Here is a 107,993-nt window from a genome sequence, read left to right as displayed (position 1 = left end):
GCTCACGGTCTTAGTTGCTACACAGCATGTGGGATCTTCCCGGACTAGGGCTCAAACCCGTGTCCCCTGCATTGGCAAGCAGATTCCCAACCACTGTACCATCAGGGAAGCCCGGCAATTACATTCTTATCGTAAATAAATCAATTAGCAAGTCGTCTGTTTCTTGTAGCACGAGGAGTCTGTGCCTCTGAATCTGCTCACCTCTGGGTACTCTTGAAAAGTCAGTGCTAGACTAATGTGGTGACACGGAGATTAAAAACTCTGTAAAGGGCTTCCCTGGTGGCGCAGTGGTTGAGAATCTGCCTGCCAATGCAGGGGACACAGGTTCGAGCCCTGGTCTGGGAGGATCCCACATGCCGCGGAGCAGCTAGGCCCGTGAGCCACAATTACTGAGCCTGCGCGTCTGGAGCCTGTGCTCTGCAACCAGAGAGGCCGCGATAGTGAGAGGCCCGCGCTCTGCGATGAAGAGTGGCCCCCGCTTGCCACAACTAGAGAAAGCCCTCGCACGGAAACAAAGACCCAACACAGCCATAAATAAAACAGATAAATAAATAAATAAATAAATAAATAAATAAATAAATAAACAAACAAAAAACAGAAAACTCTGTAAAGCCCTGTCTGATGGCCTGCTGGCTTCTGTCATCACCACATCTAGATCAATCTTCCTCTCTGTTATTGACCAGAGCATTTATTCTTCAGAAACTTATGCTCTAAAGTTAAAAAAAATAAAAAAATTTTGAGCCTGGGGGCGCAGTTTTACAGCTTTTCTTCAGTTTTCTTCGTGTTATTTTTGTGGGTAGTGTGGATATATTACACATTTCCTGCCTCCCATCAGTTAGTAGGTCAAGGAAATAAAGTTGAATGAGACTAAGATTGGTAGCTTGTCTTTATGGAAGTTTTCCTTTTAATTTTTGTTTTTTGAATTTCACTTAGTAAAGCTTTCTGGAGTGGGAGCCAATTCTGTTCAATTAGCTTTAGAGAGCACACAGAACATACCATGTTCAAGAACAATTAATAAATCCTGTTATTTACTGACTCAATGTGTGTCCAAACTCTCCTGTTCCCTTGAACCATTTGCCTATCTTTCCCCCTGCTTTCACTGTCAAAACTCCATAAAAGGGTTTCCCTGGTGGCACAGTGATTAAGAATCACCTGCCAATGCAGGGGACACGGGTTCGAGCCCTGGTCTGGGAAGATCCCACATGTCACGGAGCAAATAAGCCCGTGCGCCACAACTACTGAGCCTGCGCTCTAGAGCCCGCAAGCCACAACTACTGAGCCCGCGTGCTGCAACTACTGAAGCCCGGGTGCCTAGAGCCCATGCTCCTCAACAAGAGAAGCCACCGCAATAAGAAGCCCGTGCACCGCAACGAAGAGAAGTCCCCACTCGCCGCAACTAGAGAAAGCCCGCACGCAGCAACGAAGACTACACAGCCCAAAATAAATAAATTTTTTAAAAAAACAAACAAAAAACCCAAAAACTCCATAAAAGCCAACATCCTAATTCAAGTCTCCATCATATCATAACTAGACTAACGCTATTTAGTTTTGCCTATTTACTCCCCTCTAGTTATCTCATGCATATTCATTTCACTGAACAAATATTTATTGAGAATTTACAGTATGCCAACCCCTGCCTTGCCTTAAGACAAACCCAAGTCCCACCTCTCTATCATTTATCTTCCTAAAACATTGTTTTGCAAATGTCACTGCACATGCAAAAATCTTTAATGTCTATTCATTAAAGTCAAAGCTTCTTAACCTGAACTCCATGGCCCTTACTTTTCTCTTAACTTCATCTCCCAATATATTATTCAGTCCTTCCTCTCCAGTCAAAGTGGTCTGCTCCTCCTTCCTTACACAATCCATTTATATTCCTGTCTGCAAGTCCTTATACCCTTTCCTTAGTTTAATCCTACCTGGGGTGCCTTTACTTACTCCTTTTTGTTTAGTTAATGCCTTGATTCATTCCACAGGTATTTGTTGAGAATCTACTGAGTGCCTTGCTACTTCAGGATAAAGATAATCTCCCATTTTCTCCAGAAAAGCCTTCATTTTCTAAACTTCTCTAATTTCCAGTGTCATTTACTTAGCACCAAACAATGTGGTAGAAAGAGCTTTAGTCTGGCCCAGGAAAACTGGAATCTAGCCTCTAGCACAGATTCATTGTGTAACCTTGAGACAATCAGTGTTCTGTTTTTGTTTTCTGGGGAGGCAACTCTACCAACCTCAGCCAGGGGTCAGCAAACTATGGCCAGAGGGGAGAAGGGGGGAGGGATAAATTGGGAGATTGGGATTGACATATACACACTACGATATATAAAACAGATAACTAGTAAGGACCTACTGTATAGCACAGGGAACTCTACTCAATACACTGTAATGGCCTATATGGAAAAGAATCTAAAAAAGAGTGGATATAGGTATATGTATAACTGATTCACTTTGCTGTACACCTGAAACTAACACAACATTTTAAATCAACTATACTCCAGTAAAAATTTTAAAAAAACAGAAAACAAAAAACTATGACCAGGGCCACATCTGACCCACCACCTGTTTTTGTATGGCCCCTGAACGAAGAATGGTTTTTACCTTTTTAAGTAGTTGAAAAAAGATGCAAAGAATATTTTGTGACATGTGACAATTATGTGACATTCAAATTTGTGTCCATAAGTTTTATTATCTCATGGTCACGCCCATTTACTCACTATATTGCAACAGAGGCCTTATGGCCCGCCGAGCTCCACATTTTCAATTACCTGGCCCACACAGGAAAGTTTGATAACATCCGTCTTGCAATTCTTCCAGGACTGAGGTACCTACCGCCGGCCCACGCTTAGGCCTGTTTTGGCTCCCTCATTAGACTACGAGCTTCTGGGTGATGGGGCCTTTGTCTGATCCCTGTGAGCGTGGTGCCTGATTCACAGTAACCTCCTAAAACACTGGCCACTGCAGGGATGCTCGTTTACTAGGGAGGTAGGACAATGATGATTCAAGACCCATCCGGGTTGAAATCCCAACGGCTTGAAATCCCAACGGCTTGAGAAAGTTAATTCTCCTCTCTGTCCCCCAGTTTTCTCCTCTGTGGGATAGAGGTGCAAGGAGGCCTGGTAGTGAGGCCAGAATAAGGTAAGATGCGGGAAGCACTTCGCGAGGTGTAATCATTAATCTTTCCCTGGCTCCATGCGTGCCCCGAGGAAGCATCACTGGCAGGTGCCGCGCGGGAGCTGAGCTGAGACCAGCTGGGCCTGCAGCGCGGGAGGAGCTGGGCCCCGGACGCTAGTCGAGCGCTGCTGTCAATCAAGGCCGCCGTGGGGCGGGGCGGGGCGGGGCTTCCGCCTGCGCGTGGCCGCTCGGGGCCGCTCGGCGGCGCCCGGGACAGTCGGGAACCGCGCCCGCAGCCGCCGGCCGCGCGGCCGGACGAGGGGACGATGGAGCTGGAGCCCGAGCTGCTGCTGCAGGAGGCCCGCGAGAGCGTGGAGGCGGCGCAGAGCTACCGGCGGGAGCTAGGCCAGAGGCTGCAGGGGCTGCGGGAGGCGCGGAGGCAGGTCGGAGGGCCGCGCCCGCAGGGGCGCTGTGGGCCCGGGGGAGGGCGCGGGGTGCCCGGAGATGGGCGAGGGCACGGAGGGCTGCGAGGGGCGGGAGTGTCCGGAAACTCTGAAGGGAGGAGGGAAGCGTCTCTGAAGGTTCGGGAGACCTGGCAGGGTCTGGGAAGGGGGAGGTGGGTTCTGCGGGGGGGGGGGGGGGGGGAGGGACGGGGGTCTTAAGAGGAAGGGGCAAATTTGGGGGATCGAGGGAGAGTGTGAGGAGCGTTCCCTAAGCTGTGTGGGGCGGTGTCGGGGATGCGATGGGGTCCGAGGTTGGGGGGAGTGAGGGACCGGAGCAAAAACCGAGGGCGTCACAGAGGGTAGTAAAGATTGAGAGTTGGGGGAGGTGGAGATTCTTTGGAAAACCTACCTTGTGGATGGAGAGCGGTTTTAGAGAGCGTGAGGAAAATGTGTAGCAGTGACTTGGGGAGAGCTCAAAGTGGAGGCGGAATGGACAGTGGAAGGGATGGACTAAGGAGAGACAGAGGAGTGGAGAAGTAGTAACGTTAACACTAAATGAATGGAATTGGTGTCAGAGTAGTACTTAGTATCTCATATGATCCTGAACGCATTAAAAAGTCATGTAGGGCTTCCCTGGTGGCTCAGTGGTTGGGAGTCCGCCTGCCAATGCAGGGGACACGGGTTCGAGCCCTGGTCCGGGAAGATCCCACATGCTGCGGGAGCAACTGGGCCCATGCGCCACAATTACTGAGCCTGCGCTCTAGAGCCCGCGAGCCACAGCTACTGAGCCCGCACGCCTAGAGCCCGTGCTCCTCAACCAGAGAAGCCACCGCAATGAAGACACAATGCAGCCAAAAATAAATAAATAAATATTAAAAAAAAAAAAAAAAAAGTCATGTAGCGGGATCCCATTCTAGAGAGTTTGGATTTTAAGGTGAAGCTATGTTGGAAGGGCAAAAGAAGGAAAATGAAGCCCCTGGGGGATGGGATACAAAAGTGTAGGGAAATGGAAAAACAGATTTAAAGAGAGAAGTGTTGAAAGGAGAAGCTAAATATACTTTCAAGTGAGGGCAGTTATCTGCTCCATGGGGACCTGGTTATCAAAGATAAAGGAATGCCACATGGTTTCTCTGCGCCCTGGAATATATACAGAAAAAGATATAACCCACTGCCAATGTGCAGGAGGACAGATAATCCTCAAGCTACTATTAATTCAGGTGCTTAATAAGTGCTTTTTGAGTCAGTGGGATTCCGTCTGAGTGGAATCATTTGAGTGAGTGGGATTTTTCAACATCACATTTGTTATTAATATATATTGTCATCCCATGCTGCATAGAATCTGAAAATTACAACTGGTAGAATAGTGCTGTGATAACAGTGCCTTTGGATATTCTCATCATTAAGGATACTCAACATGCTTTAGGTTTTATACATTTAAAAATTCTTGTAGATTTTAAATGTAGGCCAGGCATCTTTTGTAGTTTAGTAGCAAATCTGGGAGCAAGATCTAGATATGGTGATCCTGATTTGACGAATGCTTTTTAAGGCCTTCCAATATATTCATTTTGATTTCCACTTGAAAACATCTGCATTATTCCTTCTGCTGTTTTGAAATAGAGGTTCTAAATCTAGGGCATATTTAAAAAGAGATTAAAGTATCTCTTATTATGTGATTAACGTTGCAGCCAATTAAGACGTCTTATATATGAATGAGACTATTGTTTAACTGCATCAAGGATTAAGAAACAGAGTTGATACTAAATGAATGAGCTTAGCACCTGGGAGAAGTACTGATTACTTTCTCGTGTGATATTGAACACATTAAAACAATTTAGTATGATCTCATCCTGAATGGTTTAGTATTGTTTCCAAACCTACATTCTTTTAAATTCTATGTCCAAAAATTTAAAGACAGAACATACTTTCCTATAACTTAGTGGAGTTTGGTATGGGGTTTTGTTTTGTTTTTGAGGACCATTGTCTTGTGGTTGAAACAGAAAACACTAAGAGAACATCCATTAGCTTAGGTTCCTAATGACATTGCCTTCGGACTAGACTGAGTAATGTCATACTGTTGTGAACTGAAATGTGTTTTGTGCCGGTGCCAGTTACAACAGCTTCTAGTTCTAAAAGCTTTAATTCTTCCTCAAAGCTAATTCTAGTGGGTTGTACACGTTTGGGTTTGTAGAATAAGTCCTCTGTCAACTTGCATTTTAAGGAAGGTCAATGTTACAAAAATGTTATCAAAATAAGCAGCTGCTTTTGTTTAGTGGTTAAGATATTTTTAGGGTTCCAGTCATTTTCAGAATAACTACATAAAATATATGGCTTTTCAGTCAAAGATTTTGTATCAGGGAAGGATGAGAGAGCAGAGAGGAAAGATGCTCCCTTTGTGTATATTTTTTACTTGCCGATTTTGTTTCCTTTTGGCACAGGATTTTTTAAAAATTGATATGTAATTTACATACCATAAAATTCATACCTTAAAATGTACAATTCAGCAGTTTTTAGTGTATTTGCAAAGTTGTGCAGCCATCACCACTAATTCCAGAACATTTTCATCACCCCAAAAAGAAATCCCATACCTGTTAGCTGTCACTCTTCTAGCCCCTGATAACCACTAAACTACCTTCTGTCTCTATTTGGATTTGCCTATTTTGGACACGTCATATAAATGGAACCATACTGTCTGTGGCCCCTTGTGGCTGGCTTCTTTGACTTAGGCATAATGTTTTCAAGGTTCATCCATGAGGTAGCATGTAGCTGTACTTTAGTCCTTTTTGTGGCTGCATAATATTTGTTGTGTGGATATACCACATTTTATTTCTCCATTCATCAACTGATAGATATTTGGGTTATTTTCACTTTTTGGCTCTTATGAATAATGTTGGTGTGAGCATTCATGTACAAGTTTTCGTGTAGACATGTTTTCAGTTTTTTTAGTATATACTTAGGAATTGCTGGGTCGTGTGGTAACTCTTTGTTTAACCTTTTCAAGAACTCTTGGCATACTTTTTAATCTTTGCTTTTGTTTCTCACCCTTTAAAAATCTCTCATGAAATTTGCCTCCTGTTAGGAAATCATGGCTACGAAAATTTAGAAGGAACAAGAATAACAGTCTTTTACTGTCAGTCTTTTAGTGTGAAAAACAACTGCCAGCATGTAGCAGTTTCTCTTCTTGTGGTTAAGTTTAAGCCCTACCCTCTGTCTTCAGAGAAAAGGAAGTTCTGTGTAGGAATGAAAGGTAGTCTGTAACTCTTACTGTTTGAATAAGTTAAAGGCTGGAGAGATGTTCGTTGTCTTCAGGAAATCAGATAATATTTACAGTCAGCCTGACATAACTGATGTTGAAATCATTAAGAATAGTTCTATATAGCTCCCTGGAATCCTTGGTATTAAGATGTAAATACCAAAGAAATTAACTTCGACCCTCCTTAAATACTCATTTGTTCATTTACTCAATAAATATGCACTGGGTGCATTCTGTGGGTCAGAGGTAATTCTAGGTCCTAGAAATGCGGTGGGTAGGGCAACAGAGCACTGCTGTCACAGATTTACTCTTTCCTTTGGTGGCTGGTCATTAACCTCTTCCGCCTAAAAACAAAACAAATAGGAAAAATCTAAATTCTTGTGTATTCATTTTTAGATTTCAGTTCCATTGTGTTGTTCATCCCTTGTTGATTTCTACAGGTTGACTTTCCTGCTTGTTGTGAGTAGAGATAGCTGATCAGGATGTCACATAGTGATGTCAGCTGGCCAGTCAGATATGCCTCAAAGAGTGACGCTAGTTTGACGACATTGCCACTGTCCAGGACCTAGTCTTTAAGCTTTGCAGGTCCAGAAACTCCATGTTTGTACAGTATCAAAGGGGGATTAGTTTCAGGTACTGGAGGTGCCAGCAGTGAGAAATACCAATATTCTAGTCTGTGTACAGTTATAATTTACTCTAAAATGAACTGTTGGCCTTCATGTGCCTTTAATTAGTGTGATTCAGTGTCTCTAGGGGCATTGACAAGAGCAAGTCTCTGCTCTTTCAGAGTAAAGGGCCAGATCCTGGTGCCTAATTAAGACACTGGTGAGGACCCTGCCCAGCTCTGGGCAGTGGTGTCCCTTTTATCGTTGCTACTACAAGTGTGGTCCACGACTGCAGCAGGGTCATCCTGACCTGAGAGCTTGTGAAGAATGCAGGAATCAGGCCCGCCCTAGACCTGGTGAATCGTCATCAGGTGTGATGTGTATGCACATTAAAAATAGAGGCACAGTGCCTTAGAGGATACCATTAACTCTTCATCAGCTCTCTACCAATTTCTGTAGTTTATCCTGAACCATAGGTGTGTTGTTGTAAACTGCTGTGGTTTTTCCTCAAGATTAAAACGCTGTTTGAAATAGCATGGGTTTAGATAATTATACAGTGACAGACAAGTGAATAATTGACAATCTCAAGCCAACTCTTGTCCTAGCATGTCTTAACATCTGTAATGTGACCATTTGTCTCTCATAGTATTTTTTTTAAATTTATGTATTTTATTTATTTTTATTTTTGGCTGCATTGGGTCTTCGTTGCTGCGCGGGCTTTCTCTAGTTGTGGCGAGCGGAGGCTACTCTTTGTTGCGGTGCGCGGGCTTCTCATTGCGGTGGCTTCTCTTATTGCGGAGCACGGGCTCTAGGTACACGGGCTTTGGTAGTTGCAGCACGCAGGCTCAGTAGTTGTGGCTCGCAGGCTCTACAGTGCAGGCTCAGTAGTTGTGGTGCACGGGCTTAGTTGCTCCGCGGCATGTGGGATATTCCCGGATCAAGGCTTGAACCCTTGTATTGAACCCTGTATTGGCAGGCAGATTCTTAACCACTGCGCCACCGGGGAAGCCCTCTCATAGTATTTTGTTTTCAGTTTTTTAATAATTGATTTCAGATAATTTTTTGAAGATCTTATTAGGAACTTTGATATTCCTAATGTACAATACCAGGTTCTCCGTAGATCATTATTCTCACAAGATTTGAAAACACGTAGCATACTAGTTAAAGACTGGAACAGATAGAGAACTCACTTGGGGGAAAAAAGTTATTTCAGAAAACCAGGGCAGGAAGTCTTAGTAGCTCAGCAAAGAAAAGAAAGCTGTTATTGCTTCTTTTATCTCCCACTTCCCCTTCTGTTACCCGTTTCAAAACAGTCCAAAAAATCTGTTTGAAAATGATCTGTTACTGCAGTAGTACTTAAAATGTCCCTATTATAGTGTCCTAAGAAACGGTTAAATCTAGAGCTGGGGAAAACCAAGAACAGATGAAATAATCTGAAAATCACCCGTAATTCTATTCCTTACAGACAACCACTGTTAACATTTTGGTGTATCCTTCTAGACATATTATTTTGCCAAATTGAAAGACTACTGTATATGCAACTTTATATTTGTTTTCTTTTGGTTAGCATTATATCATAAGCATTATGAAAAATTTCCCACGTACAGTCTAATTTTTAATGCAGAGGTGAACAGTCTATTACATAGATACTTATGGAGCATTTGTTGGTGGTAGGCTGAAAATGAATTGACTCAAATATGCCAAAATACCGGAAGCAAAGCTCTAGAAGCAACACTAAATAATCAACTACCAAGGGAAAAAAAAAGCTGCACATATATTTGTGTGCAAAAACCACATATTTATATTGGCTTTTCAGTCATCCTTTTTTAAGTCTTTTCACAAATTGTCTTTAAACACGACACTCTGAAAGCTGCTTGTTGAGTCCAAACCTCACTTGAAATGTAGGATATAAATGAGAATTTAAACAAGCATTCAGAATCTATAATGTTAACCTCAAATTAAAAAGTGTATGAGTGTCACAGAGGAGCCCAGTTTCTCTCTGTGTAGAATTTTTTTTTTCAATATAGAGTGTAATGTAAATTTAAATTTGATAGAGAAGAACTGTTCTTATTACTAGAAACCTGGTAAATAATATGGCTAATTTGTGATCTAAAGCCAAACAAATGTAGGACAGACTTTTTATAATTTTAATTTTAATTTTTTTATTTTTATTTTTTTAAGAATTTCCCTTTTTAATCTATTTATTTATTTATTTATTTTTGGCTGTGTTGGGTCTTCGTTTCTGCACGCGGGCTTTCTCCAGTTGCGGCAAGCGGGGGCCGCTTTTCATCGCGGTGCGCGGGCCTCTCACTATCGCGGCCTCTCTTGTTGCGGAGCACAGGCTCCAGACGCACAGGCTCAGTAGTTGTGGCACACGGGCCTAGCTGCTCCGCGGCATGTGGGATCTTCCCATAACAGGGCTCGAACCCGTGTCCCCTGCATTGGCAGGCAGATTCTCAACCGCTGCACCACCAGGGAAGCCCCTTTAATTTTTATTTTTAATTTTTTTTGGCCACACTGCATGACTTGTGGGATCTTAGTTCCCCAACCAGGGATCGAACCCGGGCCCCTGGGCCCTGGCAGTGAAAGCACCGAGTCCTAACCACTGGACCACCAGGGAATTCCTGGGACAGGCTTTTATTTTTGAGGGGTATCCATGAATCATTTATATTTGCAGTTATTTTACTTTTTTTTCATTTGCCCCTATTAGGTGTGAGACCTTGAGAAACAACTTTCCTGACGCCTCACTTCGCTATCTGTACAATGCGGATAAGGATAGTACCTACTTTACTTGGCCAGTGTGGGAATTAAAATGAGAAATGTATTTAAAATGTTTAGCACGATGCCTGGGACATATGAACGGCTTAATAAATATTAGCCATAGAAATAATACCACCAAATATTATTATTATTCAAGGTGACCTCCCCTCCTTCTCCAACTGGTAACTTATTCTTTAAATGTCTCCTACTCTCTTTCCCAGCAGAATGACCTTTTTGAGCTCTGATGGCAGTTTGTGGCTGTCTCACTTACTTAAGGACTTAATACTTTTTACTATAGTTACGTGTACATGCAACTGTCTCCTTTACTAGAATGACAGTTTTTTGAGGTCAGGATCATGCCTTATTCATCTTTGTAACCCCAGCTCCTGGCACTAGACCTCAACAAATATAGAATGAATGCCTTTATGAATGTTGTGGGTGTGATTTTGCAGACATTCTTTTTAGATTGTTCGTAGTCTTGATTATAGGCACCCTGTTCACTAATGCAGATAATCAAGAATTAAACATTTGTTTTATCATGATTTGGTTGTTTGTCACTACATAATAAACTATGCCAAAGCATAATGGCTTAAAAGGCAACCATTTGCTTAGTATTCGGGGGATTAACCGGGGCTCAGTTGGGCAGTTCTGATTTTGCTGGCAGCTCTCATGTAATTGCAGTCAGATGGCAGCTGAGGCTGGAATGTTCAAGATAGAACATTTACTTACCTGTTTGGAGCCTTAAGTAGTAGCAGGACTCAGTTGGAATGCTGGCATGGCTGAGCCTGGATGCCAAGCTCTCTCTCTCCCTCCCACACTCTTCCTCCCACCCCTCTCACTCTCCTCCCCCTTCCACTTGTTCTCTCAAGAAAGACAGCCGTGCTTCTTTTTTTTTTTTTTTTTTTAATTAATTTATTTATTTTTGGCTGCGTTGGGTCTTCGTTGCTGCACACGGGCTTTCTCTAGTTGGGTTGAGTGGGAGCTACTCTTCATTGCGGTGCACAGGCTTCTCATTGCGGTGGCTTCTCTCATTGCGGAGCATGGGCTCTAGGCGCGTGGGCTTCAGTAGTTGTGGCACACGGGCTTCAGTATTTGTGGCTCGCGGGCTCTAGAGCACAGGCTCAGTACTTGTGGTGCACGGGCTTTGTTGCTCCATGGCATATGGGATCTTCCTGGACCAGGGCTTGAACCCATGTCCCCTGCATTGGCAGGCGGATTCTTAACCACTGCACCACCAGGGAAGCCCCGATAGCCATGCTTCTTACGCAGTGGCTCAGGAACCCCCGCAGTGCAGAAGCCAGGTAGTCTTAAGGCTGAGGCCTGGAGCTGGCACAGCTCAGTTCCACTATATAACGATGCACATGTGACTGCATTGCTAGTCACCAGCCCAGCCTCGTCTCCAAGGGAGAGGTCTGCATGAGGATATGAGTACCACAAGGCACGGTTCGTGGTTCATTGGGGCCACTAATGTAACAGACTACCAAGTGATAGAGTCAAGATTTTCTTTTTGAAAGTTTTAATAAGCATGTTTTAAAAAAACGTCACTGTAGGGACTTCCCTGGTGGTCCAGTGGTTAAGACTGCACGCTGCCAATGCAGGGGCCCGGGTTTGATCCCTGGTCAGGGAACTAGATCCTGCATACCGCAACTAACACCCAGCGCAGCCAAATAAATAAATGAATATTTTTTAAAAAAACAAAAAGCCTAACTGTAAGAGACAAGAAGGAAATGTAGCAGCACGTATGAGTCCATACACAAAGCAGACAGTTCAGATTTCCTGCCACTTGACTAGCTTTTCATCAGGTTGTGGTAGAATTTAAATGAGACCATGGGTATAAGTACCTGGTACACAGTAGGTGTTCAGTAGGTGGGAGCTGCTGTTGTATTGTTATTATTGCCATTATTATTTTTAATGACTAATATCTTGGTGTCAGTGTGAAGACACATAGCTAATGCAGTACATTTCATATGAACTGAGAAGAAACATTTTGGTTAGCTTCTTCAATTTCAGTTGACTATTTTTTATCTTTGTCTTTTATTTTTGATCCCTATGTTCTTGTTAGCTAATAGTGTTTAAAGCCAATCTCTAATTTAAAAATAGTTTTAGTTTCCTGTAAGCAAAACAATTGGGAAAATAAATTCTTAGATTACACTTGGAGGATAAAAATTCTTTTCTTCTATAAAGTCATGAAAATGCATGTTTCAGAGGAGGTAGAGGAGATTCCAGTTAATTTCCTGAAACACATGTTATGTTGCGTTATATTATAGATAGAGCAACTGTATATTGCCACTTAAGACCAGAGGTGTCTTAAATCAGATTCTCGGTAGGTTTTATGACATTTTAGTAGTTAAACTCTAGAGGAAAATGTATCAGTCACCGTTGTCTTGGAGGGCTGTGAAGTATATATTTACTAGGCTTTTGCATGGCTTAGTATTGATGTATAAGCTTGATGACTTCTTGGCATTTCGAGAACTTATCCTTATGTTAAAACTTTAAAAATACAGTTGCTTTGGAATTAAGAGTCAACTGCAGTGGAAACTTTGTAAATAAGATTTAATGATCTGTTACAGGAGAGGTTTTAGTAGAAAATTGGTTCTGAATATTGTTAATCAACATAAACAATGTATATTACAGTTTCCTTTTTGAGACTTTGAGTTGTGTATCATTTGTATTTTTCTTAAATTTACTTTGTTAGAAACCATCACAGTTGTTTTGCCCTGAGTGGTTGTCTACCACATTTTTTTTTTAAACATCTTTATTGGAGTATAATTGCTTTACAATGTTGTGTTAGTTTCTGCTATATAACAAAGTGAATCAGCTATATGTATACATATATCCCCATATTCCCTCCCTCTTGCGTCTCCCTCCCTTGTTAGTGGGAATGTAAATTGATACAGCCACTATGGAGAACAGTATGGAGGTTCCTTAAAAAACTAAAAATAGAACTACCATATGACCCAGCAGTCCCACTACTGGGCATATACCCTGAGAAAATTCATAATTCAGAAAGACACATGCACCCCAATGTTCACTGCAGCACTATTTACAATAGCCAGGACATGGAAGCAACCTAAGTGTCCATCAACAGATGAATGGATAAAGAAGATGTGGCACATATATACAATGGAATATTACTCAGCCATAAAAAGAAATGAAATTGAGTTATTTGTAGTGAGGTGGATGGTCCTAGAGTCTGTCACACAGAGTGAAGTAAGTCAGAAAGAGAAAGACAAATATGCTGACACATATATATGGAATCTACCACATGATTCTTTATGCAAGGACAAGAAATACACGTTGCAGCAGGAAATGTCTTCAGCCAATACATAATTTACCGGTTTACGGGAATGCTTTAGAATGGGGTCTGTAAGCACTCACCAGCTTGGTGTAGTGGACAGACCATGGTCCTTGGAGTCGCACTGTTTCTGGCACTGGGAAGCCGTGGGGAAGTTATTTGACTTCCTTGAGCTTTACTTTCTTCAACGTAGACAATACAGACCTACCTCTCGGAGTTGCTGGGAAGATTGAATGAGCTAACGGTGAGCACACTGGACCAAACGGTGAGCACGCTGGACCAAACGGTGAGCACGCTGGACCAAACGGTGAGCACGCTGGACCATGGCACCACATCAGATATGAAGGAATTCACTCAGCAGCGAAGTTCGCATCTTCAAATTCGTTTTATTGAAAGCCGAGCGCACGAACTTGATTAGTTAACATGATTCAATTAAAGGTGGCTGTGGCTTTGAATTATGAACTCTTTCAGGGAGAAGAAAATGATGCCAAGGTAGCGTCAAGTTTGAAACAGCAGTGGTCGGGAATCTATGAACAAAAAGGAGTCAAATTTACAATGAAATTGCGGGAGGTGGATTTGGAAATGGATTCTCCCTTTGCTGGCCCTCTCACTGCTTTGTGCTCACACACTTCCTTTTTTTTCTGAGGTTCTGAAACAAAAACAAAACGTAGTGGAGCTCTGCAGCAGCTGAAGGAGCTTTTGAATTCTTCCTAAAGAGGAAATTGACTTTACCTAACCAATGCACTTCCTGTGTGTGCGGTGTCCGTTGAAGAGGGAGCTAGGACCTCACTGGTATAGCGCTCGACTGCAGAATTTCCTCCCCGTGGTGAGGGTGCTCCAACACGTTGTCTTCATTTATTCTGGTGTCTGTAAGGCCTGTATGAATCACCTGGGGATCTCGTTACCAATGCAGCTTCTGATCCAGTAATTCTGGGTGGGGCCTGAGATTTTGCATTTCTAACAGTATTCCAGGTGGGATGTATCAAAATCATACGGCATTCTTTTCCTGGTTCTTTTTAAAAGGTCTTAAAAACATACACGATTAACTTAATTTCACTGAACATTTATTTGCTAGATGCTATGTATGTTAGGGCCTGATTCTCAAGGATCCCACAGTTGGTGATGCACCAAATCAAGGACATTTTGAATATACCCGCCCCCTGATTTCTTTTAAACTTCGACTTGGGTTTAGAAGTTCTCTAGTAATTTTACAGATATGAGTTAACAATTAAACTTAAATTAGGATTTCTCTTTTTCTTTATGATTTAAGAAATTCTTTCATTACCACACAAATACCATCATAACTTACATTAATGTCAAAAGGGGAAAAAATTGTTTCTGTGATCTCCCCACCCCAGCCAATCAAACCATTTTTTTTTTCCTGTGTTTCTTTGTAGTCCTTAGACGTGGGCATCTTTTGTTTTTACATGGTTGTGAACATTTCTGGACAACAGTTTTGTATTCTTTTTAATTTTAGTGTTAGAGAATAAATAGAAAGTTTTCTAAATTTCTCTATTAACTGTTGAAATATTGTGCTTTATCCATATTTTGATATGTTCTTTTCTTGGTGTATTTTTCTTGGACATCAAATGCTCTTGCTAAGATCAAGTTAGCAAAGGGTTAGGGTAGTAAACATAACATGTCTTAGGAAACTAATATGATATCTGCAAAGTAAAGTATGAGTTTGCTTAATTCAACTGAGTGTTTGGCTTATAGTTAGAATTTTCCTGTGAAGTGAGAAAAAGTGAATTGTGTGTTATCTGTATTCTTAAAAAAAAAAAATCCAGTGTCTGTATAGACAACTGACTTGTTTTCAAAATATCTCTGAGATGTAAAGATTTTCCTGTCATATCTCCTAGAACAGCAGTTCTTAATCTGGGGTCTGTGGACCTAGGGTAGTGTCTCTCAAAGTGTGGGCTGCAGAGTCACAGGTGTGCTTGTGAAAAAGAACTCTGCCCATACGCTCCCCCAGCCCCTTCTCCAAGCTGGTTCTGGGATGGAGCCCTGCCATCTAAACTATAATAGGATGCAATTGTGTGATACGTGATTCTTCTGCAAAGCAAGTTTCAGAATTACTGCTCTGAGCAAGCCATGGTTGGGATCTGAGGGAATTTGTAATCTCTGAAATTGAATAACTTTATTTTGGGTAGGGTTTATTCATTTTTCTGGGAAGAAGGTTTATAAACCTCTCATTGAGATTCACAAAGAGGACCATGACTGAAAAAGGATGAAGTCATTGTCCCAGAAGTGTGTTTTTCCTGAACATCTGTCTTCTGCCTCCTCTGAACCTTTTGGATGGTGAATAAATTCTTAGTTTTCTTTTACCATAATGAGGGCATTTTGTCCATGAAGTGATTTTTTTTTTGTATTGTGTTTGTTTTTTTTTTTAATAGCTATTCTTTTTTTTTTTTTAATAAATTTATTTATTTATTTGGCTGTGTTCGGTCTTCGTTGCAGTGTGCGGGCTTCTCATTGTGGTGGCTTCTCTAGTTGCAGAGCTCGGGCTCTAGGCGTGCGGGCTTCAGTAGCTGTGGTATGTGGGCTCAGTAGTTGTGGCTTGTGGGCTCTAGAGCGCAGGCTCACTAGTTGTGGCGCACGGGCTTAGTTGCTCCGCAGCATGTGGGATCTTCCCGGACCAGGGCTCGAACCTGTGTCCCTTGCTTTGGCAGGCGGATTCCTAACCCCTGCACCACCAGGGAAGTCCCTGTATTGTGGTTTTTTAATCTACCGTTTCTTTATTGCTTTTCAGTAAAATGAATTTTAATCTCCTCTTAATTTAATTTTTTTTTTTGGTACTGAAACATTATTTCCAAGAACTACTTTGTGCAGATAATATTTATTTCTAACATTTATTTATTGAGAACAACAGTGTGCCCGTTATTTTACCAAGTGCGGTACATAGACTATTTTTATTTAGTCCTTGCAGCAACTCCATGAAGCGAGCATTGTTATACTCATTTGACAAATAAGGGAATTGAGGCATGGTGTGTTTAATTAACTTAGCCAGATTGACATAGTTGTGAATGATGGGACCATTCTGTCTCACCTGAAGGCCAACTTTATGGAATTCTGCAAGTTTGCACAAATGAATCACATTTGGTTTATCATTGAATGGAAGGTAATGGTTGTGTAGTGCCTTGAGATTATTAGGGGTGATGCCTGTGGATTAGCCTCTTCTAGAGATTCTGATTCTGAGTTTTTATGTTATTTTTTTTCAGATCAAAGAGAGTGCATCCCAGACAAGAGATGTCCTCAAACAGCATTTTAATGATTTAAAAGGAACCCTTGGGAAGCTCCTGGATGAGCGATTGGTGACCCTTTTGCAAGAGGTGGACACCATTGAACAGGAGACCATTAAACCACTAGATGACTGCCAGAAGCTGATAGAGCACGGAGTTAACACTGCAGCGGACTTAGTCCAAGAAGGTGGGGAGTCCAGGAAGCCCGTTAAACGCAGCACATTCAGATTGACACTGCTGGTATCTCAGGGTTCCAGAAGGCTTCCTGCCATCTGTGGGGTGCTTAGGCTATTCGTACCTTGGGACAGTTTGTGATATAGGATGACAGGTGTACAGTGAGGTATCCTAGAGTAAGTGCAATTAATGTACTAATTATAATCATTTACAAAATAAGGAGTAAATGATTTTTCTCATGGTTCTGTTAACACAGTGATTTTACAGTCATTTTGAGTCTGTTCACATATTTTTCAGAGTGTCAATGGTATAGGATTTAATGCCATCGTTCTTTTTAGAGATTAAGGAGTAGGATTGGTGTTTACTCCTGAAATTGCAGTGGTTATATCCCTAACTTTAGTCAATTATTTTGGTTAAAGCATGCCCGGTTCTTGCCTTGCTGCCTTCCTGTCTCCACATCAACCTACCTCCCCTCCTTCCCTCCTGTAGGTCTTTGTCAGGTACATTAAATAAAAAGGTAATAAGTTCTGCCCTTTGGGGTTCACAGCCCAGTGAGAGAAGCACACACGATGAGAGAGATCTAAGACCTCATGGGAGCACAGAAGGGGAAATGCTTACCTCTGGAAGAGTGTAGGATGGCTTTCTATAGGAGGAGTTCCACCGAGGCTTGAAGAAATTCATCAAGCAGACCAAGGAAGAAAAGGAGGTCACAGCACGACTGGAAGCAGAAGTAACGTCAGGAGTAAAGTGAATGGCATATCTGGGAGGTATTGAATGCAGTATTTCAGGCAGCAGAGTTACACAGTCAGATTTGCATTTTTAAAAAACGACACTGCCCACAGTTTGGAGACTGTGTTAGAGGTTGTAAGGAAGTAAAAGTGACCGATGAGGAAGTTGTGGCGGCAGTCAGATAGGAAGCGATGGAGACGATGACAGGTGAAGATGAAGCAGAGCTGGTTTTAAGATTTTTCGGAGGGACTTCCTGGTGGCGCAGTGGTTAAGAATCTGCCTGCCACTGCGGGGGACATGGGTTCCATCCCTGGTCTGGGAAGATCCCACATGCCGCAGAACAACGAAGCCCGTGCGCCACAACTACTGAGCCTGCGCTCTAGAGCCCGTGAGCCACAACTACAGAGCCCATGTGCCACAGCTACTGAAGCCCGTGCACCTAGAACCCATGCTCCGCAACAAGAGAAACCACCGCAATGAGAAGCCTGTGCACTGCAATGAAGAGTAGCCCCTCACTCACTGCAACTAGAGAAAGCCTACGCGCAGCAACAAAGACCCAACGCAGCCAAAAATGAATGAATGAATGACTGAATGAATAAATAAATATAAAATAAAATAAAAAGATTTTTTGGAGATAGAATTAATGGTGATCTTACTGAGCCGTAAGTGTTGATGATTGGTGATTGCCTGGTTATAGGATGGAGGAGAAAGAGAAGAATTTAGGATGACCCAACCCAGTGTGATTTTAGACGACTGGTTAATTGTGCCGTTGACTGACACAGAACATGAAGGGGGAGGGTGGGTAGTTAGACAGTTGGTTTGGGGTATGTTAGTTCGAGGTGCCGGAGATGCCAGGAGTTGGGAATGTGGGTGTGATGCTTAGGAGAGAGATCATACCTGGAGATGTCAATATGGCAGTGAATGGTGTGTATGTCACCTCTGAATCCATGGGAATAAGTAAAATCATCAAGAGATAGTGTACAATATGAGAAGAGAAGGCTGCAGAAGGTGGGACTCTGAGGGACGCCAGTATTTAAAGGGCAGTTGAGGAAAAAGGATCCAGGGAAGGAGACTAAATACCATTGGTTCTTCGATGAGTGCTATGAGTGGCATAGGATAAAAAGTGTGCGTGGCTGGCTCCCAGCTCTGTCACTCCAGCTGGAAGTTAGTCCCCTTTTTGGTCCCACTTAGAATATAGTACTAATGTTATCTTTACACGCTAATTACATTTTTGTCTTATCTTCAAGGAGAAGTGTTTATTTGCCACTGACCATAACAGTGCCTTTGAGAAAATTCTTTTTAGCAGGACTTCAGAATGTCTTTTCCTGGGCGCTTAGCATTTGGAAACAAACTCAGCAGCAGTTCAGCACAGGTCAAGAGTGTATACCAGTCACCACGAGGCTTGACCAATGTTTTTATTTAGAAAATAAATCCTTTGAGGCACATACATGCTTGTTGCAGCATCTGATTTTTTTTTTTTTTTATACTTCAGAAATGTTTTAACTTTCAAACTTTTTTCTCCCCTCCCTTCCCGAGGGATTAAAAACTTATTTATGAAATTTTTAGGATTTTGAGGCAGTGTTCAGTGTGTCTGTTTTCCTTTTGGTAAGGGGGAAGGTCATGTCATGTGGTCTCAAAACACTTGAGTAACTCCAGGGTATACTGAGATGGAAAACAGTTCTGGTAGTGTTCTTCAGGGCTGTGGAAGGACAGAGATGTTGATCATTTTCTTATGACTTTATATAATATTTCCTTTATATGACCCTTCACCCTATTGCTTGTGTCAGGATAATATTTGCACTGACTCCTATTGGAGTTGATAAAGATTCTGTAGGGGAGATGGGAAGAGGTCCCTGGGACGTACGCCTTGCATAAAATTAGTTGACAAACCAAGTTTCCATTTGTAGAGCAGAATCTTTCATCTGGCAGAATGTTGTCATTGTGTACCCCTTTCCTCTTGGGTTTAACCTTAAAGCCGTTTCTAAAATAGTTTCTTATTTATTTATTTGTTTGTTTATTTTTGGCTGCATTGGGTCTTCGTTGCTGCACGCGGGCTTTCTCTAGTTACGACGAGCGAGGGCTACTCTTTGTTGCGGTGTGCGGGCCTCTCATTGCGGTGGCTTCTCTTTGTTGCGGAGCATGGGCTCTAGGCGTGCAGGCACAGTAGTTGTGGCATGCAGGCTCAGCAGTTGTGGCGCATGGGCTTAGTTGCTCCACGGCATGTGGGATCTTCCCAGGCAGGGGCTTGAACCCGTGTCCCCTGCATTGGCAGGCGGATTCTTAACCACTGCGCCACCAGGGAAGTCCCTAAAATAGTTTCTACATTTACTTTTGGGGAATTTGTGACATCACTTAAGAATTGTTTTCAAGAGAACCAGAGACCCGCTTAGACACGGGTTGTGTTGATTAGTTTATGATGTAACCATTTTTCCCTGTACTAGTTCTCTTATTCCTGATTGTAGGTGAGATCGCCATTCTGGGTGGTGTAGGAGAACAGAATGAAAAACTGTGGAGCTTTACCAAAAAGGCCTCACACATCCAGTTGGACAGGTAAAAGAGTTAGTGTCTCTTGGGCTTAAGCTGTCCGCTTTTCTTTTTTTCTTTTTGCCTGTTAAAAATTCTGATTCAGGGATATAGAGAATGTATTTTTCAAGTTTTCACTGCCCATTACCAGTATTACTAGTATGAAATAGTTGTGATTGTAATCTCTGGTATAGAATTACTACCGATTTTCTACAATCCTAATGTGTAAGAGAATTGTTAATTTAAAAAAATCTGAACAAAGTCATAGCTCAAACAACAAAGTCCTACTGTATAGCACAGGGAACTATATTCAATATCCTGTGATAAACCATAATGGAAAAGGATATAAAAAAGAATGTATATATATATAACTGAATTACTTTGCTGTATAGCAGAAATTAACACAACATTGTAAATCAAGTACACTTGAATTAAAACAAACAAAACTGAGTCATAGCTCAGTAAACCAGATCTTTTGCTATAAACTTGACAATTGTGATCCTACCCATTTTCTCTTGTTCCTTTTATTTATTTGGGAAGAGAATTTTTATGTAATATCTTGCAAAACCCCCACTGCCATTAGCATTGTTTACTGGGGGCTTCTGCACTGTTAACAGTATGTGACTGATCTACAGTATTTCTTGTTGGGGAATTCCGTGGCAGTCCAGTGGTTAGGACTCCACGCCTTCACTGCTGAGGGCCTGGGTTTGATCGCTGGTCTGAGAACTAAGATCCCACAAGCTGTGCAGCGCGGCCAAAAATAAATGAATGAAATATTCCTTGTTATTTTTTTAAAAATTGAGATATAGTTGATTTACAGTGTTGTATACGTTTCAGGTGTACAGCATAGTGATTTGCAGTTTTTCAAGGCTATACTCCCTTGTATTTTTAACTTTCAGTTAAAAGCCTTATAAACACATGAGCCTTGTTTCCTCAGCTTACCAGAGGTGCCTTTACTGGTTGATGTGCCTTGCTTATCTGCTCAGTTGGACGACTCAATTCTTAACATAGTGAAAGACCATATTTTCAAGCACGGAACGGTAGCATCTCGCCCACCAGTACAGATAGAAGAGTTGATAGAGAAACCCGGAGGCATCATCGTGCGATGGTGTAAGGTACGCAATTCAGGATTGTAGAAGTGGCTTCAGCATTATGGATTTGAGATTTGGGGGCCTTTACGATTTTTTTTTTTATTAGTTGCCTTTGAATATTTTCTTCTCTTTGTGAACAGAAGTGCCCTTTGCTTTGCAACTAAGGTCACAGGGAACTTGAACTGAGGTAGCTCTTCCAGTTGGGATAAACAATTTTGAAGGTACTTTATAAAATCTCTGTATCGAAATGTTGTTTCCCATCACATGTTTCCCAAACTTAACTCTTGGTGAGTTGAGGATCGCTCAGAATTAGAAAAGTCAGAAGGTGATAGTGAATATTGGGTGTTGGATATTTTTCTGTTCAACACTGAACTAATACCTCTGAAATCAAGTTTTAAAGTATAGTTTTTTCACACTCTCAGCATTGCCAAGCATTTTGTGTATTAAATCATATTATGCGTGTGAGTTACCATATTTTAGATAAAAACCATGTCCAGATGAGTCATGATGTCTTGGCTGTTGACAGATAACATCATTCAGAGGTGGGTGGTGGGCTTCTGGAAACTATTTTCTTAAATGGGATTTTTATTTTTTTATTTGTATTTTTTCCAATTTTTTGGTTTGTTTTTTAATTAATTAATTTTTTGTTTTTGCCTATCTGTGGACCTACAATTTCCAGTTTTTTTGCTGTAACCATTATTATTCATGTTTCCTTGTGTACACATTTAAGATTTTTTTTCTAAAGCATATACCTAGCCATAACATTATGAGGTCTTAGAGTATTGGATCTATACTCTACTAGGAAATACCAAACTCTTTCCAAAGTGACTGTCCCAGAGTATACTTCTACCAGTAGTGTATGTGTTCCTCTTACTCTGCATCCTGACCAATACTTGGCATTGTCAGACTTTATATTTTTGCCAATATGGTGTCTCATTGTGGGTTTTGATTGCATTTTCCATACTACAAATTAGGTTAAATATTTTTATATATTTTTGGCTGCTTACATTTCTTATTCTCTAGAATGCTTATTCATGTCTTTTGCCCATTTCCCTTATTGGGTGGTTTGTCTTCTATTAATTAATTAATTTATTTATTTATTTTACTGTTTTATTTACTTATTTATTTTTGGCTGCGTTGGGTCTTCATTGCTGTGTGCAGGCTTTCTCTAGCTGCGGCGAGCGGGGGCTACTCTTCGTTGCGGTGCGCAGACTTCTCATTGCGGTGGCTTCTCTTGTTGCAGAGCACGGGCTCTAGGCTCATGGGCTTCAGTAGTTGTGGCATGTGTGCTCAGTAGTTGTGGTTTGTGGCTCTAGAGCACGGGCTCGGTAGTTGTGTCTCACGGGCTTCGTTGCTCCGCGGCATGTGGGATCTTCCCAGACCAGGGATTGAACCCATGTCCCCTGCATTGGCAGGCGGATTCTTAACCACTGTGCCACCAGGGAAGCCCTGTCTTCTATTAATTTTAAGGAGTCCTTTATATATTTCAGATATTAGCTCTCTCTTGGTTATATGAATAATGTAGTTTTGGGATACTTGTCTTTGAATTTTGAATGTCTTATCTTTGGCATTAATTGTTTAGAAGACATGCCATTACTTCAGAGGAAGCAGATATTTTTCATATCAGACTGGGGTTATAAAACACATGGTTCAATAAGGAAAAGAAGGGAAATAATAATGGCACGTTTCCTCTGACCTTCCTGAGAAGAGCCCGTATTCAGCATGTGGGCCTGTATGCTTGGCCCCAAATGCCCCCATTCAAAGTTCCTAAGTAGTGATGCTGAGAGAAGTTATTCTCTGACTTTTATCTAACATAAAGCCTTTCTCCTCAGGTGGATGACGACTTTACTGCCCAAGATTACAGGCTCCAGTTCCGTAAATGTACTTCCAGTCATTTTGAGGACGCGTATGTAGGCTCTGAAACTGAATTCATAGTATTGCACATAGACCCCAATGTTGATTATCAGTTCAGAGTCTGCGCCCGAGGAGATGGCCGACAGGAGTGGAGTCCTTGGAGTGTCCCCCAGATAGGTCATTCCACGCTGGTGCCTCATGGTATGCTGTTGCCTTCTCACTCCTGAAGCTTAACTGTGTATGAGTACACGTATCCTGTGCTAAAGGCAGCACACTGACAACCCTTTTTCCTAAGGATAAACCCTGAATTGATGGAGAATAACATGGAATATGTCTTTTACTTCCTGCTCAAATTACTTCATGTGAATTTTGAGAAATTTTCATTCGTTCTTATCTCCAGAGTCCCCGAACAGTGCCAGGCAGGATTATAAGCATCCCTAAAACCAAAGATTTTAAATATTGCATTAGAAGACTGCAATATTTGACCCAGACCTTCAACGTATATCTTGATAGAGGCTTTTTCTTAGAAGTCTTATGATCCAAAATTGACCTCTCCTATATTACTTTTTAAAAAGATTTAGACTCGGTTAATTACTTCTTAATCAGGTTGGAATAAGCTCAAACGTGATTTTATTAGGTAAGAGATAACACTTATTTGATCTTCCTTGCCAAAAATGTGTAGGAAGAAACTAAAATCTTTTTTGTGATTTGTAGGATTGACCATGACACCCTGTCACTGAATTTTTCCTTTCATTGAACTTGCCCATGAACCCTAAGTAGCGTCTTCCACTTCCAAGTTTTATTTAATGTGTCTGTGTTGAAGATATTCCCCAAAAGATTCTAACAATTTACAATATCTTTGCTTTTTAAAAAGAGTGGACAGCTGGCTTTGAGGGGTACAGTCTGAGCAGTCGAAGAAACATAGCGCTTCGGAATGATGCTGAATCGTCCGGTGTTCTCTACTCCAGCGCTCCCACTTACTTCTGTGGGCAGACATTAACATTCAGGCAAGTGGATATTAAAAGATCTGTCTGTCATGCCTTAGGCAGTAAGTGAAGTGCACAGAGCATCCATGAGCTTCGGATCAAAACAGTCCTGAGTTTATTCCGTCATTTCTAGGTAGTGTTACTTCGGAGCAATTTCCTTATTTCTCTTTGCTTCGCTTTTCTCGTATGTATTCACAGGGTTATTATGAGCATGAACTGAGATAATGGGTATAAAATGCCTTGCTTCTGCCTGATACATAGTGTGTATTCACTGTGTTTACATCTTCTTTCTTCTTGGTAAATAGAATACCTCTCAAAAATCAATCTTAAGCATTCAGAGGTCCCCAATTTTTTTTTTCTTTGTGAATCAATAAGAGCAAGTATCTGCGAGAGACAACCTATCAGAGTAAACATACTATATATGTAGTCTCTGTAAAATAAAATTGAAAGCATGCCTCTCCTGCCACCAATTAATTTTCTATTTCTTCATCCGTTTCTTCCTGTATTAGAAAAATTTCCTTTTTCTCGTTTTCATGTTGTCTGAGATGTATTCTCTGTGGTCCTATTTCTAAATAGCTTTTCCTAAAAACCAAAGCCCGGTTTTCATTTAGAAAAGTGAAGCTTGTCTGATGTTCACCATACACACCTCAGTGTAGCAAACTCTCCTCTGAGTTTTAAGTTGTGAGATCATAGGATTTTATTGTGAATGTTTGTTCCAGGTTCCTCTTGGTCTCAGTCCCTTGTTGTATAAGGCATGGAGTGTATCTGAGAGTTTTATCTAAGCTAGTGTTGCCGTGTTCTCCACCAGCCAAGTCATTTGAACTGTCAGCATGATCAGAATGCACTAGTTTATGCTTTGTCTCATTTTTTTTTCAATAAATTTATTTATTTATTTTATTTTTGGCTGCGTTGGGTCTTCATTGCTGTGCGTGGGCTTTCTCTAGTTGTGGCGTGCAGGGGCTACTCTTCGTTGTGGTGCGTGGGCTTCTCATTGCCGTGGCTTCTCTTGTTGAGGAGCATGGGCTCTAGGCACGAGGGCTTCAGTAGTTGCAGCACGTGGGCTTGGTGGTTGTGGCTCGTGGGCTTTAGAGTGCAGGCTCAGTAGTTGTGGCACACGGGCTTAGTTGCTCCGCCGCATGTGGGATCTTCCCGGACCAGGGATCAAACCTGTGTCCTCTGCGTTGGCAGGTGGATTCTTAACCACTGTGCCACCAGGGAAATGCCATTTGTCTCTTTTTTTTTGGATGTATCCAAAATCTGTTTATTGGGATGGTTTCCCATTCATCTTGATTCCAGGGGCTTTTAGTGCTGCTTCCGCCTGAAGGAGCACCCTTTGGTAAGCCTTGCTTTTCCTCCTGTAGGCTGGCAGAGGACAGTAGAGCAGCCAACACACAAAACTACTGTCTGTGCATGGCTAAAGACGGTGGTGATTTTATAGCATCCTGGGCTTTTCACATCCATGAAATAGGAATTGGGGCTCTGCACCAGGTGCTGCTTCTTGTGTTTCCTCTTCTCCTCTTCTGGAGAGGGATGAAGGAGATTCTTTGCGAGAGGCATGTCCTTGTGGGGAGGTCGTCACCGTCAGAAACCTTGTCTCATTTTTGACACCTCCTCTCACCCCTTATGTTATGAAAAAAGAATGACTTAATAACCAGAAAAAACTAACAAAGAGAAATGAGGAGTCTGGTACCTAACATCTATTTAATTATTCCCCAGGTAATCAGGAGTTTTCTGTACTAACAAACCTCTTCTCTGCTGATGTCCTTTGTTTATAGAAATACTCCCATTAGTGAGTCTGCTGAGAACAGGGTACTTCTGTATAATGATAGGACTTCCTGAGTTAACAGATTCAGGCCAGATACCTCAGATCATAATAAGAATAATAATCATAGTATTATTAATTGCAGTTAATATTTAAATTGCATTTACTATGTGCCAGGTACTGTTCTAAGCACTTTACTTATATTAACTCATTTGATTCTCACAAAAACCCAATGAAATAGGTGTAGTTACCCATTTTAGGGATGAAGATACTGAGGCACAGAGAAGTGAAGTCATTTACGCAGTGTCACATAACTAGTAAGTGGCAAAGCTAGGATTTAAACCCAGTCTGGCTCCAGTAATTTTAACCACTGGTCTGTATTGCTTCTCGTTTGTCTTTTTTCATGGGAGAGTAAACATGATTTGAGTTAGTGTGGAAATGTATAGTTTCTCCGCTACTGTATCCTCAGCTCTTTTCCTTTTCTCTCTTCTATGATTTTTATCCCTGGGTGATGGTGATCTGATGCTCTTTCTACTTTTAACTTCTCCCTCTGTGAACACAGGGGAAGGGCCGATAGATGACCTACTTAGGTTTGTTTCTAAAGTCATTCAGTAAATGTTTATAGATTACAACATTGGAAATTACACACATTGATTTAAACCCACGTACTGTCTGTGGACTGTGGCCTGACACTTAGTCGGCCTCAATAAACCATTAGTTCCTCCCTCCTCCTCCAAAGGGGCCCCCCTTGGTAGGGTGATTAAGTGAAACTTATTTAAGCTCAGTATTATCTTAGCCAGACCGTTGCATTTTTGTCATTTTTCCTTTGAATGTGGATTGAAAATGTTTTCTCTCCTTGTTTAAAGGAATTTCAGGCATTGGCAGTTAAGGCAGAGGATGTGAATGGTGTGTTTGTATGGGGCACCTTCATGCATGGGGTTGGGGGCAGATAGGCCTGCTTGAATCAAGGTAAACTTTATTCAGCTTTTTGAGGGCCTCATAGTCAGAAGGGAGATTATACTCCTGCAGGCCCTGCCCTGTTGCTCAGCCCAGTCGATCCCTGCTGAAGTTTCTGGAATGCTTAGAACTGCTGACACCAAAGGAACCTGTTACTGGCCGGCTTTTAACAGTCTCTAGAGCCCAGTCTCATGTGGTGCCCGGGTCTGCTAGCAACCCCCTCCTTCCAGGCCTCTCCCTGATTTCCTGTCTTGAACATTCCTGCTTTCCCTTGCTTCTAAGATTTCCCAATCTTACTATTTTTTAAACCATATTTTTCTCTCTGTCTGTGAGTCTGTTTCTGTTTTGTAGATAGGCTCATTTGTACCGTATTTTAGATTCCACATATAAGTGATATCATATTAAACCCTAGCTTTTAGTTTGTTTGTAGAGGGAGGATTACATGAAGTCAGGGAGACATATCTGCTTCGGGATGTTCACATATAATAGCTATTCCTCCCAGGTAACCTAAGGAATATTCCTTAGACTTTTTTTCCTGTCCATATCCTTCTGTCTTAAACTGCTTTTCTAAAATGTAAGGACAGTTGTAAGGACAGTTCTGCTCGCCTGTGGTCTTTGTGAATGATGCTGATTGTTTCATACAACCCCATTCCATTCAGGTGGTACTTACAGTACTTGGTATCGTTGGGAATGCAAAGTTTAAGAAAAAGAAAAAACTAGAATCTTATCTAAACATAGAATAGGCAGTTTATAAATTATAAAGTATAAGAAAGATCCTGACTGCTGTGGAATATAGAAGAAGGAAGAGTTACTTCTAGATGAGGGGTTGGTGAAGGCTTTATCTCAGGTAGGGCTGAAAAGAAAAGTTCAGGTAGAGAAACAAAGCAAGAACCAAAGATATGGAGGAGAAAAAAATATAAAGAACAGGAAGTAATGAGTGTGAATGGGTTTTATAGAGATGGGAGTATAGTCAGAACCCCAGAAAAGTACGACATTCTTGTGGACAGGCTGTGTATATTTATTTCTTTTTCAATTTCTCAAAGACTTGCCCCTTTGGAGCTCACTTGTGCCCATTTATAAGGAGGACATTTGATACCACATACAGAGGTCTTTTTCTTTTTTCCTTTTCCCAACAAAAGTCTTCACCAAGTAAAACCAAGTCAGGTTTACATTTCATAGTCTTGGGAGTCATGCTCTGCATTTGACTTTTCATGAATTCACGAGTTGAGCTAGGCTACAAAATAATAACAGCCAGCTCACTTTTGTCGAACCCTACTGTGTGTTACTTCTTAAGTATTGAGTTAATGTCTATAAAACCTCATTACATGCTCAGGAGGTAGACACATTTTATAGATGAGGAAACTGAGATGTAAAAAGATTAAACCACCTGCCTGAGGTTGTACAGATTCTTAATAGTAATGCTGAGATTCAAATCCTAGCAGTCTAGCCCTGTAGGACTCTGCTTGGACTTAGAGTGAGTTGGAAGGCCATTGGAGGACATTGAGCAAATGAATGATGTGATCTGACATATGTTTTACAAGTCATTTTGGCTGCTGGGTGGAAAATAGTCTGTACAGCGGTACAGGCTGGAAGGAGACCATTTAGGAGGCTGGAGAGGAGGAGCAAAAATATTACCAGAAATGAAGGGAAAGCTGTATTCAGCATTCCAGTATTAATCTTGGTGACGGCTAATGATGGCTTGGACCAGGATGGAGCAGTTGAGGTAATGATAAGTGGTCAGAATCTGGATTTATTTTGAAGGAAGAACTGACGGGATTTATTGACAGGTTGGTTGTGAGGTATGAGAAAGGAGTCAAGTGTAACCTTAGGGTTTTTGGACTAAGTAACTTAGGGTAGAATTGTCATTTACTGAGGTAGGTAAGGCCTTATGAGGAGCCTATTTATGGGTGAATATCAGTTTGTTCTTTCACAAATTAATTTTAGTTCCTTATTAGACATATAAGTGAAAATGTGGGGTAGACAGTCAGATATACAAATCGGGAGTTCAGTGGAAAAGACCAGACTGGAGATATTAATTTGAGAGTTTTTAACGTATAGATGTGTGTTTAGAGCCATGAGACTGCATGAGATTAGCCAGGGAATGAGTATAGGGAGAGGACACTGGAGAACTCTTAACATTTAGCTTTTGGGGAGGAAAGAACCAGCAAAGGATGCTGAGGAGGAGAAGCAAGTGAGGTAGACGGGAAAAGTGGGAGAATGTGGTGTCCTTGAAGCCAAGCAAAGGAAGTGTTTCCAAGAGGAAGTAGCGATCAATTATGTCAAATGTTGCTGACCCAACAGATAAGAAAAGGACTGAGAATTGACCTTTGGGTTTGCAGCGTGGACATGGATTGGTGACCCTGACGTGAACAGTTTCAGGGGAGCTGTGGTGGAGGGAAGCTTGACTAGAATGGGTTCAAAAGAGAGATGGGATCTTTGGGGACCAATAGATGCATAGTAGCACCATAGTTCTGAATTTTTCGACTACTGGAAACTTTTTGGAGAAATAAAGAGGTGGGGGGTAGGGACCCATAAGTACTTTTTCAACAGAACTAAGAAATACAGAAAACTCAAATTCCAAATTAGCTGTAAAGGCCCGCTAAGACACAGCTAGGCTGGAAATCATGAGTTTGCTGGCCAGTCTCAGAAATCTCCAAATATTCAGTCCCAGAAGGAGAAGACTCCACCCTAAGACTATAAACAGGGCCAGGACTGAACAGTGCTTGAGTGTTCTTGAGGAAGCAGAGAGAAAAGATGGGAAAAATGTCCAGGGGAGTCACAGTGCATCATCTGAGGAAGCAAGGACTGTGTCCCTTGGTGACAGTGGACAGTAGTTTATAAGCAGCCTTTGAAGAGAACTGAGGTCTGGCAATAGAAGCTCTTTTGAACCAGATTAGGTTTTGAGTGTCAAAGGAGATGTGGCTTCACAGAAGAGCCATATTATAAGGTAGTACCTTCCTATAGCAATGGGGGACAGGCTGGAGAGCTGTAAATCTGAAAGTCACCCTTCATTTTGTTTTTTTTTTTCCGGCCGCACTGAGTGGCATGTGGGATCTTGGTTCCGCAACCAGGGATCAAACCCAGGCCCACAGCAGTGAAAGCACCGAGTCCTAACCACTGGACTTCCAGGGAATTGCCATCTTCATTTAGTTTTTTTTAAAAATGGCTTCCATCAGTGTTTTGCAATTTTTTTCTTGTCTTATTACACTGGCTAGGAAGTATAATTTTGAATAGCAGTGTTGAAAGCAGACATCCTTGTCTTATTCCAGATCTTAGCAGGAATATATTCAGTCTTTCACATTAAGTATGATGCTAGCTGTAGGGTTTTTTTGTAGACAGCCTCTATCTGGTTAAGGAAGTTCCCTTCTATTCTTAGTTTGCTGAGAGTTTTATCTATAAATAGATGTTTAATTTTGTCAAATTATTTTTATATATCTTTTTAATTTTATTTATTTATTTATTTTTGGCTGTGTTGGGTCTTCGTTTCTGTGCGAGGGCTTTCTCTAGTTGCGGCAAGTGGGGGCCACTCTTCATCGCGGTGCGCGGGCCTCTCACTATCGCGGCCTCTCTTGTTGCAGAGCACAGGCTCCAGACGCGCAGGCTCAGTAGTTGTGGCTCACGGGCCTAGTTGCTCCGCGGCATGTGGGATCTTCCCAGACCAGGGCTCGAACCCGTGTCCCCTGCATTAGCAGGCAGACTCTCAACCACTGCGCCACCAGGGAAACCCTATATATCTTTTAAGATAATCATATGGGTTTTCTTCTGTTGATATGGTTACAATGATAGATTTTTTAACATTGGATCAGCTTTGCATTCCCATGAAAAACCCCACTTGACCGTGTATTATTCTTTATATATGTTGCTAAATTTAAGTTTTATATTTTTTTTTGAGGATTTTTATGTCTCTTCAGAAGAGAGATATCTGTCTGTTTTTTCTTATGATGTCTTTGGTATCAGGGTAATTGCTAGCCTCATAAAGTGAGGTGGGAAGTATTTCTTTCTCTTTTATTTCTCAGAACTGTTTGTGAGAATTGGTATTATTTCTTAAATGTTTGGTAGAATTCACCAATGAATTTGCTATCCTAGAATTTTTTTTGTTGGAAGATTTTCAATTTCTATAATAGATATAAGGCTATCAGTTTCATTTTAAAAGAGGATAAAAGCTATTTTAGGATTTGTATAGTAAGGAGTATATTTCTATATCAAAAATCCTTGTTTACTATGACTTGATAAGACATCCCTTCTTTCTCTTTCTTTTTCCTGACAAGTCAAGCTGTGCTATGACCCTCTTTTTTGACATATGGCTTATTCTTTATTCCTTGGGCTAGTTTCCTGTTAGTGACACAGGCCAACTAGCTGTGTTCCTGGAAGCACTTGCAGTCTTCCCAGCAGTGTGTGAGCGTCCTGACTGATGTCACTGCATCCTTGTCAGTATTAAGTATTACTGTTTTTACCTAATTTGTAGCTGTAGGACATAATAATATTTTCATTTTCTTTCTTATATTTATCATAAAGTTGGATATTTTTCATAATATATTATGATATATTAGCCAAACAACTGAATTTTTGGATCTTTGCTCCAGGTGTTCACTGTGACAAGAAGGAAGTTTGAGATTATATGAGAATTTGCCACTTAAATCCAGTCAGTTAGCCAAAGCGCCAGAGTAGTAGGAATAGATTAGCTTTCTTTCTGCCATCGAAATTTTTCCTTTTTGTTCTGAACCATGTTCTTTCTCAGAATACTTTACCTTTGAGAAAAATTATCACCTAGAACTTTCTACATGACTCTATGCAATGGATGCATTCCTACCAACTTGTGCATAAATTGATTTTTTTTATTAATTGTATCTCCAAGGTCACTGTACCCTACTATGAATTATCTTGTATACCATTTTTCTTTTTTTATATACTTTTTATATTTGGATGATTTATGGCAGAGTTTCTTATAGGACTTGTTTATGTGAGAGAACCACTTGGGTAGTTGTTTTTTTTTTTTTTTTTCCTAATAAACAAAGAACTTTTTTTTTTTTAAATTTATTTTTATATATTTATTTATTTATTTTTGGCTGTGTTGGGTCTTCGTTTCTGTGTGAGGGCTTTCTCTAGTTGTGGCAAGTGGGGGCCACTCCTCATCGCGGTGCACGGACCTCTCACTATTGTGGCCTCTCTTGTTGCGGGGCACAGGCTCCAGACGCGCAGGCTCAGTAGTTGTGGCTCACGGGCCCAGTTGCTCTGCGGCATGTGGGATCTTCCCAGACCAGGGCTCGAACCCATGTCCCCTGCATTGGCAGGCAGACTCTCAACCACTGCGCCACCAGGGAAGCCCCACTTGGGTAGTTTTTTAGGAAATAATGTCATGACTACTTGTCTTGCAATTTAAAAATTCAAAGATTTTAGGTATTTCCCTGGAGGGAAGTCCAGTGGTTAGGACTTGAAGCTTTCGCTGCCGGGTCCCCAGGTTCAATCCCTGGTTGGGGAACTAAGATCCCACAAGCCGTGCGGTGTGGCCAAAAGGGGGAAAAAATTCAAAGATTTTAAACTTCCATTCTATTTCTTAGTGAGCTGTGAAAATAATTCTGTGTTAAGGCAAATTAGCTCTTTACTTTCGTGGTTCATTTTATATTCAGAGAAACTTTTATAAGCTTTTAATGCCAGGCTTGTCTTATTTATCAAATGCTGTTTTCAAGTAAGATGCTTTTAGGAACAATTTTGTGATTTATTCGAATAAGGAGGTTTTTTTCCTTCTTCCCAGGATTTTAGTTAATTTCAAGAAATTTTACTTGCGTTAATTATTTATTTAAAAAGTTTAATCACAGAAAAAAACATACACTTGCAATGAGCTAGCCAAACTCAAGGTTGAGAGCACAGTCCTCCAAAAGATTGCCCTCACTTCAGATACCAGCTGCAAGTTCAGGGGTCCCCAGGGCCAACGCTCAGGTTTTATAATTTGCTAGGATGACTCACAGAACTTAAGAAAGCACTTCACTGGACTTCCCTGGTGGTCGGGTGGTTAAGTCTCCGCTCTCCGATGCAGGAGGCTCGGATTTGATCCCTGGTCAGGGAACTAAGAGCCCACATGCTGCAACTAAAAGAGCCCGCCTACTGCAACTAAGACCTGGCTCAGCTAAATAAATAAATATTAAAAAGAAAGAAAGAAAGCACTTCACTTATGATTACAGTTTTATTATAGCAGAAGGATATAAATCAGAACCTGCCAAAGGGAGGAACTCATAGTGTGAGATCTGGGAGGATTCCACAGACGAAGCATACATCTCAGGGATGCAAGGCCTTTTGGCATGACAGTACTCAAAGAGTATTACGAACCAGGAAAGCTCACTCAAGCTTTGGTGTCCAGAGTTTTTATTGGGATTTTATTGTGGAGGCATAGTTGATTAAATCATTCCCCACCTAACTCAATATCTACCTCCCCTGCCCTCCTAGGAGAATGGGCTGACATCATGTAGCTCAAAGCCTCAACCCTGTAATCATATGATTGGTCTTTCTGGGGTGACCTGTTCCCATCCTGAGTCATCTTGTTAGCATAAACTATCTAGGGGCCCACCTTGAGCACCTCATTAGCATAAACTATCAAGTGTGGTCTGAGGGACCCACCATGAATAACAAAGACACTCCTATCACTTGGGAAATTGCAGTGGTTTAAAGGTTACCTCCCAGGATCAAGCCATATTTTTCATTACACAATACTAAACAAGTAACTGCTGTCCTCCATCTATGATTAATAATATTAGCAGGTTTTTATTTTTTAGGAAACAACATTAGGGATGTTAGGGATAAAATTCAGGTATCTTGTGTTTCCCACATCTCTCTCTCTATGTATATATTTATCCATATAGTATTTTGTGTATTTTAAAAATCTTTATAAACATGATTTCAGACTTACAGAAGAATTGCAAGAATAGTACAGAGAATTCCCAAATACCTTTCACCCAGATGCCTCAATATTTGCTTCATCATTTTTCTCTCTACTTTTTTTTTTTTTTTGACTGTACCACATGGCATGCGGGATCTTCCCCGACCCGGGATTGAACCCATGCCCCCTGCAGTGGAAGCATGGATTCTTAGCCACTGGACGGCTAGGGAAGTCCTCTACTTTTTCTTCCCAAATCATTTTCAGTGAGTATTTTGTAAAAAGAGATTATCAAAATCAGAAAATTAACATTGATATACTATTATCTAACCTACAGACCTTACTAGATTTAGTTGTCCCAATTAATGTCCTTTACAGAAAAAAAAGATCTTGGATCATGTGTTATATTCATTTGTTATGTCTCTTTTAATCTGGAACAGTTTCTCTGTCTCTTTTAAATTTTATGATATTGGCATTTTTTAAGAGTACAGGTCTGGTATTTTATAGAATATCCCTCAATTTGGGTTTTTCTGTTTCCTGGTGGTTAGATTCAGGTTATGCATCTTCAGCAGAAATATTATAGAAGTAATATTGTGTTCTTCTCAGTGCCTTGAATTCTTTTGGCTATATACCCAGAAGTGGGATAGCTGGATCATGTGGTGGTTCTATTTTTAATTTTGTGAGGAACCTCCATACTGTTTTACATAGTGGCTGAACAAATTTACATTCTCACCAACAGTGCTGGTACTTAGTTTAGGATTTTTACATCTATTGTCAGCAGAGTTGTTGGCCTGTAGTTTTGTTTTCTTGTAGTGTCTTTCTCTGACTTCGGTTTCAGGATAATATTAGCCTCATAAAATAAGTTTGGAAGTATTCCCTCCTCTTTAGTTTTTTTTGAAGAGTTTGAGAAGGTTTGTTATTTATTCTTCTTTAATCATTTGGTAGAATTCACCAGTGAGGCCACTTGGTCCTGGGCTGTTGTTTACTGATGGTCCTGGGATGTTGTTGATTACTGATCCAATCTACTTTCTAGTTGCAAGTCTGTTCAGATTTGCTGTTTCTTTATGATTCAGTCTTGGTAGGTTGTATATTCGTAGAAATTTATCCATTTCTTCTAGATTATCCAATTTCTTAGTATATATTATTCATAAGAGTCTCTTATAATCCTTTTTATTTCTCTGGCATTGGTTGTAATGTCTCCTCTTTCATTTCTGACTTTATTTGTATGTTATCTTTCTTTTTCTTAGTTAATCTAGCTAAGTCTGTCAGTTTTGTTGCTCATTTCAAAAAACCAACGTAGTTTGGTTGATTTTTTCTTTTTTCTTTTTTTAAAATACATTTATTTATTAATTATTTATTTTTGGCTGTGTTGGGCCTTCGTTGCTGTGCGTGGGCTTTCTCTAGTTGTGGCGAGTGGGGGCTACTCTTCGTTGCGGTGCCCAGGCTTCTCATTGCAGTGGCTTCTCTTGTTGCGGAGTACGGGCTCTAGGCATGTGGGCTTCAGTAGTTGTGGTGCGTGGGCTCAGTAGTTGTGGCTCGCGGGCTCTAGAACGCAGGCTCAGTAGTTGTGGTGCACGGGCTTAGTTGCTTCGTGGCATGTAGGATCTTCCCGGACCAGGGCTCGAACCCGTGTCCCCTGCATTGGCAGGCAGATTTTTAACCACTGCACCACCAGGGAAGCCCATGTTTCACTGATTTTTTTGTAATGATGTGCTTTGATTCCTTTCTCGTTTTCTTTAGTGTATCTTCTATGAGTATTTTCTTTGTAGTTATCCTAGGGCTTACATAAAACATCTTGTAGTTATAACAATCTATTTTAAGCTGACAGCAACTTAGCATCAATTGAATACATATACTCTACACTTTTACTTCTTCCTCCTCCACACTTATTATTGATGTCACAAATTACATAGTTTTTATATTGTGCATTCATTGACATATTTTTATAGTTATATTTTTTACACTTTTGTCTTTTAATTTCTACACCAAAATTAAAAGTGATTTATGCACCACTGTTAAAGTATTACAGTATTTATTTGCCTATATATTTACTTTTACCAGTGAGCTTTATATTTTCACATAGTTTCATGTTGTGTTTATGTGTCTTGTTTTAATTTGAAGAACTCCTTCTAGCGTTTCTTATAAGGCAGGTTTAGTGGTGATGAACTCCCTCAGCTGTTGTTTATGTAGGAATGTCTTTATTTTTTTCTCATTTTTAAAGGACAATTTTGCTGAATATTGTATTTTTGGTTGGTAGGTTTTTTTCTTTAAGCACTTTGAATATATCATTTCACTCCTTTCTGGCCTGTAAGATTTCTCCTTAGAAATACACTGTTAGTCTTATGTGAGTTCCATTGTACATGACAAGTCACTTTTCTCTTGCTGTTTTTGAAATTCTCAGTCTTTGACTTTTGACAATTTGATTGTAATGAGTGTCAGTGTGATTCCTTGGGTTCATCTCTTTGGAGTTCCTTAGGCTCCTTGAATCTGAAAGTCCATCTCCCTCCCCAAATTTGGGGAATTTTTAGCCATTATTTCTTTAAACATTCTGCCCCTTTTCCTCTCTCTTCTCTCATAAGTCTCTTAGAATTTCTTCACTCTCATTCTTTTTTCCTTTTGTTCTTCTGATTGGGTTATTTCAAACGACCTGTCTTTAAGTTTGATGTTTCTTTCCAGTGCTTAAGTGTGATATTGAATTCCTCTCATGAACTTTTCAGTTATTATATTCTTCAGTTCCAAAATGTGTTTAGTTATTTTTAAAATTTTCTGTCTCTGTAGGTTTTCTAATTTTGTTCATGCCTCATTTTCTTGAGCCTGTAGAGCATCTTTATGATGGATATTTTGAATTGTTTGTCAGATAATTCATATACCTCTATTTCATTAGGATAATTTTCTGAAGATCTGTTTCTTTTATTTTTTGTCTGAGCCAGGTTTCCCTGTTTCTTCATGTTTCATAATTTTGTGCTGGGATCTGCACATATGGAAAAACAGCCACCTTTCCAAATCTTTATGGCCTTGCTTCGTACAGGAGAAGACCCTCACACATGAGCCCAGCTAAAGATCCGGGGGGCCTCTGAAACCTTTTCTGGCGGGATGTGACTTCTCTGGGCTTGCGTGTGCAATTTCTCAATTAGAGAGGCTTGATGGTTTTTTAGGCGTGCATAATCTTTTGCTCCCTCTGGTGCCTGTGTGTGGCACTGCAAGTTCTCTGGTGCTCCAGCAGCAGGCTGCCTTCGCTCTCTCTTGGAATCAGGGGCCACCAGGCATCCAGAGTATGCTGGCTCCCCATGAGGCGAGACAGATACCATTCCCTTGAGCAGCCCTGTGAAAAGCTGGCACACCAGAAGCAAGTTTTCCTCTTCTCCTTCCCTCCCGTGCCAAATTGCACTGCCTGCAGGATGCCACCCCTCCCTTTTCTCTGGTCTTTGCAGCATTCAGGCATCCGTGCTATGCCGGTTCTGTCAGTGCCCCAAATGAGGCCTGTCAGAAACCCGTCCTTCAGGCAACCTTCCAAAGAGCTAGAACGCTGGAGGCATGCTCCACTCCTGTGATTCCTTTCTGAAGGAAAAGTCAGGAGTCGGGCTGTTCTTGCCTGGCACCAAACTGTGCTAGCTTGGAAGAGGGGTTGACGTGGGGCAAGTGAAATTGCTCTTCTTATCCATTTCAGCGCAGCTGTTTTCAGCTTTGTGCTCCTTTGGGACTTTTTAACTGGATTCTGGAAATCTCATAAAGGTATTTTGGTCCGTATATCATTTTGAAAGTGGTGTTTCTGTGGTAGAATGAGTCCTAGGATGTACAGTTCTGCTGTGTTTGCTGACGTCGTTCTCCTCCTCCCCGTACTTTATGCTGCTGGTTTAAAAGTGAAATGACCGAAGAAACCCACCCACATGTTTATTATGAACCTGTATGTTTGCCACTTTACAAAGAAAAACATTTTGAGGCCACGTTGGGTATAAATAATCTCATCTTCCCTTGATAAAGCTACATTCTGCTCCTTGCTAATTTTTCTTTTCCTGTCCTTGCAAAGTCTGGCTTTCTGGAATGCAGGGAAAGATGACCCTGGTAATAGGGATGTAGATTGACCTTTACATCTAAGTTTCCCATTTCTAGAGTACATGATGATGTATTATTTGAGACTAAAACACAAAAGGAAATGCTTAAACTTTCTATGTATGAAGTTCTGCAACCAAAATATATCCATAACTATATTATCCTCTTTTTAAAAAGATGATAATGTCTGTTTTTAAATTCTTGGTAAATAGTAGTCTAATCATTGCATAGACTCTCATATTGAAGGTTTAGGTGATGGCAGTAATGGTCACATTCATTATAATGGCAAATATGACACATTTTCTACACGTCTAGAGCCAGAATATAGAATAGAAATGTGCTGTCATAGTTATAAATAGTTAACATAGACTCTGCGGTCAGAATGCCTGAGTTCATGTCCTAGTTCCACCACTCAGCTAGGGGATCAGCATCAGTTTATTTAACCTTATTTTTTCTTTTGTGCCTCAGTTTCCTCATGTATAAACTGGGTATGATACTGATAGCACCCACATCATGGGTTGTTATGTGAATTGAATGAGATGATTTATAGATAGATAAATAGACACAAAGTTTTTAGAACAGTGCCTGGAATTTAGGAGGTCCTGCCTGAATCATTGTTAGCTATTCTTAAGAGTAATTGTGGTGAGATGGCTCTTTTTAAGCATTAGATATCACGTTAAGAAAAAAAGATTAAATGACCTTTCTACCTCATTGACAGAGTTGAAACTGTGGGACAGCCAGACAGAAGAGACAGTATAGGAGTGTGTGCAGAAAAACAGAACGGATATGACTCCCTGCAGCGGGATCAAGCAGTTTGTATTAGTACAAATGGTAAGAGGGAAATCACTGCCGTTCTCTTTGAAATCTATGATTCACTGTAGTAAGATTTGAATCAGTTTCAAGATCACACATTTATAGCAGAAGATGAAAAAGTTTAGGTCTTAATGGCATATCTATGTGGCTGCTATGTACCAGGCATTATTCTGTACCCTTTAAAAATAATACATTATTTAATCCTTTTAACAGCTTTTTGAAGTGAGGAGTAGTAGTATATCCATTTTGTAGTTGATAAAAACAGCCACAGAGAGGTGAAGTAGCTGGCTTAAACTCACATAGTCTGGAGGTGATTGAGCTGGGATTTTCACCAGGTGGTTTACCCCTGGATTCGGTGTGCCTGGGTTATCTGAATTCAACATAGATTAGACAACATAAATTCGGCATAGATTAGGGAAACGGGGAGAGAGTTTACATCTGTAGTGTTCTTTGGTCCCTTACTTTGCAGTAATCACACTTTTAAAAATCACTACCAAGATGTATTAATATTTTACTGTGTGGGTCAAACAGTAGGTAGCACAAGATTCTTGTTTATTCCATGTGAAACAATCTTGTTGTTCCACAGGATGTAATTTTGTAAAGGAGTCAAGTTTCTTTTGATGCCATCCATATGGGAAACTCATGGTCTGTATTTCAAAAGAGTGGAACCCTGGACCAGAACTCTAAAATGTTATTAAAGCTTTAACTTCTTCTTCTGCCTTGGGGATGGGGGTTAATTAACATATTTAACTGCATTATCTTTGACCAGTTGGCATTCCAAAATGTTTTCTTTATCTGAATTAGGAAATTAGCTGTATTACCAATAATCTAGAATCTTGTTTCCGTTCTTAGTTATTGCTCACATATGAATGACTCTTTACCTTAACGTTTTAGGTGCAGTTTTTGTAAATGGAAAAGAAATGACTAATCAGTTGCCCGCAGTTACTTCTGGGTCCACTGTCACATTTGACATTGAAGCTGTGACTCTAGGATCCAGCAATAATAACGAAGGCGGAAACATCAAGCTTCGAGTAACTATTAGCTCAAATAACAGAGAAGTGGTGTTTGATTGGTTGCTCGATCAGTCTTGTGGTTCTCTTTACTTTGGATGCTCGTTTTTCTATCCTGGGTGGAAAGTGCTGGTATTCTAGATTTTCAGATGATTGGCTTTGGGTTTGCAGGGGTTTCACATAGCTTTCCTCAGCCCAGTTCAGTTGTCATTGGTTTAAAAAATCGTTAGATTCATCTCTCAGTTAAGTCATTGGAAACAGAAATTATTTACTGGATTTATTTTCCAGTATCTTAGCAATAAGAGGCGTGAATATTGTGGACAAAACAGTAATGCAGTCCATTTTATTTTTAGCATAGTGTTAATTGGAATATCACATCACGATAAAAATCAAATTGGCTTTTAAAAGTATGAGGAGATATAGACAGCCCTATGTACCTTTCCACTGTACTTCTTTTTAAAGTTGGCTGTAAGAGCACAAAAATGTAACGTAGCATTTTTTTTTTTTTAATTAAATCTCTATCTTTTAAAGATCCAGGGCCATCCAAGACTTCAGAATGAAAAGGCAAGAATAGACCAGGTAGAATGTGCCACCATGTACGCTGTAATGCACACTCTCTCGTGTGTTCTCCACAGGGGTGTTGGATCTGCTCTTCATCTTCAGGGATTTGTAAGCAGTATTGAATTTTATCTCATGTTCAGTAATCTTTAAGTCCCCAAAGCATGATAATTTTTGCATTTTTAAAAATTACTGAGCAAATGTCTACAACAGGCAAAGTATTTTCTTTTGTTCTTTCCTTGCAGTTCAGTTCATGATAAAGGCTAGAGGGTTTTTACAGGGTAAAACTACTTATGGAAGTAGTCTGCACAGCCGTGTTAGCCATGTCCCATGTTTGAAATACGCACAGGTGCATATCCAGCCTCAGTGACGCGCATGTCGTTCTTCCTGGGGTCTGAGCTGCGGCCCAGTTTCACGTCAGTTTCATAAATGGTCTTTTAGTGGACCAAACAAATGTAGGGTAAATACTTGACCTATTTTTTGGAAAACTTAAATTTGTTTAAAATATTTATTTGAAGGACTTAGGATGTAAAAATGATTATCTTGCTATATAACAGCTTAAGATCTTTTTTCTTTAATGTGAATTTTTTTTTTTCATTTTTAACAGTAGAAAAGTGGAAAAGCAAGTTTGATATTTTTGTGAGATAATTTATTTGGGGATTCCAGTTCCCTGTTAGACAATCATGACCTTTTCCCCTTGCCTTTTTATATTATAAGTAAGCTGTTTTTCACTTGCTTAGTGACTGTTAAGAAGATGTGCTAGAATGTAAATGCCTCGTCCAACTGTCTGAAACAAAATAAAAAACTAAAAGGTATATGTGTGTATTTTTTTCTTTCATGAGATTTAATTAATTCAGATTTAATTTTTTAAGGAGAGCGAGAAAAGTCATCTTCACCTTTAAGTGGGAGGATCCATATATATATAAAATGAATAAGTTATATATACATATATAACATATATATTGGCAAGACTGTACTCCCTCCGAAGGGTCTAGGGGAGAATCCTTGTCTCTGGAAGCTTCTGGTGGCCGCAGGCATTCCTTGACTTGTTGCTGCATAACTCCAGTCTCTGTCTTCCCATGGCCTTTGGGCTTTGTTTTTAGCTGGGCCGCACAGCTTGTGGGATCTTAGTTCCCCGACCAGGGATTGAACCTTTGGCCGCGGCAGTCCTAACTAACCCCTGGACCACCGGGGAATTCCCTCCTTTGGTCTCTTAAAAGGAAAAGGACACTTCTCTTGGATTTAGGACCCAGTCAGATAATCCAGGATCATCTCATCTCAAGGTCCTCAATTTATATCTTCAAAGACCCTTTTTCCAAATAAAATCACTATCACAGGTTCTGGTGTGGACATGTCTTTTTGTGGGCCACCACCATTCAACCCTGACGATGGTGTTTGGCTGGAGTGGAGTGGTGGTTGGCTGTAAGTTTCTGTCTTGCTAGGCTGCCCCTTTCCTGGTCCTTTGGCTACAGAGAGCAGGCTTTTGTTGGGGCTTTTTTGTCTGTGTCTGTTGGTATTTCCGTGTTGCTGGCTTCTTCAGCCCCAAGTCTGAGAAACATAAGACAAGAGAACCCTAGGAACGCACAGTACTGAGTTCCTTGAGTTTTGAGGTCCCTCGGCCATCTGTCAGAATCTTCTTATGTTTGTTTTATATTTTTTTCCAGGGTTTTTAGTTGTACTTAGCAGGAGGAATAGGGAAGTTATGCTATTCCACCTTCTCAGAAGCATAAATTCTGAAGCTGTATAATAGATTTTAATATCAAAACAAAAATAGAAGTAGAGATGAAAGGTAAATACATCTCTTATGAGGGGTTTTCCTGCAGGGGGAGCAGAGTAAGCATCTAGCTCCTGTGTTAAATATGAAGGATTTAGTTCAAGAAGTGAGATTTATTCAATTGAGAACAAACTATTGTGACAACTGTGATTGACGGTCACACACCCATTTAGGTATCTCCTAAACTGGTTCAGAACTTTCTATACGTATGTAAATCAACCAGTGCCAGAATGGATAGTTTGCTCAGCTCATATCCACTGCTGCATTACTTGTTTCCTGTGTCCCATGTCTTCTTCCTTCTTGGATTATTCCTTTATTTTAGTGGAGCACTTCCTCCATTTCCTGAGAAAGGGTGCCCAAGAGGTAAATATTTTGAGAGGTAGAGGTCTGAAAATCTGTTTATTCTATCCTACATTTGACTGTGACTCATTAAGAATTCTAGGTTGGAGATCATTTCCCCTCAGAATTTGAATGCATTGCTCTGTTGTCACCTAGGATACAACCAAAAGTTGATGCTGTTCTGGTGCCCATTCGTTTGTAGGTTGTATGATTTTCCCCTTTGGAAGACTGTGGTATCTTCTCTTTATTCTGTCTTCCTAGGTTGGCATAACACTCAGCTATATATAGCTCATTTAACTGCTGACCCTATGGGTACATGAATTTCTGACACCTGCTTTAAACCCACTAGATTATAAATTCCTTGAGCTTTTGTATCTTCTGTAGCAATTATTCTCAATCCTGCTTGCACGTTAGAATTTCCTGGAGAGCTGTTAAAAATAGCAAAAATTCTGATTTAATTGGTACTAGTGGCACTCACTTTTTTTTTTTAAAGAAATGAAATTATTGTATTATGAAGGCAGATTTGGGAATAACTGCTCCAAAGTAACCAAAAGTCCAGTCTCCATAGTAATTTTTTTTTGTAAATCCAAATTTTCTTTGAAAGACTATCCTTTATTCTGAAATTATCCTTCTTGCTCTTTTTGCACTGTGTCCTTCTATAACATGAAAGTGACAGATGTCAGGTTTGCTTGTTTTGTTCATAAATCTTATCTGGCAAAAAGTCAAAAAAATTCTGAATGTGTATTACTGGTCTATGAAATCCAAAAGTCTGGGATCTACTTACTACCCTACATTTCCTGATATATGGGCATCTGATAAATACTTTTGAACTAAGACCAGTACTTTTCTTTTTAAAAAACAAAAACCATATTCAGCAAAATAAAACTAATCTCTCACAAAAGCCTATCTCTCATGGAATTTCACGTTGATTAAATGAAAAGTGACCTTTCTATGTCACTTCTATTCATTAGTCTTACATAAGGCAATGTTAGAAAACTTGCAGTTTTGTAGAGAATTAGACTTTGTTAATGTAATCTCAGGAGACTTTTCCATGTTCTTAAAACAGCTTGTGGAAGAGGGAGCAAGCATATGGTTTTTCTTTAGAGGTGAGAGCTGAGGATTGAAGTTGGCAAAACCGTGTGGCCGTAGGGAAGGAAACAGTGATGGTAACCAAGAGCAGGTTACTGTGCTAGATCCCTTGTTGAAGGGGGCATTTTAATCCCATTTTACAGTTGAAGAAACAGACTCAGTGTCATTAAGTAACTATGAGTTTTGAAGCTGCAAAGGCACCAAAGTTGGCATTCAAATCCAAGGCTATCGACTATCAGTTCTTCTACCACGATACCCTCTGTCCACACTACCCGATGTCTCAGGGCACCAATTGGAGATTAGACACTTGGAAATATGGCTTACTAAAACATGAGTGAATGTCTCCCTCTCTGGAATTTAAGATTCATGAGGACAGGAACAATGTCTGGCTTATTCATCTTTGTATCCTCATGCTTAGCTTAAGGCAAAGGCCATAGCAAGCGCCCAGGAAGTATTTAATGAATAAGTAAGGCTCCTTAAGGCTAATTACCCACATGGCACCCTTGGTCCTTTCCCTACAGGGCTGCACAGAAGAACCAGCCCCCCAAATGAGAAATAGGGATGGATAGAATCCATTCAGAAGAAAATCTTAGTTGAATTAGTGAAGAAGCTAAGATTTGTTGGACCCCTGTTACGTTCTAGGTACTTGTATTAGGTGATTCATAAATTTGTCTCAAAATATAAAAAGGTTTTATTCTGATCTCTGTATAACTTCACCCCTTCTCTGGAGTAATGAGCAATAAATCTAGCAAAGAGGTAAATGATCGTTTAGGGACAGGAGGAGAAAGAAGTGACTGTGGTTTTGGTCCATGGGGACTGGGAGAATCCTCGAAACAGGATCTGAGTCTTATTCAACTTCTCATTCCCAGTGCTTGGGACAAGTGCTGGCACACGTTCACAGATGATTGACAGAACGGCTGCTAGTGGTAGCATGCTACAAGAGCAGGTGGAAGCTATTTGGGTTCTGAAAAAGAATGGGGTAGCATGGACAGAAATATGATTCCAGGAGATGGTGCACCCGCAGGTAGCCCCTGGTTGAAGCTTTGCCATGTGGATAGGATGGTAGTCAGAAATGGGAAAAGAGAACAGATGAAATACAGTCGTCCAGGAGATATCCACCCTGTTCTCTAGAACCAACTTTATAACGTGATTCATCCATGTGACACTTAAGTAGCAATCTTGTTTGCCTAAGAATGTACTTGAGTGAATTTTTACCTCTGTATAAAAATCAACCTTACACTTGTACACATAGTACATAGGAATAGAATATGCTCCAGAAACTGGATCGTAGACTATGTACGGAGAACACCAGAATGCATGGTGTGTACCATGCTGTACTCTGGTATCTCACCTGGTTGGAGGGGAGACTGCATACATGAGAGATAAGACTGAAAACTTAGTGAATTCAGATCAGGGAGGAAGAGCATGATTTTTACGCTGTCAGCAACTGGGAACCATCAATGATCCGTTTTAATATGGTACTTGGTATAGTTAATAAAACCTCATGTATTTCTCCTTTTCTAAGATCAGCATACTATTTAGATTAACAAACAAAATATAAATTGAATGTTTAGAAACGATTTTTTGACAGTGAACTTCCCGTTTTACTTAATACAAATTTACTACATTCCAATTCTGTGCTAACCACTTATCCATTATACCTGGTGAGAAATCATCCCTCTTCTTGAACTCCCTTATCTATTTCTTTAGATTTTTAAAATATAAGAACTACAGAAAATAGGCAGTACATCGTTTCAGAAATGGCACAGTGAAAAGCTGCCTTCCTATCTGTCCTTTCATCCAGCCATCGTCTCTGAAAGCAGTTGCTTTTGTGTATCCTTTTAGTCATATTCTATAACCCAAGCAAAAATGGGCATATTTTTCAAATTTTTAAAAAATGGAACTTACATCTTGGTATTTGTTCCATATTGGTTCAAAACAAACCTTCCCGATCCCCTTTTTATGGCTGTATATTCCACTTATATGGATTATAACTTACTTAACCAGTCTCCTACTGATGACTTGTGTCTAATCTGCTCTTTTCAACAGTGGTCACAATTTGTCAGTTTACATGTGTTCCAGTTTATCTGTAGGATTAAATTCCTGAAGATGAAATTGTTGGGGCAAAGGTTAAATGCATTGTGATTTTAACGGGAAGTACCAAATTGCTCTCTCCAGAGGTTGTACAAATTTATTTTCCCACCGGAAATGTCCTGAGTACCCACTTCCCCATTTTTTACCAACAGTATTATTAGCAAGCTAAATCCATCTGTGTTCTTGATCTCATTCCTTCCTTTTTCTGGTAACTTGCATCTTTGGTCTTCTCTGTGTCTTCCTCAGTATACATGCTCAACCTTCCCATCCACTCTCCCCGGTCTCTTCCTTTGCCTGTTTCCCTCTTCCTATGGCCCCGTTTCTCACATCTTCATGATGAACTTCTCCAACTCATTTTCCATTTACTAAGCTCATTAAACCTGTTTTCTATCACTAAAGTCCCTTGAAGGTGATATCGTACTCATTTTGTTACAGCACTACTGTTTCCTTTTTGAAACTCTCCTCCCTTGGCTTTGTCACTGCGTATTAGTTCATTTTCATTCCTTCACACCGAAACAAACACTCAGTGATTACATCTTGGGCATTTACCTTCACGACGGGCAGTGTTCTAGTAGTTGGATATTTCACCTGGAGGACTACAACAGCATCCTAGCGATTCTCCCTCCGTAGAGCTTCTCCCCTCCCAAATTCTTGTAACCATGGCTCACCTGTAACACATGGGTTTGTGTCATGTCTGTGCAGTAAATCTCCAAATACTTCCTACTGCCTGAAATCCAGTCGCTTAGCATGGCATGTAAAGCCTTCCGTTCATGTGGCAAATGTCTGAACACCAACTAAGACCATGAGGCAGTACTAAGGCCAGTGAGACTGACTTAGCAGTCTAATGAAAGGGAAACAGGTGCTTAAAAGAAACACACACAGTGAGCTTTGGAGGCAGAGGGGTGCTCAGCTCAAAGAATACAAAGCAACATGTATACAGGCAAGCTATTACTTGTAAATAAAGCAAGCACGGTGGAATTGTCAACACTTCTGTAAAGTTTCCCTCAACTCTTCTAATTTCAACAAACTATTGACCTCACAGAATGTAGTATACAATTTTATTATATATTGTTTTACTTTATCATTTGTATCCCACTCTTAATCTATGGGCTTTTTGAAGGCCAAGATAAATTCTTTTTCATTCAAAAGAAAATGAAAAAACCAAAGATGGATTAACATTAGGTTAACTAATATTGACATTACTCTGGACTATAAATTTTAAAATATTTTTTATGTAATACCATAAATAACATACTAGTTGCAACTGATGTTACTAGAACTGAAAGCAGGATTTCACATTAATTTTTCTCTTAATTTCTTATTAGCTCTGACTGATGGGTGTAATTTTTTTGGATCCTTACTATCCTAGCCAAGCCCAAATTTTTGTGCATGTATTGACAATGCATAATAATAAAAGACAAAAACAAAACAGAATACAGCTTTTATATTATTGAACTTTATGTACAAAATCATTTGATTTCAAATAAACATTTAATGTAAAAACAAACGTTCTTTTAAACTGATTTTTTTTTTTTTTACATCTACTGTACCATTCAAATGCTTTATCATCTTACATGATTTCTTCAAAATCTCTTAACAAGGGTACATATAGAAAAGAATTTTTTTTTTTTATAAATAGAAACAAAGGGATTTTTTCAGCTTTTATTATAAGATGACATAAAAAGTTTACTCAACAGAAGTAATTTCATTACTATTTGGGGGAGGGAATCACCAACTTTTTGTGCAAACAATGCTAGCCTTCTTTTAAGCATTTAAGAGCATAACTGCTTAAGAAATGACATAAGCAATAATTCTACACCTACATCTCCCCTAAAATAATCTATTTTTTTTTTCTTTTTACATATGTGCACAGCTTTAGCAAATTAAAGCCCGAGAAAAATGCTCGAAATCCACTATCCAGAGGCATAATCAGAGTTTACTGTAACTCAGCATTTGGAGAGCTTACCAATCAAGGAGTCTGTAATGAAAGCTGCAGTTTCCCTCTTTCCTATTTTTTTTAACACAAAAATCAATGACTAAGAACTTAATACTGGATGACAAATCACATCCACACTATTAGTTAAATAGCCTCACAGTTAAACACATCTCAAAGACCAATCAAATCAGTATTTACATTTTATAAATTTCTGAAGACACCATTAGAAAGCTTATATATCCCTTCATTAAACAAAATAGGGAACTGCATCTGATGGTGGTGGAATGAAATAAAAAAATTAAAAATACCTGTATTTACAGCAGCATTGATCCTTTATAAATAAAGAATATGAAAATGCATTTATCTTTAAGGATAATAAAAAATTGAGGTGATGTTACTCAACCACAGTGCTTGGAGTTGGACCAAAAACTCTATTGGTGCTTGTTAATGTGCCAGTAGTGAAACCACTTTCTGTTGGAGAAAATCCAACTGCAAATATGTGCATAAGACACATATAACACAGGGCAAAATTGCTCAAAACGATTCAAGTCAGCTTATCTGTATTGGATATTCTAATCGTGAAATACATTACGAAGACATCCTTGTGAAGAAAAAAAAAAGTTATTATCATTTTCTGGTTCATTTTTATAGAACATTTCCTCCCTCAAAAGTGGCATCTTAAAAATCTCAAACTCATTCTTCCCTTGGTTTACAATCCTAATGAAGAGATATGGACAGCTGAATTTTCCATGTGATTACCTAATTGGGAAAGAAAAACAAGAAACAAAAAAAACCAGCAAAATGTTCAAGTTTAAAAAAATATACTGGGTGAGCAATGCACCAAAATTATCCACATAAAAACAAATGGATGGTCAGTAACCTTATAAGCCAACATGACATTTCACCATCGACAATGTGAAAAATTAACATGCTCTCAAACAGGCATAAGATGAAGAAGTGCTATTTTTAAATTGTAAAATGAACTTACATCATGTAAAATATCTTATGTCGTAATTTTTCATTCCAAATTGACAAATGATTTCAAAATCAAGGATCAAGGTTTGACTGCAAATAGTAATGCAACATAATTTCACAAAAATCTTCAATTTCTAAAAAAGGGAATCACATTCCAATTTTCCCTCCCCAAGAAAATGTCTCACAATTACAAAGTAGAAAAACAGCCAGTCACAACTGCAAAAAAACATTATAATTTAAATATATGAAATAATTTCTAGATTATCAAGTCAATATATTTCATAAGACAATTGTTAAAGTTAAAAATACTTTCTTTGAAGTATTGCTTTTCATGCTCAAACTTGAGAATGTTTTAATGACATCAATAAAACTGATATACATGTAATGCTGCATAATGAAGTGAAATAGAACCCTGATAAAAATATCCTTGTTGAAACCATTTACTTCATCTGACAGTGCCTGTTTGGAACTTATGATTAAAAACAAAAACAAGACTCTTCCTAGAGGCTGAATTCCCTAGAATGAAATTTCAGTGTTTGTCCATAACATGGGGTTAGGCCTTTTCTTTTCAGAGTTTTTGTTTTTTGCTCTGTTTTGAAACCCCTGAGACACCATCTGTTTCCAAAGCTTTCTCTTTTGAGTTAATTTCACTAAATCCATTTGCTGTCCCATTTTGTTCTTCAGTGATTTCTTCATTTGCAGGGGAAGCAGATTCTCCTTTTTCTAATTTTTGTTGCATTTCACGGAGCTTGGTAACAGCTTTATCTATTGACATTATGCTAATAAGGTTAAAGTCATGCATGCTGACTAGATGAAGCATGAAGTTTCGACATAAATTCTTCTTAATTATTTTCTGTCCATAGTTTTCTACAAACAGCATACAGGCATGATTCATTTGATTGTCAGCAATAAACCTATTTAATAAAAACAACACAAAACATCAATAGCAATACAAAGCATTTCTGTCAAATGCCACAGTGATAACCATTATAGAACATTAAGACTATATCCAAATCCATTTAAGTGATGACTTAACAAGTAGTAAAACTATAGTGAATCTGAGATTAAATCAACTGAATGAGCTTACAGTTTTAGAAATTTAAACAAATTTAATTTAACCAGAGCTTAAATAGATGTCATTTCTGTTTTTCCTAACGAAATTAGGAAGTTAGCAGTTAAAAGTATAAAACATTTTCTCTTGCCAGCACCACTTTCATTAAGTATATAATACTAACTATTCTCTCAGTTTCCTATTTCAGAAGCAGTGTTTCCTCTACATTTTCAGTTCATGGTAAACCTCTGAAAAGATGAAGATGTCACAACAAATGTGGTACAGTGTGATTGTTTTGGTGGAAAGCAATGAATAAAATTTGAGAGAAGCAAATTAAACCAAATAGGAGAAGGCTGCTCAGTTACCCACTGAAACTGAGACTCTAACAGAGCCTGTAAAAGCCTGCCTGCAGATCTGATAAAATCCAAATAGTTTACCAAATACCTGCCAGTCTGTAACGCCAGTGTATCACGAACCCAGTAGTTGTGATGCTAACAGATTTGGATCAGGAATTAAAACAGAACTCAATTAAGTAATCTAAAATTCTACCTTGAAACTGGCATATCAGGACAAAAGGAAAAACATAAATTTCAGGCAAGCCTCCATATACATACTTTACTCATAACTGCGTTTTAGTGACTAGACCAGGGATCAGGCAAACATTTTCTGTAAAAGGCTAGATAGTAAATATTTTAGGCTTTGCAAGCCATATGTGATCTCTGTTGTCTTCCTCTTTTTAATTTTTTACAACCCACTAAAAATGTGAAGACTACTCTTAGCTCAAGGCAGTTTACAAAAAAAAAGGCTATAGGCCATGCACCCAGACATCTGGACTAGAAGTTATGTACCAACTCCTCTTCACTCCCCAAGAGTAAGGAAACAAAAGTGCCCCCTCCCACTTATTTAACTATAAATGAAAAAACCTTACATGCTTGTGCCATACAAGAAAGCCTTATATGAGGATCTAATACTAATGAAGGTAGAGAAGAAAAGTATATGTACTGACAGGTAAATAGTTCACATAGGGAAGGAAGCAGATCTGCAGGAAAAACAATGCTTCAGCTACAAAGGCACGAGAAATAAGGACTGTTCTACCTTGAGCTTTATGGAATGGTAATAAGAAATCAGAAAAGCTGCTTATATTTTATTCTGAATAATTAAGCTATTTTTAAAAATTGTGGCAGTAAGTTTGATAAATAGTTTCCAGGAATTCCAGGTGTGTAGCACATGGCATATTATTTATGTATCCCCTAGCAATAAAAGGAATAAAAATTGATTATTAAAAAAAAAAAAAAGGACACATTAAATAAAAACCTGCTGTTAGATGGAGCTAGCACCTTCCTTAAACATTCTTTGAGGATAACCATTTTTCTTTATAATAGTTGAATTAGGATATTTAGGACAAATTATATCTAAATTAACAGAATTTTAAGTAAGATTCTAACAGATTTATAGAATGTGAAGCAACAAAAAGAACGTAAAGGAAGTGGAATATCTGAATTTAGAAATACCCTACCCATGCTTCATGACATGGAGATTCCAGAGTTTCATCACTTCTTTCTCTCCTTCATTAACATCAGAAAATTCCTCAATTTGCTTTAAAAAAAAAAAAAAGAAAAAAGAGAAAAAGAAAAAATATCTATTAGATACAGAATAAGTATAATTGGTATTTCTAAGAAAAAATTGTGAGAATGTCAAAAATAGAAGTTTTTGCAACTAAAAATACCACAACTTATTTATATAGTAAAGTGGCAATGTTTCTTAAAATCATCTATTTAGGTAGTAACTTTAAAAGGGAAATTCTAAGTTATGACAATAGTTACCTTTAAATAAAATGAAAAAACACAATACAGAAGCACAAGAAGAAAATCTGTATTTCCTTTAGTTGGTTACTGTTAAAATGACACAATTATAAAAATTGTAGATTCCTGAATTCCTTAATTTAGAAAAAGCTCCTTTACACTAAATCAAAATGTAATTCATATTAAACAATTATTAGTTTTCAAACAAAAATCATTTAAATCATAAAATTCTAAAGTCACTGTCAATGATAATGATAACGATGATAACAGCCAACAATAATAATAATAATTACAGTAATGGTTTTTTCTCTTAGCCATTCAGGATCTTTTTCATCTTCACTATCTACTTCCATTTCTTGTGGACGGAGAGGTAAACAAGTATCACTATGGAAATACAGACGATTGTGTCCACTACTGTATGTTCGTTGCTGTTCCACTTCTCCATCTTCGGATTCAAGAAATTCAGACATGCTTGCTTTTGTTCGTTTTGGCCTAATGAAAAGAAATGTTGATGTAATGTTAAGTAACACAGAGAAGGCTCACAGCCCCCAAATAGAGTATGTTCCATTCCTACAGGTTTCTACCTAGGTATGCACACACAAACTTCCACTGGGAGACACTTTAACCCCCCTATAACCACTAGAGCAGTAGCAACATTAACAACACAGGAAAAAGCTGTAAGGAGGAAGTGAGAAAACCTCTGTAGAAACAGGAGCCAAGGGAGGGTTATACAGCAGTATACCACCCCAGACTTAGCTAATACTGAAATAAGGATTCCCACCTAAATGTAGCTTTGTCTGGCTTCCCTTTATTCCTCCAACATCATCAACAGAAGTCAGAATAAATTTTTGTTGTATGACCTTTTTACCTACCTGCACACAAGAATGTGTGTGATAGGTGTTCTCTTTACTGGTCCATTGCGACTAAAAGCAAATCCAGGTTGCCGATGAATATCCTGAGGATTTCCTGCATAGGAGCCATCATAACACTCGTTGATAGAAACATCTATCCTAGCACCTTTTGGATGATACTGTAACAAAAATGGCAAGGTGTTTAGGAAAAGAAAATATTAATTATCCTAACTTAAATACCTATCCTTCCAACTTAATTAACTAAAAAGTACTTGGGGTTCTTAATGTTTCAAAAACTAAAATACGCTAGGCATACCAGCATGGTGAACAGGAAGTCAGAAGACCTGGAGTCAGAAAGATCTGTGTTAAAATCCTGGCTGTGCCATTTATTGGCTTGGTAACTTCGTACAAATGATTTCTTGACTGAGCAAGGATAAGGAAATTACCGCTTAATTCAGAGCTGGTGTGAGGATTATGTGAGTCATTATAGGTGTACTGTGCAAATATACATAAACTCTGAATCATTCACTGTTAATTCATGCATAAGCAATCCATCAGTGTAGAGATTTTGGTATTTTGCACAAAGTACAATTTCTGAAAGTCAAATTGTATTATAATGTATAATATATTATGAGTGAGAAAAGATGAAAGTCACTCACCACATAGTTGAAGATAAACCTGCTATGGCAGAGTTTAAGATGTTTGAGCAAGCTGTAGAGTTTGCGGCAGTTCAGAGTGCACCAAGGGCAATGCAGGTCATCTCTTGCTTCAGTTTGCTGTCTTGTGTTGTTGTTATAAAGGAACTTTAAAAATAACAGAAAACAAAAAGAAGAACAGCAAATCTCCACCTTACGTATCTCAAGATATTTTGTTTCAATATTACCTTTAAAAATAGTTAAAACAATTTACAAGGAAAATCAAGTCAGAGGCATTCTTTTTATTTAAATATGCCAAAATATTTCAGATATAACATGCAAAACAAAGACATCTCGTGATTACTTAAAAAAGAAGGGTCAGCTATGTTTACCTGATAAAATATTCTTAATTTTTGTCGGTTTTCATTTGAAGTATCTTTTTCTTTTCTTGTTTGCAGATCTGTAGTCAACGATTCTTTAACAGCTGAAAACATATACTTTTATATTTAATAAAAATACTTGCTTCTTAAAAGTGAAGTAATATATCTTGTGAAAATAATTAAACAATAAAGGTTTCACAAAATTCTTCTTGTGGTATTTAATACAATGTTTGTTCTCACCCTCAACTGATGTTCAGGGGAACAATCCCCTTAATCAGCAACCCTAATCAGTTAAGGTCTTTATTGACAGGAGCCATTTTTTTTCCTTTATAAACCACCTATTATGTCCTAAAACATTCTAAAAATAACCCCAAGTAATTATATGTAGTCACTGTAATGCTTTCAGCACTTTGAGGTCAGAGTATAGTTTTGATTGGACTTTGTATTCCCAGTGCACAGCAGTGAGCAGATATCCACTAAATGTTGGTTTAACAGAAATTACATTAAAGTGATTGCACTAATATCATTCCAAATCCAAAAGATAATCATTTGTTAATAATTCTGGTGTATTACTTTACTGACTTAAAAATAAAAATTATTTCCCCTGACATAAGTAATCATTTCATATGTACAATTTTGTATAAAGCTCTTCTTCTCAGTTTCTTTGAAACTCTTTTATCTACTTGGCCACAGAATTCTTTGAGAAGTGCCCAGACCACAATTTACTTGGGAAATCTTTCCTCTGACATGGGTCATTTCTTTTATCTCTTGAATCTGACTCTTACAGTGACCTGCACACAATTAATGGACATGAGTGGTATATGTCAAAGACAGCTGTCTTAAGCCTTCTGCCTTCTTAAACAGTCTTAGATAAAAACATAACGGATGCTCTCAGGTCAAGGACAGTGTTCTTATCATGCAGATAAACAAAATGAAAGAATACTGCAACCTGGGCCTTAACTCAGCAGAGCTAACTGCTACAATTTGTAAATGTTTTTCCTCTTAAAAATTTACTGCAAAATTTAACCTGGTAAAATTCAGGTTATGATGATCCTTTCCCAGCCCTAAAATTGTACAAACACTCTGAAATAATGAAGTCAGTTCCATAACATAAACAAATTTTTATATGAATTTTTAAAAGCATACAGTTCCAAAGCTCTTTAAAGCTGCAATTCCAACATCTAAAAAGCTCTGAAAAACAATCATTTTCTCATGAGTTTGAGACAAATTTATTTAACGGAAAAACCCTAAACGGACATAAGGCTATCTATAAACCTCATTTGGAGGTGTTATATAGTATATGGCATATATCCTATATACTATACCACAATTCTAAAAAAACCAAAAATCCCCCAAAATTCCCACATACATCTGGCACAAAGGTTTTGAATAAAGGACTAATAGTAGGGAACCCTAATTTACTCATAATATGCCTAATAAGTCAAATAATATTTCCCAAAGATTACTGGAGCAAAACACAAACAAAGCCTAAGTCCTAACTCTGCAAAGCATTATTTTGACAGCAAAGTATTCGTACCAATAGTTTGAGTAGGTTTAACTGAACCAGGCTTGTTTTCTTGATGGAGACTCTCTGAATTTCTAGTGGCAAGAGGTTTGGCGATAGGAGCTGTAGATTTATCATTGGTCTCTCCTGTCCAACGAAGAGTGAACTGCAACGTAGGTCCCTGAGAAAATGTTTCAAATGGAGGCAGTCTCTTAAAAAGAAAAAACATGAAAACAGTGAAGATTCCAAATAATAAACTGAAAGAAATTGTAGGAGTAAAAAGAAAATATTTATTATGACATGTTAATGTGAATTTGACTTAAAAGATTTTCCCTTAAAAACCCCAAAAGCCTACATGGATGGCCAGGCAAATAAAGTAAATGTATAGTGCAGTAGAGCCTGTAGTACTGGAGGGCTCAGATTGTCTACAAGAGGCGACTACTTATTGGCAATTGCTGAACTGCTGCCCCATACAAACAATGGCCCAACACACCCAGATTTTCAGATCTTTTTCCAAGTTTCCAAGAGAAATATTCCAATTTTTATTTGTTGTTAATTAAAAAATTAAAACAAAAAACAAAAAACTATGATACCCAAAGCCTGCTGGTCTGCAGCCTCTCTTAGATGACCAATTACTTTTTTTGTGTAAACTGAATGATTATTAAAACAATTAGTAATTTTCCTTGACTTCTCTCAGCTTCACTAACGACTGCCCTTACTTCTCTTCTTTGGATTTTAGGACACTAAACTATCTTGTCTTTCCTCCTCCATCTCTAGTCACTTATAAAACCACTCTTCTCTTGGCCTCCTTAATTCCTAGCTAACATTTAGCCATATGCCCGAGTCTCTCACCCATCCTCAAGGATTTACCCATTAGACAGATGATCCCAAATTGGTTCTCCATTCTTTATACTTGAGCTCTAAACACTGCCACTTGGATATCAAGGTCACCCTGAACTAAAATATGTTTTTAGACGTGAATGTATTACCTTTTCTTTCCTTCTCAGGTACAATTATTTTTGTTCCAAGCATTATCAAGTCTACTAGTGACCCTAAACTAAAAATTTCAGAATTACATTTGACCCCTATTCTTGCTTCTGCTTTTCTTACATAATCATCAAGTATAGATCCTTACTATCTTATTAGTACAGTATCTTAGCTGCTCTCCCAGCTTCTAATTTTTACTTCCCAATCCATATCCAGGAGACCAAATAATCTTCTCAAAGACTGCTTTCATGCTCTTCCCTTTTACAGAAACCTTCAATGGGCTCCTATTTATTTTTACTGCCACACAAGTCTAATCTCCCTCTACATCTTTATTACAAATAATCCTCTTAAAACTATAATTTTAGACTGGAATGAAGTGAAAGTGTAATCATATAAACCAATTTTGATACAGTGAGTCCATATCTAGGAATTTATCTTATAAAAATACTTGCAATGCAAAAAGATACATGTATGGGTTGGCCAAAAAGTTCGTTTGGGTTTTCCATTAAAATCTTACGGAAAAATCTGAACGAACTTTTTGGTCAACCCAATACAAGTAAACTCACTACAACATTTTTGAAAATGTAAAAAAAATTAAAATAATCAAATTATCCATTGAAGTACATTGGTTTAGTCAATTATGGGACATTTATTTAAAAGAATAACACAGAGCTGTTAAAAAGAAGCAAATCTATATGACCTGACTTAAAAGGATACCCATTTCATATTGCCTCAATTTCTTGGGAAAACCCAACAACTCATATAATAATCCTTATTTTCTCATGGATAAACGTAACAAACTTTAAAAAAGAAATTTAAAACAGAAAGATAATAAATACCTGCAGAAAATTCAAGCACTGTAGATACGTATAAAGAAATAAAAATTATTTAAAATCCCATCACCTAGAGGTAACCACTATTATGATTAATTTTATAAAAAGGGGATGTATTATTATATAAAAATTAAATATCATGGAAATCTTCTTGTCAAAGTATTCTTTTCAATGGCTATCTTTTTAGAGTTAAGGTGTTTCCAATTTTTCACTATTTAAAATTTACAGGCAAGATTTGTTATCTACATCTTTTCAGTTAAACAGTTACTACCTTGTGACAAAACTGTAGAATGAAAATTAACTGTTACATAAAACGGTTAATAATTATATACACAATTAAAATTTTTATTCGTATCGCCAGTCTGCCCTCCAAGAAGGTTATACCAACTTATTCTTACATTAAAGCATTATTTGAGAGCATGTGTCCTCACGTCTCCAACTAGAAACTGTCAACCCTTTTAAACTGTTGTCAAACTAGTAGTCAAAAGTAGCATCTCTGATTCTGTTTGCATATCTTTGAATACTAGTAAGGTTCAATATCTTTTTAAAAGCTTACTGGTCATCTATATTTGTTGCTTTAAGAACTGTCAGACTGTTCTTTATCCATTTTTTCTAATTAGATTGCTTATGTTTTTATTAACTGCATATTCATATTAGCCTTTTGTATGTTACAAATATTAGCCCCAGTCCAACATTTGCTTTTAACTTTAGATTTGTGCAGTATATGATTCACTTTAATTAGTCATTTTTATTTTATGCTTTCTAGCTTTTGTAGCATAACTAGAAGGGCTTTCTTTCCTCATAGCAAGATTACATTAATATTCACCTATATTTTTTTCTGAAGTTAGATAGTGTTAATTTTCACATTTATATTTATGAGCCTTCTGGAATTTATTAGGTCTAAGTTTATTTCCAGATGGCTAAAGACCAATTCTGTCACATGGATAATGAACAGTTTATCTTTCCCACACAGATCGAACACCAATTTTATCATAAATTCAAAATATACAGGAAACTATTTCAAGACTACACTTCAGTGATGTGCTTATCCATTGCTAAGATTTTACCATAAATTTAAGTTCTTTTAACTTTATACTATGTTCTATTATCTGGTAAGTAAAGGTTCTCAGAAAACTTTTCCATAATTTTCCTCAGTATTATTACATATTGTTCTAGGTTAACTTGAGACTAATTTTTTAAGGCTTAAAAAAAATCAGGATTTTGCTTGTGCTGGTACACTGATCTAATATATTTAGAAATAAATGACATTAGTATTCTGCTGAGTCTGCCTATCCAAGAAATGTATGTATGCCTATTTATTTTTTTAAGTCTCTTAGAAGAGTTATTTTAAGCCTGCTTCATCTAAGATTTGAAGATTTCTTGATAAATTTATTAGTCATATGTTACCTGCTGTTACTATGAATGGAATTTAAAATATCAGTTAACATTTATTGAGCACTTATTTTATGCCAGGCACGGTGCTAAGCATCTTTAATTATTTCATTTAATCCATCAATTCTATGCCTCGTTTCACAAATGAGAAAACCGAGACACACAGGGGATTAAGTAATTTGCCAGATGCCACATAGCTAGGAGTGGAGATTTGAAGCTGGCAGTCTGATTCCAAGGATGATGCCTTCCATTAAATACTCTGACTAGATAATTTTGACTTGTGTTTTTCAAAGTATAAAAAAAAGGACTCTTCCTTCCAACATGAATTCCTTCCAATGTGAATTTGCATTTAGGGAAGAAAACATCAATCAAAAATGGGAGTTCATAACTATAACGTGCTCAGTCTTCTAAGTAGTCCATACCTTCCCATCAAGAATAGTCTCCCATGTTGCTCTTTTCTTGCTTATTGGACATTCTTCCATTTCCTGCATGGCTACTTCATATTCCCCATCTAAAAGCTGTAAGCGCCTGTTAGACAAACACATACACTTTAAAGTAACCTGAGTATTATTGTAAGTACACAAATTCTACATCTTTAGATTTATACTAAAAAGCATTTATTAAATTTATAAACTAGCTTACATACCCAACAAGACTTAAAAATATACCTACACTCCATTCCTGACAAAAGAAATTTTAATGATTTGTACTGATAATTACTAGAGAATTATTTCATTACTGTAGCTACTCAGATATAACTTTAAACATTTAAAGTATAATATGCCTAAGGTCTTAAAACTTGCTAAGTTTTAAACGTTAAGTATAAAGCATGTGTGCAGGCTTTATACTTTTAAAAACGAGGTAACAACGGTGTTATAATACTTGCCTTAGGGAACCACTAAAAATTACATCTCTGTTATCTTTAACTACTGTAAGTACTTGAACTAGAATTCTTGACTTTTATACTTGACCAGTAAACTAATTAACTGTAAGATCCTGGGGGGCACCTGGCACATATAGGTGCTCAATAAACATTTCACAGGTGAATGAATAAATGGAATACTGGTTGAATCAAAGAATCGATTAAATTCTACCCATACTCACAGTATAGTTTTAATGTGTGTGTACATATCTGTGTGTGTATACATAGTTTATGTTATTTTTTCCATACAATTAAACACTACTAACCTAAATACCATTCTTCAACCATACTCAATAATTAATTGTATATCAAGAATCTGGCATCTCTTCATCAGTCTTAGAGAAATTCTGTTAGGTGCTATTAGCTGACATTTATTGAGTGCTTACTATGTGCCAGGCACTATTTTAAAGACTTTACAGAGTTCATTTAATCTTCCCAACACCTCTATGAAGTAGATGCTATTACTCCATTGTTCAGAAGAAGAAACTGAGGCATAGAGAGGGTTAAATAACTTGCCTTAACATGACACAGTAAGTAGCCAGAGCTAGCAACAGAATCCAGGTAATCTGTCTCCAAAGTCTGACTCTTAACACCGAATGATGTTGAGCCTTAAGAATTTTTGTCTTTATGCTGTGCTACTGAATTTATTCTACTTCAATAATATATCAACAAGGCTGTTCAACTTAATATTTTTAGAAGCTAATTTTATTTACTAATTTGAATAGGTAATACATTAGTATACTTCTAAAATGGAAAGGACTTTTCCTCATGCATGTTTACATGGCTACATAATATTCTATTTTATGGCTGAACATGTGATAGCTACAATCCAATGTACTCTCCTACCTGTAGTGTATGAAGAGGCCCTTTTCCCCCACAGCCTCATCAACAGTGCTTTATCAAGTTTTTTGATATCTGTCAAACTGGTAAGTGAAAAAATGACATCTCAGTGTACTTTTATATTCAGATGTTTTACCTTTTAGTTGTTTAAAAACCATATATATTTTCTTGTAAACATTTTCACGATATCCCTTCCTCATTCTTCTACTGGCCTGTGGTGTTTTTCTTTTTACTTAGTATAATCTTTTTATATTAAAGGAATGAGGCATCTATCTATATATTATGAGTTGAAATTAATTTTCTCCTGACTTGTCATCTTTATTTTGACTTGGCTTACGATAGCGTTTTTGTTTTCAGAAGAAGTTTGTTTATTTCACTCCATATTTCATACTCTTTCAATATGACTTTTGAATTTTGGTCATTCTTTAAGGAGACTTTAGCTTCTCAGAGATTATAAAAAGAATTTTTAAAACATCGAACTCCTCAGATTTTGGTTGGCAAATACTTCTCCTCTACTGAAAGGAACTACGACCCTTTGAAGAAATAGCCAATTCCAGAGCAGAGGTAGGAAAAGGAGAATGTAAAGCCTGGAATATCTAGAATATTCCAGAAAACAAGGAAATAAATAAATAAAAACAAGTCAAAGGGACTTAGGAGCCTGCTTGGAGGGGCTCCTCCTGACCAAATTTGGGACAATTTGAGCATTAAAATAGCAACATCAATAGGTTAAAACAGACTGAATAAAAGTGGAATTCATTAATCCATACTGACTAAAAAAAAAGGTTGAGAGAAGGAACGCTCTTCTTCACAGAAAAATGCCAACAAACCAAACATGGAAGAACTGATAGAAAGTTACCATGTGGCCACCGCCATAGAATAATTTATTCAAGTAAGAATCATCAATGGATGCTAAACTATTGCGTTAAAAAAAAAAAGACTGTTGGGAGAAAAAGGACATTTATCCAGTTTCATGTATTAATTATTACAGAGGTTGCATATTAATTAATTAAAGTGAAAAGGGACCATTACAATGGAGAAATATGGTAAACACCACTTTAGCCAAGCGATCAAACCTAGTATCAGCTGTCTGTGATGTGCACAAAGAACACATCACCAAGTAGTGTTCCTGCCCAAAATGTTTAACCTGAATCTAAACATAAAGAAATAATCACAAAAGTTCAAATTGAAAGACATTCTGCAAAACTACAGGCCTGTATTTAAAGTGTTGTTACAAAAGGCAAAAAAAAAAAAAAGGCTGGAAAACTGTTCCAAATTGAAGGAGACTGAATAGATATGGCAACTGACAGATCGCAATCCTTGAATGGGGTGAGTAGGGAACAGAAAAGGACATTATCGAGGAAACTGGGGAGAGAGTATTGTATTTTTTGTATCATGTTAAATTTCCTGAATATGATAGGCATACTGTGGTTATGGAGGGAAATGTCCTTGCTCTTAGGAGATACACGCTGAATGAAGTGTTTATGAATAAGGAATGAAATCCAGCGTCATGATCTAACCCTCAAATGGTTTGTCACAAAAATATACTCACAAATAAAGCAAATGTGGTAAAATGTTAACAACTGATAAATCTAGGTGAAGGGTACATGGGTATTAATTACTACCTGTATTGTTCTTTCAACTTTTTTATAGGTTTGGAAATTTTCAAAAGAAGTTGTGGGAAAATTCTCCCATGATTTCCTCTTGGTACTTTTTAAAAAAGCAGTTTTTTTGTTTTAACGTACAAGGAATATGTTAATATAAGGTAGAAAGAATTCTTAAAAGAATATAATGTACCCCTCCCCCTCACGCTGCCTAAAATATATAGAACATTTACCAACACTGATGAAGGCCAGTGTGCAACAACAGCCTAATTGCTTCTCCCACAGACACAACCCCTATCTCCTAGCATATATGTTTCTGTTGTTCTCCATTTAAATTTTTGATCCACATTCAAATTTCTGACTTTAAAAAAAACACTATATTGGTTTCTGCCGGTAACATTAAGCGACATTAAGTGATATACTCTAAGACAATATGGTAGCAAAATCCATGGCATTATTCCTAATCACCTTTGCTTTCCCATTAAAAGCCCTATAACCTTTCTTTACCCTAGTGGCTAATAAGTGGATTACATTAAGGCAACAATTTACTTTTCAAAGAGCAGGAGAAACACACTAATTGCTTTTCTTGGCTCTTTCTCCTATACCTAAGGGTTAACTACCAGTGAGCAGCTTAGGACAAGAAATCATTAGGTTTCATCCTCCAACCCTATCAAAAAAGAATGCTGTATTTGCTTCCCAGAGGTTCTTTTACTGGCACTAAGATGCTTCATTCCCAAATGAAAACTGCAGAGATGATTATAAATCCAAGTGTTCCTTGCTACCCTGTGCCAAATGCACACAGAGCCACACAATGATGATTACACACACTTTTCTTCCTTAACTCTAGTAAATACATAATCTCAAGATTTGCATGGGGCCCACTTTATTCAGGTCTCTGCTCAAATATGACCTTTTCTCAGAGGCTTTCTCTACAAAACCACCATTTATTCTCTTTATTTTTCTTCACAGCATTCCCACTAAGTGACATTAGTTGATACAATTTTGGGGGGTGGTGTCTGTTTCCTCTACTAGAAATTAAGCTCCATGAGGGCAGGGGTTTTGTTGCCTTCTCACTGCCTAAAACAGTGTCTGACAAAGAGGAGACACTCAGAAAATACTTGCTGAATAAACAATCTTAACTGAGCCGTTCAAATAGTTCCTCATCTGTGTTTATTGCTTTCTATGTGATAAAGAGAAAAGTTCAGTATTTGCAAATTTGTTTTTTCATCCATAAGAATAAAGAGAAACAAAGGCAAAGAAACAATATCACCACTATATTCTGCTTCAAAATAAAAACATTTCTAAAACATGGGAGCCTTGCTTGTCCATCAACATTACCTGTTTTTATCAAATACTGTCATTTGTGCAACAAATGTTTTTTCCCCATCTTCACGATTTCGTTTTCTTCTAGCTGGAAGTTCTTCATTGACATCTGAATTTGACAAACATTTCTCATGAATCAAATATTCAAGCAAAAACATCATATTTATGATATATAGTCCCTTCACATAACATACTACATTTATCCCAAATGAGGTACAAATAAACTTAAGTTGCAATATAATAATATCCAAACACTCTTCAACTTTATGTCTCAGCCTTATGCGTATGTCCTTACTTTTTGATATTCATTGACATTATTAACCCCACATTTTTGCAAATGTTATTTTCTGTTCAGAATGATCTTTCTTGCTAGGCAAGGAGAAAAAAACCCTCCTCATTCATGGTTACTTTCCAGGAACTTCAAAGGATACTTCAAGACTCAAAGATTATTTCTTCCAAGGTGCTTCTCCCCTGAACTTCACAAATACCTCTATTATACCACATATCATTTAGCTGCAATTATATTTTATGTTTATCTCCATACTCTAGGTTATGAGCCTTTGGAAGATGGGACTGGATTTTTTAATCATCTTTGTGTCCCCAGCACCTATATGTTGTTTGAATGATTACCTCAAAGGTGGATTCACAACTGTTGGGAGGATACAAGGATACATGTATGGTAAGTATAATAAAATGTTAATTGTAGACTCTAAGTGGTGGGTGGATAGGTGTTCACTACCAAATTCTTTTGTCTGTTCTGTATGTATGAAATTTTTCACAATAAAATGTTGAGGGGGGAATGAATTCATTGTTTGCTGAGAGACTAATTTAAATACCAGTATTTTCCATCCAGTGTTCAATATATATATATATATATATTTTTTTTTTTTTTGCTGCATGAAATGTTTCATCGTACAACAATGAGAATTTTACAGATGAAATACCTAGTACAGCACAATAGCCAAAAGTCTAAAAGCAAGGCCAATATACCATAAAATTAATTATCTCATTAGACTATAAGAGATTTGCAAATAAATAAAGGCCATGCTATTAGAACACATGCATTTATTTCTAGTTCTGCGCCATTTTTTCCTCTAAATATGAAAATAACTAAAAAAAGAAATATTTTGTACACAATTATGAATACTATGAGGATGTATTAGTTCAATCATTTTCACTGATCACCTTAATCTCCAACAAAATCTAGTAAAATTATTAAAATAAAAATTACCAATATTTTCATTGGTTTCTCCATTAATCATTCCATTAAACTCTCTTCTTCCTGGACGAGTCACTCTAAATAGCAATGAGTAAGACTTCACCATATGGCTGTTACTAGGTTCAAATTCATTACTGGAAACTGCAAGGGACGGGAAATTTCCAGGTTTTGTTTGATTGAGGTCAGGATTCAAAGGCACCTGCTTTTTACCTGTAGGAACTTGCCTTATTGGACAACTTACATCCTGCAAAGGCAAAGATTATTATATTTATTTATGCATATGCAATTGTAAGAATTACAATAAAACCTCTAATCACAGCTATAGGAAATATGGTATAGGCCATGATTTCCAAATGGCATGCTAAAATTCTAACCATACGTCTGAAAATTGTGATGAAGCAAAAAGAAAATTTGGATCAACTATCTTTCAAATATTAGCACAATTGAGGATATCCTCAATATAATGAAAATAATGATATAATAGTATATCTAATATTTAGCTGATGGTCATCTGAAAGTTTTAAGTTAGAAATATAGAACTAAAACCATGCTTAAAATATTACAACTCATGCAAATTAACCTTTTCCCCTTAAATATTCTATTTTAACAAAATGACTGATAGGACTATTAGAAATGAAAAAAGATTATTACAATAACCCCACTGTCAACAACACTGAGAAATAGTAAATCCATATATTGAAATAGTTTATAAGAAGTAACATTAATCATCTTATGAGTAATGTTCTGTAATTATATGACTAGAGTTACGCTAAAAGAGCAAAGTTGAAAAATTGCAAGATGCAGAAGACCTTTTTAACAAGAAAATATAGTACATATTTTAGGTAACTTCTTTTTAAAAACAAACAGAATACATGCTTATGGTCTTAAAATTCTGCTCTACAAGAATATAAAATGAGGAAAATAAAAGTCTCCTCCACCCCCCAGGTCTTATGCTCCAGAGAAGACTAATATTAGCAATTGGTTGTATATATCCTTTGAAGAAAATATTTATGCCTATTATTATTTTTTAACACAAAAAGGATCATACTATAGTTACAGGCACATTTTTTTGCCTGAATATTATCTTGAATTTTCACATCACTACTTGTTGCGTATGGGGGTTGGGTGGAAGCATGGAGTATTATTAACTAACTTTATAGAGTTTTTAACATGTACTTACACTGCTGTCTCCCATCACCTTGGTCTATTCCATACCAATGCTCTAGCACAGTTTTCACCATATCACCTTACTGTGATTGATTTTGGAAGAGCATGAGCAATCAGAACCTCTATACAGGTCATTCTTTTTTTTTTTGGTCTCACCACATGGCCTGTGGGCTTTTAGTTCCCCGACCAGGGATCGAGTCCAGGCCCCCTGCAGTGGGACTATGAAGTCCTAACCACTGGACCGCCTGGGAATTCCCTCCCATTCTTAAAATACCCAAGGACTTAAGGCTACTAAAAGTATATCTGTTGGCTTTGGTGGGTTGCCCAGGAAATTTAACCACCATAATACTTGTTTCTATGGTGAAATGATTTCATCTTATAAATAAAAATTTGAAGCAATATATTTATAAGTTAACGGCTGATAATGCTAGAAACAGAAATTTCTTTGCCTGAGAGTAGTGTTACAAGATAATCCTTTTGGGAAAAACTCTCTCTTAGCCCTTATTTAAAACATTAATGTGTACAAATAGCTAAAAAAAATAAGCTAAGAGACCGGAGTGGCAGGAAGCAACTGAATTTATCTCCTAAGATGCTAAAAGATAGCTTCTTCCCTTCACTGTCATACTCCTGTAACAGAAAGTTTTATGCAGATACCTATAGCCAGATTAGAAAAAACATGAAGATATGGGAGGTTGGCAAAAGAGGTTATCAGTTTTACAATTCAGCCATCAACATATTTAAAAGCTTTTAAGGTTTATATGCATAAACGATATATATGCATAAATATATTCAATGAAAAAAATTATTCCATTTCACCTACCAGTATCATCCTATACATTACCTTTCTTTTTTTGTGGCAAACTTTCACAAGCAGGACTTCCAGGGTAACAGAATTTTGTTCATTTTCTGAATTTTGTGATGGCTTATCTAAATAGAAAATCAATACTTTAAAATCTATTTTATACTTGATCTTAGCCAAAAGACCGAGAAGTGATTAAAATCTATTTTTAAAAAATAGTATTCATTTTCCTAAGAAGTCTGAGAATTTACAAAAAAGACTTCCTATAATGAAGTCTTCTCAGAAGTTCACTCATTCCTTTTTCCCAAGATCAGTTTCAAATTTGACAAATACAGTTAAGGCTTCTTAGTAGAAAGCGCAAATGAAACAGTTCAGGAGAGGTAACACACAAAATAAACATTAAAAAATTTTTTCCTTCTTCTAAAACCTATTAGAAAAATTATTTAGTTTAAGATACATTTAAATTGAACTGGTTACTATTTTACATATTTCATTTCATTTTGAATGCTCAGATATTTAAACTAAAAGGCTCTTTGATTTGATCAAAACATAACCAAAGGGATTAAAAAAATAGTTTTCAAAAAATATTAAACATAAAACTTACATGCCTAAATGGGATAGCAAAAATCAAGACATTATTTACTACCTAGGGAAATCTCTTGGTTTTTAATGTTTAGAAAATTTAATTTTAAAGTAATAGTCTATATTCTCTATATCAATGAACTAACAAAGGCTTCTGCAAATTAAGGTTCCAGAATACTTCCCTACAGCTTGTCTTTAATCCCAAAGGCATTAATAGTCCAAAAAACTTAAATATTTAATCATTCATTCATCATTAAGTTCCTAATATATCGAACTACTATGTACTTCTATATAGTTCTCTATATATTATAGATAAATTCATAAACATATACAGAAATAAAATAATTTTTGTTCTGAGATTTTGGACAATACTTCTTTCTACTTGAAAACATTCTTCTTACTCAGGGTGTATACATAAAATACATTTCAATCAGTCTCTTGAAAGTTGCATCCAGGATAAAAATAATTTAACATACCAAAAAATAACCGAATATCTAAAATGCAGTAACAAAAATACTCTCTGAACAATACTCACCATGAAAATAGTACCCTAATAATCTTTGTGTATTCATTCTAAGCAGTCTCAAGTAGTAATTGCTAAACAAAAGTCTTCATTTAAAAACAAAAGAAAAAATAATCATATTTTAGGGACTGTGATGTTGCTTTTCTATCCTGATTTCTTAAAAATATTATTTCTTAAAAAAAAAACTACGAATATACCTTGAATAGACAAGGGAGGCAATATATCTGCTTCTTTCCAACTTCCACTAATTTCAAAGTTAAAATGGGAAATTATTTTCTGGAAATAGAAGTATCAACACAGTTTACTTTCTCATTTACTTCAGTAATATCAAGAAAAAAAAAGTTCAAGTGAATTTGTGCAATTTTTGAACTTTTTTGTCATGTAGATGGGAAAAAAGTTTATCGTACCATGTTCCAGTTAATTTCAACTAATTAATTCAAGTAAATTCAATTACTATTAATTAATCAAATAATATTAATTAGTAAATATTATTCGATTAATATCCATCAATGATTTCAGTGATGAATAATTTATGTTTTATAGAAGTCCCTGAGAACAAAGGGCTAACAAACCTATAAAATTCAAATTATAAGCTTCTAAAGTATTAGAGTTCATGTACTTTTTAAGTATCACAGAAGACCAAGTATGATGAATGATTAGAAATATGAACTCTACAAGATGATTATAAATGATTTAGGAGGAAAAAAACCATGAAAATGCTACTGAGGTTACTTCTATTTAAAAAAATAGACCAGATGTAAGGCAAAACTAGAAGTAAAGTTACATTAGCTGCTAATACAGATATGACCAGACTTCAAATTTCTTACATTAAAAACCTGACTAGTTATCAAACTGTTCTAATATAACCATTCTGCTTATTATTAAACTTTGTTTCTTACTAAACAATACCAAGGATGACCAACTTGACCTGTTTCTTATAAAGGTTTTATTCCATTACATGATTATTAAAGGATACACATACAAATTTAAGAGGGACAAGCCTAGAGGCATTTTATCCATTCTGAAACCAACTGAAACTTTACCCAGTATGCTTTCACCTCTTTTAATGAAGTAACATTTAAGACTACATAATTTTCTTTATATAATATCTAACACACTGATATATCCCATTGGTAGCAGTGGTTGTTTCAGTTGTTTTATTATTGTATTAAAAAAATACTCAAAATGTTTATGCAGAAAGGGCTCTACTCAGGAGACTCCTCACCTATTCCAGGTTCGAAGGTAATTAATTACAATTCTCATCATTAGTCTTTATAACTTAAAGTTCGAAAAAGTTGGAAATTAAAAATGACAAAATCTAAGAAATTTAATTTCATTACAAGTCCTTCCCATTATTTTCTACTTAGGATCTTTGGAATGATGGCTCTGAGTTGGGTAAGATAATGTTACACAGCGTTTTTTAAACTGCAATAATTAGAGCCCTAAAAGGTACGGTTGAGCGGTAAAAGCCAGAATTTCATCTATTTAGATATGAGCCAGATGAAGCTAACGTTTACCTTCAAGAATGATCCCACACAGCACTGATTATTTTAACAATTTAAAAATCTACTTAAAACTTAAATGGACAGCAAGACAGCAATAAGAAAACCAGGCGATGAACACAACCTTATGTATAAAGTCTACCTACAATTTTTAAAAACTTTTAAGGCAGAGTTTCTTATTTATTTATTTTTATTGAAGTGTAGTTGATTTACAACGTTGTGCCAACCTCTGCTGTACAGCAGAGTGACTCAGTTACACACATATATGTTGACACATTCTTTTTTTAAAGCCAGAGTTTCTTAAAACTTGTTCCTCAGATGACCTACTTCTGAATTACCTTGGTGCTTTATTAAAATGCAGACTCCTAAGCTCCACCAAAACCCTGCTAGATCTGAGTCCCTGTAGTATCCAGGTATACGTACTTCAAACAAACTGTCAAAACGTTTCTACACACACTAAAATTTAAGAACTACTACTTTTAAAGTTTAATGAGTTGCAAGTTACCTCCTCCACATCCCACCACTGACCAAATAAAGCAATAATTGAAACTATTGGAGAAATCCACTAAAGAGAAATTAAATTATCAACATCAACATCTTTTCCATTAAATATAATTTTATGAATTTACATGCAAATTTTTTTTTCAGTCACAAAGGTGTTTTGTTGTTAGAATGCCAATATGTTTAAGTACATACCATTTTTGTGGAAGAAACCAGTAAATGTAAGCTGCAGATGAGCTGACAAGCTAAACAGAACAAAAAAATTTTATCACTTTAATATTCTATAATAAAAATAACCTCAACTTTAAAATATAACACTGAAATCAAAGCTACTTCAGCTAATTTATAAATATTTGGCTGTCTAATTCTTAACTCTGTTCAAGCCCATGACTCCATGCTCTCCCTGTTAAGTATGACATCCAAAACAGTGTGTCTATACACATTAAAAACACACACATACACACACACACACACACACAAAAACACCAAAGAAGCAAGGCAGAAAATAACAGACCACCAAATAAGAGGCAAGATAATTTACTGTGCTTTAGTGTTCTACCTATAAAATGGGGACAGGTTTCCCTTCCCACCCGTCAAACGGTAGCTGAATCCAGGCAAAAGTGTTTGAGTATTTTCAAGCTATGGAATTTCAACCTCCTAACAAATGATGCAGAACCATCACTTTCTACTTCAATTAGGGATGAAATATACAATTACAAATCTGCTATAGATTTGTAATTTACTGTTTCAACTTGTCATTTTCACTTTTAGTTTTAGAAGCAATGAAAAGGAAGCATAAACTATAATGATCCTTTTGTTTTGAAAAATATTTACTACCAATGGAAAAACTATTAAGTTGGGATAGAATAAACAAAAACATCAACAGGCTTTTGTAGTACCTTTAAACTGGAAAAAGAACAATCTATCTCGTGATCAGGAGCCATTCATAACTTTCCAGAACAGATGTTGGGAAAAGGGAAGCAGTACTTTTACTCAAGAAATTTACTAAAGAATCAAAGTAAATAGCAGTAAAAGGGCAATAAGGATCAATAAAGGGTATGTTTTTGTTTTTTTTTTAAATGATGGTGACAATCTATACATTCTTATAATCAGAGGGGAAGAGTTATGTAAAGACTTTGAGGCAAGAGAGCGTTAAGGAACAAGTAATGACTGGAAATGAGGACATATTATAAAGAGGTTAGCTTTGTAACTTTGCCCAGGACTCTTCTTCTTAGAGAAACAGGAGGTAAGTGAGATATTTCAACAGAAGATGTGAGGATGCCTCTATTTTCTTAGTGAGGTAATCTATGAAAGTGTATGCTAAAAAAACTACAGGGTGGGGGTCCTGAAGGGCATTTCTAGAACAGTACTAAGAAAAGTATGCTAGGATATCAGTAGAGAACAAAATGACTATGGCGGAGTAGAAGTGTAAGGGTCCAAGCAGAGTTAGAAAGCATAAACATAGAAAGGAAAAACTAAGAATAGCAATTATAACTTAAGTATCAATAAAATAAAATGGGATTCTTGAAAACAGGTAATTCATGTATATTACTTTCTGACACATATCAGATACATTTCAAAAACACAGCCGGAGTGGGGAGGGGGAGGGTTGACTATAAATGGGGCATGAGGGAATCTGTAGGGTTCATCTCAATTGTAGTGGTTGTTACCTGACTGAATGCATCAGAACTATATACCAAAGAGTGAACTGGACTGCATATAATTTATACCTCAAAAAAAAAAGTACATTAAGGGGATCAACTGTAAAGGAGCTCAAAGGACTTTTTCAAGGTAATGAAAATGTTCTATATCTTAATTGTGGTTATGCTTGTGCGAATGCATACATTTGTCAAAACTCAAACTATATACTTAGGGTGAGTGTATTTTATTGAATGTTAATTATACCCAAAGTTGATTTTTAAAAAGTATATCTACCATCTATGAAATCTACGTGCCATTTTACTAAAAGATAATTAGCATTTTCCTATCAAAACTGTTCCATAAATGTAACCTTACAATGCAGAATTGGTGAAACTCCAAAACAAAACTGAAAGAGAGAAATAGTCTACAGTTTCCATGTTAGAAGATAATCCATTAGTCACAACCAGTCTATCCTATTCTTAGTTGCTTCAGTTAAACCTACATACTAAGGCCAGGTAAATTTTCTTAAAATGGTTTTGTATGAATCATTCCTTTCTCCAATTTTCTAATGGGTCCCCAACTGCGAAATCTTTCGTCTAACTGCTGTCTGTAATACGGTTCCCATTCCTTTTTACCTCTACTAAAGCCATATATAGGAAAGTAGAATAGGATGACAAAATCCAAGTTTGAATTCTGGCTCCAGTTATTAGCTGTGACCTGATATCTATAAAATGAGGAGATAACCTCTCTCAAGATTGTGAGGCTTGGATAAAATACTAAACAATCCATCAAAATACCCTCTCCCTCTTCTACAAAGACCCATCCCCAAACATCCCAGAGCTTAATTTCCTTTACAAGCACTTGTATTTACCACTTTGTCACAATTTTTTCACACACATTCTCTTTTGACATATCAGTGTCCTTAGCACCTAGCAGTGTCTTACAGAAAGGCACTCAACAAATGATTTTCAAAAGGATAATGATGTCCTCCCTAGAGTAATAAGATTTTTAAGGTCAGGGATCAGGACCCATTATACTATAGTACTTACAATATTATTTATATTGTTTTTATAGGGAATGCGATTCTAAGTTCCAACTGTGAAATGACAGAAATACCTTGCATTGATCTACCCCAGAAAATATTTTAAATTAGTGTTATTCAAAACGTGGTCTGCTAACTGAGGTCATTCGGGAAACTGTTACCATTCCACAACAAGGCAAGAAGTTGAGAATAAGACTTTAACCACTTTCATAAAAATTTAACATTGCCACAACATCCAAGTATGTGATCAGTACATTTACAAAAGTATCCATCTACAAAGGACTGGAAATTAAAAACAAACAAAAAGGTCACCAAAGGATGGTCTGAGACACAATTTTAAATGCTACATTATAAGTTAAATAAGATGGCAAGCACATTCAGCCACCATTATAAAGTTTCTTTGAGAAAAGGAATTCCAAATTTCAATTAACCAACTTAAAAAAACAAACATGGGAATGTGATTTGCTATGCACAATTTCCCCTCCTCCTTCCCTTCCCAAAAGTAAACACTCTTGATATGTATCTAGAATAAAATGTAACAATGAGGCCTAGTTGATGGCTGAATCCAAGGAAAAAGGGCAGTTTTCTTTCCCTTTCTGATTTACCCTCTTCCCTCTCTTGTGGCTACTGTGTCTACATCTTAATTGGTTAAACTGGATCAGAAGAAGGGAATGAGAAGAAGGGAAGAAAGAAACATGGTCAGGCCTATTTCGTTTTAGGCAGCAAAGGATCTAGCTTAGATGATCAAGGTAAGATACCAGATAAGGATTTGGTTCATCTTTGTGATGTGTTCCCTATCTGTATCTTAGGAAGCAAGCAACATGGCAATAGGAAACTAGAGGAGGAATGTGAAATTTGGGGATAAGATTCTAAACACAAGTACCTGACAATTCTAAAGAAGTCTGCAGAATAAGGTTAAGTAAATTTAAATTCATAAGGGACTAACATTTTGAGATGAGATTCATGTAGGAAACTCAAATTTTAAGAACAGCCAGATCCCACAGAAGGACCAACATTTTTATGCAGGAAAGAAACCAAGATTAGTGCCTTGAATTTGCACACATTAATCTGATAGTGGCAGGTGTAAGGCTTCATTTCTAGGGTCATGGCTGTATCACCTCAAAATAGCCCAAGTGTGATGATAAGCTATTTGGCATCTAATAACAGTGTGTTACATTTCATGCTATGATGTATTAGAAAGCTGAGGAATTGGTGACTGCATCAAGCCCACTATTCTGGAATCCAATGTCTCTTTCCAGGTTCAGACCTAAGGATGAGAACACTTTGTAGTGAGAAGATAAAGTTGAATGACGGGTGGGAGTCCATTACATATAAATGAATCACCTCCCAGAAGTATTGTAGACACAACATAAAGGGATTATTGTAAAGCCAAAGATTATACAAGAAGGAACATTTTAAAAATTTGTTCCTATCTGGCCGTGTTATATCTGGCCTCATTATACAGTGTATATATGTATACATATACATAATATATATGAAAACTGTGAATGTTAAGATGACTAGTGTTCTTATTAGTACATTGCTTCACACTGAAGACTGTATGTATCGAGCTGTTTCTAAAAGATGTTTATTTTCTTTAAGAGTAAAAAAAAACAGCCACTGCATTCAGGAAAAAAGAAAGTCAATAAAGATATGATTGTTTTGGGGAAAAAAAATTTGTTCTTAAATACTTAGATTTTAAGAATCCTATACGTTCAGTGGTGAATGATAAGGCATCTTCAGGAGTAGGTATGTACAAAGAAATCTATGGCCCAGATTCTGAAAAACGAACAAAACTTAAGTTTGAAAAGATGCTGATTTGAAAACAACTTCAAAACTTCCAATCAAGACAGAACTGTTAAGAAAAAAAAAAGAGAAAGGGGAGGAAGACATCAGATCTTATTATGGTGGAAAAGACATACAATCAACTTAAAAAGCAGCTTGAAGTTTTAAAAATACAGCTAAATCTACAAAAGAGGTGGCTAGGGAAACACCATTAATGCAATGTATCTATTTAAAATAATTTATGGCTTTCTTAGGATAAAGACCAACATCCTTAAATAGCCTACGAGGCTCTGCATTATCTGGTCATGGCCATCTGCTCTAGCCTCATCAAATGTCACTCTCCCTACTCTCTCTAGTCAGCTACTCTGGCCTCAAATGAAGTTATGTATAATATTCGCTTTATCGAGAATCACCTATCTGCTCACCCTCTATCCCCATTTTACTCCTATATTCATGTTTCAAATCTCAGCTCATTTCTTCAGGGAAGCCCTCATTGAACATCACTATTCCCAAATCCAACTCTCAAACAAGAGCTGATTCTCCTGCTTTATATACCCATAGTTTCCCTATGTGTACTTTTCTTTCCCAGCACTTATTTTATAATTATATTTATTATACAATTATGTCTTTTGCTCCTAAATGCCGATAAGTTCCATACAGGCAAGGTCTTCATCTGTTTTGCGCATCATTATATCCCCTAGGACTTAGTATAGTGTCTGGGACATGGTACACTAAGGATATGGGAATCCCAGAAAAAAATCCAAGACTTTGTTACAGTACAAAAAGACGATAAAAGGAAGATTACTAATTCAAAAGTTTAGGTTGTTGGGGGCTTCCCTGGTGGCGCAGTGGTTGGGAGTCTGCCTGCCAATGCAGGGGACACGGGTTCGAGCCCTGGTCTGGGAGGATCCCACATGCCGCGGAGCAGCTAGGCCCGTGAGCCACAACTGCTGAGCCTGCGCGTCTGGAGCCTGTGCTCCACAACGGGAGAGGCCGTGACGGTGAGAGGCCCGCGCACCGCGATGAAGAGTGGCCCCCGCTCTCCGCAACCGGAGAAAGCCCTCGCACAGAAACGAAGACCCAGCACAGCCAAAAATAAATAAATAAATAAATTTATTAAAAAAAAAAAAGTTTAGGTTGTAATAACAACAACAAAAAGTGATGAAAGGTACTTTACCTTATCAACCTACTAAAAACATAGGTTTGAAAATATATCTAGTAGATATTCTAGTTCAGCTACCTTTGGAGGGGATTTCTCCAGCTACTAACAGTGGACCAGGAACAGAAAATGATTAAGTGGAAATGCTTCTAATTTGACCACAGGAAATACTTTTGGAAGCAATTCCAATTTGGAAATCTTTTCATGATACCTTTCAGTCAGTGGAGATGCACTTAGAAGACAAGAGTTATGACTAGAGAATTCCAAAATTGGTAGGATTAATAGCCCAAGAGACCCCCTGGGATCCTGCTAGAACAGAAAACTACAGAAAGATCAGAGATTTATACCAATAAACCATGGTGCTTGGTCAAAACTCAAAATAAATTCAAAACCCACAATATATTGGCATACCAGAAACAAGAGACGGAGAAGATAGAATATAAGGCATGATATCAGAAATTCTAAAAAGAAAATAAAAATATTTTAAATATACATAACCACACCAAAAGAGCAAGGAGAAAGATTAGGAAAAACCTGGAGACTAGAGGTCTGGTCACTAGAGTATGTGAAAAACCTGGTCAAATAGTGTGACCACTATGAATTTCTAAAATTTGCTAATTGCTGTGGAGTTTTCAGAAGCCACTGTTCAAGAAAAGAAACAATCTTCATAGTTGGTGGGTGTTATGGTTGAGTTTTAAGGTTACAAATGCAATTCTGGTCTATTGTCACAAACGGATACCTTGAAGAAGTGAAAACCATGAAATGTCCCATGTTTCTTTTTTCTATCAGCTCCTTCCCCTAATAAATTTCTGCCATTATCTGCGACAAGTAAGACAAATATAGATCTAGAGTATAAAACACAAAAAAGATCCTGGGGGCTTCCCTGGTGGCGCAGTGGTTGAGAATCTGCCTGCTAATGCGGGGGACACGGGTTCGAGCCCTGGTCTGGGAGGATCCCACATGCCGCGGAGCGGCTGGGCCCGTGAGCCACAATTGCTGGGCCTGCGCGTCTGGAGCCTATGCCCCGCGACGGGAGGGGCCGCGATAGAGAGAGGCCCGCGCACCGCGATGAAGAGCGGTCCCCGCACCGCGATGAAGAGTGGCCCCCGCTTGCCGCAGCTGGAGAAAGCCCTCGCACGAACCGGGGACCCAACACAGCCAAAAATAAATAAATAAATAAATAAATAAATAAATAAGAAAATCCTTTAAAAAAAAAAAAAAAGATCCTGGAACACCAACTTTATTTTGCACAGACAATGCCAGGAACTTGGTTTTATTTGTAAGTCACTACAACTGTCATAAACAGGTCAGGCATTTGACTGTTCTAAGCTTTGGGCCGTAGTACTACAGTAATTTGGGGTATCCTGATATTCTCCTGGAACTTTGAGAATGAAATACATTGGGTCTGAGAGTGGAGACATTAAAGCTGTGGAAGTACTAAAAGAACATGAGTTCCAGTGGAAGACATCCAGACAGTAGCTACTGAACAGACCCAGGATCCAATTAAACTGAACAAGATCTCTATGTTTGAGATGGTAAAGAATAAAAATATAGGTGGAAATACCTTTTTGTATATGATTTAAGATTTTAACGTCTACTAATTAACGACATGGAACAACAAAGGTTTATTTTGTTCTCTCAGAGAATTTGCCCATAGATTTTACAAGTAAAGTTTTACAATGCTGGCGTTATATACTGGTGTCTAGAGAACTTCTTACAATCCTATGTGATAAGTTTAGTAGACCTATTGGTCTACTAAACCAATTATGCCTAATTTGAGATGAGAAATACACTGAAGAAATTTAAGAATATAGGGCCTTGGGGGTAAACTTAAAATGAGGCAATTTCTCAATTAATTTTAGTGACTCGGGGAGCAACAATGAGACATTCAAAAGATGTGGGCCAGGGGGGCGGTTGAAACACCTAGTACGGTAGCTCAGTACCTCCTGGGTCTAAAGTGCCTCACTGGGTATTAAATAAGCATGGTCAGCTCCAACAGAGTTAGGTCTGTCTCAAAAAAAAAAAAAAAAGAGATCTTGGGTGTTGAAATGACCAACTCACTGGTCCCAGCTAGATCCTAAAGAATGAAAAAGTTGTTTTTCAAAATGACAAGCAGGAATTCTACGCAACCCTCTGATGTTTCTGTGAGTTGGTTAACAATACCCCTGTTATAGTACTGGCCTAGCTATTGAACCCATTGGGTCGAAAGAAATATAATTATTGGGTGAGTGATTATTCAGAGAGAACTGACCAGTATAATCTATCTTCCTCACAACACACACTATAAAGGAAGTTCTGTAATATTTATCAAAGCCAGTGTCACAATGAGATAGTAGTAAGGTTTTGCAGTGATGAAGGTGGAACCTTGATGGGGAAGATGAAGAAAAGGGTCAAGTTTTCTTCTTCTTGGTTCATTCTTCCTTCTCACATGAGCCCTGAAAGACCTGGAGGGCAAACTATTAAGGTGTTTAGGAGAAAAGAAGTGAGGATGTCAGATCAGGCTCTGACTACAGCTTTATACTTTAAGTTAAAAAGGCCCTGAGGATCCCAAAAGCTCTGTCCAGGGTAGGTGAACAGCCAAATATCTGGAATAGAAATTCAAGAAAAGAATAGAGAGTGCATGCGCTGGGAATATTCTCAGTCTTTATAAACCCGTATTGTAAGGTATTCCTTGGGCAATAATAGATTAGGTAAAGATTTGGGATCTCAGCTTCTAGAATGGATTATCAAAGTTTATTTACAAATCAAGATTGCCTAGATATGGAAATATAAATTACACTTCAGTCCTACAAGACTGCGAGATACTGATACAAAAATTTTTAAATGCAATAAAAAAATTCCAGTGACAAAATAACCTAATTGAAAAGGCGAACTTAAAATAAAAGCAATTGAAAAAATGACATCTTATACTAGTCACAAAAATGAGAAAGTATAAATGAAGCATCATTAAGTCAGTGTACATCCTATCTAAGTTGGTAAGATATGATTTAAAACTTCAAGAGAAAAAGAAAAATCCATGTGGCAATTTTCCTAATTCCATTTTTTTTCAAATCTAGTATTTTTAGTTCTACATTCTTCCTAAAAGTAGTCAATGAATAAACAAATACCACCCAAGTCCCTGTTTCTCTTTAGAATAATATTCAACTTTCTTTAGTTTATGTATGAAAGAATAAATAGAAGCATACTCTGTAGCCTAGGCAGATATTAGGCTAGTCAGAACATTTAGGGATTAGTTCTGGGTAACATATGTGAAAACAGACAATAAGAAGATTCCATCCAAAGGGCCAGGTTTCTGAAACTATCATGTGATAAACATATTTCAAATATAAACTAAAGTTAAGAATATTTTGCCTGAAAGGTGTAAATAAGAGCAAGGACAAGATGGGGAAAAAAAAGAGACAGCCTCTCTCAGAATTGTAGATGATTACTTAGAAGAGATGTGATGTTGTGAAGCACCTGGCACAGCACCTAGCGTACACATTGAGTATACCATAAAAATGAGTCTCCATCATTCTTTAGATGAGGTAGTAGGATTAATACTAACTACAGAAGTTACAGAAACTTTGATTCAGAATGCAAGAAATTGGTAGTAGAGAAAACCAATAATGAACAGAACTGTCTTAGAAAACAGTGAGTTCTCAGCATTAAAGATATTCAAGATGAGGCTTAAGAACTGATTCTCTGCCAGGGATGCTACAGAAGAAGTAATCCCTGATTTGTGTATGAGTTTGGACCAACTGACATCTAAGGTTCACTCTAACTCCTTACAATATTGAGGTGATCACTAGGAAAATGATCACTGTACTTTTTCCTCTTTCCTCAAGTATGTCACTTAATGTAAACTTATAGGTTATCTTACCTATGAGATTCTTGCTCTCCTTTCATTTTCTCTACTTTTGATAACATATCATCAACTTTAAATGTTTTCCTGGAAGAAACAGATAAACAAAATAATCACTTCTCAACTGGGAAAAACAAACAGATTACACTTTATTGTCACTATAATAGGCAAGTTGGAGATCTGATTTTATTTATAATAAGATAAATTATGGGATGGTTAGCCGTAACAATGAATACTATCGAGACAGTGTATGTTGTAATACAGCAAACAAGCCTTCAAGTCCCATCTCAAATGCTAACTTTTCCACAAAACCTTTTGTAATTATTCCCAAACCAGAGTGATTTCTCCCTACCTATGGCACTTGGTTTACATTTATTTTGACATTTAGTCTCCTCAATGTGAAACTTGCATAAATATTTTATTTCTACTAGATTATTAGCTCCTGAAGGGCAGAGATTTGTTTTCTTCAAGGAAAGCCACATAGTCCTTGGCATATTGCCTTATACTTGGTAGGTGTTCAAGCATCTGTTGGACTGAGCCAAACAAATGCAAATTATGTATATTTTGAAACACTCATATTTCCATTAAGTAACCTGACAAATATGGATATTCCATAAAACAAATATGAAGTTAGTAAAACACCCTCAAAGATTAGCAGCAATGGCTAAAGTTAAGTATATCATTTTAAAGAGATGGTTGTCACCATCATGAAAAAAGTTTGAAGTTTAAAGGACATACCCATCAAATCATAACAAAATTATCAGCTTTTAACTTAACAACTTTAAGAGAAAAAAGTAATTTCCAATAAAATAGAAGCTTATATTAAGAATAACCACACCCCTAGCAAGCAATTTAAGAATGAATGGATTCTAAAACAAGCCTCATCTTAGTTCTTAAGGTGCTCTACTATATACATTTTCTAGAGGCTGAAAAACTAGACCCATATATGTTAACTGGAAACAAATATTTCTATTTATACTCATATATTTTCTTCAAATTTAGAACTTGGAAAGATTCATGTATTCTTGTAAAACTTGAATTCAGATATTAGAAATTACTAATATGCTCATTCCTCAAAAACAGCTATTGTACTCAACTACTATAATAAAAATTATCAGTAGAGAAATGTTAATTTAAATACATTGTAGTAGAACACTGATAGGAAGAGCAGAATTGATACGATCTATATTTCAGGTGAATAAATAGCCTCCATTAACAAAAGATCTTTTTTATAAAAAAGCTTCTCTCTTTACCTTTAGAGTTACTGAAAACCTCAATATTAAAGTTTCACCCAATAAAGCATAGTAAGGAGTTCTTTATGAAGGATGGCAGGCAATACATTTTCAATCTCCATAGATAAGAGAGAAGAAAGAAGAAAAATGTAGGATTCTTTTAGGCTAGTTACAAAGAACTTTTTGGTATAAATACTGGAAATGTACTACTGAGGAGGGTTGTAAAGTTACTGAAAACTTTTTAGAATAATATGTTTATCTTTGTGTAACGATTAAGAAGAAACCCTGTCTGTAGGAAGAAAAGTTAAGACTGTAGGTCACAAGGTTCACCTCTTCCAACTTTATGGAGTTGTACATAGGAAACCTTGAGTATTAACAACCATTTGAATAGATCATACAGGTAACCCAGCGTTCCTTAGGAAAAACAAAACAAACTGTATAGGCAACTATACAAAAGCAGCCCCACCTCCCAACACCAAGTATTTCTGGTTCTTTAGAAAGGTACTGCTACTGTAGCTCAGATTTAACAAGGGAAATAGTTATCAAAAGGTCATCATAAAGGAGAATATTCTTAAAATTCAAGAAATTTTTTGGGGAGGATTCAGAAACAGCTTACATAAAACCTACTAAAATGGATTCAATAAAAGATGCCGTTGTCCTCACCAGTATTTCCACTGTGCCAGTGTAGTGAGTGTCAGCCTACAGAAGCTGAATACCTCTATGAAGTGCAACTAAAGTAAAAGGCAAGTTTAACAAATATATCAGATTTAATGTTACACCTGCTTGTACAACTTCAAAAGGAGTGATAAGTGTACTCCAACAATGAATATTATGTTGTTGTGTAACAGTATAAAAGGAGTTCCAAAAACATTCTGAGCAAAGGGATTGGACTAAAAGCAATTCTGTAAAAGCAGTTCCAAAAACATTTGGAACAAAGACCACAATCACTGGGCTGAATTCATCACCTTCCAAATTCACCAACTACTTTGAAAAGGACAGCACTCATCTGAAGATATTAAGTTGTAGTATAATTTGTTAAAAATCAGTCTTATTGTTTTATATACGCCAGGCATACAACAAAGGAATTAAGTGATTCCTAATGCATTTTTACATGGAAGTAAACTAAATGGAATGTATACGTTTCTTGGCTGGCAAACTGCTTCGAAACTGTCCCAAAGGACAATTTTTTACCTAAGGGGTACTAAATTAAGAAAGTTCATTTCTACTGCCATGCTTTTAAAATTGCCTCCACTCATTAGCAGACAACAGAAATGTATCCCACAATGAGGCAGGCAAATAGTCTAATAAACAAACATGATGTGTATATTTTAATCCACTTATGGATTAAACTCAAATTTATTCTGTAAAAACTTTTATCACTTTAAAATTAAAATCGGGCAGCATTGTAGATGACAACTGCAGGACTTAAAAAAAATTTTTTTTTGGCCGCACCTCAGCATGTAGGATCTTAGTTCCCTGACCAGGGATGGAACCTGCGCCCCCTGCAGTGGAAGCACAGAGTCTTAACCACTGGACCCCCAGGGAAGCCCTCTGGATGGTAACTGATCTTCCATATTAAAAACACTAAAAGAAAAAGTTTACTACTTAATCAAATTCTCCTAGTTTTACAGAGTAAATCAAGGGTCTGCAAATTATGGACCATTGGCCAAATCCAGCCTGCTGTCTGTTTCTGCACAGCCCATAAGCTAAGAATGGTTTTTACAGATAAAACATTTGCAAGTGATTTGATAGCAGAGAATACTAACTCTAAATCCCAATTAAGCTAAATGTTATCCCTCCCACCCCACCCAGCAAAAATAAAAGAATCCCACATTTCTCACTCGTAGGCACGTATTATAAAACACTGTACTCCCTGGCTCCAGTGGTTAGGACTTGGAGCTCTCACTGCCAGGGCCGAGGTTCAATCCCTGGTCAAGGAACTAAGATCCCAAAAGCCGCGCAGCAACCCCACCCCCCAAAAAAGAAAAGGAAAAAAAAAAAGAAAACACTGCACTCAATTATTATGTTTTGAATTTCATTTCAATAAAAAAATTTGTTGATATTCGTTTTCTCTTTCTGTATAAGTACCTACATACTACCTAATATCCTCAATTCCGTTTTCTGGACCACAAAGCCTAAAATATTTACTATCTGGTCCTTTAGAGAAAAAGTTTCCTGAATCCTGGCATAGAGTAGACAGGTAAAGAGCTGACATAATTCTGCTGCCTAATCCATCACCTTCTTCCTAGTTATTTAGGCACCTGGCAGGTTTCACCCGTTAAATGCAATGCACTCACTCTCTCTCTCTCTCTCTCTAGATTCAGAAAGATTACCAGATGACAAATAGTTTTAACGTTTCAATCCTTCAAAATACATCTAGATATATCTACAAAGCTAAACTATGTCTCGCTGTAAAAAACACGGTGCTTATTTAATAACCAGTAGGAGTCTCCAAAGGAGTTTAGTTTCAAAGTTTATTGAAAAGCTTAATGGTTTTACTAAGTCAAGACTATAACAATACCAAATGCTTAGTAGAGGTTCTCTCCTTTAAATTTAAAGTTGTTCACTTGATATGCTCGGTAAATAATCATGGGTGCAGAACAAGAAACTACCATTCTATAATTATATACGGTTAAATGTTACAAAGCAAAAACAAGCTCTCCGACACCTTCAGATTCCACTTTAAGACTAGGTGATTAAGAAGTTTTTAAAGACATTCCTCCTACTGACTTCAAAAGTATTTCCCTTTTAATAAGACAACCACCAAAGATATAAAATGAGACTTTCTGAACCTATCATCATAGAAGTGAATTCTTTATTGTTAGAAAATATAAGAAATATTCAGACATTAACTGTTAAATTTATGTATCAAAGATAGTTCCCATGAGCCCTTTAGTAAATATTTAAATCCTCAACTTCTACCAAACTTGAAAATAACTATCAGCACAAAGTAAAAAACATTAGTCAGTAAAATCACTTCATTTACTCCACTAACAAATCATTTCTGTTAGGAAAAAACTGGCAATCAACTGGGATTTACAAAAATGATACTATTAAAAATCACTTTGCAACCAATTCACTCTTTCACCTCAGTTTTCATATTTAATCTTTCATTAGAAATCATACTTTCAAACAAAATTTTAACATGGTTTGAACAACTTGAAATAAGAGTCATAAAATGTACCTTTTGATGTTTGTTCTGGAGTTTCGATGAGACATGTAAGTAAGAGTTCTATGCAAAAATATTGGCTATAAAAAAAGTTAAAATATTAAAATTAAATAGGTGAAATTCTAGCAAAAAAATAGTATCAGTAAATTTTGTTGATTACTTACCGCTATAAGATTTCGCGTTCGAAGAAACCTATAGATCTGCGTTGGTTCTAGGTAACAGAAACAAAATCCAAAGTTATCTAAATTTACTCATTACTTAAGTTGTTAAGAAAATACCAACCCAGCCCATGTTATAACCAATATAAACCAATAACCTATTATGGAAACTATGTAGTGAATATTTACATCAAGAAAATAAGTATGCACTTTGATCAAAAGACATTCAATCTATAGCATACATTCACAAAATGCATCTACATTTACTTTAAACTTAAGTTTCTCTACAATCTAGTTCTTAAACCTTGCATTTCTAAGGTAGCTATTTTTAAACTAGTCTGTATGCAGAACTGAAAAGAAGTAGTTATATTCATTTAGCTTAGTTAATTTAAACTATTTATAACCTATCTTCTAAAAAGTAGCTAAAATGAGGTAGTTGGATTCAGTAAAAGAACTCTTTATTGAAGCCAAATAACAAAATAAAATGTTCACTTTTTAACTGGTCTTTTCAAAAGTCTGTACAGTCGTCAGCCGAAATGGAATAAAACCGTTACCTAGATAGATGTCCTAATACAGATATAATCAAAGTGAAATCCAAGACATAAATTAGCTAAAATTTTCGATGAATATTGCTAGTTATAGTTCAAGTTTCTATTTTGCTCAGTGTAAATATTACCTCAGTATGTAAATACTACCTCAACACATATTTTTAAAGTAATAGATTCCCAAAGTGTTTTTAATGCTGTTTAGTTAAAATCTGTTATAAAGGACTTAGGTTACAGATAGAAAATATTTTATATACAAGTACCATAATTCCAGTTACATTAATGACCTGTTAGTATTATGTTTCTTTAAATAAAGCAGTATAAAAATGACCTAGTATGGCTAACTATGTTAGTAAATACATCAAAGCATATAAACTTCTCAGAAACTAAGATCAATATTAGAGAAGAATCAAGTTGTTTTGTGACCATATCTAACTCTTAATGACAGTTCATCTCTCTAAAAGTAGACTCATCAAAAAAGCAAAACAGCTAAAACTTTCTTGCAGGATTTGTCTTCTCACAACATTTGGAAAGAATTTTTTAAATTTCCACTTAATCTTCAGTTAGTTTAGTTTTAGTTTCAAATAAACTAAAAGGAGATGAGATGTTTTAGAAAGGCTGCAAACATGTTATGTTTACTGTCATCACTGTGCTTTAGTTCTCCACCATATTTCCAACTGAAAGCCTCTCCAGATTTCTGAAAGTATATTGAGCAAAGGCTAGAATAATGTGAATCTTTCTCAAGCAGGTTCAATACTAATTTCAATAAAAACCGAAATTCCTTGTATTAAATTCCAATTAGAATTTCATGAAGCACTAATGAGAGAGAATGAAAGAAGGGTATTAAACAACGTAATACATCTTTCCAAGAACAGCTGATACCATGCCCTTAACATATGCCACAAAAAAATTGTAAATAAAGACCTTGAGTGGTAGAGCTGAGTTTATTCAAGTCTCTCTGTAAGATATCTAGCTATTAAAGGTCATCCAAATTACAACATCCATACAAAAGCAAAGAGAAAAACAATCAGGATGTAATATTCATTAAAGAACAGTTCAGATTACTCAGTCATGATATTTCTTATATATTCTATTGTTTCTTTCCAGACACCTTGCCCCCCTTCCCAAATTAAGTCGTAGCTCTGCCCTCGAAACAGACCTTAAAAACAGAAACTGACATCAGAAAATGTCCCGAAATTAAGACAACTACAAACGGGCAGAATTCCGAGATCGTCTAGAGAGAAATAAGATGCTTAAACACTGCCTGTCTCAGTTTACGTACCCATGAAACGGGTGGAAAGATGTGAAAGGTGTAGAGCATCAAAAGGTGCCATGTTAATGCACCAAGTTAGTGCGAAGGCATTTCAGACTACTGACAATTTGGTCGATTTTACTGCACTCCTCTCTTCACAGGCTTAATTTTGCTCCTCTAAACCTACAACCGACAGCCTTGTACTTCTAGAGTACGGAAGGCATGAAAGAAAGCAAGAACTAGTCTGGGATCTGACGGTAGATCCAACTGCACAGTCCAACTGTGACCTCCCCACCTAAAAAGCAGCCTGCTCTCAACGCGGGGCCCCATGCCTCAGCTCGCGTGTACATCTTCGCGGAGGCACGAACCTCACCTGGACCCCCTAGTCCACCTCCCCCCAAGGCCCTAGACTTCGGGCCCCCTCGAGCCGTAACCCCGGAAGGCGGAACGGCCCCCTCAATTTCGCCCTCCACTCCCGAATCAAACCGACTCCCGGTGAGGAAGGGGGTCCCAGCACGAGTGTCCCGGTCCCCTAACGCTGCAAGAGGGGGGATTCCTGCCCTCAAAGCCTTCAACACACTCACTCTCAAAGGCCTGGAGGAAAAGCTCGTGGTCAGCCTGGACGTGCTCCATTTTCGGCTTCTTCACCGGTAACACCGCGGCCCCCGCCGCTGCCGCCACGGAGGAGGAGGAGGAGGCCGAGTAACTGCCGCCGCCTCCACAGCCCCCGCCGCTGGATTTGCCGCCCGACGCCGTCGCCGCCGCCACCGCCGCCGAACCCCCGAAGCCGCCTCCCCCGGACCCCGCGCTGGGCCCCGAGCCGCCCCCTCCCCCACCGCCGTGCTTCTGAGGCGCCATCGCGGTTCCTGCCTCCTCCCCCCGCCAGCTACCCGCCGGGCGGCCCCGGAGAGTAAGCGCCGGCAATACCAATCGCTCGCCCCAGCAGGCTCCGGCGGACCGAGGGGGGAAGGAGGAGAGAGGGGAGGAGAGGGGAAGGGAAGGGAGGAGGAGAGGAGGGAAGGAGGGAGGAAAAAAAAGTGTCTCCTCCTGAGAGCCCCGCTCCGCTCGGGAGACCGCTCACCCTAGCCTGGCCTCGCTCCGCCCACTTCCCCCGCCCGGCGCTCTGATTGGCCGGCGGGAGCGCGCGCCGCCCGGCCGCCCAGCCTGTTGGCCCGCGGATTCCCCCGTCAGTCACGCGGAGGCGCTTCTCGCGGAGGCGCGGCTTGGTTGGCCCGTGCGCGCTGCCGATCGCGGGCCCGGCCGCCTCTTTGAACTGAATTCGCGGGAAAATTAGGGGTCGGAGCGGCCTTCCTGCTGGCCCCGGTGCATTGTGGGGAGAGAGGGACCCAGCGAGCGGCTTAGGGAGCCGTTTCTCGCCTTCTGAGCGTCGTCAGTCGCCGCCCCCGGGGGATACAGGACCCCTGAGGAGAGGCGGGCCTCTGAGGAACGGGGGGGCGGGTGCTGGGGGGTCGAGGGGCTTGTTAAATGAACTGAGATCCATGCCGGATCACCGAGTCTCTAACTTCACAGGAAGGGGCCTGCTTGGGGGTTGGTCGGGTCGCTTCTGGTCTGAGGGGCTCGCAGGGCGAGGATCTCTTCCCCGGTCCCCTCGCCACCACGTGCCTGAAGCCACCCTTGGCCGAATCCCACCCAGCGAGCCCTGGAGAGGACTGGGGGCAGCCAAGGGGCTGCGGCTGCTGCTCTCGGACGCCGCTGGGCTCCACCAAAGGGAGCGATTTCTAGGGAGCAGGAATGTCCTATCAAATGAGGAAAAGGATTTTCTGTAGGTGCGGTGAGGCATCAGGATCGTTACTGAGAGCGGCTGTGGCTTCCCAACGTGTTGGAAGCAAACCTGAGATATTTGATTCCCGGACACCACAGGAGTGGCCAGAGGGACAAAGTGGATGATTTCTTAGAAGTACCTACACCCATCTTGAGAACCTGATCATTTTGCGCTCAAAAACTGGAGAGGGGATCCGGTGTTTAGCCGGTCTCGCTTAAAAAGAGAGATGCATAGGCCCGGACGGGTTTGGAGTTGAGCTAATACACTTCAAGATTTGAATTTCAGGTCGGACAAGATGATCTCTAAGGATGTTCTTCCAAATCAAATCCTGTAATCTTGTTACATTAAAATGAAACATTATCTTCAAAAATTCCAATCTGTAAACACAGAGCCGTTTCATACTTTCAATAATATTTTTTAAATGCCTGCTTTGAGCCCTTTATAGTTCACTTCAAAACGCTGTTTACAAAGCAAGCACCTTTGGAATGGTTTTTTAAATAACCAAAGTGCTGATTTTACAATGCATTTGCTACTTAAGAAAGTGAGCTCTACAAATGATGCATGTAGTAAAAAATTTGGCATTTCAGGAACACATCTGAAATTAGGTATACCTGTTGCTGATTTTTAAGTACAGTCTATATTTTTAGTCAGACAAAAAGTTCAGAATGCTCTCTTGTTTGTTATACTGTCTGTACTCAGTATTTTAAAAAAAATTTCCCCCTACCAAGAAAAAAAAAAGAGGTTTTGTTTTGTTCTTTAGACTTCTCAAATAAGCCTTCTCTGATTAGTGCCACCCCTAGAGGCTTGTGGGGTTTTAGATCTTGCTAAAGTGCTCATTTTTAGCTTTACAGGGTTAGAAAATGAAGTTTCATCAGTTCAGTCAGGGTCTGGAGAACCAAAGCGCACTTAAGCAAATCACAAGATATCAAATTATAAACCAGAATGCTAATTTATTAATTAACAGTAAATGTAACTGGCAGAATTACCAGTCTTCATCATTGATACAGGGTTCTTCTTTGGGGTGGGGGGAGGGTGGAGATACAGGTACAGTCAAAGAAAAAGACCGAGTCACAGGTTATCATAAATCTTTGATGAACAGAAAAATGGAGCCAAAGGAGTTGGGAGGTTCTTAAAGGGTATTTCCTTTAGGAATGCCATGGTAGCGTTCTAGGCTTCAGTATGGGCATGGTTTTAACGTACAGTCGCTTACCAGTACTGGTCGTGAGAATCAAAGCCATCCATTCTATGGGAGGGGCATAGTAACAAATTCTCCCTTTTTGTATTCTCCTTTGTGGAGAACGTATGTAGAACACTAAAAAAAAAAAATCCTTATACCCTCCGACAAATTAGAATTAATTGAGGGGTTTTCTTGGTTACATTACAGTATTCTTAATCAGACTCTGTCCTATAGGTAAAATGTCTGTATATCACCTCAGTATTGGTCACTTCTGTGGCCAGCTTATTTATTTTGTGTTGTTATTTTTAAGTTTGGTGGGGCAACAGTTTTTGAGACTTTCGATGCCAATTCACTGTCAAAGACAGGTGTATGTTTAGTCCCCTAACTCACACTGAATTTGAATTGCTTTCCAGGGTTTTGTTTGTTTCTGCCTTCATGCATATTTGGAATTGGTAAACTCCTAAAAAGCAAAGGCCACTGTTCATTTCTTTTATATTTCCTAGCACAGGACTAGATACACGTGCAAGGAAAGAAGAAGAGCAATCGTTTTGACCTTTATAGTTGTGAGTATGCTTTTATGTATATTACCTCACTTTGTCATAATGATCCTATGAAATTGGCACTATTTTCATTTTACAGAAGAGAAAATAGTCTCAGAGAGGTTAAGTGATTTGCTCATTTAGTGGCAGAGCCGTGAGTTGGACCCAGGTTTTTGTTTATTTTTGGTTTTGGCTGCACCATGCAGCATAGGGGATCTTAGTTCCCTGACCAGGGATCGAATCCGTGCCCCCTGCATTGGGAGCACGGAGTCTTAACCGCTTCCCTGGACCACCAGGGAAGTCCCTGGACCCAGGTTTTTAAAATTCAAGTTCTATGCACTTTTGCAATCAGAATAAAGTTATCCTTAGTACCCAAGTTGACTGTTTTTAAGTATGTTTTAAAAACTGAGGACCACTTAGCTTCTCTTACCAAAAAAAAATCATTTTATACTCCTTCCTATTGTGCCCTTTTTCATCAGTGTCCCCACTTGGCCTTACACAGACTTCTGTGCTGGGATTTTTAACCTTTCTTGTGCCATGGACCCCTTTGGCAGTCTGATGAAGCCTATGAAAGCTTCTTTTGTAAATGCACAAATATAAAATGTATTGGATTATAAGGGAAACCAAAAAAGTTGTGATGTGTTACTATAGGTGCTTCTTTTTAAATTTCCTAAATAAGATCTAGCAGCAGGTCAGTCTTATGACTATCATAATTTCAAAGCAGTGATGAGGGCAAATAATATTTTGAGATACCTGCAAGAAGTGTAATGTGATATGAAAATATCTGTAACTTCTCTTGGAAACAAAGCCGCAGGCATTGCTAACACTACTGTGATTTGTCACCTATATTAGTAGCTGAAGGAAATGCTAAATTTCAGTTAGAGGTTAATGTACATAAAGATGTAATTTATTTTCTCCTCTAAATTCGGGGACTCCCTGAATTTGATACAGATTTACAACTTGATGTCACAGCATCAAGTCTTTTTCTTTCTACTTGGCTGTAAGCTCTTGGGGGCAGGGATGATGGGTGATTTGTTTTAGTAACTGAGGTGTCTGTCACTGTGCCTGGCATAGAATAGGGGCTCATCCAATGAGTTTTGATAAATAGGAATGGACACCAGTGCATAAATATAAATACTGATAATAATAATTAAGTACTTACTATGTGCCAGGCAGTATTTTAAGCTTTTAACAATTCCAACTCATTCAGACCTCCCACCAACCCTCTGATGTTGGTAACTATTATTTTTCCCATTTTACAGATGAAGAAACAAAGGCAAGCCTTGTTAAGTAACTTGCACAAGATAAGTAATGGAGCTGGTATTCTAATCCAAACAATCTGCTTCCAGAGCCCACTCTTGACCATCATGCCATGAAACTGGAGAGCTTTAGAGATATAAAATATTGCACGTGTCATTTCTAGGTCAAGAAAGATTAGTAAATATTGCCTCTGATGTACTGGAATGAATGATCATCAGTATTGAATGCATTTGCTGAAAAACAACCTAGGTATCAGTTTTCCTTTTTACTTGTATAGTGTCTTTCTATCTTCCATCCACTCCCATCACCTTAAGATTAAGCACTGAGTCTAAGCTAACAAAACTATATCAGAAAAAAATATATGTTTAAGTCTTGCTTTGAGGGAACTGAAGTTATATTTGCTGATAAATTCTTGGAGAGATATAATCAAATTTGATTTTTAAAAAGGAACGGCCTCCAAAGTAAAAATACTAATAACCTACTAATAAAAGTTAGTGTGAAAGAACAAGTTTAACAGTTCTATTTGAAATTTAAAATCAAAAGCTTGCACATTTTTGTTTCCTTTGTCTAGAAAAGAAAAACATGAGAACCATGGAACGTTCACTGTGTATTATGAGGTTTTCATAATAAACCCCTGATTTGTGTGTGTGTGTTTATCTAGGTTTAACTAGATATAATAAGGATGCTAGTAAGGCATAGTTAGAACCCCTGGGACAAAAAGAAACTTGACACTAATAACTTGAGGGAGGAAAAACCACCTGAGACAAACTGGAAATATCTAAACCTGAATTTTGGGAGGCCTACATCTGGAGATAGCTACTATGCCCATTTTTAAAACTATAGGACAGGTGGTTTTATCTTTAATTTTAAACAAAAGCAGGAGTGAATTGATATTTATTGAGCATTCTATCCATACAACAATCATAAACAGTTATGTTATTTACTATTGTTAGCCTCTCACACACGAGTAACTGAATCTCAGAGAGATTCAGTAACTCTCTCCCCATCTCACAGCTTTTAAGTGGGTGAGCTGAGATTTGAACCCAGTTACAGGGGACTCAAAACCCCATGTGTTTTCCAGTATAACAAAGGTATCTAGGAAGCATTTTGGAAGCCCCAGAGTTTCAAAAAGCTACCTCAAGGGAAACAGTGTGGACTCTGCTTCCCCTTTCGTTCATCTTCAATCAGAGCTGTTCTGCTTCTATGTGTTGTATAATTTGTTTGAAGATAATGGATCTACTTGCTGAAAAAATATTTTTTGAAAACCACCGCATTACACTCAGCTACCTTCCCAAGCCTGATAATGAGAAACAATGAGCTAAAATGACACTAATAATGTATTCTGGGCTATACTCACCTCAAAATTTGACACCATTAAAAACAAGAGTATGCTAAGAGTAATGAAGATTACTTTAATAGTAATGAAATATAGACGAAAAAAATCTGTGTATATCTCACGCATGCCCTGCCCAGAAAAAAAAAATTCAGTCTTGCTGTTGTTACCCCTTATCTTTGTGTGAACCGATTGTTTCCAAACTAAATGTTTCCTTCATTTTCTGAGGAAAAAAGAGCATTACTATGTCACCATTCTTCATAAATAGTATCAACAAAACTAGGTATTATACCACTTCCATAATAATGGTATAGTCTGGATTTCCATTTAAAGTTTATAAGTTCACCTTCATTTTACAATTGCTGATTACTACTTTTAATCAGAACAAATTAAGAGATACAGGTCTTTATTTTTAGCTAGTTGTCATTTTACAAATATTGTTCTTCTTTCCATGATATGGTTTTTGTTTGAAGGATACATTTAGCAATTACTGTTTATAAATTAATTTATTATATGAAAACAAATTTTATAGCTAGAGGAAACTTAGATAGTATCTAGCTTAAGCCTCTTTTTATACACCTGAGGAAACTGAGTTCCACAGTTTAATTTGCCAAGATCACACAGGAGGTTTAAGTGTATGCTGAGAGAGAATCTATAGGGCTAAATATTTGTGGAAAAGCTGCCTCTTAGCTTATACATTCAGTATTCTTTAGGATGTTTTTTATGTACTTCATAAAAGTCCTCATCCACCTTACTCTACTCAGAATTTTATTTCTGCTTGCACACTATTCAGTGGAGCTAGACCCTGGGGAAACATTGCTATTATTCCTGGTTGAACTACTTTTTTTCTTCATACTCATGGCTTCCTACAATAACTTATTCACGTGACTAATTTGAGAAACTTGCCACCCTCATGGTTGAGCTGAATAAGAGAGGTGTCCTGAAGAGACCACAGAGTGCTTTAGCAGCTGTTTTTTGATAGAACAACACAGACCTTACATGTTGCCACTGGGATAGTTAGTACTCTACGTGCCTGGAAAAAATTCCTTGAGATCATAACAGCATTTGACAATAGATTTCAGAATTCTGTAACCATTTTCTATCACAGAGGCATTGTAAGTGATGAGAGAGAGCGACTGGGGGAGTAGCACTTCAACTTCATATCAAGGTAAATTGTTTCTGTACTTTTAGTGTATCAGGATCAAAATTAACACACAGAGGCAAATTTTAATTTGGTTGGGCTTTCTTCAGAGAGCACTCTTCGAAGAGAGTTTTCTTAATAGGAGAGAAATGCTTCTGGCTCTATTTCTATTTTTAAAATCTGTTGTTTTCCTCAAGTTCCACTTTGCAACAAACTTAGGAGAAAGAACATTATACTATCAATGGAGACTTGACTTGGTCATTATTTCACAGTGTGAGTTTGAGAAAGTTATTTAAGTTCTCTGGTCTTTCTTTTCTCAAATATAAAATTAAGGATTGACTTAGACCAGTGATTTTTGTCTATAACAGAATCCCTGGAAGTTGAAGGTAGATCATGTGTAATGTGGAAAATCATGTTCCACATTATAATTTTATTTTTGGAAAGCAAAAACAAAGCTATCTGCAGTTTTTACCCTATAATCAGTGAAAATAAAGTTCTTTATCAGTGGGTACATGAAGAGATAGACAGTTTTCCATATATCAGTGTTCTTAAGGCACATCTCCCTAGAAAGATAGACATGGGTTACAGGGGTAGGGGAATAGGAATTTTTAAAAAATCAAATTAGATATCGAGGAAAAAAAAATCAGGAAACACTGATATAGGTTATTGTTAAAGTTATCCCCGTTCTTTAATTCTAAGAAAATCACAGAAATCACAGAAATCACCTTCTAGTGTGCTATACCAAAGTTAAATTCATCCTAATGTTCCTTTTCTGTAAAAATCATAAAACTTCGGTTCTACTTTTGGTTCCTGAATGATCAATAAACAAAAGGCAAATAGTGTTATCTTTTCTCCAATGGAGCAAAAAAGGGTTACAAATTCAGCTCAAAACATGTCAAATGATGTAGAAGAGTGCCCGGTAAGAAGGTGAACTGCACAATATTTAGAATGGGAAATGAAAAAGGAAAGTTTATATTGTACTTATCATGCAAGAATATAAAAATCCTCTTTCACAGATTAAAACAAAAATATCTGAAAAAACGCTGAGAGTACAGAAGGATCTGAACAGTCTGAATTGCCCACAGACAGGAATGTTAAAAAATAAGTTGTTAGGCCTTTTAAAAAATATTCATTAATTTATTCAACCAATCTTCTATTAATTCTGTGTTACACTATGGTAAGAAGAAAAAAAAAGGCCTGTATAAATTGCTTTTGGGAATTTGTTCAGTCTTTTTTTTTTAAATTACCTTTACTCTTTTTATTTTTTTAATTAATTAATTAATTATTTTTTTGGCTGTGTTAGGTCTTTGCTGCTGCGCGCAAGCTTTCTCTAGCTGTGGTGAGCGGGGGCTACTCTTCGTTGCGGTGCTCAGGCTTCTCATTGCAGTAGCTTCTCTTGTTGCAGAGCACGGGCTCCAGGCGCACGGGCTTCAGTGGTTGCAGCACGCAGGCCTCAGTAGTTGCAGCACACGAGCTCAGTAGTTGCGGCATGTGGGCTCTAGGGCACGCGGGCTTAGTTGCCCCATGATGGCATGTGCGATCTTCCCGGACCAGGGATGGAACACATGTCCCCTGCATTGGCAGGCAAATTCTTAACCACTGTGCCACCAGGGAAGTCCCCAGTCTTTTTTTCAGGGCCCCAAATGGTCAATTATTTTTAATGTTCCATGGATGTTTCAATAATATGGATATTTTCTGTTGTGTACAAAGTTAATCATCTAGGGAATTCCCTGGCTGTCCAGTGGTTAGGACTCAACGCTTTCACTGCAGGGGCCTGGGTTCAATCCCTGGTTGGGGAACTAAGATCCCCGCAAGCCACTCGCGGCAAAAAAAAAAAAAGAAAAGATAGAAAGAAAAAGAAAAGAAAACACACACACACAAATAAAGTTAATCATCTATGTCTGTCTACCTATCAATCCATCTATCATCCTCCAAGAAACCACATTACTTTTGGTCCTCATGCTCCTTAGTCTCCTCTGGTCTGTGGCCTGTGACAGCTCTCAGACTTTCCTTGTTTTTGATGACCTTGACAGTTTTAAAGAGTACTGGTATTTTGTATAATGTTCCTCAGTTTGGATTTGTCTGATGTTTTTCTAATAGAGTGGGGTTATGGGTCTTGGGGAGGAAGATTCCAGAGATGAAGAGCCATTTTCACCACTTCATATCCAGGGTACCTGCTATCAACATGATTGTCATTGATGATGTTAACCTTAGCCACCAGACCAACTAAGTATTTCACAGTCTTCTCCACTCTACTCTTTGGAAGCAAGTCCCCACGTGAAGCCCACACTCAGGTGTGGTGATAGAGGTTGTGGTGGTGAATTAAGCTCCACTTCCTTGATGGGGGAGTAGCTTTGTAAGTTATATACAATTCCTCTGTATAGAAGACTCTTCTCCCTCATTTCTGTATTTATTCAATCATTTATTTATGGATATTTACTTGGATACTTTGGGCTATATCCAGTACTATATCATTTAATTTGTTGTTCAGATCGTTGCTGCTTTGGCCATTGGGGAGATCTGCCCCTTTGACATAGCACCATCATTTGTGTTTTGCTTTTAGCAATTTCTTACTTTCTTGTACTCTGACAAAGTGCCAGCCTCATCTTGTATATTCCCTACCCCAGTCCTAGAGCAGCCATTTCTCCAAGGAGCTCTGGTTCCTTTCATTATGATAAAATGATGGAGAAACCAAGATGTGGGTGTGGGCGTGCTCATAGCTTTTGAGGTGTCATTTCTTCTAGGCCCTCTCAGTGGATAGGATATATGTGTATGTATTCTAGCACGTGCATACACACAAATCTGTAATTATTTCTGCCTGTCACCTCTATTACATTAAGCTAAACTTGAGTTTGTACTGATGTCTCTGACTCTATTTCTTTTATTTGTTTGTTTGTTTATTGATTGATTGATTGATTGATTGCTGTGTTGGGTCTTCGTTTCTGTGCGAGGGCTTTCTCCAGTTGCGGCAAGTGGGGGCCCCTCTTCATCGCGGTGCGCGGGCCTCTCAACTATTGCGGTCTCTCTTGTTGCGGAGCACAGGCTCCAGACGTGCAGGCTCAGTAATTGTGGCTCACGGGCCTAGTTGCTCCGCGGCATGTGGGATCTTCCCAGACCAGGGCTCGAACCCGTGTCCCCTGCATTGGCAGGCAGATTCTCAACCACTGCGCCACCAGGGAAGCCCCTCTTTTATTTTAATGTTTGCTTTCCAATAGTAGTAGTCATGTTCTTTTCAGTCTCTCTCCCTTTCCTGAGCACTTACCCCAAGAAGCCCCAGATGGTACTGTTAATATAATTACTCATGTGTTTAACAGGTGTTACCACCTTTTATTTTTTTGGAACATGCCGGTTTTAATTTATTTTTTAATTGAGATATAATTGACATATAACATTATATTCATTTTTAATAGATCTTTATTGGAGTATAATTGCTTCACAATACTGTGTTAGTTTCTGTTGCACAAGAAAGCGAATCAGCCATATGCTCTAGAAAGAACTAATTTCATTTTCCCGGGAAACTTGAAACATTACAGAAGAGAGAGATGACAACCAAATCCCCCAGTAGAAGGAAGGGTGGCACAGCTCATTGCCCTTCCCAGCAAACACTGAGAGAAAGAGGTAATGGGGACAGCAAACTAGATGAAGTTCTACTTCTCAGTTATCCTTCCTCTTTCCTGGCAGAGCTCACTCTCCAGACTGGGGGCTTCCTCTTTACTTTAACGTGAGTCCGCATCATAAGGGGCATGTTTCAGGTTTCTCACTTTAAGGGCTCCTGGAAAATTGAAGTATCAGTTATATCTTTCTGATTCTAATTATGTTTCTTATATACTCAATTATATACTCAAGAGTTCCTTTTTTTTTCTCATTAGAAGCTAGTTTTCATTTCTTGGAAATCTTAAAATTTTACTGAAGTGTCTGAGCAGAAGAAGGGAGAAAAAAATATACCTTGAACAGAGGGAACTTCACCATGAAACCCCAAACGGAGTTGGGGAACTTGTTTTATTCTGGGATAAATGTTTCCTGACACTGTGAATTCAAGAGTATCTCAGCGAGGAGTATGGCATATAGCAAGTAGTCTGGAAAGTCATGAGTCTTGAAGACTTTTTCAAGTGCCTAAGCTACTGAATCCTGCTTCAAACAACACTATGATAGAGCCTTTTGCAAAGTTAATAAATATCCCTAATTTCTCAGGAAAACGGCTTGCAAAATCAGAGTCCTTCTGAGACAGGCTGGGACCTGGGACCTTTTGCTGCAGTGCTGCAGTGCTTGCACATGGACACACCTCTCCTCGAGCAATAAGATACAAAGAAACTATATGGGACTGCATGCAGCCCAGCTGGGGCAAATTCTGGATCCAAAAGATACAAAGAGACCAAAAAACCCAACTACCACTTTTGAAGAGCCTGGAGCAAAAACAGGTTTGGGAGCAAAAGCCAGGTACTGTGCATGCCCTCTGCACACAACACCACTTAAGGGGTGAGCAAAACACCTAAGCCACCCCTCTGGCCCGACTCCTGGACACACCCCTACCCTCACCGTGTAGAAGGAACAAGCTTGCCCCCACTCAGGGAGCCAGCAAGCAAGGGAAACTGTTACTTGTTTTCACTCCCCCCTGGTGCAGCAGGGGCCCCAGTAAAGCCTTGCCTGAATTTCTTGTCTGGCCTCTGGTCAATTTCTGTTGATTGGGGTAGGCCAAGAACCCTGGCCTGTAACACTTCCTACTTTCATATTTCATCTCTTTCTATTCCTGGCTATACTGCCTGCTCTCCAGTCATACTGGTTTCAGCATTATTCCATGAGCACTTCTATACTTTCTTACTATGCTTGGAATGCTTTCCCCCCTTCCCTCATCAAAGTTCTGCACATTTATCATTTTCACTTAGATGTCATCTCTGACATGAAAATACTGCCTAATCTTGCCAGATAGAATAAATTACCCATAGTGTATGTGCTTGTCTACCCTATTAGCTAACATCTAATTCATCTGTGTATCTTTTTTTTTTTTTTTTTTTTTTTTAAATTCACGTTCTTTTATTTATTTATTTATTTATTTATGACTGTGTTGAGTCTTCGTTTCTGTGCGAGGGCTTTCTCTAGTTGCAGCAAGTGGGGACCACTCTTCATCGCGGTGCGCGGGCCTCTCACCATCGCGGCCTCTCTTGTTGCGGAGCACAGGCTCCAGACGCGCAGGCTCAGTAATTGTGGCTCACGGGCCCAGTTGCTCCGTGGCATGTGGGATCTTCCCAGACCAGGGCTCGAACCCGTGTCCCCTGCATTGGCAGGCAGATTCTCAACCACTGCGCCACCAGGGAAGCCCCCATCTGTGTATCTTTAAAGCCTATTGCTGAAAAGGCATTCAATAAATATTTGTTGAACTAATTAACAAAAAATGAATATATCTACATAAAGTTGCTTCAGCGCTGCTTGGTGGACATCAGAGCTTGCCCCTAGGTAAATATTGAAAGTATTTAAAGGGAAAGATACACTGAAGTGGGAGCCAAGTCACCTAGCTTCTCTGATCCTAGCTCAACCAACATCTACATAGCCTTAGAAAAGTCGCTTCAACTTTCTGGGCCTATTTCTTTACACAATTAGAAGATTCCGCTGGATCAGTTATTCTCAGTCTGGCATGAGATCATAGCCTCAAATATTTTGGGTCAGACAAATCTTTGTGATCCTCTGATAAGAAGATTGCTAGTCCTATGAAATTCTACCTGTATGATTTCTGGAAAGCTTCTTATAGCTCAGTTACAACTTTTAAGTTTATTTCATCCACTGCCTTATATTCTATTACTTCCATTTATGTTTTACATTATTTCTATGACATTTCTTCTATTCATACATGTAAATATGGTCCAGAAACTTAGCATCACATACTTTAATATTCCTATCTTTCCCATACATAGATAGCTTTAAAAAATCCTCTATTAGTTCAGTCTAAAATTTGTGCACTTAACTGAATTAACCAGCAGTTTATTCTGAGGACATCTCTTGTAGCTAAAAAAAAAAAAAAAAAAAATACACTAGCACTTTTCAAAATGAAAACTCCACTTTACCTTTAGGGCTTGTGATGAGAAAAGTATATAATGCTGAATAAAATTTAAAAACCTGACCCACTAGTAGACCTAGAAGACAAGGAAAAACACGCTGAGTTTTTTCTTGGTAGATCCCCTAGGCTGAATTAGTCATTTGCTAGACATTCCTATAGTACTTTGTACATACCTTTTTAAAGGTACTTATCACATTCTGTAGAATGTATTTAGGTTTCTGCTTCTCCTACTACACTGGGAGTACATCAAAGAAAGGAAATGTATATTATTCATCCTTTTTTAAAAATTAATTTTTATTGGAGTGTAGTTGCTTTACAATGCTGTGTTAGTTTCTGCTGTAGAGCAAAGTGAATCAGTTTTACGTATACATATATCCACTCTTTTTCAGATTTCCTTCCCATTTAGGTGACCACAGAACATTGAGTAGAGTTCCCTGTGCTATACAGTAGGTTCTCATTAATTATCTATGTTATATATAGTAGTGTTATATTATTCATCCTTGGATCCTCAGCCTCTTTTGATTTAGAACTTAGCAGATACCTGATCAATGTTTGTTTGATGGACAAATAAGAAAGGTAGAATGTGAATTGAGCCTTGACTTGAGGGTTTCAGAAGGCAGAGAAGCAATAAAGAGTTTCACTCAGGGGAGTGATGTGATCAGAACTGCATATGGAGGATTACTCTGATTTAATTTTATTACATTAGAGACCATGGTTTTTTATTTTGAAACAATAATTTGCAGGAGCTGGCTCATACCAGCTTGCAAGAGCCAACTGGTGGATCCTGAGGAATTTTGTAAGCCATTTGTTAAACACAGTTGTTATTTAAAATTAGGTTATATAAGGTTAAAATTAAAGATATTAAAAATAAAAGTAATACTCAAAACCCATCACTTCCAAATTATTTTATTATTGATATTTTATTATCACCTATGCTCTTGAGATTGTCTTTTGTATCTATATTATAGAAATACTAGTGCCAATGATATACTGTGCTTCTCTTCCCAATTCTGCAATCAATGGTATAATGTTGGTAGCTTAAAATCAGCCACCGTGCAACTATTTACACTTTGAAAATGGGCAAGCACTACCAATCAAGGCTCCACCTCCGCCCCCCCACACACACCCCACCTTTGGAGAGTTGGTTGTTAGTCATTTACTAGCACACCATTGTTTAGAAGGCAAACTTGACCAAGGGGTAATGAAAAGTTTGGAAAATAGAGTTGAAGAAATCTGCAGACAGTAGGGAAAAAAAAGACATGAGAAGTGGAAGAGAAAAGATGAGAGAATTAGAATTATTTGGAGATTCTGATGTACAGATAACAGAAATGTGAGAAAGTAAGAACAGAGAAGACATGCGGATGGAGTGGAGCGGAGTATGTGTGTCTGGAGGGGAGAGATCTAATGAGTAATGCAAGGAAAAGAAAAAAAAGTTAAGTGAGAAATTTTCCAGAACTAAAGGGCAAGAATTTCTAAATTGAAAGGGCCCTTGAGTGTTTAACACAATGAATGAAAAGATGTATATCAAGGTATATCATTGGACATTTTCAGAACACCAAAGATAGAAGATAATCAAAGCTTCCAGAAATAAAATACAGTAATACACAAAGGACTATGGGTCATGTACAAAAGTAAGAATTTCATTAGACTTCTCAACAATAACTGTTGAGATAACTGGAAGCTAGAAGACAATTCATAGTTGTAAGGAAAAATGAATTCCAACCTAGAATTATATACCCAGACAAATTACCACTTCAATCAAGTGAGGAGGTCAAATAAAGATATTTTCAGACATGCAAGATCTCAAAATAAATTACCTCCTTTACACTCCTTCTCAGGAAGCTAGCAGAAGATGTGCTGCACCAAAACGAGGGAGAAAAACAAGACATGGGATCCAGGACACAGGGGACTCAGACAAAAAGGTAAGGAAAAGTCCCAGGATGACAATGAAGGGAAAGCCCAGAACAACAGCTGTGCAATTGGCTTAGTGAGCAACAGTTAAGATTGGAATGGGGGGAAGATTCCCGAGAAAAAACAAAATAGACGTATTTAACCTGATGAATGAATGGGGATTTACAGTTTGGGGAAAAATGAGTGAGATATGGCATGTAGAATGCTTAACAAAGAACTGAGACAGTGATTAACTCCAGGGACTAGACAGGAGATACAATCATAGTATATTACTCAGACCCACTGTGAGAAGTATTTTCAATGTATAATAAAGTAAATTAAAAATTGATTTAACCCACGGTGTGGAGAGGATGAGTGGGTGTGCAGAAAAGGGGACAGAGTTGGTGAGAGACCGGTAAGAGGATACCACGTTGAACGGGAAACAGACTGCCCCCTCCATAAACAAAAGACATTTCCCTCAGAAACTGCTCAAGTCTTGGACCCCCTCAGTCTGAGAAAGGACATACAAACGGGGCCAGAAGGGAAAAATGGAGGGCTTGGTTGTTTGGAGCAAGGCTGCGGGATTGTGGACCCCCTCTTCCCCCGAGGAAGGGACAGGGGTGCAACCCTCGACTCCGAACTCAGGGGCGGCCTTCGGGCCGAGTGGCCGGGAAACCCGGAGCCCCGGTGCCTGCCCCGCGCCGGCTGCGACCCGGGCCGCCTCCCGCGGGGAATCCGTGGCCTGGGAGGACAACGGCCTGCGGGCGGCAGGGGAGGGCTGGCGAGTTGGGCCCGGGCTGCGGCGCCGAGTAGCCGCGGGGACCGGACGGGAGCGGAGCGCGGCGCCCTGTCCGCGGGGCTGCGGCCGCGCTATCGACGGCCGGCAGGAGCCCCCCGAGGGCCACCGCGGCCGGGCGGGGAGGCGCCCGCTCCGCTCCGCCTCGCTTCCAGCGCCCGCCTCCGCCGCCGCGCCCGCCGGGCCCTCCATCCCTGACTCTGATCCTTGTCCCCTGACCCCGGCCCTCGGCCCCCCACCCAGACCTATTTCGCCCGCTGACCCGGATCCTCGTCCCCCGGGCCAGGCCCTGGGCCTCCGACCCTGACCCTCTCCTGCGACCCCAGCCCTCGCCCCCGCCCGATTCTCGCTCACAGACACCGACCGCCGCCCGGAGCGCAGTCCGCAGCCCTCGAGGGGTCTGGGGTGAGCCCGGGCGGGGCCAGAGGAGGCTGACAGCTCAGCCCGCATCCCGGTCCGGCTCCCGATGGTGGTCCCTTGGCCCTGGCCAGCCTAGTTACCGCAGCGGAGGTGCTGGAGACTAAGTGAGCGAAGAGAGGGGCCCCGATTGAATTTCCAAGCTGGGCGGGGTGGGTGACCCCGGGAACCAAGAGCGAGCAGAGGGAGTGGACGGTAGAGCGGCGTTTTGGTTATACCGTGGTTAAATCTGTGCAACACACGGGTCATACGTTTATTTAGAAATCTGGCGGTAAACCAGTAGACAGAGCTGAAAAAGTTGCACGTGGTTGCACAGGCGCGTTAGAATAGGAGAGAGGGGACGTGTGGGGTAGGGGAAGGCTGTTTTCCTTTACATGTTTTAGAGTACTATTTGACTTTTAAAACTAGTTAGTTCAAAAAAAGAAAAAAGATAAAGAACCATTGGTGACCTTTAGTAAGCCTAGATTTCCCAGCAGACTCCCCCACTTACTAGCTGTGTGAACTTGGGCAAGTCACTTCACCTTCTGCAACCTTCGTTTGCTCATCTGTGAAATGAAGCTTCACCCACCCACAGAGTTTCAGTAAGGATTAGTGTGACAGGTAGGCAAAAATGCTTTGTCAGATTCTGTGATGGGCACAAGCTAGTTGTTCAATGAACCTTATGAATGAAGTTATTTTAGAATGAATAAAGGGGTTTGTAGCCAAAAGCAGCCTCTCTGCCACAATACCTGTGTGCGGAAGGGCTGGAGTGGATGTGATCCAATTTGAATGTGGGTTTTTGAGCAGACCAAGGCTGTAAAGGAGAGAGCAATAATAGAGCTGCTTGTGTGAACAACTAGAGGTCTTTTTACATGTTAATTTGTACCTGGACAGCTCCCAGGTTGTGGAGGCTTGGGGTGAGAAGGGGAGAAAAGGGAGCTGGATTTTCGAAAGCGACAGAATATGCCCTCTTTATTATGAGTACCTTATTAGCAAACAGATAACTTAAGGAGTGAAATTACTCACCTTACAAAAAGTATTCCTCACATGAAAAACGGATCCTAAGTCCCTTAAGGCAGAATCTTCTCTGGTGTTTAAAAACAACAATGTGTAAAGTAAAAGTTGAGGTATTTCAAGCCATTGCTGTGAAGCCAATCAGATAAAGCACGTTTTTGTTTTAATATCCCAGATAACCCGAAAAAGATGATACAGCTGGAATTTGAACTAGAGTTTGATTCTGAAGCCTCTTCTTTCATTTTTCTTTTCTCTCTATTGAAATGTTTTATTTAAATAAAAATGACAAAAATAATACACCTTTGTTATATTGCTCAACAATATAGTAAGGTAGAAAGTCCCCATTCCACTTCTCAGAGGTAACCAATGTGTGAATGGTTTGGTGGGCAATCCTCCTAACTTTCTATTTTGCTCCTAACATGCACATACACACATTTAAAATGGATTATACAATAACTGGTGTTCTGCAACTTGCCTTTTTTTTTTTTTAAATTATTTATTTATTTACTTATGACTGTGTTGGGTCTTCGTTTCTGTTCGAGGGCTTTCTCTAGTTGCGGCAAACGGGGGCCACTCTTCATCACGGTGCGCGGGCCTCCCACTGCCGCGGCCTCTCTTGTTGCGGAGCACAGGCTCCAGATGCGCAGGCTCAGTAGTTGTGGCTCACGGGCCTAGTTGCTCCGCAGCATGTGGGATCCTCCCAGACCAGGGCTCGAACCCGTGTCCCCGGCATTGGCAGGCAGATTCTCAACCATGCCACCAGGGAAGCCCTGCAACTTGCCTTTTATATTTTTATTATTTATTTATAAAAATAAATAATTTATTTATTTTTTTAAAAAATAAATAAATAATTTATTTATTTTTTAAAATAAATAATTTATTTATTTATAAAAATAAATAAATTATTTATTTATTTATTTTTGGCTGCATTGGGTCTTCATCGCTGTGCTCAGGCTTTCTCTAGCAGTGCACAGGCTTCTCATTGCAGTGGCTTCTCTCGTTGCGGAGCACGGGCTCTAGGTGCACGGGCTTCAGTAGTTGTGGCAGGCGGGCTCAGTAGTTGTGGCTCGTGAGCTCTAGAGCACAGGCATAGTAGTTGTGGTGCACGGGCTTAGTTGCTCCGTGGCATGTAGGATCTTCCCGGACCAGGGCTCGAACCCATGTCTCCTGCATTGGCAGGCAGATTCTTAACACTGCGCCACCAGGGAAGCCCAACTTGCCTTTTTTAGATTTAACAACGTGTCATAGGCCTATTTCCATCTCATTACATAACACCCTCTTCATTCTCTTTCATAGTTGCATAGTATGCCATTGTATGGACGTATTCTAATTCATTTAACCACTTCCCTGATAGATAATGTAGGATCTTTCCAATGTTTTGCTATTACAAACATTGCTTCAGTGACCCTGCTTATATGTATATGTTCGTGCGTTTTCATTCGTGTTTCTGTAGGATAGATTTGTAGATGTCAGAATGGCTGGGCCTTAAGAATGCATGTTTAAAATGTTGGTAGATACTGCCAAAACGTACTCAAAATAAAGCTGGTTGTCTTAACGGTTATGCCCCACTGCCCCTTGAGCAAAGTAGCGAATGCATTTTGAAATAGCTGGCTTCCTTGGGTAGTGGCAGGTGTGTGGACCCATGGGGGAGGGCTACTCATGGAGAAGGAAAAAGAGAAAGATTGTGACCAAGTCTTTGAAGCAGAAAGCGCCTTTCCTTGGGTGCTTTGTGTGTACCCAAGCCAATGGTAGTCCCTGAAACGTAGCAAGGGAACTTGAGGTTTGTGGCTCTCTTGTGGTTCATAAATCCTCACTATTGAGAAGAATATGGCCTTTGAATTTCTAGCAGTATGTGACTTTTCTGATAAAATAAATAAATAAAAGATTGTTAAAAGTGACCCTATAATAATCTATTGCTGTAAATCCAGAATTTCAAATCTGTTTAAAGCAAGGTACATTCACAGTGTAAGTGGATCCTGGCTTGCCACAGGAGGGTGACTTTAAGGGAAACCAAACGGCTCTGAAGAGAACATTCGTCCCTGTGCCTCCTAATAAAGGTTCAAAGCTCAAAGGGTCAATTGCCAAAGGCTCTGAAGAACATCTCAAGTGTATCATTTGGTAAAAAATACGAAAACGCAATACTCTCACTCTTTGACAGGTGACAGCAACTGTATGAACCAAGAATGGTATTTTAGTTAGGTTGAGGGTTGTAAATTACAGAGACAATCTCTTTAAGGCACCTCAAGCAATTGGACATTATCGTAAGTGACACAGAGAGCGAGAAGGGGCCCAGAATTTCAAGAGTGCTGGATTCAAAACAGTTCAAATGGGACTTCAATTGCCAGAGTCTGTGGATCCTCATTCCAGGGCGCTCTTATTAATGTGATTCAGTGACTCTCTCTTAGGTACTGTGTTCCTTCTCCCATCCTCTTTTATTCTGTATACCTTTTCTATATTTCATAGTTTCTACTTAATGCAGTTTCTGCTTCCTTACAACTTTGCCTTGCCAGGCTCCTCAAGCTCCTATCTTTAATTCTTGGATTCTCTTTTGTTTTAACTCACATGTTCCCATCACATAATTCTCTTTTTACTTCTTAATTCAGAATCCAGAGAGGGAGAGTTAAGTTAGTTCAGTTCATCTTTTCATGCCAGGGTACATTATAGGTTTTTGGCCAGCCAATGGATGGGTTGTTCTTGAGTCAGGAGCTTACTTGTGGTCTGAGCAGTAGTGGCAAATTGCCCAGGGTCAGGTGGTAAGAAAAAAGGAGCTGTGGGTAGATCAGTTTCCTGCAGGAAGGGTTTTGGGCATATTAAACTCTGCGAGTGACTCTTAGATAGTATGTGTTAGTACAGTTGTTTCTTTTCAGTGAATGTTTATTGAGTACCTAATGTTTTCCAATGCTAGGTTTTAGGGACTTCAAAGAAAAATAAAATATTTGTTCTCTTTGTCATGGAAGTCACAGTATTATAAAGGGTAGACGTAGATTAAAGAAAAAAAAGTTACAGCACAAACTAAGTAGTAAACTACACAAATATTCATTCATTTATTCAACAAAGAGGTAATGAGCACTTACTACGCGCCTAACCCTGGAGATTGAACAGCAAAAAATGTCAGCTCCATGGAGCTTCTGTTTCAGTGTAAGCTTGAGGAGACACAAATAATAAACACTACTGTAATATGTTGGATGGTGATCAGTGATATGGAGGGAAAAAAAGCAAGAAGGTAGAATTAAGGATTGTTGAGGATAGGAGCTGCAATTTTATTTTATTTTATTTTTTTAAATTTATTTATTTTATTTATTTTTGGCTGTGTTGGGTCTTCGCTTCTGTGCGAGGGCTTTCTCTAGTTGTGGCAAGCGGGGGCCACTCTTCATCACGGCGCGCGGGCCTCTCACTATCGCGGCCTCTCTTGTTGCGGAGCACAGGCTCCAGACGCGCAGGCTCAGTAATTGTGGCTCACGGGCCCAGTTGCTCCGCGGCATGTGGGATCTTCCCAGACCAGGGCTCGAACCCGTGTCCCCTGCATTAGCAGGCAGATTCTCAACCACTGCGCCACCAGGGAAGCCCGGAGCTGCAATTTTAAATACGAAAAGTTTCCCCAAGAGAGTGATATTTGAGAAAGATCTGAAGGAGGTGAAAGAATGAGCCAAGAATTTATCTGCATAAGAGAATTCCAGGCAGTGAGAATAGCCAGTGCAAAGGCCCTGCATTGCTCTGTGGAGGGATATCAAGGAAGCTAATGAATCTGCAGTAGAGGAAACTAGAGTGGGTGAGAAATAAGGTCAGAAAGGTAAGGGAGGGGCAGGGCACCAGATCGTAGGAAGTTTCTAGGCTTGTGAAAGAGTTTTAGTTTTTACTCTGAGTCAAGAAGCCACTGCAGAGCTTTGAGCAGAGGAGTGATGTGGTCCAACTTATATTCTAACAAAATAACGTTGGCTGTTCTTAAGAATAGACTCCTGTTAAGAACAGACTCAAGAGGGCCAGGAAGAAAGCAGGGAGACAAGAGTCGGAGGCTTTAGCAATAATCCAGGTGAGGGATAATGGCGGTGTACGCTAGGATGATTGCAGTAGTAATGCTGGGGAGAGGTCATATTCTGGCTATATTTTGTAGAACAGAGAGGATTGCTGATGAATTAGATGTGGAGTCAGGGACAACTCCAAGGTTTGTGGTCTGAGAAACTAGAAGAATGGAATTGCCATTAACCAAGATGGAGAAGTTTACAGCAAGAGCAGATACTGGGGGAGAACATCAGTAGCTTGAATGTACTAATTTTGAAATGCCTGTAAGATCTGCAAGTGGAGATACTGAGTAGGCAGTTGCGTATACTGGCATGAGTCTGGAGTTCAGGGGACAGTTATGAACTGGTGTTAGAAATATGGAAGTCACATAGATCTATGCTGTCCAATGTGACAGCCACTAGCTACATGTGGCAATTTAAATTTAAATTAAATGATATTAAAAATTCAGTTTCTCAGTTGCTCTAGCCACATTTCACGTACTCAACAGCCACATGAGGCTTGAGGTTCTTGTATTGGACCGTGCAGATGTGGAACATGCCCATGATCACTGGAGTTCTATTGGACAGCACTGAAAGATGACATCTGATGTTACGGACCTGGATAAATTTCTTGTTTTATGGACCTAGAGAATTAGTGAGAACGGAGAAAAAGAGATTCAAAGACTGAACCCTTTAGTAGAATTCCCTGCAGTCCAGTGGTGAGGACTTGGCACTTTCACTGCTGGAGCCTGGGTTCAATCCCTGGTCAAGGAACTAAGATCCCGCAAGCCTCACGGTGCAGCCAAAAACAAAACAAAACAAAACAGGAAGACTGAGCCCTTTATATAAATGTATATACATAAGTACACAAATTGGTGGTGATGATGGGATGGTGGGGCATTAAGGGCAGTTTTCCTTTTTTTTTTTTCATGAACTAAATTTGCCAAGTGGATAAGGGGACAAAGACATCCCAGGCACAGGGAATAGTGGGTGTTAATAGAAGTATAAAACAGCACAGTATAGTTGGGGAACTATAAGAGAGCTGGCAGTTTTGGAGCAAGGCCATATTATTTTAGTATAGTTAAAAAAAAAAACACATACACACAACACAACTCCAAAACTCTTCTTGGCTTAAACAGTTTGGGACTGAGCATGTAATGCTGAAGCTAATCAGTCCAGGTCTAATTGGAGGGCAGAACGAGAAGGGGAAAAAGAATTTTCCTTGTCATTTGTAAACTGTGAAGGGGAATGGATGTAAGAATTAAATTTAGAGAAATGGATACTACCTTGCAATAGATACTACCTGTTTCTTTCAGCGATAAAAATTAAATGTGATATTAATTTTCCATCTTTTGACGATTTGTTCCATAAAGACCTGAAAGTTACTTAGCAGGGACTGGGGTTTCTATCTGGATTGGGGGCAAACTGAAAAAAATTTGATGTAACTAATCAGCTATGGTTTTGATGAAATGTATTTATACACAAACAATCGCCAGGCCCCATCCTGGAAGCCAATCATTTCCGAACATGTTTTTTCAAGATGTTAGTTTGTTTTAATAGTAGGTTGTTATCCTCAGACTACCATATTCTTGGTTTTCTTTTTGTTTTTGTTTTTTTCGAGTTTGCAAAAAGCAATAACTTAAGCCACAGGGGAAAAAAACCACAAAAATGCTTTTCACCAATTAAAAGAAACTCTTTCCATTTACATGTGTTTTGAACTAGAAGAACCTAAAATTTTTAAAGAGGATTTCACTAGAATAAAAAAAAAAACTTTGAAAAGTAGAATCTATTAGACTCTCACGTTGTCATTCTAGGCTCCTGCAGTTAAAGACCATGTCATTATTTCCATTATACTTACCTCCTAATTTTCAGGGCTTATTAGCCCGGCTGTAAAAACTTGCTCTGGTTGAAATTTGGCAAGCTGACAAGGCTGCGTGCCAGAAGTAATTTACTATCCAGTGTGGTTCACAAAGTAAAAGAAGCTATATATGATAGAAAAAGAAATGAAAAGTTCCTGGTTCCAAATATTTTAATGTGTGTAATGTGTGTCACCTCAAACTTATCAGCTTTGTTGTTAGCAACGTGAGGTAAAATGAA

General features: G+C 38.4%; 3 protein-coding genes across 3 annotated transcripts; 1 reads left to right on the top strand and 2 right to left on the bottom strand.

Moving 5' to 3' along the window:
- Positions 1 to 3,354: 3,354 nt before the first annotated feature.
- On the top strand, positions 3,355 to 40,890 carry CRLF3 (cytokine receptor like factor 3). Its single transcript, XM_057535754.1, has 8 exons — positions 3,355 to 3,551; positions 16,680 to 16,887; positions 20,066 to 20,153; positions 21,064 to 21,241; positions 23,050 to 23,272; positions 23,946 to 24,078; positions 38,413 to 38,525; positions 39,402 to 40,890. Exons 1-8 carry the CDS (start codon positions 3,435 to 3,437, stop codon positions 39,656 to 39,658), a joined length of 1,317 nt encoding a protein of 438 aa, XP_057391737.1. The 5' UTR covers positions 3,355 to 3,434; the 3' UTR covers positions 39,659 to 40,890.
- Positions 25,349 to 25,614, bottom strand: LOC103006733 (40S ribosomal protein S27-like). Its single transcript, XM_028168526.2, has one exon. The coding sequence runs from the start codon at positions 25,612 to 25,614 to the stop codon at positions 25,360 to 25,362; it is 255 nt and encodes an 84-aa protein (XP_028024327.1). The 3' UTR covers positions 25,349 to 25,359.
- A 5,907-nt stretch (positions 40,891 to 46,797) lies between the features above and the next one.
- SUZ12 (SUZ12 polycomb repressive complex 2 subunit) lies at positions 46,798 to 85,628 on the bottom strand. The gene is made up of 16 exons (XM_007190137.3): positions 85,105 to 85,628; positions 82,730 to 82,776; positions 82,581 to 82,645; positions 78,183 to 78,251; positions 68,892 to 68,941; positions 65,631 to 65,716; positions 63,635 to 63,866; positions 62,419 to 62,512; positions 58,140 to 58,245; positions 54,539 to 54,716; positions 53,014 to 53,105; positions 52,646 to 52,789; positions 52,008 to 52,165; positions 51,429 to 51,627; positions 50,850 to 50,929; positions 46,798 to 49,196 (listed from the first exon to the last, which is right to left on the bottom strand). The coding sequence occupies exons 1-16, from the start codon at positions 85,376 to 85,378 to the stop codon at positions 48,851 to 48,853; spliced, it is 2,220 nt and encodes a 739-aa protein (XP_007190199.3). The 5' UTR covers positions 85,379 to 85,628; the 3' UTR covers positions 46,798 to 48,850.
- Positions 85,629 to 107,993: the final 22,365 nt, after the last annotated feature.

Source organism: Balaenoptera acutorostrata, chromosome 20 (assembly GCF_949987535.1).
Source record: "Balaenoptera acutorostrata chromosome 20, mBalAcu1.1, whole genome shotgun sequence".
Classification (NCBI taxonomy): Eukaryota; Metazoa; Chordata; class Mammalia; order Artiodactyla; family Balaenopteridae; genus Balaenoptera; species Balaenoptera acutorostrata.
Note: the sequence above shows the minus strand (reverse complement) of the source record. Positions and strands in the feature narration are given on the sequence as shown.

Bases quoted from the DNA above. Each gene is read 5' to 3' on its own strand.
- CRLF3 (XM_057535754.1), top strand. From the start codon at position 3,435: ATGGAGCTGGAGCCCGAGCTGCTGCTGCAGGAGGCCCGCGAGAGCGTG. The intron at 3,552-16,679 runs GTCGGAGGGCCG...ATTTTTTTTCAG, and splicing joins TGCGGGAGGCGCGGAGGCAG to ATCAAAGAGAGTGCATCCCA. The intron at 16,888-20,065 runs GTGGGGAGTCCA...TCCTGATTGTAG, and splicing joins AGCGGACTTAGTCCAAGAAG to GTGAGATCGCCATTCTGGGT.
- LOC103006733 (XM_028168526.2), bottom strand. From the start codon at position 25,614: ATGCCTCTCGCAAAGAATCTCCTTCATCCCTCTCCAGAAGAGGAGAAG.
- SUZ12 (XM_007190137.3), bottom strand. From the start codon at position 85,378: ATGGCGCCTCAGAAGCACGGCGGTGGGGGAGGGGGCGGCTCGGGGCCC. The intron at 54,717-58,139 runs GTATGGACTACT...TTTCTTTTTAAG, and splicing joins AGACTATTCTTGATGGGAAG to AGACTGCCTCCATTTGAAAC. The intron at 52,166-52,645 runs GTGAGTGACTTT...TTTTTGTTACAG, and splicing joins GGTTTATCTTCAACTATGTG to TATCATCCAAAAGGTGCTAG.